Source organism: Plectropomus leopardus, chromosome 17, assembly GCF_026936395.1.
Source record: "Plectropomus leopardus strain MGB_pleo_1.0 chromosome 17, ASM2693639v1, whole genome shotgun sequence".
Lineage (NCBI taxonomy): Eukaryota > Metazoa > Chordata > Actinopteri > Perciformes > Serranidae > Plectropomus > Plectropomus leopardus.
Window position 1 is genome coordinate 31,026,158 of NC_142192.1, and position 126,210 is coordinate 31,152,367.

At 38.1% G+C, this 126,210-nt stretch overlaps 8 protein-coding genes across 11 annotated transcripts; 3 read left to right on the forward strand and 5 right to left on the reverse strand.

Annotated features, from left to right (window-relative positions):
* Nucleotides 1-1,659: 1,659 nt before the first annotated feature.
* Nucleotides 1,660-41,455, reverse strand: LOC121958250 (CCR4-NOT transcription complex subunit 3-like). 3 transcript variants are annotated; one of them, XM_088090221.1, is made up of 19 exons: nucleotides 41,251-41,455; nucleotides 36,182-36,244; nucleotides 30,587-30,654; nucleotides 29,894-29,968; nucleotides 28,353-28,442; nucleotides 26,061-26,189; nucleotides 24,658-24,753; nucleotides 20,783-20,905; nucleotides 20,385-20,475; nucleotides 19,406-19,539; nucleotides 16,737-16,793; nucleotides 15,224-16,232; nucleotides 14,909-15,014; nucleotides 14,023-14,170; nucleotides 13,266-13,362; nucleotides 12,691-12,916; nucleotides 8,489-8,621; nucleotides 7,656-7,781; nucleotides 1,660-6,068 (listed from the first exon to the last, which is right to left on the reverse strand). In XM_088090221.1, exons 2-19 carry the CDS (start codon nucleotides 36,204-36,206, stop codon nucleotides 5,970-5,972), a joined length of 2,832 nt encoding a protein of 943 aa, XP_087946347.1. In that variant the 5' UTR covers nucleotides 36,207-36,244; nucleotides 41,251-41,455; the 3' UTR covers nucleotides 1,660-5,969. The 3 variants fall into 3 exon arrangements, with proteins under 3 accessions (XP_087946347.1, XP_087946346.1, XP_042363068.2); XM_088090220.1 differs by having other exon boundaries at nucleotides 20,783-20,911; XM_042507134.2 differs by having other exon boundaries at nucleotides 12,691-12,892; nucleotides 20,783-20,911; nucleotides 41,251-41,454.
* A 620-nt stretch (nucleotides 41,456-42,075) lies between these two features.
* On the reverse strand, nucleotides 42,076-49,847 carry LOC121958045 (coiled-coil domain-containing protein 106-like). 2 transcript variants are annotated; one of them, XM_042506897.2, is made up of 8 exons: nucleotides 49,803-49,847; nucleotides 49,611-49,687; nucleotides 47,603-47,740; nucleotides 46,396-46,587; nucleotides 45,575-45,727; nucleotides 44,999-45,193; nucleotides 44,250-44,410; nucleotides 42,076-42,979 (listed from the first exon to the last, which is right to left on the reverse strand). In XM_042506897.2, exons 2-8 carry the CDS (start codon nucleotides 49,648-49,650, stop codon nucleotides 42,824-42,826), a joined length of 1,035 nt encoding a protein of 344 aa, XP_042362831.2. In that variant the 5' UTR covers nucleotides 49,651-49,687; nucleotides 49,803-49,847; the 3' UTR covers nucleotides 42,076-42,823. The 2 variants fall into 2 exon arrangements, with proteins under 2 accessions (XP_042362831.2, XP_042362830.2); XM_042506896.2 differs by lacking the exon at nucleotides 49,803-49,847 and having other exon boundaries at nucleotides 49,611-49,787.
* A 608-nt stretch (nucleotides 49,848-50,455) lies between these two features.
* tmem238a (transmembrane protein 238a) lies at nucleotides 50,456-51,963 on the forward strand. Its single transcript, XM_042506911.2, has 3 exons — nucleotides 50,456-50,594; nucleotides 51,267-51,424; nucleotides 51,540-51,963. The coding sequence occupies exons 2-3, from the start codon at nucleotides 51,271-51,273 to the stop codon at nucleotides 51,701-51,703; spliced, it is 318 nt and encodes a 105-aa protein (XP_042362845.1). The 5' UTR covers nucleotides 50,456-50,594; nucleotides 51,267-51,270; the 3' UTR covers nucleotides 51,704-51,963.
* A 6,565-nt stretch (nucleotides 51,964-58,528) lies between these two features.
* Nucleotides 58,529-64,318, forward strand: LOC121958030 (visinin-like). The gene is made up of 4 exons (XM_042506875.2): nucleotides 58,529-58,664; nucleotides 59,924-60,503; nucleotides 62,959-63,070; nucleotides 63,389-64,318. Exons 2-4 carry the CDS (start codon nucleotides 60,123-60,125, stop codon nucleotides 63,472-63,474), a joined length of 579 nt encoding a protein of 192 aa, XP_042362809.1. The 5' UTR covers nucleotides 58,529-58,664; nucleotides 59,924-60,122; the 3' UTR covers nucleotides 63,475-64,318.
* A 3,264-nt stretch (nucleotides 64,319-67,582) lies between these two features.
* LOC121958245 (germ cell-specific gene 1-like protein) lies at nucleotides 67,583-80,076 on the reverse strand. The gene is made up of 7 exons (XM_088090226.1): nucleotides 78,991-80,076; nucleotides 76,473-77,481; nucleotides 74,021-74,215; nucleotides 73,385-73,444; nucleotides 73,049-73,207; nucleotides 71,532-71,643; nucleotides 67,583-70,462 (listed from the first exon to the last, which is right to left on the reverse strand). Exons 2-7 carry the CDS (start codon nucleotides 76,666-76,668, stop codon nucleotides 69,877-69,879), a joined length of 1,308 nt encoding a protein of 435 aa, XP_087946352.1. The 5' UTR covers nucleotides 76,669-77,481; nucleotides 78,991-80,076; the 3' UTR covers nucleotides 67,583-69,876.
* Nucleotides 80,077-80,363: 287 nt separating this feature from the next.
* On the reverse strand, nucleotides 80,364-92,393 carry LOC121958276 (uncharacterized). The gene is made up of 11 exons (XM_042507164.2): nucleotides 92,328-92,393; nucleotides 91,613-91,749; nucleotides 91,399-91,506; nucleotides 90,049-90,204; nucleotides 88,849-88,977; nucleotides 88,407-88,527; nucleotides 88,091-88,266; nucleotides 85,769-87,095; nucleotides 84,357-84,491; nucleotides 83,799-83,948; nucleotides 80,364-83,269 (listed from the first exon to the last, which is right to left on the reverse strand). Exons 3-11 carry the CDS (start codon nucleotides 91,465-91,467, stop codon nucleotides 82,758-82,760), a joined length of 2,775 nt encoding a protein of 924 aa, XP_042363098.2. The 5' UTR covers nucleotides 91,468-91,506; nucleotides 91,613-91,749; nucleotides 92,328-92,393; the 3' UTR covers nucleotides 80,364-82,757.
* Nucleotides 92,394-93,378: 985 nt separating this feature from the next.
* On the forward strand, nucleotides 93,379-102,426 carry necap1 (NECAP endocytosis associated 1). Its single transcript, XM_088090542.1, has 8 exons — nucleotides 93,379-93,670; nucleotides 95,106-95,206; nucleotides 95,846-95,950; nucleotides 96,054-96,135; nucleotides 96,954-97,062; nucleotides 97,547-97,694; nucleotides 97,990-98,083; nucleotides 98,704-102,426. The coding sequence occupies exons 1-8, from the start codon at nucleotides 93,576-93,578 to the stop codon at nucleotides 98,756-98,758; spliced, it is 789 nt and encodes a 262-aa protein (XP_087946668.1). The 5' UTR covers nucleotides 93,379-93,575; the 3' UTR covers nucleotides 98,759-102,426.
* A 10,655-nt stretch (nucleotides 102,427-113,081) lies between these two features.
* Nucleotides 113,082-122,972, reverse strand: LOC121958143 (serine/threonine-protein kinase SBK2). Its single transcript, XM_042507016.2, has 5 exons — nucleotides 122,547-122,972; nucleotides 117,481-117,625; nucleotides 117,196-117,398; nucleotides 116,911-117,072; nucleotides 113,082-115,825 (listed from the first exon to the last, which is right to left on the reverse strand). Exons 1-5 carry the CDS (start codon nucleotides 122,550-122,552, stop codon nucleotides 115,199-115,201), a joined length of 1,143 nt encoding a protein of 380 aa, XP_042362950.2. The 5' UTR covers nucleotides 122,553-122,972; the 3' UTR covers nucleotides 113,082-115,198.
* Nucleotides 122,973-126,210: the final 3,238 nt, after the last annotated feature.

Below are 126,210 nucleotides of genomic sequence, written 5' to 3' on the forward strand. Positions count from 1 at the left end.
ATCATTTTTACAGGACTTTCTTTGTTTTTTTTCCTTAAAATTTTCTTGCTAATTTTCAGGTATTTTTCTTGCAATTGTTTTACTCTTTTTGGTGCAAATTCTTGCGGATTTTAGGCTTAAATGTAACATATAAATGTACATTTTTACTCTCAGGTCATCTGTGCTTCCAGAAGCGAGTAACAAGGTTGAAATACATCAAACGCAGCTCCTGCTAATGTGTTTCCCGGAGAACAAGCAGGACGTACGCAGCCTCTCCCACTAAAGCTTCATTAAAGCTTTATTGTTCCATACAGCACCACATAATGCAGTCACACTCACAGTGTGAAAGGTACAGTGTGACGCTCGGCTGTTCACCGGGGAGGTGACAGGTGCAGCAGTAATGTGCTGCAGAGTGTTTGAGTGCCAGAAGTGCGGCAGCAGCTCGACCACTGTTGAAATTATTTTCACCGTCAGCGGCCTGAAAACTGTGCATCTCCTCTGATGAAGCTCACAACATTATGATAAGACCCGGCGAGTAATCTTGGAATTGTTATAAATTCAGAATTTCCCCCCCTAAAATACCCAGAAAAGGTCAACAATAGTTAGATTAAGTACTATTTTAACTCGTGCAGCACAGAATGACCATTATGGAGTTTTACAGGTATTATTTTTAGTAATATAAGTGTTATGATCAATACTAATCATGGAGGAATCATTTAGTCAGGCATTTAACCCTTCGAAACGTGGCACAACATCATTTTTCTTGTGCTGCTTTCAGACTCCTTTCACTAGTATTTCAACCCTTGACCAATGAGCAAATTTGTGCAATTTGTTTAAAAAATATGAAAAAAAGTCAGAGCAACTTGATAAGAAATGAAAGGAATTGCAAAATAAATAAATAAATAATAAAAAAAAAAATCAAGAAAAACATTGCAAGAAATAAATGTATGAGTTTATTTCTTGCAAGACATAGCAAGAATACGTTTATTTAGATACTTATTTTAAAAAATCTCGAAAAAATGTCTAAGAAAAAAGAAAAAGGTAGGGAAACTAAATATATTTATAATGAGAAAAATACATTTTATAACTTCATATATCTTCAGGTAATTTTCTTGTTACTCCAATTTCTTGGTAATTATTGGCCTATCTCTTTTTGGGTTGTTTATTGTCTTCTTGCCATGTTTTTGAGAGAAATCCAGCAATTTTGCCCAGGTTTCAAAGAGTTAACTTGTGTGTCGCTCCTGTTTTGTGTTAATGACTTTAATAACTCATGCATCTTGTTTGCAGTTCTTTCAAGTGGCTGCTTAAAATTATTTGAATTATTATTGTAATTGATAATTGCAGGAGCTGCAATTTTTTAAACAAAATGTAAAATGTATCACAAATTATCATTAAAATGAAGAATTGAGATGCACCAGACTGTAAATCATATTCCACGCGTTTGGGAACATGTTCAGATCCCTGAAAAAAAATATCTCATCAACATAATTTTTTTTCTGTGAAGGTAAATGCGATTGTTGCCATTCTCAATAAAATACCAACTCCGAAAATAATCGCAATATGATCTTTTTTTTTGGCAATTTGTGCATCCCTGCCGCTGCCTGAAACCCTGTTACACCTCTGTGTGTGTTTATTTTGTCAATGTCAATTTGTCTACAATTGATCACGAACCACAGTGCATTTTTCTGAAAAGTACTTCTTTTATTAATATTTTACAATCCTTTATTCATGGTTATGTCATTATTTACTTTGTCAGCGCCACTTTGCAAGTGTCATTATTCCATGCTGTCTGACGACAACAACAAAACAAAAAAAACAAAAAACAAAGGAGAGGTTTGGAGAGGTCTATACAACACTTTTTTCCATGGGGCAGAGAGAGAGATTCACATTTCGGCTCTCGGATTGATCTCTCATCCCCTCCGCTTGTTAAAAAAAAAGTAAACAAAAAAGGTTAAAAGCAGGACTGTCAGTCAAGTGAATAAGTGTCGAGTTTGTCTGTTTGTCTGGCTATAAAAACACCTCACACTCCTCTTGAGAAGGTACTGATCGCTCTCCTCTGGGTTTTAAAATGCTTTCCCCGTCTCTGGAAAAAATAATCAATTAATAAAAAAAGAAAAAAGAAAAAAAAAAAGATGGTCTCTCTTCCAAGTGCTCCAAACATTGGAGGACAATATCTGCAAATTGTTTTATTTAAAAAAAAAAAGCTTTTTGTTTTGGTGAAATGGAAAGGGACACTGGAGGGTCAAGAGAGCGGGTAATACAAATGAAACTTTTGGTACGAATCTGACAGGGGAGGATTGTTTAGTTGTGCTGTGGTGACGGGCGGCGGATACATTTCCTCGTTAAATTGATCTATCAAATACTTCCTGAGAAATAAAGGAAATATCTACCATGAAGAGAGGAGAAGGAGGAGGAGGAGGAGGAGGAGGAGGAGGAGGGAGCTGGCCGGCTGAGAGAGAGAGAGGAAGCGAGAGAAAAAAAAGTGTTTGGGGTGATACAAAACAAAAATAACAAAATACGGAAAAAAAATATGTGTGTTGGCAGCAGAGTTCAGGATGTGGAAAAAACTCAACCCATGACTTGTTGGTGGTGTGAACTGGGCAGTGTGTGTATGTGTGTATGTGTGTATGTGTGTGTGTGTGTGTGTGTGTGTGTGTGTGTGTGTGTGTGTGTGTGTGTGTGTATGTGTGTATGTGTGTATGTGTGTGTGTGTGTGTGTGTTTATTGTGTGCCCAGTCAGTGTGTAAACATGAAGCGAGAGAGCTGGAGGACAGAGATGTGGGCAGCAGTGCTGGTGTTGCTCAGTTTGTGCTCTTCAGCACAGAGAGAAGAGGAGGGAGGAGGGAGGAGGAGGAGGAGGAGGGAGGAGGAGGAGAAAGGAGGAGGGAGGAGGGAGGAGGGAGGGAGGCTGGTGGGAGACACACAGGACTAACTGTCCATCCAGCTGCTGGTAGCATCCAACACCCACTCACACATAACATCACCGAAAAATACCGACAGCAACATTTTCTCACTTATTTCTCGCCATATCCAATCGTGCAGATAGTTGGTCCAGGTTTGAAACATGTCTGCAGCAGCACGATGAGTTTTTTCTCTGGGAATGTAACAAACATTTAACCCTTTGAAACCCTTGGATATCAGTTTTCCTGTTTTGACTTCAGATGCCGTTTATGTGCATTTAAACCTTTGAAACCCAAATTGGTTTGATTTAATTTGGCAAAGCCTGGTTAAAAGGAAATGTGCGACTCGACAAGAAAATGGCCTGAAAATTAGTTTGAAAAGACAAAGAGAGAAAGATTGAGAAATCGTTAGAAATTTAATAATATAAAACAGGGAAAATGTAAAAAAAAAAACAAACAAAAAACCTAAACAAGCAAAAAACTGTATTTTTTAATAATTATTAACATTTTTAAACCTTTTTTTTTGTTTTTCTACCTTTTACCTTTTGAGTTTTATTTATTTTTGCCTGTTTTCTTTTTCTGGTAAATTCCTGATGCATCCTTTAGCGACCCCTCCAAAGCAGTTTTTTGCTTAGCTTTCACGCCGGAGACTTCTGTCTTTTTCTCCGATTCAATGTTTGTTTACATCTACTGTTTGTAACACACCCTCTGTGGTAAAGTACCTCACACAACCCCACTTCAAAAAACCCCGAGCGATCCCTTTAAAGCTGCAGAGGCTTGTGAAAGCTCGAGAGCCAAACACAGAACTTTAAAATAAATCCTGACTTATATTTTGATCTTCTGAGTCCGTTTCCTCTCAGAGTGCGGTGACATAACACTGCCCACCAGGTAGAAGACAGTTACTACCAACACCTCTCGGGCTGCGTTGTCACACTCCTCCACCGCCGCGGCTCGATGGGAGGAGGCAGGGCGGATATTTTTACACCTCAGCGGCTGGAGGATCCACAGAATGAACCACTCCACCTCTGAGAGATGAAGTGCGAGAGGCGAGAGGCCTGCGGTGCCACCTACGACCAACATTTACCCGCATTTGGCTGCTCCTGCTGGTGTTTATTTTCGACCCTGGTGAGCAGACGGATGTGTTGGTGTTGCGGCAGTCGGGTTAAGTTGAGGCAAGGCCGCTGCACACCGCAGGCAGGTTCACTGACGCGATCAACAAGCGCTTGTTTTAGCAGCACCAGGAGGGCAACGTTGTTTAAGCACTATAACGCACTCACCCGAGGATAAAAAAATCTGTTTTCCTGAATTAAAGAGATGATTGTCTTATTCTGATTTAAAAATGTGCAGAACTTCTGCTGAGATGGCTTGAAGGAGTTTAAGAGAGCTGCAGAGATGCACTGTGCTCCTTCCAAAAAATGTGACCAGGTGCCAGGCATCGTAGACGCCGCAGACGCCGCAGACGCCGCAGACGCCACAGACACTGCAGACGCCGCAGACGCCACAGACGCCGCAGACGCTGCAGACACTGCAGACGCCGCAGACGTTGCAGACGCTGCAGATGCCGCAGACGCTGCAGAACACAGTCTGCTGTAATACTGTATGCCGCAAGAGATGCCTGCATCAGCCTGAATTGATCGCGTAGATGTACAGCCTCAGAAATATACATCTGGTGTCCAAATTTTGAGAAAAACTTTCATTAAGAAAAAAAAAGGGTTTTTTTGGTCTGAATAATCGTCTCAGAAATTCTTGTTTATCTGAGTTTTTAGCTTGTTAATTCAGAAAAACATCTATTTTTTATTCTCAAGTGAATGCATTAAGCTTTCCTAATGAACAGTCTGATTACACTTACCGGCAATTATTGTGTAGCGTAAATACTTTCAGTCATGTAACGTCTCCATCTGTGAGCTATTTTTACCGCAAAGTGACGAGTAACATTTTAAGGAGAAAAAAACGATTGTTTTTTTCAACAGTACAGATCAAAAAGCGACCTAAAATGAAGGACAAGATTAAAACTGTAAATGCAAAAAAGTTCCTATTTGCGCCACATTTTCTGTTGTCTGTTCCAAAAAACTGAAAAGAAAAAAAAAGTTTGTCTGGATATTCGTCATGATTTCACCTTCATTTACTAGCAGGGTGTACTTTATAATTGTCGACGTTACAGATCACGAGTCGGGGAAAAAACTGGCTAATCTATATTTATATTTTCATTTTGAAATTTTTAAATCATTTAGTGATTAACTTTACCCTTTATTTTTCATCTCTTCACTCTTTTCATTGTAAATCTGTATCCTTCATCATGTTTTATATCTTATTGCTGTGTAAAGCACTTTGAACTGCCCTGTTGTACGAAATGTGCTCTACAAATAAAGCTGCCTTAATTAATCTCGAGTCAGTTCTCATCTCTGATCATCAGCGCCTTCATCTTCTCGCTGGATTTCCTAAAGTCGCATTTTTCACCTGAATCCTGCTGCTGCAGACATGTTGTAGCACTGACACAGATTTAGCGTGTGTGTGTGTGTGTGTGTGTGTGTGTGTGTGTGTGTGTGTGTGTGTGTGTGTGTGTGTGTGTGTGGGTTGAGGCTTCCACGCTCACTCCCTCTGAAGTCGGTTTTTCGAGCCTGCACTGTGTGATTAACCAATTATCTTTGGTTCTTTAAGGTGATAACATAAGCAAAGGTTGTTTTTAAAGCCAACACAAGAAGATAACACAGAGGGGGAAAAGCACACGATAGTCTGATTATTAGGTTTCTGTGTCAAAAACAAACCAACAAAGTCTTGTTTTAAAGAGAGTCCCAGTTCAGGAGACGATGGAAATAAAAGGCCCTATGATGGAGGAGGAGGAGGAGGAGATGACAGGGAGGGAGGAGCATCACTGCCGGGGTGAGGATGACGAGGCAGGGCTGGAAGGTCGGTGGGTCGTCTTTGCAGACCCGTTGGCCCCCTTTAATCCCGAACATCTCTCCTACGAGCTGAGGTCGAATCCAGGAATGTCAGCAGGTGGCTCTTCTTCGTACGTCTGTCCCTCTCTCACTTCCTCAGCTGTCCGTCTGTCCGTCTGTCCGTCCGTCTGTCTGTCGTCCTCTCTGCACGTCACTGGAGGTCTCGGTCTTCTAGGTACCGGTACTCGAACGTGAAGCCCTCCTTCTTCCGTTGGCCCCATTTCTCATAGTCAAAGTAAATGTACGTTCCCTGAAGAGGAATTAAATACATTATAGAGGAACTGATGGTTGACCTGGCTGCCTGGAAATCAAACCTGGAAAAGTTTTACTGCGTGTCTCTAGACTGTGTGACAAAATTGGATGACGTGAAAACTCCCCAAAAGCGACGCCAAAATATCGCACTCGCCCTCTAGAGGCTGCTGCAGTATAGGTCATAAACGCCATTCTTTGCGTTTGGTCGGACGACGGGAACTTCACTCTGCGGCTCCATCCTCGCAATCACTTCAATCACAGACTGTGGCTCCAAATGACGTCACCAGCTCAAGACAGCAGCAGCTATCCGCCATTTTTTAACACTTAATTTTTCCACAGTGGGAGGAAGTGGAGATGCGCTGTCCATCTTTAGATACAGTCACTGGTGTGTGCCGATACATCTGGTCGGAGCCACTGCCAGCGTGCCTTGTGTAAAAGGCACAGAAATATTTTGGAAATTTTGTGTTGATTGCAGGATTTCGTCTGGACCTGCACTCACTTGTTTTTCTTTATATTTTGGTGGAAATGTGCCCGCTGATCTGCATTTGTACTCTGAAATTGTATTACTACCAGTTTTGCTCATTTCAAAACTGCAGGACACGGAGCGAGGGAGAAAATGAAGAAATGTACGTGATGGTGAACAAAATCTTGTCACATTGACGCATATTAAAGCTACGTTACGTCGAAAGCTTCAGAAAATAGACGTAACCATTATGTTACCTTACGTGGAAACAATAACAATGTTATTACACATAACAACATTTCATGACTTTTCCAAAATTTTCAGTGTAATTTCTAATCATTCAATGCCAAATGCAGGCCTTGAAAATGTGATTGTGAAATTCTATGAATTTTCCAGGTTTTCTATGACTGTGAAAACCATGAATTATGTTTTTTTTTAACAATTTTCGCTGATTTTCAAAAAGATGCTGTTACATTTTGGACTTTTTAAATGTTTTTTTTCCCCACTGATTCAATGACTCACTGGTTTCCATTCATGACTGCAGGGTAAAAAAAATCAGCAGACTTCTGTCCTTGAGTTGTTGTTATCCATTTGCATTGATTGCTGTAATAGTATATGCATTTTTATAGTCTGTGCGACCACTCAAAGTGCTATTCACACACACACATCTCTACTGGCCAAGGCTACCACACGAGCTGCCACCTGCTCAGGAGCAATTTGAAGCTCAGTATCTTCCCCGAGGACACTTAAACACAGACACTGCACGTGCCAGGGAATCGTCTCGTGATTCGCAGAAGAGCGCTCTACCTCCTGAGCCACGTGTGTCCCATGATCCGGTTAATCTTACACCGAGATTTCTTATTGATGCATTTTATGTGCACAATTAAAGTATTCAAATTAAAAAAAAATGTTCAATGTTCAAAGTCTGCATTGAATTACTTAAAGACAAATATAAGATATTTCTGCGGCGCACGTGAGTTTACACACAGCCCTTTGAGAGCCTGCTGTGAGATTGTCATAAGGCACAGAAAGAGGGAGAAACGCTACAACACAACAATATGGTTTGCAAAATGCGGAGAGGTAAAGTTTACACGACTTGAAACTGTGAAACGTGAAACTGACCTGCTCAAACTCATCGGTTATGGTCTTGGGTTCTTCGTGCCTCTGAAACCACATCATGTACTTTGTGTGGAACCTCCAGGACTGTTTCTTCAGGGCTTTGGCTGCCAGATACTGGGCCTTAGTGCCCTGCAGACACGAGGAGAGAGTAAAGGATGGAAGAGACACGAGGGCAGGCAGCAGAGAAGATGAGACACAGAGAGAAATAAAAAGAAAAAAAGATGTAATTAATAGAAATACAAACTGAAAAAAATTTAGGTGCAGAGATCCTCAAATTTGTCTTGAAGGATTAATAATATATTCCATTTATTATTACTGTTGTCCTGAGCATCATTGTTTTTTTTACATCTGCAGAACAAGAAAACTTCGACTGATACAGTTTTTTTAAGGGCCGGTACTGATACCGATGATCAGCAGTTAATGAAACCGATGACCGATATTTGGAACCGATATGCTTAAATCTTTCTGTCAATATTTAGAATTTGGAATAAAACAAACTCCAACACAAAACTTTGTTTAAGTGCCTTTAGCAAATGTTTAAAAAACGTTTAACGTTTAACATCATATACAGAAAGCTCCCAGTAACTTTTTTTTAAAAGGTGAAAATTTAAATAAAAAATTAATAAATAAAAATAGCTCTCTGAGATTTTACAAGGTAAAAGTTCCTCCCATGCTGACACTTTCTTTGCACTTTTGAATTAATTAATTTTATCGGCAATTGTTAAAATAAAACGCCGATACAGAAATATTGGCCCCAGAAATCGGCCAGGCAAATATTCTGTCCCCCCTCGTTGCGATCACATGATTGGGAGAGCAGATCACGCAGGCTGACGTACCTCCAGGTAGTAGAAGATGAAGAAGAGGGTTTCTGTTGAAAGCCTCTGGTAAAACTCTACAGTGTCGGAGTGGGGCGGTGGCACCTGGTGGTGGAAAGGCAGGGTGGGGCACGGGTTCCTCATCAGGTACTGCCTGTCATATAAACACGGGGCAGAAGCAACATGTAATTCATCAGTCAAACCTGCTGGTTCAGATTACAGCCTTTTCTTATTGACTGTGTTAAAAAGAATGTAAATCAATGGGTTTAATCAGTGATTTTTGGGTTGGTTTCTAAATATATGCAGTTTTGATGTTTGAAATTTTCTGTTTTTGCACATTTTAAATGCACAAAATGACCAAAAAGGCTTGTTTGAAGCCTCTAGCACCCCAAAAAGAGTAGTATTTCATTGAAATGTGGCGCCTACATTACCCACAATACAACCTGATTCAAGTGTGTTATGGTTGTAGCCTTGAGCTTGCAGCAGAGATGAGGAGCGAGCTACTGCGAGTCTGGTGAGCTCACATCTCTCTAAATTCACACACACACACACACACACACACATATATATATATATATACATGTATATATAAAATTTTTCTTTTTAACATATTTTTAAGCTAGTATAGGTTTGGTCATGTCAAACAAAGGAATACATTTATATTTTCCAAACTTAATGTTAAAATTACAGGCTGTAATTCAAGTATTTTTACAGCAATCATTATCAGAAGTAATGATATTACACTGCTATAATGTAACCTTTAAAATATTATACATTAATATTATTTTCTGCTTTCATTTAGTTAATCTTTCTTAACCAACATCAGTCGTAATCTTAAATATCAAATATTTATTAACTTTCAGAATTTTAACCCTTTAAATACCAGGCTTTTGTAATGATGCCACTATGTTTTCAGATGGGAGAAAAACACAATTTTGTTTACAGAGTGTATGTTTGACTTGGGGATTCCAAGATTAGACAAAAATAAACAGTCTTGCCTAAATTTGTGCCATATGCATGAACACAGCCAAAATTATATGACTAAAATTAAAATTAAAATTCTAAAATTATATATATATAAAAAATGACTGAAAAGCGTGTAAAATGTGCCAAACAGTCCCTAAAGGTTAAATTATACAACTATAACATAAACAAGATCATTAATCATCAGACTGCCTCTAATCTGAGGTAAACAGACTAATTTGCTAATCCAAAGCCACATACTCACTAAATGTGGGTCAGGCCGTATTGAATGTTTTTTGATGAACGTTTTGGGACCAATTAACTGATCCATTAGTCGCACGGACCGACAGATTCTCCTCCTTGATGGGAGGGAAAGTAGGAAAATTCCCTGAGTGGAGCTGACTTTGCCCAGATACACTTTTCCACCCAAAATGTGTATTTTTAGATCAGTGACAAACCCAGTTTGTCCTTTCTGGTTCCATCAGGCTGCCAGGTCAGCGTGTACCACAAGTAATGATCGGCCCCACTAACAAGCAGCAAGTTTGAGACTGAAAACTGGTGAGTTTAAGTATCTGACCAGCACGCTCTTCATGTACCAATGTGACAAATTCAACATTAGAAATAAGTGTGTGTTGAAAGTAAGGTGGGAATCACAGAGTTCATGTCTTTATACACCAAATGCAAATGATTGGTGCCAATAAACTGTAAGAGTTAAACAGATATTTAGATATAAGTATATGAAGTTTGGGCCTCAGAAGTGTTCTAGTTCCCCTTTGTAGTGTGAATAATATATTGCTCAGTGCAGAGAGCAAAAGAGGCAAAATGCATTTGCAAAAATGCAATCTTGGAAACCATCGGCTATCGTCTGACGAGTTAGTTTTATGCATACATTTTTAAATTTTTTTGTTATCTGTATTCACATACAGATATCTGTTTACAGAGATTGGCCAAAATGACCGGCACACGCAATTTTCCTCTATCTTTACTTTCTCCCACCTCTAGCTGGAAACTAATATAAATATACAAATATATGATATATATGATAATCATGTTTATTTCACTCTACTGACAACGTCACAATCTTGTTTTAAACACAGAAGAAGAAATCCCTGCAGCTCGGCTCGTTGAGTGTGTGTTTGTGTGTGTTTGAGTGTGAAATGTGTGTGTCGCTCTCCTCCTCTGGCTGTAAAACAACAGGTACTGTGGGACAAGAGGGTTTGAGTGTTCAGATTTAAATGTCAATTGTATCTGTGTGGGCTGACTGCATTGGAGATACAGCACCAGTATAATCTCTTCTCTCACTGTGTGGAGGTATGCTACATTACTGCATTACCGGGGCTATTAGAAAACAATAAATACATACCAAATACAGCAGTGCAATTTTCATTATGCTCACATTATTCCTTTTTTTTTTTTTTAAAAAAGTGTGTGCAGCAGCTGATAAGTGCTGTGGATTTATGATTTAACCCTCTGAAACCTGAGCAACTCGGCTAATTTTCTTTCAAAAACATGGGAAAAAGCAATAAGCAAGGAAAGAAGAAACCAAAAATAGCAAAACAAATTGAAATGAACAAGAAAATTACCTGAAAATAAGAAAAAATAATAATATAATAAAGAATAAAAAAGAAAAAGTAAGTTAAAAACATGGAAATTACCTTGAAAAAGTGCTTAAAATTATGATTTTGTAATGATTTTAAATATGTAATTATAATCACTATAAATATATAGTTTTTCCCTAGCTCCCCCAAGACATTTTCCCAAGATTTTTTAGAAATAACTTCTTAATCTATTAATTTCTTGCACTTTCTTAACAAGTTGCTCATTGACTTAATGTTTTTTTTTAAGAAATCAAGCCAAGTTCAGAAGGTTAAATACTTGTGAAAAGCGTCTGAAAGCAGCAAAAGAAAACAGATGTAGCTCAGGGTTCAGAGGGTTCACAGAGAAAAGCTGCAAAATTTGTTCTCCTAAATCTGTGCATAATAAAAGCTTAGACAAAAACCTGAAATTTAACAATAAATATGCAAAAGTTTTCTCAAGGATGTCTGTTTGCTTCGACTCTTCCGAGAACCCAAATCTTCAACTAACACACTTTAACTTTATTCACAGAGCCGATCACACACCCCGAAAACTAATTCTCCTCCAACTTGTGATCTCTGCGCAGATAATCAGACCGGCTCATTCATGCACGTTATGGAGATGCAGAGATGTAGCCCACTTTTAGTCTTTATCAGAGATTTTAAATGTTGATGTACTTTGTGCTCCAAATATCCTACTTAAGCAAATTACACAAGAGGGTGAGCGTCAACGCCATTTGAGCACGACACAAGGCGAGTTTCCATCAACACTCAAACTACACTGACTGAAATTGCGAATATAAAATTCACTCCCTTTTATTAAGAAAAAGTTATGCTCGGATTGGATTGAGGCTAATGTCATACATATTCATAAAGTTTTTGGTGATTTGGGTTCCCGGACACTTTAAGTCAAGAATATGCATTATTCTTTCACTGATGTTTTAACTGAGGGGATCAAAATGTTTTTCTAAAATGACGTTTATTGGAAGTTAAAGGAAAGTGTGCGGGAATTCTCTCCTGTCCTCCCTTTGGACATTTTCTCCCACACACATGTCTGAAACTAACTGAAGGTGTGCATGAGCCTTCACACTCAACATCTGAGCTCATCCTGCTGGCAAAGAAAGTACTTTCTTCCAACTGTGCTGGCTGAGTGCAGTGTGTTAATCATATATTTCACTTTAAAACCTAGTTCAACATTAGTTTTCTTGTGCTGCCTTCCACAGGCTATTAAACCCTTTAAAATCTGGGCAAAGCGGTTTGATTTCTTTCCAAAACGTGGTGGAAAATGCAATGACCAACTTGACAAGAAATATCACACAAATTACGAGTTATTAGCAAAAGGTGACAAAGAAAATGACCACAAAAATGAGTTTTAAAAAAGGGGGGAGAATCGTTAGAAAATATCAAAATAAACTTTGGAAAATGGCCCGAAAACTATATTTGAAATCACTACAATTGTGTGTTTAAAATTACTCTACAGAAAAAAAATATACATATATTTTTTAATTTTCTACACTTTTCCAGGTAACTTGTAACTTTTTACTGATTTCTTGCTATTTTTGGGGCAACGTGGTGCTTCTCATGATTTTGAAAGAACTCAGATTTGTTCAGGGTTCAAAGGGTAATATTATTTTATTTTATCATGTATGTATATCATGTATGAAAAATGGAAATATCTGACTGCACCTGATCCTCTCGGAGTCGGACGGGTGGGGCATGTGTGTCCACGCCGCCTCCTCCATGGCCTGTTGGTAGAGCTGGTCTTTGGACAGGGGAACAGGCCCCAGCGGGCAGACCCCCAGTGACGGGGGGATGCTGACCTCTGACAGCGAGGGCTGAGGTGCTGACGGGGGGCCCGAGGGGGCCGTAGTGCTGCTGGGAAAGATGTCTGAAGAGAAACAGGAGACAGAGACTTAAAGTCAGAGACAAAGAGGAGAGAGGGGTGATGGTGGCGGAAATTGAGGATGCCGGGGAGGGAGAGAGGGTGTGCAGAAAAGGGGGAGGGTTTTGGGAGTTGAAGTCAGAGAGACAAAGAGTAGAGGAGTTGAGTCAGGGCTGATAATATCATCAGCAGTTTTTGTTCAGAGGAGGCCGAGAGTGGGAGGTGAGATGACATTTTGTTCCATTAAACTACAGCTTTTCTATTTCTGCTCCAGCCCTCTATCTCCTTTTATCAAGGTACGTGTGTGTGTGTGTGTGTGTGTGTGTGTGTGTGTGTGTGTGTGTGTGTGTGTGTGTGTGTGTGTGAGTGTGTGTGCTACCTGGGGTGAGGTGCAGGGAGGGCACGTCTCCCTCCATCCCTGAGCTGAGTGCTGCTCGCTCGGCCATGGACTTTAGGCTGCTCAGAGGCTCCTGGGGCTGATGAGGACAGACAAGGAGACTCATGGGAAAACAGATTCCACCGGACTGTGTGCGCACCGTTATCGTACCTGCCCCGACGGAGGGACTCCGCACCAGTGATAACGTTGTCAAGGAAATCACTTTTGCTTTTTGTTGTTGTATATTTCTGTCGTCTCCCTTCAAATATGCTTTTGACGACACATCAGGAGGAGCGATTTCACACCCGAATGACACGGAGAGCAAAGACACTGCGTTACCAGGCCAACACCCAACAGTAGACAATGTCTTTGGACAATATTCAGCTTCCAGCTGTGTGTCAACTTGTTTGGGGAGCGTCCTTTCCTGTTTCAACATCACAATGCCCCTGAGAATAAGGAAAGCAGTCCCAGTTTGGTTTGGAAGAACTCGACTGTCCTGCACAGAGCTCTGACCTCAAACCAATCAAATGAAAATAAGGGTCTAAAGGGTCTACGATTAACCATTAAGTGGGCACAAGTACAACAATTTATTTTTTGATTTGAGGAAAAATATTGTGATAACAGAGATGAAACTGTGGTAAATCAAAAAATGTGTGTGTGTGTGTTGTCTTATTTAACCCCTCCATTAAAAAAATCTGCATTATTTGGATACAGAAAAGCACATTAACAGCAGTGTTTGTGTGTGTGGTCACATTCTCACCTTGATGCCGTCGGAGGACTGCGAGTAGGACAGCGGCCCGTTCAGCAGGCTGCCACCGCTCACTGTTTTGGCCTCGCTGTAGAAGGCCGGCGACGGGGAGCTGGATGACAAACTTAGAGAGCCCAGTAAACTGGGACCAGTGTCCTTACTGGGGAGACAGGAAGAGAATGAGAGAACGGATGAAAAGGGGGCAAAATAAGGACACACAAAGAAAACAACAGAAGGGAGAAAAGGGGAGCTTAATATGCACATTCCTGTGTTTTTATGGTTCATTTTTATTTATTTCAGCATGATAAAAAACAGGTCAGGATGTGAGCATTTACAATTTTGCTGTGTCACCCTTGAAATAAACATTGCACGAATAAATAAATAGTCTAGTTGTTTAAATGTTACTACTCATGTAAGTTGGCACCAGAAATACAAGTAGGTTAAACTTATTATCATACTTTTTAAAAAATAATAATGTGCACATTTAACTAACACGTTATTACATATTTTTGTGACTTTTTTCTGTTAATTTTTATATTAGGATACAGTGTTTGCTATGCGATTGTGTTCACCCAGTGAAAGTTCAGTTGTAATAATCAGGCACATTTCCTATAGATTTACTTTCCTTAAGAATATTGTTTTTGATCAATGTTATTTGTAATGTGTAAAACATTTCAGCGGCACTGAAAATAAGATTTTCTTTTTTGAACTATGTGATTAATGATTTCAAATGGTTTTTAAAATACACACAATATCTTTTCGGACAATATTTAGGCTGAGATTTTGTTTATTGTTCTCTGACTTTTAGACTAATCGGCATCTGTTTAAACATCCGTTTTGGCGTAATTAGATGTTCAGATCCTACCCAATGAGAGGTGACCTGCTCTGTCGTACTCACGGCTGATTGGCTGTGGAGGTCAAAGACGAAGGTTGGCTGCTTTGTGACTGGCTGGCACTAGTGAGGGCGGAGTCTGTTGTGCTGTCTGCTACCACAGCGCTGTAACCTGTAGCGTGAAAAGAGGAGGCAATTTGAATGGAATTTCATTAATATAGTATAGTATATAATATACTTTGTTTCAAACAAACACAAATAATATGAAAATGATATAACAGATTTCAAAAATGTACAAGTCAGAAGAAGCAAAATGCAAACTTGGAGTAAATAAATGATGGCTGATGGTTGTTCCTGCACTCGCTGGTCGTTGATACTCACTAGTGCTACCGTTCTGCTTCTGTTGGCTCGGCGGCCTGATGGAGAGCGACGAGTTTCCTCCCACAACTCCGCTCCCTCCTGACCCCGAGCTGCCTCCGTTACTCCCGATGACTCCCACTCCGCTTCCCGGCGCTAAACCTCCTACCGGGCTCAGTGACACCAGCGAAGACCCCTGCATCCCCGACTGACCAGAACTCAGACCCAGAATCCCCGAGCCCACGCTGGTCAGCCCCGGCGCCGGGCCTAGCAGACCTCCTGTTGAGGACGTCGGCCCGCCGACTGTGATGCTGCCGCTGCCGATGGAGCCCACCGCGCTGTTGGTCGTCGTGGGGCTGATGCCGATGCCACCCAGAGAGCCCGGTAGGCCGGAGCCGATCGCTCCTGAGGCGGCCGCCTGAGCATAGGGCGCCGGGGTGGAGCCTGACAGGAGGCTCGCCATGCTGCTCAGGGATGCCGGCATCCCTGAGAGGCCAAGGCTTCCGGACATGGGGCTGGTGGTGATGGAGCCGGACATGCTGCCTTTCCCCAGAGAGAGCCCCAAGCTGAGGCCGAGGCTGTTGGAGGTCGGCGTGGGCCCCGACAGAGCTGAAGGCTGGGAGTTTGAGGTGAAGAGCCCCTGTGTGATGGCGTTAGGGGGAGAGGAGGCGGAGGAGGCCAGGTGGCTGTTGGTGGAGGTGATGGGGATGGAGATGGGAGCGGAGGAGGGGGAGCTGACTAAGTTTTTGGCCTGCTGCTGCTGTGCTGATGGATGCAGCTGCTGCTGGGTGGCGTTGCTGTAGCTGCCAGCCGAAGTGTTGGAGAGGAGACCCCCCGAGCTGCCGTGATGACTGTTGCCCCCAGAGCCACTGAGACCTCCCGCCGTGATGGTCGCCATAGAGACAAGTGAGGATGAGGTCAGTCCCGAGACGGAGGAAGAAGAAGAGGAGGAGGAGGAGGAGGAGGAGGAGGAAGATGAGGAGGAGGAGGAAGAGGATAACGAGGAAGAGGGGTTCCCATTCTTCACAGGAGACTGGAAAAGAAATGAGAAGACATTCAGACAGTTTTGTAGGAAGTGCTGGTCAGGTTGACGATATATTGATTTTCTACAGGAAACTTGAGCGTTAAATGTACAATATGTTCAACCAAGACCACAAATTTTAATAAGTTAATAGCTTTTTATATTGACTTTTCATAAATTTATCCGAAATTTCACAAAGAAGACAACCTCAACTAACGATGTCACCTGGAAAAAGATCAAATAAAATATAAAAACTTGCGGTGTGAGAGTGTGTGAAAAGTGTCAGCTGCGTGTGTCTCATGGTCACTGTGAGAGTTGGTAGAACCGTCAAGTTACTATATTCATAAATTTTGCACGTCACAAAGCTGCTCCCTTTACATGCGTTGGTGCATGTAAACGCCAGATCGTATTAGACCACATTCTGTGTGAACAGTTGACTCGTAATCTTCAATCAGATTGATTTCAATCAGATGGAGAAAAAGTGTGCATGTAAATGGTGAGTGTCTTTGGACCCACCTGACTGACTTCACTGTCTGTTGAACGTCCCCTCTTCTTGTCATCTTCTGAGTTCTCCTAAAAAACCACAAATGAAGAACGACGTTAGACCACTATCAGGACTTCATCCGACCCAGAATGATGTCAGTGGCATCAGATTGGGCTGCTCGATGCAACTATTCAACAATTCGTTTTTCTTTTTCCACATTAAGTTTTAAAGTTTGAACCAGTGATGCACGATAATGATTATTTCAACTGATACTGATAAACCGACAATTTCCAGCTTCTTGTGGCCATTAAGATACCGATTCCCGATAATTTCTTTTTGTTTGTTTTTCATTACCTGAGAGTATGAAAGGCTGACATGTGGCGAGTATAGATGAATTTAATTTGTGCATTTTCATTAAAAAAATGAGGGTCCGGTTTCACACAAAAAGCTGCAAAAATAGCATTTTTTTTTCTGGTCATGAGAAACAACAAGGGCGTTGAGTTTATGATTGTTTCTTTCTTTATTTGTCCATTTGTTATTTTCAAGGCAGAACATGAAGAAAGGGAGCTAACGGACACAGCAAATTATTATCTTTTTTGGTTTGTTTTGAGCGCAACTGGCGGCACCCCTCCAGCGGGTGGCGCTCTAGGTGACCTCCTTTATCTCCTTTAAGGGCGACCTGGACAGTATATTTCCTCCTTGTTCAGCGATGATCTAAATAAGTCAATAAATGTCTCTCCTGTTGTGTTTGTTTAAAACATCGCTGCTGAGAGGGTCCGAAAAGCCGCTAAATAGCAATAAAGTTGGCACGTTAGTCCTCTCCTCCCATCACCCTGGGACCTTAGATTGTCTTGTTCGTTTGTTTTTGGACGTGGAAATGTTGTTTTATTGCATAACATCCGTAACAGTGTCTCCTACACGACAGTGAAAACACCAAATGAGGGAAAATCTCATCAATGGCGGGGAAAGAGTTAAAGAAAAAAGAAACAATGGGGGAAACCCTGCTGCTGACTGTGATGACATGTTTTGGACTGATCGAGCAGTCTGACATGCAGAAAAATGCAGTGTGAGTAGTACTGGTGGAGCGAAACCATGGGCAAAACTGGCAAAATCAAAGCAATTTATACTTATTATTTTTATTGCTTCTATTTATCGGCCAAAATTTTTATTATCGGAATTATCAGTATGACGTCATAAGTCCCATCATCGGTCCCGATTATTATCGTGCATCCCTAGTTTGAACGGCTTCAGCGGGATGCTCAGTGTGATTCTTTTTTTTCAGGCACTAAATGTCAAAACCAAACAGAGACTGTGTTGTTTTAAGTAGCCGTTAGCTGTAAATTCACTACTTCTGAGCAGAAGAGAGAAGATTTGGTGCAGTTTTTCCTCTGTGATGATGCCTGCATGTCTGCTGCAGTCTTTACAAAAGAGTAATGTAAAAGTCAAGAGAGCTAACTCTGCAGCAAAAGTACACTGCACAAAAAAAAGCCAAATTTCAAATGATTTAAATGTTAAATGTTTTTTAAGAGCTTGTATCTAGAAGATTGCTGATCCAAACCCCTAGCACTAAAAGTGGAATAACAACCACTTCCAGAAACTTTCCTCAGATAATTAAAAGTTAAACGATAACAACTCAAATTCACGTTTCCCAGGAACCACTGCCGCTAACATCCCATCCTTTTACATTCCCTTTCATGTCAACAGCTTTTAACAAAACCCCGCCTTCTATTCAGGCACATCAGACCTTTAATAGCTACTCTGGCTGCACGCTGCATGTAGGCGGAGAACAGATGATATAATGACAGCAGAGCAGAACAATGAGAGCAGATGTCAGGGCACGACAATGGCAGATACAAAGGCAATTATCTCACGTCTATATTTTAGATATTGACCCGACCTGACTTGAAGCGAGTGCAACAGTAGGTTTCATTTTCAGATATCACATCATTATCAGGCTGAGCGATACAGAGAAAATAATATATCAAAATATATTCAATCAAATACCTTTATATCGACTTAAGGACGATACTGTAGGGATGACTACTGGTGCCTTTACAAAATATTTACATAATGACATTTTTGATAAATAATCAACAGTAATATGGATAAAATGAAAAAGTGGGTAAATGAAAGAAAAATCTGGCAAGTTCTGAAAATTACATCACTTTACTGTAATGGAGCCTTTAAAAGCAGGAAATCGAAAATCAAAGACGATATCGAGTCTTGTAACATGATGTCGATATATCAATATTTTGGTGTGCCCTACATAATTACCACTATTAATGACAAATTTAGAAGGTCAATGAAGAGATAATAACTTCGAATGTTTCTTGTCATTGGTAGAAAAGCAGTGGGTTGTTTTATTTTATTTTTTTTTATAATTTTTTATTGATTTTTTGATTGAAAAGAGCAGATGGCAATATGTGAATTTTTTGTTAATGATTAAGTCAAATTTTATTTAACTTTTTTATTTAAATTTTAAGCACGAGTAAGGCCCAAATTACTTATTTTAATTTATTGTAATTTTACAAAAAATAGTGTGATTCAAAATGTAACCCTTTTACACTTGTTTAATTTAACACCTACAAAATACACCCGAACACTCCAGAGTTCAGAAGTGCAAGACTGTGAATATCTACGAGGTGATAACCAGGCGAAACCTTTGAGTTCAGTTTTGGTTTTTTTGTTGTTTTTTTTTTACCGTAGTGCAAGTGGCAGGCGAGGGCGGGATGGGTGAAGACGAGGTGGTGGAGGTGGGTGTGCTGCTGGAGTGCTGGAAGATCTCGTCCTCCAAGTGCGAGTGTCCCGGCGGGGAGGTGGCGACCAGCGTCTGAGCTGGAGGTGAGCAGAGACATGAGGGAGACGAGTTCAATGACAGATCGGTTTGATTTCTTTCAAAAACATTGGAAATAAAGGCATTATGCAAATTGGTATGGCATGTACAACAAACTGCAAACAAATAGTAAAAGGTAACAAGAGAATGACCTGAAATTTGATTATCTAATCACTAAAAAACATCAATGAAATAGGGAAAAATATCAAGAAAACTATATTTCTAATTATGATTATATGTTAAAATTAGGTAATTATTAAGTAACAGAACAACATCTTATTATTGTCATTATTTGTATATATATTTTTTAAAATTTATTTTAGCACTTTTTTTCAGGTCCCTTTCTGTTTTTATGTTTTTATCTTTCTTTTTTTTGGTAAATTTCTTGTAACTTTTTACTGATCTAATACAAATATTTTTCCATGTCCAGTATAAAGAAATCAAGCCAATTTGATCAGGTTTCAAAGGGTTAATATGACAGAAAATATGGAAAAGGCCACCTTTAAAACTATTCTCTGAAGCTTTTTATTACTCATTGCTACATGTTTTGTGGTTTTATTTTGAATTTATATCTGTAACAGTATTACCAATTTGGGTTTGCACAAATGATAACATTGTCTGTAGCCTGTTTTTGGCTCTACCTGTTTACCTGTTATTAATGTATGTCTTTGTACTTTTTAAAAAAATATTTATCTATCTATCTATATATCTATCTATATATATATATATATATATATATATATATATATATATATATATATATATATATCTATCTATATATATATATATATATATATATTTGTGCAAACAGACAAAGTGAATGAACCACAGCTCTTTCTCTACTTACGGATGTCTTCCAGATCCAGGTCGTCGTACAGAAACTCGTTCTCCTCAAAGTCTGGATCCTGTGACGAGTCTAGATAATACTCCACATCATCCTTTATAGAGACAGAACATAAAAGAAAGGAGAGAGATTATTAATCTTTTGGTATAAATGTTGTTAGTAATAGAAATATTATGAATTCTCTTTGCAGAAACAGATTTCACAGAGAATATTTCTTGTGAGGTTACAGTTCAGTTTTCTAATTAAGATTATGTACACAAAGACATAAAAAGGTGTGCAGCTGCATCAAGAAAAGAAAAATAAGAAGGCAAAGCATAACAAACTTCTGTATCTACATGATCAGAAAAATGTTACCCGTCACTAAAACTAAGACGAATTGTTTGATAAAGAGATGAACGAACCTTGATCTTCCTGATGGCGTCCACCTGCACCGAGTCGTTGTCCAGCATCCTCAGGATGGTCTCCAGCATCCGGATGTGGTGCCGATGCTTTTCAATGAACTTCTTCAGCTCCTCGATCCGGTCCTGCTTCTTCACAACAAGAACAGGGAAGGTTGAGGAAACAGAAGGGAGAATTTTCTGGTGAATTTTGAACTGTTTTTCAGGTAATTAAAGCAAGTCTACAACCTGTTGGTTCCTCCTGAGAAACAGCTACATAAAAACTACTACACTGGTTGTATTTTGTATTTATTTTACTGATGATTTTTAAAGAAATGTAAAGATGGGATATTTTTTTACTTTCTGGTGATTGCCGTGAGTTTGGAAGGCATGTTTCCTTTAAAAATCATCGAAATTACACCATTTATTACAGCCAGAAACTGAAAACAGAAATAATCTTTTGATTTTCAAATTTCCAATGGTCCTTGAACATATCATGTGGTATTATATGGGTTTGTGAAACAAAATTCCATAACTTTTCCAAAACTTTGGGAATATAATCAGTTTTCCAAAATCTTTCCAGGCCTGGCTCTTGCTATTTGCAAACCCTGTAGTAATATTTGGCAAAAAAAAAAAAATCATATTTAGCTGGGGATGGACAACACCTTACTCCATAGGAGCAGAACGATGGACATTTGTTCTCCACAATTAAAACATATTTCTTTTGATAAAATTTAACTGATTTACACAATAAATTGATATAGAAAAGACAAACTGTTGCATAGAAATGCAGGAAATGTGGTGTTTGATGCTCAAAAATTTTCTGGCAGACGACCCCCCAACCTCCCAGTTTCATAAGTGTCCCATAAAATGTTAAAATGAAACCTATGTTCTTGCCTTGTTCCAATACAAAACATAAACATCTGAATCAATTATTCAGAGAAATAGCAACATTTTAAAAGAAAAACTGATTGCAAAATGAAAGAAAAGCCGCGTTAAATTTTAAAGTTCGATGTAAAGAAGGGAGGAAACACATGAAAGGTGCAGCAGCGACATGTGCACTTTATGTCTTCATGCATCACGTAACACGGGCACAGCACTTGTGATTTCAATATTTAATTATTCTTCTCCTCCGCAGTTAATTCACACATGTTCTGAAGCACTTTTAACATTTCAAATGTCATACATTTTGTTTCTTTTTCTGCTTTTACTTCTGGTACAAATGTGTTACAGGAGTTATTTGGACAAACGTTATCTGGATGTTTCTTTTGGCCAAAACCTAGAGAACAGAAACACGTGTGGCTCTGTGGGTCACTGGCTAAACTGATGTGATTTTAAAAACACGACACGCGCAGGAACACTTTAGATGTATGTTGCTGCTGGACTGCATTAGTGAAAGCAGCAGGGGGGAACATATTAATGTGTTTCATCACAATACATATTAATGCTGCAGCAGCACATGGCAGGAACATGAGGACCTCTCTGTGTTGAGTGCATCCAGCCTCTAAAAGGCAAAATTTTAATGTCACAGCGGGACTACATTTAACACTAAGGAATGAAGAAGGTATGGAACTAAGTGAAATGTCTAATGCAGGCTAAAACGTCATTAAATGGTTTTATTAGCATCTTCATACACATGAGACTGAGGCCAAAACCAAAAAAGCCTCTAGCGAACAAAATCAAGCTCTCAACATTTTTTTCACAGATTTTAGTTTTCATCCAAACTGAACTAATCAGCTGTTCATTCACTGACTCTGACTGTGTTCAACCAGCTAACTATGTTTACAAGTACTCAGCTGAAACGCCTCTGAGTCCAGCAGGAGTCCAGTCACTCCTCTGAAATGCAGAAAAAAATCCTCATTTATGAAAAATATGTTGATGTGCAAAACTTTTTTAAACTAAAATGTAACCCTTTAAGGACTGGTAGGCTAAAACTACTTTACTGGCCAAAGCTATTATTATAAACTTTTTAGGAAACATATTTTGTCTGTATCTATTAGTTCTTTTGCTAAAAATTTTTCTCATCGACTAATACTATATATATATATATACATATGTACACACATACATATTCGCTTTATGTGTGTAAATGTGTTGTGGAAATAAACATACAAATCTACGAGTTATAACACATAATATCTTCACTTAAGTGCTTCTAGTTTTAATATTTTTGGCTAAAAAAATGAAAAACAAAACGCACTGTGTATTTGTATGCCTGTACATCTGCTTATTTTTCTTACTATATATTTTGTTTGGTTGGGTTCTTTCTTCTCATTTATTTTAGTCTTTTTTGTCTGCTTCAATTTAATGATCTGGATGCTGCTTTTTTTCGTGAATCTTATATATTTTTATATATATACAGTTGATATGTGTATATTTTTTTTCAATTTTGGCTCTTTGTCTTTTGCTCTGTGTAGATTTTTCTCCAAATCAAAATAAATTTGTTTATGTTTATCTTCCTTACGGCATGTTTCATTCTCAGTGCATTCTCAAAGGCAACAAAATCCTAGTTTGAGTTGATTGGTACAGAATTTAAAAACAGGCTGCAGCCAAAAAGGTTACAGTCTTCTGAATGTTGTCGCCTCGGTAAATTACTAGTGGGTGCAGCAGCTGACCCTTGTGATGAATTTTATGCCAAAGAGAAATTCCACAATCTTTTTGGTTGGTCATTTTGGAGCCTGTGTGTGAAACCCGAGACCAGAAAAACTCATCTCAGCACTTCAAGATCTCCTCTGAGAAACACGGTCCTACGCTTTTGGCTCAGCTGAGCAGAAGCAACAAAATAAAAATAAAACCCCTCTGGGTGTCATTTTTTTAAAAAGTGCTTTCAGGTAATTTCAAATACAAGCCGATGACAGAGAGAGTGATCTTGGTGAGCCGGCTGCGAATGTTTCCTTTGATAACAAGAGTCACTCTCTGACACTGCAGGTGTGAGGTATGAACGCTGTTCGCAGCACCTGCTCGTGCTCGTGTTGTTTGAAAAGACTGCCCTGTCGTCAAGGATAAAGTCAAAGAGCTTTTTCTATAAATGAGTTCCCTGGAGAGGACTTTAGAGGGAAAGTGAGTAAGAGAGAGTGAAAGAGGAAGCGGTCAGTAAGGTTATCCTCGTCAGGGCAAAGAGCGAAGATAAATGTAGGACACACAGTGTGACCTCTCCTCCAGAGAGGCTTGAGGGCCGACTCACCGACTGATCTGTGTCCGCTATTAACTGAGAAAAATAACCAGGAAGGAAGAAAAATAACTGAAAAATGCACTGAGTGGAGTACAGATCTCTGCCAGGAGACCGCTGGAGCTGATCACAGTCACTCTGCAGGATACAGACTGAGTAATGGATGACATAATATAATAATAAAGGGTCAGTATGATAAACTTAAGCTAATATGATACCTTTTTGGTCTATAATCTTTGTTTTTATTTTGTTTTTTTTCCTTTCAATTAAACCCTTTGACACCCAGAGTGACATCACTCTTCTTGTGCTGCTTTCTAATATCTTTCACAAGTTTCACAAAGAATATTGGTGTTATTTCTTTAAAAAAAAGAAAAAAGGCAATAAGCAACTGGCAAGAAATGTTAAACAAATTGCAAGAAATCTGAGCATTTAGAGAACTGTTTGTAAAAACTAATTAAAATGTCAAGGGGTAAAAGAAAAAAACTAAAAAAAAGAAAGAAAAAATGATCAAAACTAAATATTTAAAATTATGTTAGAATTGTAAAATTTCACTTTTTCACTTGAACTGGTATCGAGTGTATGGTGACATGACCACACACACACACACACACACACACACACACACACACACACACACACACACACACACAAACAAACAAACAAACAAACAAACACATGACCCCTGGAGGCTGAGAAATAATCAATGTGTCAGAGATGAGGGTCGACTAACCTCCTTGTCTCCTTTCTTTTTTCTCGTCTGGACTGAAAGCGACTCCACTTCACTCTCAAACTGGTCCACCTGCATGTTCAACGTGTCTATCGTATTCTGGAGGACAGAGAGGAAGGAAGAGTTAATATCAAGACCCAAGCGTGATGAGGCTCTTAACTATTTATATTCAATTAATCAATTAAATGTTTGAGATTTACTGCTTTTCTTTGTAAACTGTAACTGGTTTCTGGACAAAATACACATTTTGAGTTTACAGACTGTAGCTTTTAGGTAAACATAGTTAAGATTTTTCATTATTTTCCGTCTTTCGAAAATCAATTCAAATAATCAACAACTATGAAAACAACAGTTAGTTGCGGCCATAGTTACAGATAGGTCTTACTGATGCACGTAAAATAAAATAAAGGTGTCTTTGTGCAATAACTGTGAGATCCCTGATGTTTTTACACATCAAACTGATGAGAAACTATTAATAATAAGGGGAATGAGTTGCAACTTTATTGCAGCCTTTAAGGTTGTAAAAAGAAACAAATAAATAGGTCAGAAATAAGAAAGCTGGAATGCAACTGACAATAATTTCTATTTTCTTATTTTTCTCGCAAGTCACATTTACAATATCAAACAATACTTTTTTTTTTTTTAAGGGATAGTTCACCCAAAAATGAAAATTCTGTCATGATGTGCTCACCCTCATGCCTTTGGAAAGTCCCATAAAGTTTAATGGTCCACAAAACACTGCCGGAGATACACTGGAAAAAGGCTTAAAACATGATGCCAGTGTGGCACGTCAGGGCTTCAGGACACTCGGATTACTGCAGATGAGCAGCGTGGAGACATTTTGTGTATTATGTTAACGTTTGAAACCCCGGTCACCATTTGCTTCAACTGTTTGAAGATGTGTGCAAAGCCTTTTGCCCGTGAACCTCCCGCTGTTTTGTGGACTATAAAACTTCACCCGCCTTACCGCCCTCATGACGGTGAGTGGATAATGACTGAATTTTCATTTTTGGGTAACTATCACCTTAAATTCCATCACAACTTGTTTTGTCTCAACAGATGGTGTAAATATAAGCAAACTCTCTGCAGAAACACAGCTGTGATACATTAAAATAAGCTGCTGCTATTCTGAGGTTTTCAGAACTTGTTTTTGTGAAAGTTGACACATTGTTTTGTCTTTATTTTGGTTTTGGTTCCACTTTTATTCCACTTTCTGTTCCAGGTTTTATTTAAAAATAATAGTAACTCAAAACATTCCCATGGCAATCTCCGGCGTTAGAGCACTCACCTCTGACTTAAATCACTTTCTTATTGTTGAAGACATGAACAACAAATACATTTTTTTTCTAAAGTTTTTACAAAATTACTTGTATCTATTGCATTAATTCTAGGACACAATGACTCACCGTCAGCCACGTCCCAACCTCTTCCTTCTCTTTCTGGGCCGGGTCCACTTTTTGAGCCAGACCCAACCCTTCTTTCGAGTACGCTTTTGTCTTGGTTTCTCTTTCCACTATTTTGAACCGCTCCATTTGCTGCAAAGAGATACAGATACAGGAAAAAAAGGCAAATCACGTTTATAAAATGCTGTACTTATTGATGCGTCACATTATAATAAAGTCAAGTAATAAGCTGCTTTCAGTTCTTTTGTTTTCTACAAGGGGAGAAAAGCTAAATGTACCAATTTGTTCCTACAAAGAATACTTTTTTAATACAAAATTAAAGACCCTGGGCCAGAAAATAGAAGAAACACACATTTTTAAAATTTTCATCTGTTCTCAAATAATCTAATAATCTATAGCACATTTTTACTAACATGGCAATTCAAAGTGCTTTACAGAGCAATAAAATATAAAACATAATAAAGGATGCAGATTTATAGTGAAAGAGAAAGAGATAATATATTAAAGGTAACATTAATTACTAAATGATTTTAACAAAGTAAATTAAAACTCATCATTAAGCTATAAGAGCAGCGAGCTCTGTGAACAGTTTTAAACAACAGCTGAAAACCTATTTATTTCCTCCGGCTTTAAGATAATGAAATTCTTGTAAATATTATTTTGTATCAGTTCTCTTATTTTTTACTGTTCTTACTGGTACTTTTTACTTTGACTTTTATAACTTGTTTATCACTGCATGTCTTTTGATTGTTAAACCTTGTTCTTTGTGTAGCATTTTTTATTTTTATTTTTGAAGCACTTTGAGCTGCATTTCTTGTATGAAAAGTGCTCTATAAGTTCCTTATTATTATTGTTTTTATTTCAAAATATTCTTACAATCTATTTTTTATTTAAAAAAATTTCTTATTTTTTATTGCTTTCATTATCATTATTGTCATTATTAAAAATGGCAAAAGTGCTGACAAGAGGTGCAAAGATAAAAAGATAATTAAACATAAAAACCAAGTTTAAAATAAGTTTGTAGTCATTAGCGGTCTAAATAATGATGGAACTGTAAAATAGGAGAGCTCAGCAATAATAAATGGAAGTCTGGCACTAAAGGAGCCATTAAAGCTCACTCAGCAGAGCAGAAATAGGGCAAGAACACATACTGTCTGTTACTGAAGGTTGTTAGAGCCCCCTCTCTCCTGCAGGAAAACCACAGCACTGATTATAACACTCGACCTGCATTTCAGACTCATGGAGGCCTTGAAGACCCTGCGGACAAGGCTCTAAACTGTGACTTTATAAATCTGTATCTCTGCGTAAACACACTGTAGATTGCGATGTTCCTATTTTCTGACAAACCCCGGGCGCTTCCTGCAGGACGCGTAATTTCAGGTTCGCCGACAAAACCACAGGAAGTCTTGAAGAGCAGCTTTTAGGATAAAAACCAACTCATCAAGATCAGAGGGAGCTGGCGAGTTGCTCCGGTCCCTCATTGTGCGGGCAGGTGGCTCACATTCAGTCCATCTCAATAACCCTCATCAAAGACTCGTGAGGCTCTGCAGCACGCTGACGGCTGGGCGAGCAACACTAAGGAGCACGTGTTAGAGATCAGACCAGATCCCGTGTTTATCGCATCTCCTGGGTGCAGTTCTTTATTTAATGTGGTAATCTGAGAAATGATTCTGGCATGTTTTTTTTTCTGTACCATAACCCTTTAGGGACATCAAAAAATTGGCTTGATGTCTTTCAAACACATAACAAAAAATAAACAAAGAAATTGTAAAAAAGTAAAAGAAAATTACTTCTGTTAAAAAAAAAAATGAAGTTAAAAAAAAAAACACAAAACATAATATGACCTGAAATGACCTGAGTCAAAAAGTTGTTAGAAATAATAATATATCTGTAAATAATGTTAAATATATAGTTATGATAATTATAAATATCGGGTTTTTTGGACTTTTTGAACCCTGGTTGAGAACCCTGTTACTAGATGACCCACATTTTTTGGCAAATATTTATCCTCCAGGAATGAATCGGTTTTATGGATCCATAATTATCTTTTTTTTTATGAATCAATAAATCCCTTTCTGGAAGGCAAATATTGGCCCAAATCCGTCGGTATCCTGTATAACCTGAAGTGTCAATGACGGAGATATATAGAATGTAAGAATATAAGAATTCAGACCTGGAGTTTGTCAAATACATTTTTTTTTAGACTGTGTAAGACTTTGAGAACAAACACAATCCTCCAGAGCAAACACGGGTCCTGGAGGGAGTGTTATAATGAACGTGATGTGTCCTACTCACCGTCTCTATGAGTTTGCGGTTCTCTACTAGCTGCCTTTTGTCTTTGATCTCGTTGGATGCCACCCACGTCTTGATCTGGTCTCGAAGACGCTGCGGGACCAGAAGAAGAAGAAGAAGAAGAAGAAGAAGAAGAGGGAGAGAAGCAGAGCGGGGGAGGGAGAGAGAGAGATTGGGAGAGATACAGAGAGAGAGAGATGCAGATACATCAGTGAACACATGCAGAGACTCGTCCTCAACAGTCATGGATGGTGAACTTGGAGTCTACACGCAGAAAACAGGCTTGGCGTGGAGTTTGGTGCTCATGGAAACACGGTGATGAAGCACACACTGCCTCTGGCTGACCACAATGATATTTAATACCACACACACACACACACACACACACACACACACACACACACACACACACACACACACACACACACACACACACACACACACAAACACACACCTTTGTGTGTAGGCAGGTTAAACAATATCACATCATTCACAATCAATGTCCTTTCATCCAATTTCAGGGCTCAAACTCAAAACACGTCAGACCTCAAAAACTCAGCTCTGGATGTTTCTGTCTCACATGCTGATGAGGGATCGTTAATTTTTTTATTTTATTTTATTGATAGCATTATCAAGGCTCCTAAATGATCCTGGTTTTTATCATTTTCAACATTTTTCTTTTTTATTATTTGGTGGAAAGACGAGGTGAATTTTTAAACGAATTTAAAACGAGTTTAAAATATTTTGATTTAAATATTTACTTTGGAAAATCTTGGCATTTGTTGTGTTAATCGTGTATTATAACGATGATTCACATCATGAATACATTTTATTAACCTTTGCGCTGACCTTGAACACATTACAATTAAAACTTTTCACAACCTTGTTTATTTAGCTAACTTGCTCTTATCCTGCTGGTGCTGGTTAAAAAAAATACTGAATTAAAGTAGAAAATAACATTAATATATAATATTTTTTAAAGCTTTATTTTGAAAAGTGTGTTTTGTACACAGAGTGAAATGTTTGTTTGTAATATTAAAGCAGGCCCTGAGGGTTTATACGATACAGTCTCTGACTTTTGTAAATATCTAGTCTGCTGTTGCACGTTTGTGAGTCGAGTGCAGCCCTGAAAGTCTCAAATTGTGATGTAAAGGGAATTAGGTCTGAAACCGCTCCACAGACTGTGAGTGGAAGCTTGACTTTGTGGACCCAGGGACTGTTTGTTTTATTTATTTTGGTCCAGACGAGCTTTATTCTATCATAGCGCTCTCAGTGTCATTTACAACTAGACTTTAAAACCTACAACAAGAGTTGTTCTTGTTTACTGATATTTTTGGAGCGTCTTAGACCATAGGAACAACACAAATTAATATCGAGCATGAGTGCAGTTCCCCTTTAGGCCTAATCAGCTCCTCTGTGAGATTTAATTTTATTCAGTTTATTGAGTTAGGACAGTGAGTCACAGATAAAGTCACTTCCAGGAAGTTTTGGGGGCTTGAAATCTCACACGATTTAATCTCTCTCTCTTTCTCTCTGTATATTACCTGTAGCTTTTTAATCTCTTTCTTGAGGTCTGCTTCATATTTCTCCTTCTGGTTTGCGTTGGCTGCATTGTGAAGCTGCGGAGGAAAGAAAACAAGAGAGAAAAATAAGTTCTGGTGACAAAAAATACAGTGCATGTCCTATTTTATACTTGCTGTAATGTGCTGTATTGTGCTAATTTTAGGACACAAAATGGATTATGAATTAAGTTATAAAAGACAAATACAGCATTTAAAATTGTGTGGGTTGTGATCAGCATTGAACTCTGGCAAATACACACACAGCAGCACAATAAATCCAGGACTTAATGAAGGAAAAAGGGCAGCTGGGATGTTTGGTAACTAAAACACTGACATGTTTCTGCCTCTTCATTAGCAGAACAGCTCTGCACTCTGGGCCTCTGTGCTGCTGTAGGGTCAGAGCCCAGCACTGCTTTAATAACACTTTATTACCAGTATCATGAGTATTGTACGTTCTGTGTGACGGTGCTAAAATGTTGTTAACTACACTGACTGCAGAAGCTGTTAAGCTCAGCTAACCGGCAGAGAAATTCAAAAGTTATGAAACAAAATTCTACATTTTAAAGGTATTTTTTGGGAAATATCTATGGGCATTTTTGACTATTCTCTCACAATCTAAACCATTAAATGAAACAATGATGGATGATTTAATAATGAAAATAATAATTTCCTCACCTTTTGCCAAATGTCTTCAAACTGCTCCACTCCCTCCGCTACTTTTTTCAGACATCGATCTATTTCCCCTGGAGGAGACAAAAAGAAAGAAGCAGAATAACAGAGAAGATTAGAGAAATGAGGAAACTATTTTAATCATGTGACGGTAAGTAAGTCTGTTGAAAGAGCTGATTATCTGAAGTTAAAAAAAACATCTACTCAGTAACAAAAGTAATCCAGGTACCACAAACAAAAAAAAAACACTCCAGTAAACAGCGTTAACAAAATGTGTTTGACATCTCATGAAAAATACACATCTTAAGAGGTACTTTATGCTTGTAAGTGAGAAGAAACACACAAACACTCAGCTGCCAGTTTATTAAGTGCACCGAGCTCAAACTAATGCAGTCGAATACAACATTCCTGCAATAAATCCTCCTTTCATAAATGTTATTGTGTTCAGTTTGTGTTGAAACTGTTTCAGAAATGTGTTGATTCAACTGTGTGAACATTTTTGAAGGATGCATTATAAATACAGGCGTTTATTTAGCCAATCCGTGCTTATAAAAACATGATTTTTTTAGGAGGTGTGGGAATGAAGAAGGGGTCTGACAGAGAGCAGGTGTTTACAGGGGTTACTGTTTATTTCATTGGTCACTTTTTCTGTAAATAATAATGTAAAATTGTTGATATTTGATTTTGAGTATGTGGGGGTATGCACGTGTGTTTCATTAATTAGAGTGCAGGTTTAAATGAATAAGAAAGCTGGTTAATTACAATTCAATGACTTGGGAGAAGGGGTCGGGTTAAATAAGTTTCTTGTCTGTCTGCTTGTTTCTCTATTTTCTTTTACATCTTCTAAATAAATAAATCTAATCTAATATAATATAATATAAATATAAATGCCAAAAAGTTGAATCTGCACCCGGGTGAGAAGCTGAGTGTGAGTCAGAGCGGAGGACGTCGACGCTTGTATGTAAATGTAAACAAAATGTAAACAGGAAAATGTTCATTTTCGTTTTCTAAAGTTCTGACTTGGAACAAACCAAACCTAGCAACAAACTATTTTTTCTCTTCAACACACCACAGAGCTGATGGCTTATTTCCTGTTTTTCTTTCTTTCCTTTTCTTAACGCTGCACTTAAACCCAACATATTCTTGAATTGCAAAAGTTGATGCACTCTCTTGTATCTGATCATTTTTGGACTCCTGGTCATCTGACTGCAGTCCGACCAGTAAAACCAGAATCTGTTTTGTTTTATGTCACCCTCCACACTCAGAATAAAATCTTTCTCGTCATATATAGAGCTGCCATGATTGGTTGATTATTTGATTTGTTAATCATTAAGCTCCTTTTTGTCATTTATGATAGAAAATACAGAGTTTTGGACAGTTGGGTTGGACAAAAAAGCAAACTGAAGAAGTCATTTTGAAGAGCATTCACATTTGTTTTCCATAATTTTTAGACTAAACAATAATTCCTTAAAACAATTGGCTGAATGGTCGATGATAAAAAATAGTCATTGCAGCCCCATTTAATGTCTGACAATTTGATAGGAATAATATGGAGGCAGGTTTTTTTGTCCACAGGCCAAAAGGCTAGTAATAACCACGGATTACCATTAACAGATTATTATTATTTGTGTGGCTGGTCAGTAAAGCAAATATAGAAGCCACTTGCATATTTCACCATCGTTTGGCTAGTGGATGGCACTAAATTCGTAGTCTGCATGGAGGATAAAACCAGTAAGATTAGAGCATTAAATTTCAATGATTGAAAATCAAGACATTTTGTCTGAGCTCACGGCTCTGATATTTCTGACGGCACCATGAAGGCAGCATAATGTTCATTTGCTTCGTCGACTCAGTCACGGTTGGCACACAATTGTCAGTTTGTCTCTGCAGACGACTGGAAAGACTTGAAAGAGACAGATGCACTCATGAGTCGAGACTGTTCACATCAATAAAACACAAGACTGATTATCAGTGAACACGTAATGACGGATACTGTTTAACACTGTGAATGGTGTCAGAAAAGCAAAAACGAACTGAAGTTTATTGAGGTACTTTCCAAACAAATGCATTTTTGCTTAAACCTTACTATTTAAAAGTGAACTGAAAGTGAAATTTAACCACTGAGGTTTAAATGAAAATGCATTTTTGGGGGGAAGCGCTGAGCATACGACTGGATAAATAAAACAGGAGTTGTGTGAGAGTTTTTCAGTGGATGTTTTTATATAGATTTGCTCCCACAAAATCAACAAAGAAATCAAAATGCTTGCCGTTTTCCATCAAGGCATGCAAGAAAAAAGTTTTCTTCGGGATTTCAAGGTAACTTGGCATGACATTCATATAGTAAGTAAGGTTTTCCTGTACGTGCTGAATAAATATTTTTTTTATGACTGCCCTCCATTTATTTATTTATTTAAAAGATAAATTACTTAACTTTCATTGCATTTGTGCAGCCTTGATTATTCACTATTACTTTTCTGTTAACTACATCACTGCATAACTCATAAACCATCAGACGAGCTTAGTATTTAGCTATTTGTAATGCTACGTATATAAGTAATTTAAAAATGAACGGTCTGGGGGCAGAGCTGTTTATAGGATTTAATTGCACACATGTAAATGCAGCTCTGCGTAGGAATACGTTTAGTTGCACAGCAAACTTCTTGCTTTTGACTACATCAAGCTTGCTCTTGCTCGTGATCTCTCACACAGTGATGAACATTTTTGCCTGCTCCATGAAAAACACTCTGCTTGTATGATTTATTTATTTTTGACTCAGAATTTTAGATAAAAAGGAGCAATGATCTGAAAAAAAAAACATAATTACATAACATAACTTAATTTTCTATACTTTGTTTTCATTTTTCAACACTTATGCAGACCTAAAAAAATTACTAAAAATCAAATTCTACTCAGTGTAAGAGCCGTGCATCGTGCATCTATGAGGAAAATGGAAAGTGATCCAGTTGTCTTTGTGACGGCAGTGTTAACCTTGGAAATGCTAAAAAATGGTTATTTTTAAACTCTCTTATAACAAAATCCTGAGTTGCCAAAAATATGTATATATAACATTAATCATATTATTAATACTGCTTTTTTTAAACTCGTGATATCAATAATTGAATCTGCCTACCTACTGGATACGTGTTGGCGTTGCTATGGAAAAGTCCCAAAAAGTACAAGACAGAAAGAGAGATGGAATATATTGAGAAATTAAAAGAGGAGATTGAAGATTTGGTAGAAACTGGGAGCTGTGGGCAGGAGTGACAGGGAGGACTGGGACATGATAGGCAACTTAAATATTAAACAAAAGTCTGCACAATGCCAGAGTTCCTGTTTCAAGACGCTAAAACCTTTCTAACTCATTAAAAAGCAGCAGATCTCACCCCTCAATACCTCTACTATCATATTAATGCTCTGCCCTGTTATTTGATTAATGGCGCCGTCTGAGTGAGGAACGAGCGGTGGTGAGGGGAGATGCAGCAGTCGGCGCAGACGCGAACAGACTAAGTTATGTGAACAAACTCTAGTTTGACCTTAAACAGCCTTGATGTTAAGATTCTGCTGCGGGTGAGTTATTTTTAGATGAAAGTCTACCTCCTCGGTAATAATACATTACAATTTGACAGAGCCTAGTCGGTGCTTTATCATCTCCTCTTCATGAGAAGACTTTAGGGGAGATGGGTATTTTTGTTTTTTTTTTAATACAACAGTCGGAGTCGCAGGAGCTCACGTGAAGGGATGAGTGACAGAGAATCATCAATCCTGACAGAAAAAAAGTGTGTTTTCAGCCTGCGGTGACAAACGTCAGCTCAAAATAACATCAAAGTAGGAATATTTCTGTGGGACAGCGGAGCCTCAGGGTTTTCTGTCTTTACACAAAGGTCGGCTCGGGTTACACGGCTTGTTGTGGTGCGAATGTTGAGGTTTGGATGCATTATCATAGGCGTCCCGTTAACTGTTCCAAGACATCACTCAACATCCGCTACACTGAAACTGTCATACTGTTAAAATTTTTTAGAAATAAAAGCAGCGAGAGCAGAGGAGGGGAGCATCAGAGGACTCTGATCTCGACTGTTCTCACTGGAAACAAAGCGAGTCTGTCTGAAGTCTGAAACCTGCTCTGGTGTCTGTGAACGTCTGTGAAAGTGTGCCAGCATCATGAGCAGACTTTTACACAGACGTCCGCCAACACACACGGACGCAACGTCACCCTGCGCACAGAGTGCCATGCTACCACAGAAAAACAACAAAACAAAAGACACTTTCAAACAGACATGAAACCTCACTTCTGACTGAAAAGTGCAGCACTGATGAATAACAAAAGGTTTTCTTGGATTTTTTTGTTTCACCTGAAAAAGCAAGGTACTTATCACACTGATCCCACAACTGTAAAATAAATATAGCGGCCCTCTTTTACTAGTTTGCATCATTGCCTGAACTGTCAGAATAAAAGATGCTGGTTTCGGTTAACCCTTAGGGCCCTGCTTTCACATTACATACTCTTGAATCACTCAGTGCACAAAATGTGCTTTTCAAAATCAAACTTTAGAAAATATTATACATTAATATTATCTTCTACTTTCTAATGTTTTAGTTATTTATCAGTCCTAATCATAAATACCAAATATTCATTAATTTTCAAAATTGAATCCCAGGCTAAGTAGATTTTTTTTTTCAATTATCACAGCCTGGGATATGTTAGTTAGTGACATTGACTTTTATACATTATTATTTTTTTGTGCAGTGTCAAATACTCACACTCATACCACTCTGCACACAAAACGCACCTTTAAAAATCAGGTTCTAAAAAATGTTATACATAAATATTATTTTCTACTTTCATAACTACTGCTTTCAAATGTTCCTTAATCTTCCGAATTAGCACTTTCCGAAGCTTTAAATGCCAGGTTTTTGTCATATTGCCACTATGCTTTTAGACTAAATAAAAACACAAACAATTAAATAATAATATATTACATGCAAAGTAGCTTTTTTAAAAAACATGTATTTTCTCCATATGCCAAATATGGTCTGAAAAAACGTGACGTCATCATTTTTAGTTAATATAATCTTAATTGAGAGGGTAAAAAGAGCTCAGGTAAACCCATCACGTTTTTGAGCCACCCAAACTAAATGTATTTCTGACTCCCTCTGCAGCCAGAAACCTCTAACCTGGCAGGATGACAGCTTGCACGACTCAGTAAACAAGCTACTCGTGAGTGCATGTGACTTTTGTTTATAACGCCCTGCTTCACTTTCAGCCGAGCAGCATTAAACTAAAAGTGCATTTTTTTCCACTTCAGGTCACACAACAAGAAACAGTAACCGAGCTGAGGTAGGTGTGATCATACTCGAACTGTAAACACTTTTTAACTTTTGTTTTAGAGACAGATGGGTGGAGTTTATTAACAAAGACGCCATCAGGAGACTTTCCGATAATCACAGAAACATAAAATAGTCTGGAATGTTTTTCTTTAATTGCGACGCTCCCTGTTTTATGTGATTTGTGGTAAACCTCACCCACTTGGCAGCTGATCAAACCACAACAAATCTTAATTTGCATCAACTCAGGTGTTTGATGAGACACACAAACACTCTCACCTTGAAGTTTCCTTTTATCGGCCATGACTGACGACTAGGATGATGTCTTCATGCCGTCTTTCACTGCAGAAAACAGACACAAAAAAACTGTTTATTTACATATTTATTGGTTTATTTAAACAGGGACAAGCCACAGAAATAAACAATGCTTCTAAACACTAAGAATATAAAAGAATATGCACTTTAGAAATGTTTACAAAGACAAACGCGAGCTGATTGAAAGATGGGAAAGAAGGGAAATTAGGAAAGAAAGTGGAGACCATTGTCTTCCTAATTTTTAACACTTTGAAACCTGGATCGATATTCAGACGCCTTTCACGAGCATTTATACCACTAAAACAAGAGCAAATTGATTTGATTTCTTTAAAGAAAATGGGGAAAAGGGCAATCACAAACTTGGCATGAAATATCTTGCAAAACAATTGTAAAAAGTGACAAGAAAAGGACCTGAAAGTTGGCCAAAAATTTTTTAAAAAGTGTGAGAAAGAATCATTAGAAAATTCCCAAATAACCAGGGATAAATATCAAGAAAACGATATGATTTTAATTATTTAAAATTAGGTTAAAGAAAAAATATCATTATATTATATTTTAATAATATTTATCTATTTATTTTTTGTAGCACTTCTCTTCAGATCATTTCCTGTTTTTGTTCTTTTACCTTTCTTTTTGTTGGTTTTTTTGTGCTAATTTTAGGTGATTTTCTTGCAACTTTCTTCAAATTTCTTGCTAATTTTTGGGTCATTTCTTGCTAATTTTTGCGGCATTTCTTGTTAATTTTTGGGTCATTTTTGTTAATTACTCATTGCATTCTTTCCATGTTTTTAAAAGGACTCAAGCTAATTGTCTCTGGTTTCAAAGGGTTAGGTAGCTGCCCTGCTGAAGTATCTTTGGGCATCCCAGTGAGTCCCTGATGATGGAGGTGCAGCTCTGCAGCTGAACCCGACCTTTATCCTCCAAAATGTTCCTACAGGAATTAACTGTAACTAAAAGAAACATGCTCCCCTGGATACTTTTGTTCCATTAATCTGTGATGTTCAGTGTATTCAAGGACTCATTTCAAGTGTTGCAGAGTTACTTATTTGGTGTAGAAAACCTGCCGCTCAATGTCTCCGTCAGCTGATGATTTTTTTTTTTTTTTTACACTTTTCTTAAAAGTTTTTCAACAACATCAGAGAGGTGCAGGGACTATGGAGCACGTGCAGAATCGATTAAGTCTTTCAATGGCACTGAAAAATGTAATCAACCCTCAGCTTCATTATCCCTTTGAGAAATTCACCTTAGTAAGATTTAGCTTTAAGCTAAATTTAAATCAACTACCTTTGTCTTAATAACTTTACTAGTGTGTGCATCCTGGGTACCAGGAGGGGTTTCAGTAAATGCCAAAATGTAATTTAATTTTGTTTGCTGGAGGTTTAAACAACAAGCAAATATGTACAGAAGATTACAACTTCTAAGATAATCAAATCTCCCTACAAAAAACAACTTTTTGGGGGGATACGATCTTTATCAAATGGCAATCCAGTGTCTAATCTGCATATTGGGTTTTATGTTATAATTTGCTTAATTTAATTTTCTGAAATGCAACTTGCACAACACAAAACCTGTCACTGATTTCAGCCTTGGCTTACAACAGTAAGGTTAAATAAAAATTAAGGGGTGCAGCAATATTTTGTAAAAATGGTACAGTTTAAGACATGGAGTTTCATTTCACAACCGTTTCCAATTTTGTACTGTGTATGGGCTTAAAAGACTCACCTGAGGGACAAATAATCCTAAAATAAAAACACGGAGCGCCTCATCAAGGCTTCATTTTGCTGTCTGGTAAAGTTTGATTTTCTTTCTGTAGCAGAATCAAATTTAGGAGATGTTTTCTTGTGATGCGGTGATAAAAAATATGGAGTCTTACGACTGTTTGCAAATTCAGCTGAGGCAGGAAGAATATGAGGAACAACCCGCATGACTGAATTTAACTAAATAAATACTGGTGGTATTTAAATAGGCGAGTCAGTCAGATGATATCTAATGTGAAACTGTATATGTCTACTGTTACAAATATTTCATGTAGATAATCTTGTCTCACTGTTAACTTAACGTGTGTTGAATTTGACGAAAATTTGTCATAGTGAGATCCAGAGCAAACGCTCAACACTAAAGTAGGCTGATAAGATAGCGCAAGTGGTGCTAATTTTATATTGTTTCTATATTTTTACTTAAGCACTATTTTGTGTGCTTTGGACTGTTATTTCAACCGTGTCCTTTGCTGTCATACATATTGTAGCAGCATTAGTGAAACCTGAGAACAAAAATTTTATTGCCACTCGAGAATGATTGTGCATATGACTAATACAGACTTTTACGATAAGCTAATATCAGCTGATAGCTAGAGGGATAAATTAAATTGTTCAATTTGGTCTTTCGGGGAGATTTGTTGATAAAAAGAAATATAGAACATTACTGTCAAAGTTAATTTATGGTTATGGTAATTTATGAGGCGATGACCATGAAATTGTGATGTTGCTGGTTTGAATCCAGCCGGGAACTTTTGTCTCATGTCATCTCTTTTCCTTATTTTCCTGTCACCTCTCTACTGTTGCTGTCAAAAAAAGCTAAAAGATGCCACCTCCCCACATACGTGATTATGGTACTACTGAGATCTATCACATTAACAACATTGTGATGCACGAAAACATGTAATTTATTTTTTTAAGAAGGAACAATGTACATTAATCCACGGTTAAACAAATGTAACTGCACCCAAGTTAGCTGTTTTCATCAGTAGTCCCTTGCCTGATGTCAAAAAGCATCATAATTAATTAAAAAAGGGAATGTATCACACTATTGAGAATTCAAATCACATATAATCTATGAAAACCTCAGCTGAAACTACTTTTAGATTGTACCCATATGTTTTAGACCAAGGTGTCTGTTATCACACATTGAAATTTAATGGTTTTTAAGGTATTTTCAATGATTTGTAACCAAATTTAAGACTGTTTTTGGGACAAATCATCTTTTTCTTTTTCGGGCATTGCAGTTAAAGTAAATAGTAACAATGTGGACCCCTGCAGAAAGATTTTATGTCAGAATATGATTATTTGAGTTAGTTGGGTGAATGTATATTTTGTCAACACGTAAGTGCAAGTATAAAGTAAAAAAAACAAACAAACAAAAGCCCCAAAAAACAGTATCAATCAAATTGTGAGACTAGTAAGGATGAACAGCCCTGACACACATTTGCACACACATTGATATAGATTTTCCTGTATAGGTGCTTATTATTTTATTTTTTTATGTGTATTTATTAAATTTTAAACTGTTTTTATTAGCACAGAAGGTGGGTCGGAGCGGCTCAGTTTCACTGTAGCATGTGACAATAATCCTCCTTAAATATAGTTATGAATTAATTCTCTGTCATTAAATAATCAATTAACGGACTAATCGGTACTAGTCTGATGTTGATTTAATACACTGCTCCTGAGGGAAGATTATGTCACCTTAACTAGGGGTCGACAGATTATCTATATCGATGTTTTATTTAAATGATTGCTGCTAAATCCAATTAATGAAATGTGTGCGTATTGCACTCATCTAGGGAAGGCAGTCTGCAATATAATACCTGCAAAGAAAATGTCAGCATGAGATGAACTTTTACTTTGTAAAACATCAGGGAGCTATTTTTATTTATTATTTTTTAAATGTAAAAAAAAAAAAAAAAAAGTTGCTGGGAACTTGCTGCATATTATGTTGAGGGCATTTAAACAAAGTGGTGTGTTAGAGTTTGTTATATTCAAAATTCTGCATTTTGACAGAAATATTTTCATTGTTATTGTAAATGCGTATTGCTCCAAATATCCGTTATCGGTCTCATTAAGTACTAATAATCACTACCTGTCCCAAAAATCAGTATCGGTCAGTTCAGTTCAGGGCTTTCATTGTCTCTTGAGGGGAAATCTGATCTGCAGTTGGTGGTACAAAAAACAATTTAAAAATACAATAAAGTGCCTCATAGAGCATCATAGTGGCACACAACCAAACTTGAAAAAAGCAATCCCAACCAACATTACAATTTAAGTTAAAATGTTATTTTCAAATCCCTTATTAAACTTGCCTGTATTCACTGTTGTTGAACTTTTATGTATTCATATGTGATTTTATGCTGTTTTATTGCTGTTGGTAACCTTGAGTGTCCTGAAAGGCGCCCATACATAAAATGTTTTATTATTATTATTATTATTATTAATAAAAGGAGTAAGCTCAGTCAACTATTAGAACAAGTAATTAAAATATAGAAGTGTCAAAAAAGGAGTGATTACAGTCATTTCCAAACATAAAAAGAATTGTGCGTGTTAATTATGTTGACTGCACATGAAACAAAGTAAATTTATATTTATGGTTTTACATTTTCCTATGACCCCTAACCTCAAATATATTTTTGAGAAATAAACTTAACTTTGACACTTCTTGAAGTGTGACTCAGAGCTCACCTGCTTGCTGTGGTTTTGCAACAAAATCAAAAGTTTATTATCGACTTTAACAAACAAAAGTGTAAATTAGCTTTAGCATTACTTTCTAAAAACAAGTGTCCACATCTGGACACAGGCCCCCCGTGTCCTGCTAACACACGGTCTCACTGTCCACTTGAGTTTTACACTTTTAATGTCCATTTCTGTGATATTTTAGAGTCAAACCTTGAATTAAACCGGTGTAAGAGCAGCTAGCTAAACCGAAAAACCGAGCCACGTTCTGGGACCGAGGGACGAACCGGAGTTAGCCCGGGATGTTTATAAACAATGCGGGCATCGTGAGTGAGCAGCAGCCCGGTGGGCTCCAGCATCCGAGCGCTTCAACACACACTAAAGTTTACACACCGCGGCGCCGGCACAGGAAGTTGAGCTTTTTCCGTTTTTTTAGCAGCAAACACACAAGTTGATGTGTTGTCAGTGCGGAGCTGCAGCTTCCACCGGCGGTTTGATGTGGAAGACACAATTTGGAGAGAGAGAGAGGCAAAGAGTGAAAGGGGGGGAAAGGCACTAAATTCATCACCTCTCAGTCCGACATTCATTTACCTGGATTTTCCCGGGTTCCGGAGTATCTCTTTGCCCAGTCGCTCCACTCTGGCAAATCTTCACCGTTTCAGTATTTGGGATATTCTTCTAAAAAAAAAAAAAAATTCTTCTCGCTAAACAATCACTCCGCACATCCAAGATGGCTACCAGGAACACCTCCTCCTCCGATGCCCTGTTGGACAGGAATCCCGCCTACCTCACCTGTGATTGGTCCGCCGTGGCACTCCCGTACTCCTATTGGCTAATTTAAGCTGTCAATCAAGAGGCGCTGGTTTTACAACTTCCAGGATAGCTCGCGCTCTGATTGGACAGTTTGGAAAGGTTAAAGGGGAAGTTTGTTTCACGCCCCCTTCTGTCTGTCGCAAGGTGTTATGGGAGATAGAGTTTGCTGCCGCTTTAAAAAGTCGATAAAAAAGACAATGAACCACTTAACAAGAAATGTTCCATAATTTGCAATAAATTAGTAGATTTAGACAATATTTTTTGAAAATCTGGGGAAAACTGTTCAATATAAAAATACTTTTTTATAATTATCATCATTAAATAAAATTTATATTCATAATAAATCCAACTTAAATAAAATATTATTTATTTATATTGATTATTTATTAATTATTTAGAAATAATTCATATTCATATATATATATATTCCACGCCATAGATAATTTTTTCTTTCATTGTTCATCGACTTCCTCAATGTATTTAAAAGAAATCCCCTACTTTATAACTGCCTACGGTGTATTGACCTTGGTGTTGCTGAATCTTTAAATGCTTAATTCATGATTTCTTTACATTTTTCATCATTGTAAAAGAAAACCAACATAATTTTACATTTAAAGTTATTTACTTTCTTGCATGATGTGACCTTTAAACACCAAACAATTCACAAAACTACAACGTCAGGATGCCCGACTGGCCAAATCATATAACGTATACTACTTGTAAATGCACAAACAAATATTATTTTTCAATAAAACATATTGAATGTGCATATTTTAAAAAAAACAATAATCCAAACACAACAAAATGTTGTGTAAAAAATTAATAAAGCAAATAAATATTTCTCTCTCTTTTGATACAAAACAAAAAAAAGATGGCCGGTCGTTCTGGTGAACAATCATCTGACTGTCTGTAAACACACCGAGAGCATCAATATTTTACACAAACTACAGTTTTTAACACTTGTTGATTACTTTGACGCCGGCTCTTGAAATGTTTGCAGTCATTCATAAATCAAGGTCATTATAATCCTTAGTCTACTGTGTCTTTTAATTAATAAATTCAATAAATACTTAAGGAGTAACTTAATGTAATTTTCAACATTCAATGAAAATCAAAATCTTCAATACTGAACCAAAGAAAAAAAATTCTGCCCACCACAACAGCTGCATAATTAATAAAAAGAAAATTCAGAAATCAAGCAGCATGTCAGCAGAAATATTCAACTTTAATCCTGTGATTTGGCATCGGATCTTTCTTTCTAATCTGTATATTTTCTGCTTCTTCTTAAGGAACTGATAAATAAAAGCTGAAGGAGTGCAAAAGAAAAAAAAAGGAAAAACCCTGTTGCCGCTCAGTTTCTGAACCTGTAGGAGATTGGCAGCAGCTTGTGACTCTTCTTCAGGGTTTGAACCTTTGCGTGCGTCTGCTCGTCCATCGTCTTGTAGCACCGCCGGGCGTAATCCAAAAGCTTCTCCTTCGACGCCTCGAACTCCCCGACCTCCGCCACCTGCAGGAGCATCAGAACTGTCATTAATTTAGAGGAAATTTATCCCATTTTACAAGCTTTTCATTGTTCATTTTTTGATAATTTTGGCTGTGTTCATGAATATATACAGTTTAGCAAGAATGTATTTTTTGTTCAATCTTGGAATTTCCAGCTCAGCTCCTTCAATGAGTCTAAAATACACTAAATTTAGGAAACTAAATTGTTACATTCATAGTATTAAGTGCAAAAATAAAATGCTCCATTGAAACCCATTAAAACTGCAATTTTTGATCCCACAACCATCAAAGCAGAAAAACATGCATTATATTATTTAACTGTAATTTTTACGATTTTCCACCTGATGGCGACATTTTTTAAACTTTTTTATGCACGTTTATTCATTCTGTTGAATCCACTATTACTGCACAGTAACATATAAAGATCGGCCTACACTGATATTATTAGTGTTATGCTACTTGTAGTGTTAGATTCCAACTGTTTCCACATCGTGTGATCCAAACATTTCACAGCGCTGTGAAGTCAAAAATCAACTGAAAAAATGTTCATCTCGTTTTTATCTGACCAAATATTCTGCATCAATTCATATTTGTCAACATTTAGCCTTTCAAAAATACCATTTTCAACATTTCAGCAACATTTTGGACAAGCAACAATCTAAAAGCACTATAAATTACATTTTTACACACTATAATCAACTATAATACTACGACTACGATCACTACTACTACTGTTACTACTACTACTACTAATAATAATAATACAGTGGACTTACATTGCGTTGTTCTGGACACTCTGAGATGGTTTACAGAGAAAAAACAACAAAACAAAGAAAACTAACTGACTGACCAACCGACCATCATATTTAGCAACAAGGAAAACACAAATAATAAGGGGAGTGGTGTTATTTTAAGGCTTCTTTTTTTAGAAAAAAGATAACTGATGAAACTGACTACAAAACTAATGTTAATAATGGTTGTAAAAAAATGAATTCTACATCACTGAATCTACACCAAAACTAAGCACAGATTATTAATTTTAAGTATTGTATTAATTTTATTTTTAATATGCATTTTATACGTATTGGAATAAACAGCCGACCTCTTTTTAAAGGAGCTGATAGGATCACGTTTCACTGGAGCTGTGTAACTCCATGTGACTAATAAATGATTGACTGACAGATTTTTGACAGGATAAAAAATGATTGTTTTTAGTGCATCACTGATAGAGGCTATCATATCATCATGATCAGCAACATTAAAAAAACTGCGACCTTATCTGGAGCCACCAGCAGCAGCTCTGCGATCGGCGAGGTGGAGGCCATGGTGTTTCTGTCGACCCCGTGGATGTGGAAAGCTCGGGACATGCTCCGCACCCGCTGATAAGTCATCAGGATCTTTTTGTAACGAATCAAAACCCCCTCTGGGTCTTTAACTGAGGAGGAGAGAAAATAAAAACCCTTTCACACATGCAGTTCATCCCTAAAAGCCAACTACCTTTTGGCTTTTAATTGAACTTTATCTATTTCTTGACTATTTCTTTAGATGTTTTAGTCTGTTTTACTATTTTCTTTATCTTTTCATTATTTAGAACGTATTTATTTATCATTTTACTTTGTTTTTATCCTTTAATTTACCTCTTATTTAAAGTTTGCATATTTTGGTTTTATTGTATGAAGCACTTTGTGTGACAGTTCATTTGTATAAAATGTGCTATACAAATAAAGTCTGATTGACTGATTGATTAGGCACTAAAATGTGCAGGAACATTTCCTGCAGAGAGTCACGTGTGAATGGTGTCAGTATTTTTGTTGGTAAGCGTGGTCCCGTTTTACTCCAGATCATCAAGAAATGTCTCAATTTTAGGTTTCTTTGGCCACAGTGAAGGCATGTGAAAAAAATAAAGTGTACTCAGTTACTCACGGGGTGAGTAATTGATATACAAATGTTCATTTTCAGGGGTGAAGTATTGCTTTAAAGTAAACTTCACACAGTACACAGTATTGCAGTATACAGTCCCCACCTCTCTGTCTCTCCCTCCCGTGCGTGATCCTGAAGATCCTCCTCATCTTCATCCTCGGCTCTCCGTTGGCTCGCCCTCGACCTTTCTTCTTTGACCCCTTCTCCAGCGACGAGTCCTCGTCTTCCTCCTCCTCTTCCTCCATGTACTCGTCCTCGGTGTAGTATTTATCCTCCTCAATATGAAACTCCTGCTTCACTGCAGAGGGGAAAGTTCTATAAAATCTACAAAGTCTCTGTGTAATATTTAAAACTTAGGACTGTTTAAAAACAGTAATAAAAGCAATTTCAGACATCAAAGTTCAAGATTTCTAACATCGTAAATTGCAATACTTAATTAATTAAGCATTTGAAACATGAGAAAATTGGCCTGATTTTTGTCAAAAACATGGGAAGATTGCACTGAGCATTGAAAGGAGAAAAGATGCAAAAATTAGCAAATTTTTTTGCAGAAATCACTCCAATTTTCTCAGGTTTTTCCAGTTTAAATACTCGTAAAAAGTTGTCTGAAAGCACCATGAGAAAAGTGATGTCACTCCAGGTTTCAAATGGTTAACTGGTGTGTCAGACATGTGCTCACCAGGGATGGCAGCGCTGCGGCGGGCCCGGGATCCTGGTCCCTGCAGCCGTTTGAGGGTCATCCCAGACCTGGTGGTCATGGGGGACAGAGGAGAAGGAGAGCCGGCCGGCTGGATCTTCACAGCACGATGAGACTCTCCACACCAATTTGTCACTGAGCGTTAGAGGAAAAGACTTTTCTGAGGTCCAGGAAAACAAAATAGTATTTACATAAATACATATGAGTGTGTGTGTGTTATCATTATCAGTTATCTCAAAATAATGACTTATACAAAACTATGAATTAGATTTAGTATCTCAAAATAATTATTTAGTATCTTAAAAGAAAACCTTCTTAACTAATGGCTTATTTATCTCAAAACAGTACGACAGTTTCTTAAAATAATTATCTCAAAACATTTTTTTCATAATTATGACTTTGTACCTCAGTAAAATGAGAAACTTTCCCACAATGACAAAAAAAACTAAAAAATAGTGGCTTCTTAAAATCATTAGAAATTTCTTTAATACGGATGGTGGTTTCTCAAGATAACGAGTTTGTACTCAATATTTTCAAGACTTTCTCAAAATAAAATTTTAATAAAATAAAATAAAAATAAAATTCTCAAAATTGTTATAACGTTTGTTGATTTAAATACTGATATTTTGTTGTCTCCATTCTGTTTTCATATCTATCTTGTTCTTATTGCAGCTATGTCTATGTTTATTTATTGTTTGTGCATTTCCACTCATGTTAATTTGAACTGGATGATTTATTTATTCATTTATTTTTTCATTTCAAACTAAAACTGGATCTGACGGTTGTGTTTGCGGACTCCTCACCCTCCGGACCCCTCATGCTGACGATGAAGCGGTCCAGCTGGCAGCGCAGGAAGTTGCGTTCCTCCTCCAGCTCCTCGATGCGTTTCTGCAGCCAGGCGTTCTTCTCCAGCGTGACGTACAGGTGAGCTCGCAGGTTAGAGACCAGGATGAAAGGGCTGTAATGAGAGTGAGGAGGCTCGTGCACGACGGGCTCTGCAGGAGGAGATCAGACGCATCAGAGATAAATCAGCTCGGCTCTTTGCACCTGCAGGCATCACAGTGTAACAGTATCATCATCTTGTTATACTATAAATTTTTCAGAAATTATTCACAAGTTTCCATTTTATTACATGACGGAAATTCCAGATGTACTTTCTTAACCCTTTGATACCCAAGCAAACTGGCTTGATGTCTTTCAAAAACATGGGAAGAAGGCAATATGCAACTAAACAAGAAAAAGCCCAAACATTAGCAAGAAACAAGTAAAAAGTTACAAGGAAAAAAAACTGAAAATAAGAAAAATGATTAATCAAATAATTTAATTCATTAATTAATTAAGTGTAATTTTTTTAAGTTTTAAAAAAATAGAAAAAAAATTAAAAAACAGGGAAAAACAAAAATCCAACCTCGAGAAAGGGCTGATATATATATATATATATATATATATATATATATATATATATATATATATATATATATATATATTTTTTTTTTTTTTCTGTAACAGAACTTTAAATATATAACTATAGGAATGAATGAATAAAAAATAAAAAAAATTTGAAAACACAAGGAGAAAAAAATAGACCTCAAGAAAGTGCCAATGCAGTAATAATAATAATAATAATAATAATAATAATAATAATAATAATAATAATAATAACTTTTCCTAGTTTTTCTAATAATCTCCCCACAGCTATTTTTCACGTTATTTTCTTGTCCCCTTTAACACATTTTTTTTGCAATTTTCTGGAAATTTGTCCAGAAAGTTGCTCATTGCCTTTTTCCCTATTTTCAAAAGAAATCAAACCACTTTTCCCATCTTCCAGAGGTTTAAACGCTTGTGAATGGCATCTGAAAGCAGAACAACAAAAGCAGATTCTAAAGAGTTAAGTCTGTCAGATGCAGCATGAAAACAGAAACCTGCTGATTATCTCAGTATGTTTCTGCTGCATCATAAACTGGTCAGAATTTAGGAAAGTGGTGGTTGTGTGTGGTAGACGTGGCGTACCTTCCATCACCTGCTGACCCTGGTTCAGGTGATATGCAGCTGGTCTCTGGATGTTCTCCAGAGGGAAAGAGACCTCAAAGGCATCCAGATACAAACTTCCTCCTCCTGATGATGATGACGGCTGCGGCATGTAGTGCTCTGATAATAACACACAAGACAACAGAGTTAAATTATTATACCTTAATCTGTTGTTTCTTATTTTATTAACCGTCCATAAACCAGGATTTCACACTGTGTTTTATAAAATAGAATAGAATAGAATAGAATAGAAATACTTTATCAATCCTGCGAGGGAAATTGTTTTGTTAGAGCCGCAAATAAGAGAGCAGCAACTGAATAAAATACTGGTTAAAAAGGCAATTTAATGCAAACTTAAATACAAAGGAGGGCACCTAACATAGAATAAAACACAATAGAATAAAATAACAATAATAATAATGCAGATATGTACAGTATGTACAGAGAACAAACAAAAAAGCCAAAATGATTCAAAAGAGCAATCAAAAGAAGAAAAGTAAGTGTGGAAAAAGTGAAGATGGATGTGTAAACATAGTAATGTGCAGAATTGAGAGCATGAAACAGATCACCTCCTCTACCGTCATCACAGAAAAGAAGTCTGTCTATTGTTTAGTCAAAAAAAAACTATAAAATAAATTTGATCATAAAGCAAAATGTGTCAGGATCTGTGTGGCTACACACTTCATTCAGTAATAGACAATAAAAAAATAGGTATGATGAAATAAGATTTAGTGATGCTGAGAGAAACTGCTGTGTGTTGAGTAAAAAGAAGGCTTTGAGTGCAAGTATAAAAGCATCCAAAATACACGGGACCGAAAATAAATACATTTTAGTTTGTATTTTTAAAAGCAAAACACATGGATATATATCTACAAAACAGAACATCAGTAAAATTGTAATAACATAGACAGAGAAGAACTTAAATCCAAAAATGGAAATAACCTTATCTAGAGCCAGTGTTTGATTTTTATGTTCAAAAACATAATTATTTTAAAGAATTAGGATATTTTCAGGTGATATTACACATCATTTCTGCCAATTAGTCCGCTTAATTCATACATGATGGACCTTTGAGATGTACATAAAAACATATACAGAGAATATATATAGTATTTTAGCTTTATACTGTATAATGTGTACAATCTTGTACAATGGTGAAGCTGATTAAGTATATAGTATTTATTTTTTAGAATAAACATAATATTTAGTTTGAGAGTCTAGCACAGTGGTGCGGGTCCTGGTCCAAAAGTGGGTTGCGGGTCTATTCTGAAGGGACCACAAGTGACTGGTGAACATGTCAAGTTTGTAAAAATAAACATTTTATTTTGAAGTATAGTGAATTTTCAGCACAGAGCTCTTATTCTAAAATGCCATTTCTGTTTATTCTTGCAGTAAGTTTGATTTCTTTTTGTTCTGAGCTACTGTGTTGTTTACATTTTGTGAAATCAAATTTAATAATTTATAAACTGTGGACCTTTAACTTATGACTATCTGGACCACTGGTCTAGTATATATAGTCTATATATAGTATTTGTAATAGTACTTTAGGCCTACTTGAAGTATTGTAGTTAACACCTTAGTAGCGTCATTAACTAGCAGGCAATCATCAGATTTGCTAGCTTTCTAGAATAAACCAACATTTTTGGCAAGCTTGCTGAACAAGCTCTTCTTGATAATCCATTAATGGACTTTAACTGTTGTGCTATTACAACAAAACTGACCACCAATTTATTTCATGCAATCGTGGTTTTGCATCATCATCCTGCAGATGCTACGCTTTTCCGAAGATGTTTTCATTTAACATGAAATGGCTTTTTTTAGGGCGATTTTTCCATCTTATCCAACATTACTGAGAAAAAACATCAGAAAATACAGTAAAGTCTATGAACAGACGACGCGTTTAGGTAATTATTGCATATAAAAGTCATTAAAATGCGCTGAATCGTTTGCAGCACACGGCGGACCTGACACTTCACCGTAGCTTTTTTACCTGGCGGCTGTGAACCGTCTCTGCTGGCTGTTGGATTCATGTTGCTCCGTCAGGTGAGCAGCTCTGAGAGGTGGGAACTGAAATAAAGTGATAAACGTGTTATTATGAGTCTGTGTGCAGTTATACTCCTGTAATACAGCCTGAAACGACCCGCAGCTGCTGCTCCGCCGCCGCTGCTGCTGCTGCAATTACCTGATTATAAGTGGCTTCAACAGGTGGAGCATGCTCAGGTGTGCGCATGCGCAAAACAACAGTTTTCCTTCCCCTGTGAGAAAAAACAAACCAACTTTATTAAATACAAGTGCACAGAGCAAGTCTGGAAATACACAAATACAAAACAGAGATTTGCAGCAATGGTGGAAATGATGCTGCAATACAGTCAGATATAGAAAAAACAAAGACAAAAACAGATAATAATATATTGGAAAATCTAAGGATAAAATGATTTTTAACAAAAAGGAAAGAATAACAGGTGAAACGTTCAGGTAAATACAATAAGGATCACAAACGCACAGACAGAGACAAAATAAAATAAAATAAAATAAAATAAGATAAAAAGAAATTACCAATGGACAATTAAAAAAATAAATGATGGTCAACAGTTTCATCTTCAAAGGGAAAAAGGTGCAAGTGTGAACTTCAAATTTAAATCTCTTGCGAAAAACAAACATTTACAGGGTATTTACTGACACAGTTTAAAAGTGGGTTTATTTTACTTTAAACAGGACACAAAAGATAAAAGAAAAGGATGTTGCTGTTTTTCTAACTGAACCTCTAAATTATCTTGTACCTTCAAGACTAGTTTGAGAGTATTGGGACGCGCCCGACCGGAAACGTGTCACCTGAGGGGGCGGTGCTCAGGTAGGTGGAGAGGGACAGTCTGGGGAGTAAACGCGGAAGAAGTAAAACTACACGATAGAAACATAAGAAACAAAAAGCACGATAGATCGAGATTTTATGCTGCGGGACGAACAACAATAAGAAGTGAGTGAATTCGAAGCATGATGGTGTGAAATGAAGAGTTTTGTTAAAGTTTACAACAGAATGAGGTTTTTGTCCGAAACAGCCTCACCTGAGGGAGCTGCTGTGCTGCTCTGCAGAGATTTCGCCGATGAAGCTAAATGAGAAATAACTTTAGGATGATCCGGTCTTTGTTGTAACATTTGCACGATTTTTGTTTAAATAGAAAATCTGCACAAATGATGAAATCCTGACTGAGTCACATCTTACATGAAAACCATCTAAAAATGGAAAGAATACCGAAGTTGAACGTGATTAAGCTGAAACAATTAGAAAAGGAAAAATAATTAAAAGTTAAATAAATAAATTATGACATTAAAACAAAAATAAATTATTCATTATTTTCTTTAAATTTCTTAAGAATGTATTTATTAATGTCTTTAATGTTTTTTAAGTTTGCTCTTTATATTTTTATTAATTCATTTTTTGATTATTATTTTCATTATTACTACCAGCATTATCATTATCACTGTTATTGTTATCTGTAATTGTTTCTCTGTTGCATTTATTTACTTATCAATGTATTCCTTTATAAGATTGATAATTGGCTTATTTCTGTGTTTTGATAAGATAAAAAATATCAAAAATCTGCAGAAAGCTGCAGTTTTCACGTGTCTTTCTGCTCTCCTTCCTCAGGTTCATGATGGGCCTGTGTGACGGCCTCTCCCACTGCAAACTGGCTCTGGCCTTTGCTGTGTTTATGGATTTACTGGGAGGATCCGCTCTGCTGGTGGGAGTCTTTGCCCCCCTGGAGATCAAGGGGCAGGACTATGGAGACCTACTGGTCTATACTGGTATGAAATCAGCTCGTGGAGAAGAAACATGTTGATGTATTTCTGCGTTTTCTTAAGTTAAAAGCACTTGTGTGACTCAGCTGTGATTGATAACGTGTTTGACGTCTGTGTGCAGGAGCTCTGTTCGTGCTGACGTCTCTGGCCGGCTGGGTGTTGTGGTACAGCGGAAACATCGACGGCCTGACGTCCAAGAAGGAGCTCGGACACATCAGCAGCGCCGTGGACCGGCTGGCTCGCAGACTCAGCCGCAAGATCCGCATCCACAGGAGCCAAATCTGAGCCACGGACAGGAAGTCTGGCTACATTTCAGTGTAAAAGTCTGCTGATGCTTGTGTTTGTGTTACAGACACTGAGTTGAACTTTTTAGTGTTACACGCATGTCGAGAAACATTTCAGTTACAGATGTGCACCTGCTGTTCTGTTACATAATCCGGATATTGATGTTTTATTATGATCAGTATTTTTATGTTTTTGATATGACTGTCATTCATTAAAGCAGTGGTCCCTCCTTTCAATAAATGCATTTTATACATTATAAACATGTATTTTTATTACATTTTCAACAAAGTTCACAACCAATTCCCAGCATAGTTTTATTAAATTAATATCAGTGTCTGGTTTAAATTCAAATAGTTGCATTCAAAATAAGAGAATGAAAAAAAAAGGATGATGTTCAACACTATTATTATTATTATTATTGTGTTTTAATTGAGTATGTAGTAATATATAGAATATATATATTTATATAGTATTTTGATGTACTATATATATATATATATATATATATATATATATATATACACACACACACATATTAAAACCAATATAAATATTTTTAAAAATATTCTAAAAAAAAGTCATATTTAATTTTACAATTATTTCACTTCTGCGATGTGTGTTTTATTTAGTTCTGTTTTTTAAGGACCACTCACTTGGAAGCATTAGAAGAAGAACAACAGAAACTATTAATGTACACATATGCTTTTGTACTTTATAGCTTTATAATGTAAATCTAAGATATCGTCCTTTATACGTTGCCCTTTTTCTCTCCTTTGCATGAACTATTCATGTCTTTATCTGCTTTGTTTCTTGTGCTGCTGTGACACCTTAATTTCTGTCGCTGGGTATCAATAGATGAATAGTTGTTTTTCTTCTCTAATATTCAGAGTTGATGGAGTAATTAATGTATCTATAACCTGTACTGACCTCTGGTGGTGACCAGCAGGACTTACTACAACAATAATCGAGCATGTAGAATATTTACTGTCTCTTCAAAATAGATTAGAAAGATAAATCAAAGTGTTTTTTTGGCCCAGGCTGATGAATGAAGTCCACCTGAACTCAAGATTACCACAAAAAACGGGCGAGCAAAGAGGGGAAGTGACCTGGAAGCAGGTTTTCCCTCCAAAGAGATGGAAGTTTTCCTACGGCGCGGCTCGGCTAATCGGTTTCACCTGAGAACACTGGCGTTGTGCGGGTTTACACTGTAATGCATTACTCACTGCGGATTATTGTAACCTGTTCCACCACAGTAACTGTAACAGAGCACCTAATCCCAAAAACAAGTCATTAGGTTCATTACAGTCTGTAAAACACACAGATATCGGGTCAGGTCACACAGAGAAATCGTTTATTTAAACTTAATTTAAAAAGGGAATGACGCATTTTATAGGAATATATGAGCCACCAAATGTGAGGATTTTTTTCTGGTGTATAAAAGCTGATCTTAGATGAATTTGTTGCACCACTCTGAGTGTGTCTCTCCTCAGTTAACTTGTGTTCATAAGCTCCAGCACATGTTTGGTCAAATCTAATCTATTTGAGATCCAGTTCGACTTATGGGTCTGTCGGCTCACCAGACTTCACCTGGGTTGCCCTAATATGTTAAATCCCCCACCATGTGGTTCATCAAGTGGATTAAATCTGAACTACAGCAAACTGTATTTGCTTTTATTCAACCCAGGTTTGCTCTAAATTCAAAACTTTCTTCAGTTTATTCATAAATACTGGTCGTGAAGACTTTGGTTTTGTTCCTCGACAACTCTGTGGCCCTCAGTGTATAAAAATCCCTCCACCCATCACCCCGAATGACCTCATTTGAACTTGGCGTGAGCAGAGTATTCCCCTGCAGACGGCTGTTGTACCACGAGTAATGAGATTATGAGGACAGTTAGCATGTTTTCACTGGCCTTACTCTGAAAATCAGCAGGTGAAGTCAGGCAGACAGGTGGACTCTGAGGACATGATGTTGTCCTCAGAGACGTCAAGTCACAAATTCAAAATTTGATGCAGGACTTTTTGTAGCGTGGATAATAACAATGAAAATCCAACTTGAAATGACTCAAAATGTTCCAGTTTGTCTGGAAAGAAAAACTCAGATCTAAAGTAAAAATAGAAATGCCTCTTCGGTAAAAGTACAAAATTATTAGCATCAAAATATTCTCCGATGCTTTTCAGTTCTGAGAATTTTAGCATCTTTCAGCTCATTGTTTTGGGATTTCTAGTTTGAGATTTTGGTTCACTCTGTGAAAGAATCGGATCTCAGGGGCTGGTGGAGACCAAAAACAGAGTTAAAAGGGAGTGAATGTTGGACTCAAAGTTATTATTTTTGTACTGTCCTTTTGCATTCACTAAAAAAAAGCAAGGGCCTCAAAATCTGCAAACTTTCTGTTGCCACCATTACATAAGTTAGACGTTGAACCGCTGGCTGAATTCTCACCACTAAAGAAAACTGACAGTCTGTCTCCTGAGAGACGAAGGGAAAAAAAAAAAATCCAGGTGCAATGAGCAACTGATTCTTGCTGTCAACTCTGAAATGAATTTTGGGAATATGAAAATGCTCCAGTGTTTGAAATAGAAGTGTAACTTTTTTTTTACACATTTCATTTGCTTGAGTTAACACAGCTGTTTACCCAGAGATGCTGGTCATGTGACTCCAAAAAGAAATATATATATTTTTTAAGTTTTAAATTGTATTATTAACTTTTTTTTTCATGTTCTTGTCTTGTATTTTGTTGTGATTTGCTTATGCCGGTCAGCTATTGTCCATTGTTGCTGTTCGATTGAATGTATTTTGGCCTTTAAAATTGAATAAATGCGAATCACAAAAAATAAAATAAAGTAATAAACATTCTATTTATTTAACATAAAGACACATAAAGAACATGTGGCATAAAGGAGATTTTCTCAATATACTTATCATACTTTTGGCCCTTTCATGTCCATCTTCAACACTGCTAAAATGTGTGTTGAATGTGTTTTTTTTGTTTGGGCGTAAATAAATCCCGCGTTTTTCTTCAGTCCTCTGGCTGACTGTTGCTTTGACCTCCGTCTGCTCCCTCGACTTTTGTAACCTCACTTTAGGCCATTGTGCCCATTAAGGTGCCTATATTAAACATTCCCATTCTGGGAATAGATTCCTTGAGATTGGGCCAAAGAGCTTTGATAATACTTATCAGCCCTGTTCTGCTAACCACTGATTTTCCATTCCCTGTATTGACTGTCCGTCTGCTTTGCACTGCTGCCAAATCCTCCTTACAGCGCCTAACACCACCACCTTCACTGCTTCTCTCTCCCTCCATCTCCTTCTTTTCCTCCATTTTAATCCCCTGCTCCTCTCAATTAAGGGATTCTCTTTCCTAGAACTCATCTAAACAAGGTTGGGGGTTAAAGGTGAGATTGCGACAGATAAAGGTTTGTCTCAAGAGCCAAGGGACCCAAACTGCTAATCCTATAAATCCAGACTCTTTAGTATTTGGAGCCTGAAGGGAAAATCCCCAATCTAAAATAAGAAAGATCTGCATGATAGAGAGACGATAAAGTGCAGACATAGTGACGATTAACCGGGATGCCTCCCAAACTCAAAGATGATTGGTTCTGCATTTTGAGAAGAGATCCAAAAACACTGAAACTTTAGGTCACAAAAAAAACTACTGCTTAACTCAAACTTTAGCAGGTAGAACAAAGAAGTTGTGGATCTACTTATCTGATCTAAAAAAAATTTCTTACTGAGATGATGCACTTCAATTTTGTGACGATAAAATGGAAAAAAAGACACAAATTTAGATTAGCTGTGGCGCATTTACATTGAATCTTGGTAATCACCCTAAAATAGTCCAAATAGATCTAACTGGCAAATACGAAACTTCCACAAATTCTAATCAAATAGCTCCCATGTTATTCGTGGTTTATAGAAGTTAATATTAAGGTTGGAGCGGTCTGCAAAAAAGTTTGTGTTTGTTTTGGGTGCCTTGTGATAACTTGAGCATTTTTTTTGAATAATTTGGGCAGTTTTGCCCAACAAAACAAACAAAATATGACAAAATTACATATCATTACATATCTAAAGCTTGCTTACTAAAGCAAGAAAACATTAGCTGGTCAAAACCAAGTAAGTAGTAAAATGAGTAATTTTGGTATGAATTCATCTTGTATGGGGAAAGATTGTGTCGCTCTTCTTCATTTAAAAGATAAACAGTCCTGCTTTAGGGAGCTATTTTACCGATAAGGTCACATTGGTTTCGCTTGTCCTCTGGTCGAGCTCTCCAAAGCCTCGGCGGCCAGATGGCAAAATCCAGATCACCTGTGGAGCCGTAACTGAGGGTGCCAAGAGGGAGCCGGGGTGATGAAGTTCAGCCTCAGCACGTCAGCAGAGGAATTAAGTTGTTTTATTTAATACAGAAGGGCGATCAGAGGCCTGCCAGGAGAGTTTACTGTAGATGCTGCTCTATTCTTGTCCTGAGATAAAGAATTGATGAAGCAGTGGGTGTGGAGGATGTCTGCAGGCTGTTATGTCATCTTAATCAGGCTAGATGCACATAAAGTTTGTTGTTGTCGTTGCTGTGCTCGGTGATAATATTTAATACGAACCAGTTTACTGAGTTTATGCGTTTGGCAGCCTCACAGTACGAGGGTTTGCATCTTCTTTCTGTGTTAGCGATGGTTTCTTCATCTTCCTCCCACAGTCCAAAGAGGGTTAACTGTTGACTCTAATAGCCTTTTCTCAACAAAATTAATGCATATATAAAGTTTTATATTTTAAATGGGAAAATCCTCCAAAAATAGGTGATAGACTTCCACATTGCCAGCAGACAGCTCTACAGTAGGCCTATGTCTGCCTCTTCTTCATTGTTCAATCGATGTCATAAATGCAACAGAGAACAGGGTTTTATATATGTATGTATGTATGTATGTATGTGTGTGTGTGTGTGTGTGTGTGTAAATACATATCCTTTATTTCAAAAAATCAAACCAATGTGCACATGTTTAAAGGTTTAAATACTTGCTGCAAAGGAACACTGATGTCGATCCAGTTTTCAAAGCAGTGTTTTCTTGGACGCGTGTGATGTTTTGTTTCTGCAAACGTGGAGGTGATGACCTCGCTGTAAACCCACTTTATGACCATGAGATACGTTACAGCGAGCTGCTGGAGAGGTGAGGGAGGGGACGTCACCGTCGTTAAATACCACTACAGTCACAACCTCTGGGTCCCCAGGAGGTCAGACATTTAATCCCTCCCACCACGCTTCAGTCAGGTGTACGCCTGTTGAGAGACCACCGTTTAAAGCAGGTGCACTGAGGTGAAAGCAGGTGTGTTTTCTGTGTAGACTGGTTTACGGCGAAGCAGATGGTGGACCAGCAGTCAACACTCAGTTAAGCACATTTAAAGCACAGAGCCACTCCACACTGCTCGCTGGATTTAAACAGTTAAGTCTTGGCTTGCGTGAAGGCCCGAGGCAGTTTTGGGAAGGACTCACTTTTACTTTGTCACTTCACTTGTTCAGGTTTATTTTTTACCGCAGATCAAAGCTGCAGCGTGCTCGCAATCAGGCAACATCTCAGTGCCAGGTTCAGGTCAGCTGACTTGTTTTCAGACTGAGACGGGAGTCAAGCTGCGGGGTGAACTTTGAACTATGAAGTGTTTAGTCTGACCTTTGACCTGCATCACATGGAAAACCCCCATCTTCCCTCTGACTGTCACTGTACAATTACTGTATATCTCATATTATTATTATTATCATTATTATTAACCGTACAACAGTAACTAACACTTTGAGGCAGATACGGACAATTTTTTACTATGTAGCCAACTGGCAATATTGTCAATGCAAATGTCTTTAACCCGTTGAAACTTGAGACACCTTTCACAAGTTATTTAACCCTTGAAACCTGTGCAAATTAGTTGATTTCTTTCATTAAGGAAAAAGGCGATGAGCAACTTGACAGTAAATGTCAAGAAATGAGAAAAAGGTAACAGGAAAATCACCTAAAAAGTTAGTTTTAAAAGAAAGGAAAATGGAAAAAAAATACATAAAAATGTCCATAAAACCATATGTATAAGTATTATTATATTATATTATATATATTTAAAATTATGTCACGGGAAAAAAAAATCCTATTGTAATTTTTAAAAAATAAGATTTTTGTCATTTTCTTGTTTGTGTTTATTTTTTACTTTCCATTTTTCTTTTGCCTATATTCAGGTGATTTTCTTGACAACTTTTTTTCCCCTTTTGTTGAATTTTATTTTATTTTTTAAAATGATTTCCTGCTATTTTAGGGCCATCTCTAGTTAAGTTGCTCATTGCTTTCTCATTGCTAAGTTGCTCATTTTCTTAGGTTTTAAAAGGGTTAAATATGGCCATTAAACAAGCTTAAATATACTCCTAAACAACTACAGGCCCCTCACAGGACACTTAATGTCTTAAAAGAATACCACCTTTTACTTTCAAACTAGCAACACCACAGTGTGGAGAGTACCACATATAAAACTGTATGTAAGACACAGAAGTATGAGAGTAAAAAATATACTCAATACTTAAAAACCAAGAGTAGAAAAACTCAGTTTACAGAGGGGCCCATTTCAAAACAATGTATGTAATATAATTTTAATTACTGATGCGCTCATGTATTGCCACTTTAATGTTGGTAAAGGTGGTGCTAATTTTATTATCATTATTATTTCTTTATTTTGTTTAATTTGTGCCTTTTTTGCTCTGGAACCTGTTTGTGAAAAACACCCTCTGGATAAATGTGACTTGGCCATTTGACTTCGAGGAAAAAAAAAAGAAAAAAAGAGAAGAAGCTTGGTAAGCTCAGGGGTTCACGGGGGTGCTGCTGTGGCTCCGCCTCAGGGTGATCCATCTTAATTGACTTATCTCGACCAGTGGAGGCTGATTTCTTCTGCTGCTCACAGACTGATCATCACTATTTGTCCTGGACTCCTCAGCTGCTCACACAGGTAGGCGACAAACGGAGCTGCGCTACACTGACAACAAATAATACGACTCCTAGGACTTAAGACTTGAGGACACTAGGAACGGATTGACATTCTTGGACTATTTGTGTGGGTAGGGTTTATCTTAAATTAGGTTTAAGTTAGATTTCTTTGAGGTTAAATGCATCAAGTCTTAATAGAGTCATGAGAGTCATTCTCTCCACTAATGACGGTAATTTTTTGATGTTGTTTTGCCTGATTGATTAATTGTTTGTTCTCCTTTTTTAACTTTATTACATAGCCGAGGATGCCATGCTGAAGAAAACACTAGAATGCTTTAATAATCTTCTGCTGTTACTCACAACTTTTCAGACTCTGAGAAACATAGTTGTTTGCTGAGTCTCATTCCCAGGTCCTCAAATGAGGTCACTTGGGTTGGTTCAACGACCAACCCAAAAAGAAACAGATGTGATTCCTCTTCTTATTTTACCTAAATACAAAGTAGAGTTTGCCAGATTTCATTATTTCATATTGCATTGAGGTGTTAACTGAGTCTATTTATGGTCACTACAGCGCTTCACTTTGACTTAACTGAGCTAGAGGACCACTTGAACCCTTGAGGATCCTGAGTTATGTGGACGTTGGTAGGCACTGCCACAATGGCAATTCAATCTGTGAAGTTGTAATTATGGGGCAAAAAACCAAAATTTCAAGACAACATTTTACATCAGTGCCATTTAAGCTCTCATTATGGATGAGAGATTGATAGAGATAGTCACTGGGCTTAAAGTGCTCAACCAAGCTTGACTAGTGTCTAAAAAGTTGACTTTGGTTGGAAAAAGTTCTTGATTAACACTTAAATATATGCTTCTCAGTTTTCTTTTACATATAATGTCACTCAACATTGATAATAAGGAAAGACACACCTTGAAATGGAAGATGTTGGAATCTATACTCACAAGTGTCACCCAATAACTTTTTAAAACTTTTCTTCCTTGGCCAAACTGTGCGAGTCTTTGGTGGCGGATTGTCAGGACATTTTTGTTGTCAAAATATGTCTGAAAACATCCCTATAATGCTTATAACAACTGCAGTCTGCCAATTTTAAAACCAGCAAAGGAGTTGAGAATTGCTAAACTGTCTAGAACACAGAACGTTAAATGCCTAAAACAAACACTTCAGCCTTGACCTCGGTTGAACCTTGTCCGTGACACCTCTTGCTTGTATTACTGATTGTTGATTGGCTTAATGAGCTTACCAAGTGGCTTCTGCTCTTTTCACAGTATATGCTTCTGTGGACTGAACTGTAGGCCAGGACCAGGATCTACAAGGATACTGCAACAGTACCTCAGGAATAGTCCCCTGTTTACCGCTTTGACAGAGTAGAGGAGGTGACTCCCTAGGTTAATTGCCCTACAAGAGCACAAGGGCCAAACATTCACACTTTTATATAGCTCTAAGACATCGCCAACACCATCAACAATGGGTAACAGCAAGAGCGGTGCCGTGTCCAAGGAGATCCTGGAGGACCTGAAACTCAACACCAAGTTCTCAGAGACTGAGATTTCCCAGTGGTATGAAAATTTCAAGAGGCAGTGTCCAACAGGGCGCATCTCAAAAGAGGAGTTTCAGTCCATCTACAGCAAGTTCTTCCCAGAAAGTGACGCCCAAACATATGCCCAGCATGTCTTCCGCTCCTTCGACACAAACGACGATGGCACACTGGACTTCAAGGAGTACATCATCGCTCTCCACATGACGTCAACAGGGAAGACCACCAGGAAACTGGAGTGGGCCTTCTCGCTGTTTGACGTGGACAAGAATGGATACATCACCAAGTCAGAGGTCAAGGAAATCTGCACAGTAAGTTCTGGAGTAAGAGAATTGGTTTAGTTACCTTGCAAACAACTTGTTCATATAGCTTGCTGATTTTTTGACCTCCAGAAGTTTGGAGCTTGTCTGAAGGAGCAGTTGAATACTTTAGATAAATGAAGGATCGACAACAGTGTCATCTGCGTAGAGGTTGATATAAGACTGCCCGGTACTGTGTCTACGAGTGGCTTCAAGAATAAGGTCATATATTTGCAGTTTTTGTAGAACTCAGAATTGGGTAAACAGGGTTTAAGTGGATGTAGTTTCTGCTGTATACATTTAGACTGGATATGGGTCTCCTGCAAATTTCCCCCCGGGGATCGATGAAGTATCGCTGATTAGTATTTTAGTTAAGTTCTTTTGTGAACAGCATGAAGGGAGGGAGGATTTCAATGAGATCTGAGCTGTTAAGGAATATGTATATATATGTATGATATTTTTAGTCATGTGGAGATAACAGGAGCATACTCCCATCAAGCATGTGATTGTCTGAAAAGAAGTTGCAGTTTTTGGATGAGCCACTCAAACTTTTTGTAATTTTGATAGAATCTCTATTTGCAACCACTTACTCAATAACAGCATTTAGATCTCTTCTACCAAATTTACCTACAACATTAAAAGCTATTTTGTGTCTTATGGTATTATCCTGGCAAGGTAACTTTTGTAAACACAAGATTAGCATTGATTAATTGATTACAGCTGATAAACAGTTTAGGATTAATTAAAGGCTAATGCCCACAGAGGGCTTTGGAGTGAGGATGTGAGGATAAATATAAATACAGAACTAAGAGAATGGAGAGTGAACAGGTAACATGCATTAATCCTATTTTTTAATCAATATTAGGAATATGTGATAGTGTGATTATTGAAACTCAACTTTGAAAATAAAGCCAGTGTAAGGACTACCTGTAAAGATCTACCTGAATATTTTTAAGTAAACTATGGCAACCACTTGTTCCTAGAATGTGAAATTGAGAGAAACAAAATGAAATATAAACAAAGTATCATCTGCATACAGGATGATTTGAAACTGTCACACAAAACCTTTTTGGTGGCTTCTAGAAAAAGGTCAACATTAGAAACTGAAACCGTGAATTAGTGTAGAATAGTTTTAGACAGAGAAATGGCAAACATTATTTCTGTTATCGCTTTACATGTATTTAAAAAAAAACAAAAGCAAAAATAGCCAGAGAGGACTGCATAAGGCTCACAGTAAAAGGCAATGAAAAATAGGTTTAAGAAAAAAGCCAAATTTGTTTTCAAATGTTCTCTAATTTATAGCCCAGCCATTAATTTTTTCAGTAATATTTTCCTTAACATCTGCAACTGCAATAAATGTGAATTTTCTAGTTTTAGTTATCATAGTAGTTTCAGTTCTCAATGTCTTATCTTTTGCGTATGTAATGAGATTATTTAATGTTTTTGTTGACTTGTAAAATGCTCATATGTTAATCTAATCAGTTCCAGGATTTCATATAGAAGTTGTGAAAAGACAAGAACCAAAAAGTGTAAAGATCATAATTATACAACGGCTGTTTATTATTTATGTGTTAACTCTAGTATAGCAATCATTGACAACTAGTATGGATTCTGTACTGCTCCGCAGGCCTATTCATAGCCACCAAATTTTAGTTTAACAGATTAGAGGTCATATAATCGCAGAGCAAAGCCAAAGGGCTGACGGGTTAATCCGAGGCACCGCAGTGGATTGTTGGAGTTTTTGTCAATAGACACACGATCAGCTCATAGATGTGGCAAAATGGTTGAGATTAAAGGAGGATTTGGGTGTGATGTTTCCTGTCTGTTAGCTCTGACTGCCATCACTGTGAAGAGAGACTAAGAGCTCATTTATGCTCAATTTAAATATGTATTTGAACTCAGATGGAGCCATCTGCCCATACTCTTGGTTCATTTTGTCCATATTTGTACACGTTTTCTCAAAGTTTATGGATACGGACGAAATGGAGCATCATTGAGGAGCTCGGGAGCAGTGTAGTATAGTTCAAGCAAGATACAACTGTGGGAGATGACGAAGAAATTTTAAAAAATGGCAGAACAGAATGAATTAGTGATAAAGTAAAAATAATTTCCCCATCCACATGTTGCCATGTATTTTAATGGCCTCACTGTACACCACCATCTACAACGCTGCCTTCTTTAAAAGGTACATTATAACAACATCTTACACCATTACTTTCTTTTTTTGTTGTCTTTTGACTGCAACACATAGAAGTTAGAGGGCAGTGACATTTAAAACGTTTGAAAAGGACAAATTTATTTCTGTATGTTAAGAGTGTATTAATGAACCCTTAGGGACAAAAAGTTGCAGGTAAGGGAATCCATCTTGTCAGAATACTTCTTTTCACATAGAAAGGAAAAAATTGAAATACATGAATGCTTTCCTCTCTTTGACCTGTCTGTATCTTCTGTTGCTTTTGCCCAACAGGCTATTTTCAAGCTGATTCCTAAGGATGAGCTGGCTGACCTAGCTGATGATGAAAACACAGCTGAGAAGAGGGCAGATAAACTCTGGGCCTTCTTTGACAAGGGTGACAATGGTGAGATAAACACTGTCAATGGAGACATAAATGTATATCAGACTACATTGGTGTCCTTGCTTCTGATTGATCTTGCTCCAAAATGCAATGATTTTCAAATCTTTTTCAAACTATTTTCTATTGAATACAATACGGATAGATATATGGATGATATTTAATGCTCAAACTGATAAACTTTATTGTTTTGTTTTGTGTTTTTGTCAAATGCAACAAATTTTAAAGTGCAAAGTGATGTGTCATTTTATCAGCAACATCCAGAAGAGTTGCTTTTAATTTCAATAACCTGAACTAAACTTCTTTTTTCTTCACTTTTTCTAGACCGAGTGGCAGAAGGAGAGTTTATCCAGGGAGTGGTGGACAATGATGAAGCCCTTCGTTTGATTCAGTATACGCCTGGGAAGTAACACTCTCCATCAGATTCATCATATCTGTCTCCAGTCCTGTCGTTTCCACCTTAACCATCACTCTGTTAACACAATGACACCTGACAGCACCTTCACGAAATGTGAACACACACAGCAGGTGTGACCATAACGCCCCATCGCTCATTATTAGTTAAACAGAATCTCCTCCAGGATTTTTTAGCATTTCATACCAACATACATGTGCTGTCTGAACAGTTTCATTTTTTCATACTGGTATTACAGTAATTGTTAAAAACTACAATGTCTGTCTACCATGAAGGAGACTAATATCCCCTCATAACTGACACTTTCCCCAAAATTAAAGTAAATATGCGTGCACGTTTTCTGCTAAGATTAGCGTCTTCACTGAAGTTACAATAGATGAAGCACATACTGTCAGTGTTTAGTTTACATTTCTTAAGAAAATGTAACTATGAAGGTGTGTTTTAGGGACTCAAGCACACGTTTTAATATGATAAGATGTCACGTGCTGTAGTGAAATTTTCAAATATGTTGCTTTTTTTCTCTTTTGGGGCAGCCGATGCTGGTCTCTCATTTGACCCTGGGGTTTTTAAAAAAACCGTGACCAACATGTCAGTGCAGCAAGGTGTAACTCTACCTGTGCCCTTATGATTGTCTAATTGTGTGTCTTTTACAGTGTTCAATCCATCCATGTGGCACAATCGTACATGTTTGATGTTCTAGTTAAGTGGTGCACATTGGAAAATAGTTTGTTCATGTACAACAACATGTAAAACCAAATTTTGAGTCTGAATTTCCCTTTACATTAAATTCAATAAAACGAATCCACGAAATTGTAATAAAACTTGAGGTGTCAGAAGTGTTCTTTTGTCATGTTTTCACTCTCTCAGTTTATTTTATTGTTAATGAAAACTTTGATTACAGCTTGCTAACATCAAAATAATAATGCATATTATTATATATATTATATATTATTACATTATTATAATAATAAAAACATTTAAGACATATTAAAGTGCATTTTGACAAAATAGAAGTCGTCTGCCACTTTCGTGTCGTTATGTCTTTGCAGGACCCTCTCAGTGGAGCAGCTATTGTGAGTTGAGTTTTCTTAGAAAATGAAGTCCCTGTGTGCCTTAACCAAGAGTTTTTTGGTTGACCACATGAGATCTACTGACATGTGGACGCACATGAGCGTAAAACTGGAGATTCTATCTACCTTTCTCTGTTTTTGTGCCTTTTCAGCTTTGTTGTCCTTGTTTTTTGCTGTACATCTATCTGTTCTGTGTATGTTGAGCACAACAAAAGACCAGAGTCTTAAGTTCTTGTATGTGCACAAATCCTTGGGTCAACAAAGCTGATTCTGATCCCGTGAGGCAGGTAAATTGTCAATAAATGTGAGTTGAACCACTCAGAGGGCAACAGGAAACAAAGACCAGAAAGGCAAGCCAGATAGAAACAAAACAATTTTGTGGGAAAAGAGTGAGGGAGAGATGGGCTGGTTTTTATGCTGCCTGATTAGGCAAATGGAAAGCAGGTGAGTAAGTTGGTGGTGTGGGTCAGGTGATGAAAATGGCGGGAAAGAGGGTTACTGCAGGGCAGGTGGGAGTGACTGGATCTTGAGTGACATAGAGAGTCACTATTTGGCAAAGTGAAACTGAGCAGGCAACAGAATGAATACCATGAGCCAGCTGAAGTGTTAGATGGGACGTTAAGCGATTACTCAAGTTAGAATCAAATAGTTAACAGTCAACACCATGACTGTCTGTACTAATTTCATAGCAATCTATCCAACAGTTATATAGATACATCCAACCAAACTGCCAGAAGATAGTGTTCGCATTGTATGCTTCTGTAAACCATGTATACATTATACTTGTATGTTATTATGTAGTTGAATCTTAACATTTCAAAAATGCTGTGGTTTTTGTTTGGTCATTTTTTGGCTTAAGAAACCCACTTTAAGGGCACAATCAAGGCACGAAAAGCAGCAGTGTCGCAGTATAAAAAACAGTGTTTGGAGCCCAAAAATCAGATGAAAAGACACCAAACCAGTCACGACACAACACCCAGGTATGCGGCATGAAAATCAGATGGAAATACATCAACATGTAACTAGAAAACACCCATGTTTAGAGCCTAAAGCGTTGTTGGAAAACACCAACAGATTGCAAACCCTCACGTTTGGAGCCGAAAAATAAGTCAGATAAAACACACTAATAAGTATATACAAAACACACAGTTTTGGAGCCTAAAAAGTAGACTGACAAACACAAACAGGTCACTACAAAACACATACATTTGGAGCCAAAAAAACTGATGGAAAAACATAAACAAATCACTATAAAACACCTACACCGGAGCCTACAAAGCCGTTGAAAAAACTGATGGGCTGCTACAAAAGACCCATATTTAGAACATAAACAACACAGACACAGACAGGTCACTACAAAACACCTACATCTGGAGCCTACAAAGCCAATGGAAACACAAAGATGGGTCACTTGAAAACACCCAGGTTTAGAGCCTGAAAAACCAATGGAAAAACACTGACACGTTGCTGCAAAAAACCCATAATAGAGGCCCCAAACCCCCTTAAGAAACACCCACGGTTTGCTACAAAATACCCATGTTAGGAGCCTTAGAAAACCTCTGGAAAAACACAGAGTGGTCGCTACAAATCACCTAAATTTGGGGACGAAAAGCCATTGGAGAAACACTTTGGGCTACTCCAGAAAACCCCTTTGGAGCCCTAAAAAGCTGATGAATACAAAGTGATGAGTCACTACAAAACACTCACAAAATGTAACATGTTTGTTCTTTACAGAAACATAAAATGCCAACTTTATCTTCTGGCCACTGAGCTAAATCTAGACCATTTAGCATTTCTGTGGTCTATAAACTCTGCCCTCCTTACAGCCCAGTACCTCTCACAGGTGCGAATGATGTTGATCTACATGTGCTCAACCCACTTTCTGACCTGTTTACACAACGAAAGATTGATGTCTGTCACAGGTTAATCTCTAACAACAGAGGAATTACATTTAAAAACTGTTGTCTAACGGATAATCCACATACTCCACAGCTCTGATTGGGAGCAATTTTTGCCTGTTTACAGTGAAGTCTGTGGATTATCCAGAGTAACCAGGACACTCTTTTTAGAAAGAAATGTTGCTGCAAACATAATATGGTACTCTAAGATCTGAAAATGCCCTGCAATAAGTGTTATTTCTTGTTTTTTTTCCTAAATATACTTCGTTGAAATATTTTAGTGTTGTGGTTCTAGGAATAAGAGCTCAATCTTTGGCTCCTCCCAAACTCTCCAGATGTGCACAGCTGGCCTGTTTTATTCAAGACAATCACAGAAAATAGTCCCTATATAAAGATTAATATTGTTTCATAATGAGAAGACCTAGATTACTTTCTTGCTCCACTTTCTGCTGTGGTTTTTAAAATACACAACACGCATGCCGCTTATTTTATTATGACACCAAATGAATTTCAAAACACCTTTTATACCCTGCTGAAAAAAACAGATTGATCATTTTAAGATGGTTTAACTGGTTGACCAACTTGTTTGACCGGCTTGTGATGGTCACTGTAGCTGGTTTATCCACTGTACTGAATGATCAAGTAGTATTAAAGCACGGGAAGCAAAGGGCATGAATCAGTTAAGTTATTGGATATGTTTTTCTTTTCATACTGTATGATAAATACTGAATGAACCGGCACAACCAGACATGTTCTACTAGGAATATAATTAGAAATCAGGAACTTAATGACATCCACTACCAACATCTTTCCCTAATGTTAGCATGTAGCTACATGTAGCAGTGTGCTTGCAGCCAGGAAATGATTGCGTAAGAGCCCTTTCTTAAGTGAAAAATCACTAACAAAAGCTTCTTCACATGACTGGACATGCTCCAACAGGAATATCAACTCAAAATCGTTGAGAATTGTAAAACATTGGCAACCAAGGTCACATTTCCAGCACGTTAGCATGTAGCAATGTGCTTGGTGCCGAAGAATGACTGTCTATGCCGGCACTTTCGCTTGTTAAAAATCACCAATAAAAGCTAAATGGACATGAGGAATCTGATCTAAAATTTGAAGATGAATGAACATAATCAGCAACATGTTCCCCTGATGTTTGTGTGTAGCATCATGTAGCAGTGTAAGCTATGTAATGTAAATATTTGAGATAGCGTGCATGAAGCAGATGACCATAGAAATCTGTCACAAGCTGATATCAGTTTGTCGAAAGAGTAGCAAAAATTGTTCAAAACATAATATTCAAAACTATCTGAAGCCTTAGGTTTTTACCAACAGGGATTGCTTTTACATCCGTTTAGTCAAAAGTCAAAGTCAACTTTACTTTAACGTCATTATTTGGAACATTTAATATGAACATTGGACAATGTAGAATTAGCCTATATATAGACAATAAAGAAAAGCATAATAAGTCCCATTTCAAGGATACAAATACATATTTCTTGATTTGCTTTGAGCAAATAGATCCTCCAACCACTTAAATGTATAACTTAAAATTATACAAATTAGATAACGCTTATTTTTCTTGCACATGGAGCCTGCAACATCTTCAGAATTTTGTAAAATAAAGTGAGGGAATAGATGTGTTATTTGCAAATTCAAACACAGTTACACACTACATAAATAAATGAAACCCCTTCTTGTTCCATGGGTTGTGTTGTTTGTAATGAATAAACTCAGTGATGAGTATTGTGAGAAGCTCATCTTACATAAACTGTTGTATAATTCACACTTAATTTACATGTTTAATTACTTTCAACACACTGCTCAGTGACCTGACGCACCAGTTCATCTCTGACTCACTGCCTTCATTATGTCAATCTCTCTCTCTCTCAGTCTTATTCCCCTGACTGGGGAGATTATTGACATAATCTTCTGTCCAGCATTTGAAAGCATCTGTCTTAATGTCCAAACCTCTCTGTTGCTGTAATCGTTTATTCTCGCTTTTCTTCTTTAAACATCAGGAAACATAAAAAACACAGGTCCTATGCAAACCAGGTATTTAGGATTCAGATTAAACAAATCATGTTTGATTTTTTTGTATTGATCATCATAAAGAGTCTTAAAATGGTTAGGAACAGATATTTAACCCTTTAACACTGGAATCGATATCAGTTGCCTTGTTGTGCATTTAGACGCCATTAATGAGCATTTAAGCCTCTGAAACTTGATTTCTTTCAAAAACATTGGAAAAAATAATGACATAATAAGCAACCTGGCAAGAAATGTCCCGTAAATTAGTTAATGTGGGTTGTTTTTATTGCTCATCTTTTAGTGGAAGGGATTTTCAGCCATTTGTGCAGACATAAATTATGACAAACAAACAACAACAACATATAAATAACATCAGTCTCACATCCTCTCACACGTCTCATGAAATGCAATCCCTGAAGAAATCACTGTAAGGCTGCATTTACACGAGCAAAGAAGACTGAGGTTTGTTTTTCTGTTCTGGGTAATACTGATTGGTGTGTAGCAAAAATTGATATTGTACAACAACCCTGGAGGCTAATTGTTGGTGCATGTGCGGTCACAAGACCGAATTCTGTTCTATTTTTTTGATGTTCTTTGCAAATTTCTTACGAAACATAGAATAGCCAGTCAAAGACGCAATAAAAAATATACCTCAAAATGTACAAGTATTCAGAGGATTTCAACAGAATATGAAATTATAGCAGACACTTATAGCCCTCTATTTGCATGGCCACACATTACTGCTTTATTGCCATCTGGTCTAATATATTTGAATATAGTTTACAATGTACTGTTTTTAAAAATGGGAACAATAATTTTAACATTTTATATACTTTTTGGACACTTTATGGTGTTTAAAATACCTGCTTTGTGGGGCACAATCCCAGCACCTCTTGGTAAAAAAAATACAAAAAAAAAACCCAACTGCGTTTCGTAGAAAGTAAAACAAAACAGCAATGTGTCACTACAAAACACTTCTGTTTACTGCCGAAACAGTTGCTAAAGAAATTGCCAAGACTCACTAAATCCCAACCAGTTTTATTATTTGTTGGTCTCTAACAGTGGTCTGCAGTTTGGCAGGCGTCTTGCCGAGCTGACTGCAGTGGGATGGTAATGTTGCTCTGTCTTGTGGATGTGCATGTTGGCGATTTTCTGCTTCCTCATTAGCTGTGACAACATGATAAACCAACACTGGAGCTGTGCGTTTGTTTTGAAGTCTTTTTGCCCCATTGTGATCCAGAAATCAAAAGACACAGCTTGAAATGATCTTTGTGTAAGTTCAGAAAAGTGTAGAAGTTCTACAAGTATCATTTGAAACTGCATATATACAAAAAAAAACAGCGAGTTCAAGTGTACATGATGTTTGTAAAAATACTCCGTCCCCCAAAAAAAGTCTCAGCAGAGTGAGTCCTCTCTGTCGTCCTGCAGAGCGTAATCTATCTCATCCATCTCCCGCTCACAGTCTTCACATCCTTCAGCACCGCAGCCCTCCACCACCACCATACCATGAGGGTCCACCCCACATCCTCCCACTCCGCCCAGCGCTCCCATTGTTCCCAAACCCATTCCCCCAACTCCTCCTGCGGCTCCCATTCCAACCCCATTCCCTCCAACCATGCCCATTCCCCCAACTCCTCCCACTGCTCCCATTCCCATCCCTCCAACTCCGATTCCTCCTCCACCAACAAGCAGCGCTCCCCCGGCGCCACACGCCAGAGGACCCACAGCTGGTCCCACTCCTCTGGGCCACAGAGGGTCCATGAGCGCCCCCTGCTGGCCGATCTGAATCAGCTGACTGACGGAGTAAACCCCTCCGCCGCCGGCTCGAACAACCTCCTCATAGGAGGGGGCGCGGGCGGCAGCGCGAGCCTCCTCCAGCCTCACCCGGGCACGGTGCTTCATCTCGATGATGGTCTTGGTGTAGGAGTTGAGCGTGGCTACGGCGGCCGCCATGCAGCAGCTGAACGACAGCCACGCCATGCTGGTGAGAGAGAGAGGACAGAGTTTGGACACATATATTGAGCTCTTTCGTCAGACCAAAGGGTGATGCACTTTCTGTTTGAAGACACGTCACACCACGAGCGGCACAGCAAATTTCATCCACGTTTCACTGCAAAACTTTTGGTGCAAGAAGTTTGGTCACTACTCTGAGGGCTGGTGGCTGTATCATCCAGTGTGCCAGCACATTTTAATTGACAACATTTTAAAACTTTCATATTACTTTTCAAGGAATCATGATTATGTTTTTTGTTTTTTTCCCACTTTCAAGCACATCAGATTCAAACTCTGTTCAAACATAATTTCTGCTAGCAGAGAAAATCATGTAAATGTCCTGATGAACAAAACAATGGCGCTCATGAAAGAAACAATACACAAACAAATTTTCTTTTATTTTTGTACATATCCACAATTTCTTCTCAGTTTGTTAATACCCACTGATTTTTGGGATTCACCAATGTTTTTTTAAAAAATGATTATTATTTTTATGAGTGGTCAAGAACACTCTTACCAAGATAAGTGAAAAACAGATTTTCACAGGCAACAAGTTGTCGCACAGCACGAGGAAAAAAAAGGCTTACATTTGAGGAACATTTAAAAAATGCATGAATATCATTTAATTTCGATTATGTTTTAGAGTATATTATAATAACTAGATCGGTGCACAGATCCCAGTTACTGTAACTCCAGTTACTGTGTGTCTCTCTGCTGACCAGAGCTGGAATGTAACTAAGTACTTTTACTCAAGCACTGTACTTAAGTACATATCTGTGGTAACTTTTGCATTACTATTGTATTTACTCTCATGTCACTTTATACTTCTATTCCACTATACTTCAGAGGTAAATACTATACTTTTTACTTCACTACTTTTATTAGTTAATGACAAATTAAGATTTTTGTGCACAAACCAAAAATATGAAAATAAACAAGAAGCTGAAACAATTAGTCAGTAGACGGCCCGTAAATCCACTACTTGCAGCTAAAGCTTTAAAATAAGTCGCTCTTACTATGAAATCTTCTAAACGTTGGTTGTCAAAAGTGTTACTTACGCAAAAGACCACCCGTAGTCCCAGGTCTGTGGCCGCCAGTCTTTGGGCCCGATGCTCACGGTCATCTGAAACACTGTGGTGTACATCATGTGTGCCACCATCCCCATCATACCTGCAGGGGACGAAGAGACAGATACAGAGTTAAAAAGAGAAAATAACACAGGTACACTCTAAGAAATAAAGGTGCTAACTGGAACCATGTAGGATTCTTAGACTTGTCCTAATAGGACAAGCATGTCCAAACACTGTAAACAGCCCACAGTTTGTCTTTAAAAATATACTCCATGTGACCTACCGCACAATATTGGTTAATTAGGCAAGACTTTGTATTTGCTGTGTTTTTTTTCTGCTCGTGACAGGACTATCATACAGTTCGCAGACATACATTAAGCAGGAACTATACAGGCGATAAGATGATGAGGAGAAGATAAACAAGCAAAGAAACGAGAAAAGAAGCATCTAAAGCGAGTGCCACGGCTTTCAGGAGCAGTGGAAAGAATATATTTTTGTCTTTTTGTGTAAAAATGAGGACTGTGCTGTGTCATCCCACCATGTGCATTTGTTGGCATCACGGTAACGGTGTCCCGTAGTGAAAACAGCTGACGCAGAAGCATACCTAAAACGTCATAAGCAGACGCAGAAGGTCACTGATGGAGCGACACCATGTGACGAGTTGGGATGAGAATGTGTTGCGTTGTCTAATCTGTCCCCAATTCAAAAAAGTTTGGACTCTGTGACAGAAAAACCCTGTTTGTTTCCTGGTAGAAACTTTTGTAAAGGTTCCCACTGGAACCCTTTCAAAGAGTCCTACCTACAGAAAAGAACATTAAGGAAACATAAAGGCTTATATTTAGAACCATCTGTGACAGCAGGGTTCCTGCAGCTGAAAGGTCCTGACGCGCCAAGCCGACGGATGGACGTTAGTCAGTGTCAGGCCGTGGAGAACGTCTGCCCTAGTCGCTGTGATTTTTCCCGCATCATTGGCTCTCGTCGGCGCTAGGTGATTTGAATCACTGATTGGCATTTCAGCTCAGCGCGCAAGAAGAAAAACATAAGTGAGGAAAGTAAACAACTAAAGTCAAGAGGGAGTGAGATTGAAACAAACCTGTTAAGTAAAATGAGATTTTTTTTCTTTATCTATTGAGTTCTTTAGCAGAAACGTTTCCTGATAGTTTATGTTGTTGTCTGGTGCACGGTAGATATGTTCTTTCAACATTTCATTTTGTTATTTATGTGCTAACTGGTTAACTAATATCAAGACAGTCTTCCAGTTTGTTTTGAATGACGATTACAGACGGCTGCCGTCTGCTGGTACAGAGACTTATTTCCTCTCATGCAGGTGCAGAACTTACGTGTTGGTTGGCTGTCGGTTTGTTTATATGCAACTTTTTGGCTGAGACACAATGACGTACGGCGACACAGCAGGTGGCTCTAGTCGCTGCCTTTTCTCAGATGTTATTTTTGTGTCTGGGCCTTAACACCTTCGCAGAGAGTGCCCTCCCCCTCTTCCCATTCACCTGAGAGGACAGTGCACATAGCGGCGAAGGCGTTGATTTTGAGGGCGTTCATCTCCCTCTTGGCACAGAGGCAAATCACTTCAACACACATCAGCAGGAAACCCATGGCCAGGAGGCCGATGTACGTGAACTCACTGATGACCGACAGCCAGAGGACGCCTGGAGGCAAACACGAGGAGAAGAACAGAGTTTGTGTGACAAACCAACAAGAGCGAAGATTTACCGCTCAGTAATTTAATCACATAATAAATATGTGTTGTTGATCAGATGTCAGTGGTGAAGATGGAAATTTTAAATGTATTACAGGTTATATTTTCTGTGTTTTTTGTGTCCGACCTTGTGTCTCTCCTGGCGTCAGCTCAATGAAGCTGCGGCACTTTTCCTCCTGATCATCACCTGAAAGAGCAAACACAACAGAGCTCATATGTCAACATCATGAGATGTGATCAGGCCATTAACCCTTTGAAACCTGGGCAGCTGTTTTGACTTCTTTCAAAAACACGGGGAAAAGGCGATAAGCAACATAACAAGATATGGTCAAAAATTTGTAATTGGTAAAAAAGTTACAAGAAAATTTTTGAAAATAAGCAAAAAAGAAAAGTAAACAGAACCCCCCCCAACCCAAATGACCTAAAAAAGGGCTAAAATTTATTTTTAAAAAACTGCCTTTTTTCTTTTTCAATTTTTAATTCAATTTTAATATTTTATTAATTTTTTGAATAATTTCTTTTGTAGCTGCTATCGCCTGCTTCCCAAGTGTTTGAAAGAAAACAAGTTAAATTGCGTAATCTCAAAGGGTTAAAGAATTTATTCCTCTAATCCCATAACTTTTATTGCTAAAAACCTCAAAATGAATAAAAATACATCAAGTACCGAACTGGACTGGTACCATGCAGGTGCTTCCAACAGTGAACATTTGTTGTTTGACCCTGCTGGGCTCCTTTTTAACTGTTTTCTGCTCCCGTCACTGACCTTCATTGTGCTTCTCACAGGAGAGCCAGAAGCCTGTGTGGAAGTAACGCAGCATGTACTTGTCCTCGCCCGTCTCCCAGATGTAGTGGACGGCGTTGGCCAGCTGCTTCCTCTTGATCCTGGCCAGCTCCTCCCTCTGCAGCGGCGAGAGCGTCACATTGGAGGGCGGGTTCCTCGGGTCCGGGGTTGGGGCCTCTGGATGGAGAAAAGAAATGGGGGTCAAATGTATCCAGACGTGCACGAGGTGGAAACATCAAAGATCCAAGAAACTGTGACATAAATCCTACAAAGGGTCACAGCGTGTAACTCAATCCAGCCCTGAAACACTGTTCTTTAGGTAATCTGTCATTTTCTGTGACAGTGAAAATTGAATTCTACATGGAAACAAATAGGCTTAGAGGCGGGAGAGGACAGAGGGTCAGCGAATCCAGATAACATGCAGTTGCAGATACAAAGTTCTGAGATTAGCAACAAAGCCGGGATTATGTGAATCTCTGACGCTAAAGTCGAGTGTAAAATACTTGATTATGAGGTGCAAGGAAAAAATATTTCCATAAAATCCCACTGTAGATTAGTGTTTACTATTTCTGGAAACATCGATAGTTACATTGTAAACATGCTGATGCGCTTAGGAGTGGAATCTCAACACTTTTGACGTGCATGTGACAGAAAAGTGTCACATACTGGGAGGAGATGAGGACATATGCAATGCACATGCAACACAGGTGGTATCATTTGAAAATGTGGCTGGACCGAACCACCCAAAAAAAGCTTGACCACCTTAAGATGGTTAAGCTGGTTCAGCAGATTGTTTGAGGTGTGTTTTTTGCATAATTTTTAAAAGTACCATACCAGTTTGTGATGGCTGGAGTTATCCATTATTACCCATTAAAGTTTCTGTAAAACTGAAACCTGAATAATGTCCTTGAGTGTGGACAGGCGACAGTGTCATGAGAAAGCAAAGGGCATAAATCAGTTATTTCTTCTGTCCTGGGATATGCATAAAGATAAAAGTGCGCAGCTTGAAAGGCTGGTCAAACCAGCATGTCTGGCTACTGGCCCACCCAGCTAAACCATCAAAGACCAGTTAGAACTGTGGTGCCCAGCAGCTCACCTGGTAGAGCGGGCGCCCCATGTACAAAGGCTGGGTCAAAGCCCCCCCCCCAGATATCTTTGGAAACAAAAAAAAACTAGCAAGACCTGGGTCAGGACCATGTAAGACCATCTTCAACCAGCTGAAACCAACCAAAACCAGCTACCGACGTAAGCAATTTTTTTCTGGAGGGAGTTCAGATGCATATGAAACACTTAAGGAGAGCGTCAGGTAATAATGCTGCTGCTAACAACCTAAATAAGAAACGGGAGGACAGGTGAGCGGGCGAGTTTGGACAAGTCCCACAAACAACTTACTATCATGTGGGGGTGCAGAGTTCGCTTCCTGCATGTGTGTGTTTTTTTTTCTACACCTTATGATGTGCCTCTTTTGCCTAAATCTAACCATCTGTGACTTTTTGCCCGATCATAACCATTGTGACGGTCGTGCTGGTTGCCATGTGCTGCTGTGCAAACATAATGACATCCTGTGTCATCCCACCATGTGCATTTGTTGACATCACGGTAACGTCATCCCGGAGCATAAACAGCTGACGCAGTAGGATACCTAAAACGTCATACGTAGATGCAGAAGGTCACCAGGCGGGCTTTCATTAACCCTCAAAATGCACAAATTGAAATTGCAAATACAAAATACACCTCATGGAAACACCTCAGTTTTTTTCGTCAACTCGTGTTTATCGTAACAAAGTTTTTACGCTTGCATGAGGTGGTATTTCAGGCGATACAAAAGTGCCATATTTGCAATGGAAACACTTTTTTTGCTTTTATAACTCATACGACGTGTAACACCGAGTGGCGGTAATGCGACTTTTTGGATGCCAATCGCGACTAAACCCAAAGAAGAAGAAAAAGTAAAACAAAGTCACATGACATTCTACAACACATGACTCTGTATGTGTGGACGGAGGAAGAGACCGAGATCTTCTCAACTCTTATACGAGAAAAATAAATTCTGCTGGTATTCAGTTGACTTTATTGAGTGGCATCCATTGCTATGGTTATTGGAATAGGAAAGTCGTGTAAGATCACTCAGTCAAAACACAGTCATCTCGCAATGTTTTATCGAAATTTCAAAAATATTGCTTAAGTTTTGCACAAATCTGTATGGACGTCCAGCTGCTGACAGAGCAGCACCAGTGTGTCGACCCTGTGTGCAACTATAAATCAGCCTTAACCTAAACCGCATACACTGACAACACCCATTCAATCAAATGATAAAATTCAGGGGCCAAATCAACAAATAAATGGTTGTGTTTTCTCAATTTCTGGTTCATTATTTCATGTGTTTGGACAAAGAGACACTGACATCATAATGTGCGTTTTTTCCCAGCCTCACCTGTGGTGTACGGCTGGCTGTTGTTCTGGCCGCAGTTTTTCAGCTTGACCGGTGAGAGGCAGAGCGGCTTCACCACCTTGTGCGTCCCCTCGCACCAGTAGGAGGTGCAGAAAGCCGAGACGGACAGGGTGAGGGCCAGTGAGGTGAGGGAGAGTGACAGCAGGGAGCGGTTGCGCCTGGACATGTTCTCCAACATCGTTGCTTCTCGGTTTGAGGAAACTCAGAGAGAAATGACCAAAGAGTGTCGTTCGGCTTCACTGTGAGGGTCGATCCTGGTTCAAACGTGGCTGCGGCAGCATGACGGGCTCTGACGACCAATCAGGATGAAAGGAGCAAGGGTGTTTCCGTGAAAAGATGAGGCGTTGTAGATTCATGGAGGATGGTAGAAAGAGAGAGAAAGTTGAGAGAGGGGATTAGGGATGTTTGAGAAGCAGGACAAAGGTCAGAGGTCAGGTGGAGGGAGGGTGGGTGCTTGAGGAAGGAGGACAGTCGATTAGCGGAGGTCAGAGGACAGTGGAGTGGACGAAGATGAGGATTTAATCACCCCCAGAGAGTGAGAAAGAGAAAGAGACAGATGTGTGGGCCAGAGGTTGCAGGAGGAACTCCAGCTTCTCGTCCTCAGAAAAGAAGTTTAAATCTCTCCGTTTTTTCTGTCACGGCACGAGCCAGGCGACACGTTTGACTCCACACATTCTCTCTCACCGAGCCGCCGCTCTGCCTCCTGTTTCCTCTGCCATCACGTCTCAGACCCTTTTCTCTTTTTATGACTTCTCGGATGAAGATAAATCTTATCCTGCGGATTTTGCGACTAATCAGCGGCGCTCTCAGGGCACATCCTGTTCTTCAACCTGTTCCTCCACCTCTGCAGAAGGGATTGAGCTCGCGAAGGAGCGATTAGTCCGGTATCTCAGGCCTACCTCTGGGCCTGGTAATCTGTGTTAATCTGGCAGGGTTAGGTGGATGAGATTAATGCCGACCGACTCTCGTCATCTGTCTTTGTCTGGACCACCTAAGAGCAAAGGAGGGAGACAGAGGCAAACATCTGGATTACGAGATGTGAGAGTAGAGTAGTCAGTTTTTGTGTGTTACTCAAAAAAAACATGGCTGGAGGTAAATAAAACTTGAATCTAAAGAGTCTTCCTGTTTGTTTTTTAGGTTTGAGACACAGAATATTGGAGGAAGTTCTTTGCTAATTTCATTTATTGTTTCATATTGTGAGTTTATCTTTGAACTGAGAATGGCATCTAAGCTTAAGTGTGAGTTGGTTAATGCATAGGGCGTATTTTAGCGCATGTAAGTACTTACTAGATTACTAGATCCAGTAATTTAACACTAAGCCTCAGCGTTATCTCATCTATGTGCTTTTTCTGTCCTTTATCCTGCACATGTGCAAACAGCTTGTTAAATACTGATGCTTTTAACGCCCCTCACAAGTGATAGACACCAAAAGCAGCCTTTAGCATCTTAATGCTGTTCGGTGCATTTTATGTTCTTTTCATTCTTCATTTTTTGACAGTTTTTACTGTGTTCATGTATATGGCAAACATTTTGCCAAATTGTGTAGTTTTGTTTAATTTCCAGCTCAGCTCCTACAATAAGTCTAAAACACCTTGTGTTAACAAAATTTTTACAAAGAAATGTGCAAAGAAATGCACCATTGAAACCTGCTGCATTCAGACGCCGGAAATGTCCCAACAATTCCAAGAAATTTAATCTAAAGATCTGTTTTAAAAAAGAGGGGAGGGTTATTTAAAAAATAATCCCAACAAAATAGGGAAAAATGTCAATTTTTTTTTACGAACTTTATATTCAAGATGATGTTACAGAAAACTAAAATAAAATATATAATTTAATTAAATCCATAAATATTTTGAATTTTTTTAAAGTCATTTTCTGGTAATTTACTTGTAACTTTTTTTTTTTTTTTTACTATTTTTTTTACTAGTTTTTGGGTCATATTTTGTTAACTAGCTTGTTGCCTTGCCTCGATGTTTTTCGAAAGAAATAAAAAAAAATTGCTCAGGTTTCAAAGAGTTAAACTATAATCCATACAGTACTCTGTACATGCGTAGACATGATGTCTCCACACACCTGTTTATGTTATCAATAGCTGATAGTTTAACCGATGCAGGCAAAAAGCTTCCAGACATGAACTCAAACTACTGTCCCACAGAGACAGAGCATTCATTTTTAGAGATTTTAGGAGGAAATGCTGTTCTGACAGGTATAAACATCACTACACAAACATGAAAACGATGAAAATATCTGCAAAAGAACTGTAGATTCACAGTTAATAAGAGCATTTTTTTATTGAGTTTTTATGAGTCTGTATCATATATCAATAGAATAAGTGTAGTAGAATAATTCTATTTGTATGGTCGGCATCATCTCATCGAGATAAACTGAAATATTCCCCTCGTGTGAACGGAAAAATCCAGCTGCTGTTCATGCTCAACTTTTGATCAGCTTACTATCTTGCGACGAAATAAAATAATAATTTAAAAAAATCTCGGCTCACCTCGTTTGAGAGACTCTTCGTGTTTCCTCTTTGTGGATTCTGTTTCCTCCACCTTTTCCTCTGCGCTCCCTCGTCACTCCCTCCTCCGTCTTGGGTGAGTTTCCATCAGAAACCCACCCAGATTTCTCTAATCCTCACAAGTCCATCTGTTACTTTCCCTCCCCTTTCGCTCCCTATAGTGTCTCTCTTCATCCACAGCTCTTCCTCCCTCTCTTATCTTCTTCATCACTCCTCCTCTCTCGCTCCTAACCCTCCTGACCTCAGCTCCTATAGTGATTAATCTGCCAGTATGGTATGGAACAGCTTGGACTGGGATAAGAGTGTCAGTATTGTGGTTTGTTTGAACTCCAGCCTTCTTAACACAAACCAGTAAAGCTCAACAGTGAATACAGCTGCTGGCTTTAAGGCAATCATCCCGTGACGAGCAAATCGTTGGTTTGATTCTCTGATTGGAAATCAAATGAAGCGTGAGAACAGCGTGTTTGGAACAGTTTGTTCAAACTTTGCAGGTTTTCTTGCATCTGCGGAAGTTGTTTTCGGTTCTGTGACAACGACAATGGGTATATATAACCATTATTAGGTACAAAAGTGCCAAAAACTGCAGTTCCTCTAATGGCCACTTGAGGCTGGCTCCAAAAGTGAGTCAATCCCCAACAATCTTCAAAAAATGCCCAATTTTATAGCAGAAATAAGCTTATTTCCCTGTTCATGACAACTGTACAGGAGGATATTATTAATTTCAGATCTTGTTTGAAACAAAACAGAACACAACAAACAAACAACAAAACAAAAAAGAAAGCATTGATTAGTGTTATTATAGCCTGAAGGAAATCAAAAATGCAGAGAGAAACTGTTTGCATTGCTTTTTGTCTAAGTGGGAACATTAAAGGGCTAATATTATTTTTTTTTTCTTAAAAAGCTAAATAACTTGTTAAATAACAACAACAACAACAACAACAATAATAATAATAATAAAAGCATATTTCCTCCTTTTCCTTCCTTAATAATACTGAATCTATTATGCAAGTATTTTTATAGTTTCAAAAGATGTTTCATACTTCAGTTTAAAATCTCTTTAAAAACAGAAAAGCAAAATTTATTTGCCTTCCACTATATACTTTATAATTGTGGCCTTATTTTTTTTATGTTAACTAATAAATTAGTAAAATTACAGTGGCAGAAACTTGCAGTATAGTATTTCATACAGGGTAATATGTCTAAATATTTGTGCATTCATGGCCCTCTTGTGGTGACAGTAAGCAAGTTTTTATGGTTTGTAAGACAAAACTGAGCTCCACCAAATTTTCAGAGATTTCTGAATTTTTTTTTTTTTGTCTGCAACAAAAAATGAAAAAGTGGGAACAAAGAGCGGCTAACTTATTGTATCATTTTATTTCTCAAATGTACTGTATACTGTCACAGTTTACAACACAGCTTTAAATTTAAATACACCGCAAAATAAATTCATTTCATACAAAATTAAATTTGAGAAATAATAACGATACAGTGTCATGGACTAGTTTCTCATCCTCATTTCTCTAGAACAGCTCCTCTAATCTCTCTCAGTCAGGTCTTTTACCAAAGTTCACATTTAAAGAAGTCATAAACACACAAAACACAAAGAACGCAAACGATTCAAAAGTCATTGGTCCTGTCTGCTCTCAGGGGCTTTGATTTACTGGACTGTCATGTTTTTAATGAGATGCAGCTGTGTGTTAAATATTTCCTTAACCACTCACACACCAAAAAGACGAGGGGCAGATACACACACGCTTACAGAGGAGGATCCGCTCAGACCGCATACACATTAAAGACGTTGATATGTTCATGATTCGGTTTTTATTCAGCCGACGCTGCGGCTAAACGTCGCACAACAACACATTTCTGTTTCTTCTTTAATGCCGGGAGACGCGTTCGATTACACAATGAATCCAGAACGACAACAAACAGAGAAGAGAAAGCCACCATTGGTTACTGAGTCGATTGATACTGCAGCGTTCGAACAGCCGATTCAGACCGAAGCCGATCAACCCGTCTGATAATGAGGCCGAGATACTCAACTTGCTTTGCCTGGAGGCCACTTTTGCAAAAAGACAGGAGGTCAGGGGCCAGTCACAGCAGCCCCATGCAATTTTCTAGGATTTAAGGAAATTTCTAGGATATGAAGACATTTCTCTGGTTTAAGGACTTTTCTCAGATTTTAGGACATTTCTAGGATTCTAGAACATTTCTTGAATTTAAGGGCATTTCTAGGATTGTAGGACATTGCTAAAATGTTATCATGTATCTAGGATTTTAAGATACATCTATGATTTTAGGACATTTCTAGGATTTCATGTAATTTCTTGGATTTTAGTCCTTTCTAGGATTCCCTGACATTTCTCAGATTTAGGACATTACTAGAATTTTAGGACATTCCTAGTATTTAAAGACATTTCTAAACATTTAGCATGCATCGAGGATTTTAGGACATTTCCAGGACTAGGATGTTTATCTGTTTATCTCCATCTTTAAGGACGTTTCTATGATTTTAGGATATTACTTGGAGTTTAAAATGTTTCTAGGATTTTAGGGCAGTTGTAAGATTTTAGGAGGTCTCTCGGATTTTAGACCTCTGACACTATTTTTAATAAACGAACTCTATCGTGATGCTGTTTTATGCACTCTGGCACCTTATGTAAACAAAAAGTGCTAAATCTGTTACCAGTGGGAATCACTTCATTTTTTATTTTTTTTTGTGAATTAGAAAAAGGTTGCGGGGCCACCTGACAGCCTATCAGGGACCAGATCTTTGCCCGTGAGCTGTAAGTTGAGTATCACTGCATGCTGTAATAAAAGTCAACCTGAACGTTGTTGGAGGCCATTGCTGCATCATTAAATAATCAAGCGATAAATCAATCAATAAATAGATCAATAAATAGTTACTCATGATTGTAACACTCTAATATACAGTATATTTCAAGGTTTATCTGTGATTACTTCCACTATTTACATTAGCACAATATATACTGCACACACACATCGCACATGCAGGTCACACACACACATACACACTCCGCCTTGTACAAACACATACACACCTAAAGGAAATCTACAGTGACGTCGTTCCCAGATCACTTCTGTCAATGTTTTACAGGTCCAGTCACAGAAATCATACAACACTCACATCATCAACACTTAGGTGCTCTGGTTTCTCACACTTGTGCATGAAGAAGAATAAGACCGGCTGCGTCAGTATTGATACAGTATTGTACACTGTTTCATGTTTTGTGTGTATTTCTCAGGGCTGCGCAATAAGGATACAGTTGTTATAGTCAACTTGTGTGATAAATACATCGTGAAAGGCTGCGATGTTAGCTGGGGAGTTAGCTGAATATTTGGATAATAATACAGTATTTGCAGATATCACAAAGTCTGCCATAAAAAGATTATTTCAGAGGCCTGTGATCAATATCAGATGATATCAGTAAATAACCGTTTTGACATTTTCTCGGTTGTTTACCATTATCTTCCTGACGACAGACTGCGAGCATTATTTGAAGGTTCAGGAAGAAGCCGTGCTTGGATGCGGTGGTGATATGGATCTGTGATTGGAATTTAAATAATTTTGTATCTTGTGATGACGATATGCATGAATGTTTTCACTTTGCATCAGTAATACCGGATTGTTGATCATTAAATCGAACGGCTAAAACATGTAATACTAACCGAGTTTGGTCATTCAATATACTACATGTATCTGAGAGGAAAGTTTACATAATAAGGTATCAGAACAGGAATGGATTGGTGTTTTTGTTTATGGTCTCACCCAAAACGCTGCCTGGGAGCAACTGTGGCTGGACGGGGACTCCCCCTCCGGCCTGTGGAGTGGAACCTCCCAAATGAGCCGCTCCTGCTTGGTGACTCCCTCCAAAGACACTGGACTGAGCCACCCTTGCTCCCAAAAAGATAGGATCTGCCAAAGGATTCCCCACCAGAGATCCAGACTGCACCAATCCTCCACATGGGGGGTTAAATCCAATTTGTGGACTCCTTCCCACAGAGATGGATTCTACCATTCCATTTCCTGAACCCGGGGGAGCCACCTGAGCTGCCTGAAGCATATTTAAGCCTGAATGACACGCTCCAATGGCTCCAAAATTGGGAGAGGGTGCACCAAAGGAGGGAGCGAAGGTGGAGCCAAAAGGACCATAGTGAGGGGTTGATGCTTCAGGAGGAGCCACCCCTGCAACAGCCCCTGAGCTGACCCCTGGGCCAGATGTCATGCCCCTGAAAGTGCCTGGGAAATTAGGAGGAGTAACAAGGAGGACGGAGGGACGAGGGTAAGGAGGGAGGGATGTAAAGTTTGAAGTATTCCAGCAGAGAGAGAATGCACCAAAGCAGAGAGAGGGGTGAGAAGAGTTAAACAGCTGCTGGTTAATATACACTAGTCTCTATACTAAAACTTCAATAGATCACTAATGCTCAGACACACACACACACACACACACACACACACACACAACATCTACACACTGTACAGCGAGACCACAGGAGAGAGGGGTTTGAGTAAAACACATTGAAGCTTTTCCATACAAACCTACTGATAAATATTTGTCACTCGCACTGTTACCACCCCCCTTTCTCTCTGGACTGAATAGTCGTGGAATACTTTGAGTAATCACAGGGAATTACTGGTTTTTTAATGTCTTTGTGATTTTCCAGTCTTTGAGGTTGATCATGCAGCCTTTCGAATCACCACAAATATTTCCACACGTCGTCAAAAACGATGCTTTTCACCCAGAGCGAGGCGTTCTCTCTGTCCTTACCGATGGCTTGTGTCTGGGCGACGAGCGCGTTGACGAGGGGGCGCTGTTTGGGTTTGGGGTTAGAGGAAAAAAGATCGTCCAAGTCGACGAGCGACGCCCCCGCGGAGCCCAGAAATGAACGAGTCTTCTCTTCCTGTGCCGCTCGCTTCCCTGCAATACAATAAAGGTCCAAATCTACTCTAAAAGGTGTTTTCTTTTGAGGGGGCAGGTAAGGGAGGAAGAGAGAGCAAAGCGGAAGAGAAGTTTAGTTTGGTTACGGTTGTTAGCTAGCTGCTGGCTGATGGGAGGATGGAGGCGAAATGGAAAAAAACGGTCACACATGCGGAAACATAAATGGACACAAATAAATTAACACAAACAAGTTATTAGAGTTGCTTTTCTCAGCTGGCATTGACTTCTATTGATTAAAAACAAGCATACATTTTAGCAGCGGAGGAAAGATTTAGTTGATTAAATCAGAGCGGGGCCTTTTTAATTTATGAGCACAAAGCAGACAATATGGTTTTCACTCCCATGAATAATGGATGCAATTCAGAAGGAGTGTGAAGTGTGATTTACCTGTCCCATTGCTCGGCGCACCCCAAGGATCACTTTTTTTAGATGCACCATCTCCAAAGGGGTCACTAGACGGGGAGGAGGCTGAGGGAGGCGCAGGTGATCCCCACGCATCATCTGTGCTAACCGGAGCTGCAGCTAAACAGGGATACAGAGCAGAAAGGCTCAGACAGGATGAAAATCAAAAAATGTGATGAAGTACTCTGAAAATGAGGTTTGCTTATTAGTTTTTTAAAGAGGTTTCATCACACACACTTTTTTTAGGGTGGTCCAAGCGGGGCACTAGCTTATGCAGGAGTGGCATGAAATATGGGTGCTGCCTTTAAACACACATCCATTCCATTCAGTTTTTATGAATACCTGAATTTATACATTTTAATTGAAAAAACCCAAATCATTTTGGACAAAAAGCAGAGAAGATTGCATTTTTGTCAAGAAAGTCATTTTTGAGAGCAAAGTCATTTTCATGTTGACATTTTTTGTTGATTTTGAATTTTACAACAACAAAACTGAAAATAATATTCTATATGAGGTGTAGTTGAACTAAGATGTCAGGAAGCACCACAGCCTTTAGAACCGTCCCCAAGCAACAGCTTTGTTGCAAACTCTACATATTTGCATATTGTTCTATTTGTTGGGATTTGACAGGAATCATACATATATACATATCACTTTATTTTTTCAACATAACCAGGTGCAGGAGGGGGTTGTGTGTGTCCCACTTTAAACGTGGGAACACACTTAAAACAGGCAACAGACTCCAGCAGACCAGAGCCAAACGTGGCTCTACAGTAGATTAGTATGCCTTTCTATCACGTTCAGTGTCACAAACATAAAACAGAAAACAGGGCAGTGAACAGTAGAAAGCACCATGAAAGCTAGTGAAAATGCTAAGGTGGTTACATCTTTTTATATTTCTTATTTATTCTGTCTCTTCAAACAACTTTTTGGAAAGGAGTAAAAGAGGTTAACTTTAGCATGTCCGTCAGGGTCTTATGTTTCCGTTACTGCTGACTGGAGCCAATCTGAGCCCATGAATGTCAAGTGTAACCTTTCCTATTTGTACAAAAGCCAAATGTTGGTGTTTTTTGTCAAGTGGGAAAGGGGCTTTACTCAGAGTCCTTGCCATGTCACCAAGGAAATATCACCACAGTCGTTGTAAGTGATGCTTGACGGTTTGTAGTAGGTCAACTACTTGTGCCTTCAATACTCTCTCTAGATATTTCAACAGCCCAACTACCCTATACTGTCCCACTGGGATGATTCGTGGTGAGACAAGGGTTACCTCCCTTCAATATATGATCACAATCAAAGCTCTGATGACACCTGAGCAACTTCCATTAGCTAAAGAAAGCCCTGGGATAAACTACTTCATGAACCTTTAGTTAAGAAACATTTATTTTTTAGTTTCATACCTGGGGCTCCCCATGGGTCATCGTCTGGTTTGGATGAATCCCCAAACCCATCAGAAGGATCAACGGGTGAGGTGGCACTTGTCCCGTCACCCCAGGGATCTCCGCTCGTTGTTTCCTTTGGAGTTGAAGGTGCCCCCCAGGGATCTGACCCGGTGGCAGGTGGAGAACTAGCAGGGGCTCCCCATGCATCTGCACCGCCTTGAGGTGAGCTCACCGGAGGGGCATTGAAGGGATCCGAGGCATCATCTTTCGGAGGACTGGATGGCGCAGCAAATGGGTCCTCTTTTGGGGCCACTGCTGGTGCAGCAAAAGGGTCATCTTTAGTGGTTTTGGATGGTGCAGCGAAGGGATCGTCTTTGGGTGGTGATGTTGGCGCAGCAAAAGGGTCCTCTTTTGAAGGTTTGGATGGTGCAGAGAAAGGGTCATCTTTGGGTGGTGATGTTGGTGCAGTAAAAGGGTCGTCTTGCGTAGGTTTAGTTGGCGCAGAGAAAGGATCTTCTTTAGGTGGTGTTGTGGTAGCCGTGAAGGGGTCGTCTTTAGAGGATGCTGGTGCTGCAAATGGATCTTCTTTAGGTGGTGTTGATGCTGGTGCAGTGAAGGGATCATCTTTTGGGGTACTGAATGGGTCATCTTTTGGGGCATTAAAAGGGTCATCTTTTGGAGCATTGAAGGGATCATCTTTTGGAGCACTGAAGGGGTCACCTTTTGGAGCACTGAAGGGATCATCTTTTGGAGCATTGAAGGGATCATCTTTTGGAGCATTGAAGGGATCATCTTTTGGAGCATTGAAGGGATCATCTTTTGGAGCATTGAAGGGATCATCTTTTGGTGCACTGAACGGATCATCTTTTGGAGTATTGAACGGATCATTGTTAGACGAACTGAAGGGATCTGGTTTATCTTTTGGTGCGGCAAATGGATCTTCCTTGTCTTTGGGTGCATTGAAGGGGTCTGAAGTGTCTTTTGGCGTGTTGAACGGGTCATCTTTTTTCGCACTAAATGGATCGGATTCATCTTTTGGTGCTGCAAAAGGATCTTCTCCATTCTCAGCAAATGCATCTTCATCTGTTTTCGGTGCTGAAAATGGATCTTCATCAGTTTTAGTTGGAGCCCCCCAAGGATCACTGCTGGCTGCTTTTTCAGTGGTATCGGGTTTTGCGGGTGTGCCCCATGGATCTGTGGCTTCTTTGGGTTCTTTGGGAGCTCCCCATGGGTCTGGTTTTGCCTCCTCCTCTTCCTCTTTCTCTTTCTCTTGTCCCCAAGCACCTTTAACTTCACCACCTTTGCCAGCATCCTCCCATTTCAGCTCATCTTCACTCATCTTGGCCTAGGACAGTGCAATTGTGAAATTATTTCAGGAAACACAAACACTTACTACTGTTTTCATTAGTGGTGCAACTAAACCTATCCTGTTGACACACCAAATCAAACTATTTTTTTAAGCTTAGTGATAGACTGCAATTAGGTTGTGAACAACTCCAAGCTGTTCTCATGCACTGTTCTTACGTATACCTACAAAATGTAATGCACCAGAATTTCTATAACCGTCATAATTGGAAGGGCTGATATCAGGTGACTAATGCACTAATGACAATTAAGAAGGAAGTAGTATAATAAGCAAAAGTCCACGTAAAGTATAAATGTAGTGAGAAAACCTGGATACAGCATGGAACCCAGTTCATTCCTATGAAAGCTGCTCAGTTGCTGTATTTTTACAGTATGAAAGTACCTGGATCTTCTGCATTACGGGGCCCAAAGGGAGAGCGCACTAAAAACTTACAGAGACCTTTATGTGTCTTAAAAAAAGGCAGTTGATAATAAGTCGGTAAGTGAGACTACATCTTGCCATCAACCCGAACCGCTCCAAAGACAGCTTGACAACTTCTGGTGATTGCATTTAGGCTTAAAAAATCCTAAAAGTTGTGTTTGTTAAGATTATCTTGCTGAACAAAACTTCTAAGTATCATTAATGTTTATTTACCACAGAGCTTATTTTCTGCAATGATCCAAAATCCAATAGAAAAATCCCGTAGCCTTCTTGATGAGGGAACCAGGGCAACATTAGCTTCCATGTTGGCCTAAAGAAAAATGTCATCCCTGAGGCACTCCAAACTCCATTATTTGACTAAAACTTTGGCATCGAAAAACGATGTAGAGGTTGCTGAGACTTTGTCAAAGGGTTGCTGACATAACTGTATGGTTGTTTTTAAACATATTACTTTTATGTTTTTATTTAACCATTTATTGTTATTACATTGGTGTAGTCTTCATGCTATTGTGTCCACTTGCTGTAACTGAGCACTGTACTTGGTTTACGCTTACCCGTCTCTCTACTTCTTTCTTCTCTGCTTCCTGTTTGAGACGCTCTTCTTTGCGGGCATTGAAGGAAGCAGTCAAGTCGGCCACTGAGGGTATGTTGTCTAAGGACGGAAGCCCAGAGGCCCCGGGAACATAGCATGGCTTGTAATTTGGATCCTTGATGGCGTCTGTGGATGAGGCTGGTTAGAAGGGATGGAAAAAGTAGATCGAATGAGATTTGTACAAGGGACATAGACAATTTTAGAGAATTATATACAAATGATACAGTTAAAACAATAGGTATTTAGCACGAATACAAATATATGCCATAAGGGCTCACCAGCAGAACCTTTTGACGTCTTCTCTCTGGTCTTAAAGGCAAAGTCTCTCTCCTCCTTTAGTTTTTCATCGTCCTCCATAAGAACAAGGACAACCTTGGCCTTCTCTCTTACATTTACACCCTGCAACAAATATTAGACTTTGATTTGACTCTGACCATTAGAGAAAAATCCCATCCATCCAAGCCTTAGAGACAAACCCCAAATATTACAAATCTGTTCAGTTTGAAAATGTCCAGCATTGTTGCCCTGCAAAGCTTTTACATTAAAGAACTCTTATATTTTTTTGTGACACAAAACTGAAGTCTGAATCTGTTTTCATTCTTTAATTGTGAACTTGGCCTGGAGGTTAAAACCAGTATGATGATATGGCTATTGTTGCGTCAATAATACATAACCTTGATGCACAGCACACAACCTTTAAATGGATACTAAAAGTATCACCTGATCTTTGCCATCCTTTTCAACAAAGCGATACTCTGTGAGGGCTTTGACAATGTAGATGTTGTCTTTCATTTTCAGAAGCACGCGATCGTCACCGGTTTTTAACAGGTACTCCAGCAGTGTCAGGGACTGGTATGAAAAAAAAGCATGACAATTAACAAATTTATGTGATACAACGATGTACATGGATGAAACAAAAGAGAAGTGACAATCCGTAGAATTCAATCAGCATTTTTTTTGTCTGTTTTCCATAAAATTACAGCATTCACAGAACAAGACAACAAAGACAAACAAAATTTGTGTAAAATCCAAGGTTGGGTAGGAAAGGACCGACAATATGCAAAACCTTTAAAACATGCAAGGCTTGTAGTGACACTAGTGTAACTGATGTGCCAATATAAAGTCACAATGGTCTGTTATGTCACCTTGTTGGTGATACCAGTAACTTAATAGCAGATATGTGGTGCAGTTTACATCTTTACTAAAGGCCAGATAAATAAATCATATTGTGGTGGAACAGACGCTTCTCTAGAAACATCACCAGAAAAAGTTTTTTTTTCTATGGTACGGCTTACCTAGCGTGCGCTCTGTTCTTGCAACGGGCAGAGTGTTTTTTTTTTTTTAGTATTTTTTAGAAGAAATTTGTCAATACCCTACTTAGTCAGGGTAGCCAATAAAATAAAGAAATTGAAGGGCTTTACTACTGAGAGCGAGTAAGACCCAATGTAAGGGGTAAGATTAGTTTGTTTATGTTTTTCCATTAATCACATTTGAGCTGCCCAGTTGTGCACGATTCCCCACTCCACAGGCACACTGCACTGTTGTGCCCGATGTGCTTTGTCAAGGCATTTTTGAAGCAGCTGCATCTCGGTGTGTTCGGGTCCTATCTATTTATTGTTTTAGACCAGGAATATGTAGATCATGTTGATGACATGTTACGTACAAAGGAAAGCTACTGATGAATCTTTGGGTGACCTTATTAGCCTTAATAATCACAATCTATACGCCACCTATCTGAGATACCACAGAGGACTCTGGTGCTACAGCTCCCCATCAGTCTGTTCAAATAATAGGTGTATTTGAAAATGTCCTGTGTCTATACTGAACTCTTAAGGTTGTCATAACAGCAAAACAATAATGACTGTTTGAAATGTAATTTTACCACAGTCTTGTTACATAATACACTCTTGTTATCGATACCTTGTGGATGTGTCTCCAGTTCTTGTCGTCTTTCAGCCGCTTCCAGAGCATCGTCATGATCTCATTGCAGGCCACAACGTTGTAGGTCAGATCAGAGAGGTCAGCCATCTGAGTGCTGGATGGGCCCCATGGATCATTAGACGTCGCCTCTCTCACCTGCAAAAGCAGCAAAACATGAACTGTCGGTGTGTAGAAATAAAATTCTGACGATCAAATATCAGAGATGCCAGCTTGTGACAAACAGGCTCACAGTTATGAATCTTAGCACCGATTTAGGTGTAGCAAGTCATCTTTCCATCATTACATTTTGTTGTGTTAACAAAAATTTTAAGTAATCTGTTCTGCCTGGTTTTTACTGATTATGTTTCATCAGGTCGTTTGTTTTATGTGTTTGTTTTTGGGGTTTTTATTTTTGCTCTACTTGTTCCATTTTGTTTTATTCTTATTTTTTTTAATTTCCTCTATGTGTACAGCTGAAATGTTTTTCATTGTAACTCCTTTTTCTTTGTATAAAACACTTATAATGTACCTCCATACATTAATTGTTATGTTACTCAACATTATTCTCAATATTGTTTTTTTAAAATGCAGAATTCATGCAAATAAATCAGGCAATGTTAAGACATACAAAGAAAAAAGATCTCCTGCAATAAAGATCAATACAACAGATTTAACATTAAAGTAGTTTTGGCAACTGTATAGCCTGAAGTTTGCACTGAGGCAAATTAAACCAATTAGAGTAATACATATAAAAGAATAGACAAAGGACAATTTAAGATCACAATAATGACAGTATTCAAATAATTAAAATAACATTTTTTTAGTAGTAGAAACTGGATGGTATGTGAATTTAGAAGAGGAAATGCAGATTTGTTACATGTATTGTTTGGCTGACACAGAAAACAAGTTTTGTTTTGTTTTCTACTGCACTTTTTATTTGGAACTGTCCCCATTTTTGTTTAGCAAAATAAAATCAGATATAAGTTTTGTTCATATGGATGATTCACAAAGATTAAGGTTATTTACATATAAAAACATTTGATTTAGTTTGTTATCTGGAGAACGAATGGGAGATGACAAAACAAACTCTTTATCTTTATTTAAAGTATAGATTTGTAAAATGTATTTTGCACTGTACAATTCATTTATTATTTTGTAACTGAACTTATTTTATGGACCTACTTTTTCTTTTTTTTTCTGATATCTGTAAAACTGGAAGATGACAGATGCCTTGAACTGCGAAGGTGTCTTGTAGTCCCATGTGGGACTGGCCAGAAAGGACATGACACAGAAATTAAAACTAAAAAGATTTAAAAGATGTCACTGATTCTGCAGTCCTCTGATCCTCACCTTGACCTCGGCCTCAGAGTAGTTCTGGACCAGGTTTTTGAGCTGTCGTCGGAGCATAGAGGACGTCATGGTGTCTGGGAGGGAGGTGGGGAATCAAACCACCGGGATCTGATTCAAAAGAAAACTTTTGAACAAGGCTGCATGTTTACAGAGAAAAATGATCTATTTACACGCATGCATACACATAATGAAACATCACAAAAATCTGACATACCTATTATAAAGTCTGTGCTGTGAGAGATTTTTGTTTATGCTGTCTGAGTTCTGGCTCAGTGAGCGTACATCCTGCTGCTCTCTCCTCCTCCTGACTGCATTGACTTGTCTCAGGATGTCAGAAACCAGATCCCGCAGCTGCAGGGAGGAACCAGTCAACATTAAAAAGAGCTGAGGCATTGGTTCAGACTGGGTGACAATGGCAAGCAGACACATATGCACCGCAAACACAGACTAGAGGTGTGCCTGCACCTGCTGCATGTGTCAGTTTGTCATCACCACTGCGACAAACACAGATCCTCTGCTAGGTTAGCTTTGCTGCTAAGCTACAAGCTAGTTAGCTGCCAGCATCCTGGGGCTGATGTGAGCAAACAGCAGCTAAATCCTCATTTACAGCACAGCTGGGTGATCACTGTGAGCACTATCAGCTGTAAGGAAACGTGCTTCGCACTGAAGTGTCTGTGAGGATTCACAGTTCGTGTTTTCAGGACCTCGGAGAGCGACTGAAGACGGCCAGCAGCAGCCGTCAATATGGCTAACGGCCGGACGCTGCTGCCAAGCTGCTGAGATCAGCGTCAACACGAGACTTTAGCGAGCAAATTAAGGGTTAAATGCCGAGAAACACCCGCTGATATTAGTTTATAATTACAACAACTGGCCAAACGTCATTTTCTGTATTAAATGTGCGTATCAGAAGCAAAAATAAAAAGACTAACCCTGAGTGGATCTTCAGGAATCTTCGAGGAGACGACACGACGGCGGTTTCCGCTTCCGCAGTTTTCAGCACCTGCAAGTCCACGCCCCCTCACGATTTATATTTATTTTTAATTTTTTTTATTTTTTAGCTTAATACATATTTCTGTCAACCAGTTATAACTCTTTTGTCGTGAAATTGAAAAATAAATTACCAGAAGAAACCTTTCCATATAACATACAATAAAAAGGGTTTTTATTCCCTGCTAGAGATGAAAATTACCTGAAATAATGTGGATATTAACAATTTAATATTTTCTTTTTTTTTTCATTTTTTCCTGTTCTGACTCTTTTATTGTTACAGTGAAAAATGAATTACCAGATTTTTTTTCTTATAAAATACCATAAGAAAGCATTTTCATAAAATAAGTTTATCTTTTAAGTTCTGTCTTTTATATCGTGAAACTGAAAAATAAACTAGCCGTAATATTTTTTTCAGACAAAATGCAACAAGAAAGTGTTTTGGTAGGCTATTTATTTATTTATTTATGCTATTTGTTTATATTATTTTTCAGTTACATACTCATTTCTGTCAACCGGTTCTGTCTATTTTTATCATGAAACTGAAAAAATACAAGAAATATTTATTTTCGTATAAAATACAATAAATAAGCATTTTATTTACATAAAATAAAATAAGAAAGAATTTTGGTTTTAATATATTTATTTTATTTGTTAATTTTATTTTCAGCAAAATACACATTCATTCCATTGTGAAATCGAAAAAGAAATTTACAGAAATATTACATTTTATATGTTTCGTATTTAATACAATAAGAAAATATTTGAAACCAACGAACATTTTAAACATTTTAATTAAAACATTTTAATTAAAAAACCTACAGTGAGCTTAAAAAATGAAATTAACAAATAAATAAATAAATAAATAAAATGAAAACAACAACATGGTAAAATAGTCGTATGTCTCTCCCTTTGCACAAAATAAAACATATAAATTCCTACCCTGTGCTTAAAAAAATATGACTTGCCTCCCCTTATTTGCAGCTCCCCCTTCCCTCTCATAAATAACGAACAGTCCCTAAAGCAACATTTCTGATGTATTTGGGTTACCGAGTGAGCTTCATTCAACGGGTCCTGCACGACACACACACAAACACACACACACACACACACACACACACACACACACACACACACACGAATAAATGAGTCACAACCGCGACTCCCACATCAATAACAGTTGAATCAAGATGGCGGCCGAGGGCGAGTACGAGTCGATCCTGTGCGTGAAGCCCGATGTCAACGTTTATCGCATCCCGCCGCGAGCTTCAAACCGCGCGTACAGGTAAAACGAACAGCCGCCGGTGGTTTAACGGCGCCGTTAAACATGCGTTTACGGCGTTTGGTGTCGCTCGGTGGGGGCATTTCACTTTCGCCGCTCGCTGCCGTATAACACGCTTTTTTGCAGTCACGAATACGGATCTTTTTTGCGCGGTGTGTTTGTTACGAGGGTGAAAGTCCGCTGCTGTGAGCGCGGTAACGCTCTGGGTCGTTGTCTGGTTCTCGGTCGTTGGAGCCGGTGAGCTGTCAGATGTGACGGCGGGGATTTGTCATCATGCCGGGTCGATGCGGGCGGTTTGCCAGGACAGTTGAGTCGTTTCTGTGACAGCTTGGATGTCCTCTTTACACAGTGACACTGTTAGATTAGACAGAGGAAAAAAACCTTTACAGGGTTTCAGGTGTCTGAAGAGATTTTTTTAAAGGAGGTTTTCATTATAAATTAAAACTTTGTGTCTTAATCTATTAACTTTTGTAGGCCTTTGTATTGTTGTGTAAATTGCAGCATAAAAAACAAAACTAAACCCCTAGTATATAATTTTTTTTATTTTTTTTTTTATTTTTTTTTAGCAATTATAGACTTTTACACACTTTACATACTCATCATAGTGTACATATTTTCCATATTTTAAAGTTTTACATACTGGAATTGTAGCTTAATGCATATATTTTCATTTTATATTTTTACTTTTGCACATATTTTATTTTATATTTTCATTTATGTCTTTATTTCATTTTATAGTTTTACTTAATTCTTATTTCAACATTTCTTCTTTTCTGCACAAAAACGGAAAAAAATGTAAAAGAGGAAAAAAGAAGATGACTTAAACATTATCAAAAATAACTGACAAATAATTTTCTGTCAATCGTCTAATTGATTATTTGACTAATGCTTCAAGCTGGACTTGTATAAGCTGTTGGGTAGATGAATTTTCCACAAAACACTATATTTTATCAAGTCCTCTTGTGTTTTGTTATGCAAATAATTATTTTGTAACCAGTAACTTAATCGATCAGATAAATGTAGTGCAGTGAACAATTCAGTATTTCCCTTTGTAATGTAGTTGAATAAAAGTATAAAGCAGAACGAAAAGGAAAGACTTAGGTAAAGTACAAGTACTTCAAATTTATGCTTAAGTGCAATGCTTGAGTACATGTATTTAGTTACATTTCAACACTGTATATATAGTAAAATTAGTATCTGTGATAAATCTGAAGGGACACACGATGATTAAAGGGATGAATGAGATTTAAATAAATAAATAAAAACATGTAGCAACTCTTCTTTTACACTTCACCACCGGATACTTTCAGTTCTTCAAGCCTCTAAAAATTAGTTTTGGGAAAAAAAACATGTTCTTTTTGAAACAATACATCAATGTTCTGTTATTTTTGACACTTTGACGAGTGTAATTTCAGCCTGACCTCCTGTTCGTCTGCAGGGCAGCTGACTGGAAGCTGGACTCTCCAGACTGGTCTGGTCGAATGAGGATCACAGCGAAGGGAAAGGTGGCGTTCGTCAAACTGGAGGACAAAGTCTCAGGTGTTGCTTCATCGTGACATCCACTGACATTACAGCATCGCCTAATGTTTATATGTCTCAAATATACTGTAACCCCCAGAGACTGATTAACCCTCTGAACCCTGGAAACTGGTTTGATTTCTTTTTATGTTTCTCCAAAAACTTGAGAGGGAGGCAATGAGCAACGAAAGAGGAAATGAACCAAGTATGAGAAAGAAATTTATTTAAAAAAAAAAAAACAAAACAAGAAAATTACCCTTTGTAAATAATTAAATGAGTACAAAATAGGCTAATAATAATAAAACAAGGGAATGAGCTGTAAAAAAAATGCTTAAAATGTTATTAATAATAATAATAATAATAATGATTAATAAAAAGTACAAGACAAAATACCTGGATGACAGACAAATACCTGGAAATTAGCAAAAAAAAGTGCTCAAAAATTCTATAATTTTGTGAAAATGATTTTAAATATTTAAATTCATGATTTTTCCTTTGGCATTTTCCCTATAGCCTTTGAAAAATAATTTACTGAATCTCCTTTTTTTATTTTGCAATTTGTGGAACATTTCTTATGTAGTTGCTCATTGCCTTTTTCCTCATGTTTTTATGACAGAAATAACTTCAAGGTTCAAAGGTTTAAATACTTGTATCCTGCAGGGGAGCTGTTTGCCCAGGCACCAATTAAGGAGTATCCCGGTGTTGCGGTGGAGACGGTCAGCGACTCCAGCCGATACTTTGTTCTGCGGATACAAGATGACAACGGTGAGGATGTGCACTGTAAAACTTGCCTTTTTTACCCCAAAATGCCCTAAATCCCCTCTAAAACTGTGAATCTGAAAACCTCAACATCATGTCCTGTCTGCAGGTCGCAGTGCTTTCATAGGAGTTGGTTTCGGGGACCGAGGGGACGCTTTTGATTTCAATGTGGCTCTGCAGGACCATTTCAAGTAAGCAGTGACCGCGTGGTTTCAGCGTGAAATAGTGATTCATTTTTCTACGTAAAATTAATGCAATGACATCACTGTCACACTTTTAACACATGGAGAAGTACATTTACAGCAGGGATACTCAACTTGCTTCGGGGACACTTTTTAATTAAATGACAGGAGGCCAGTCAGAGCAGCCCCGTACACGTTTCAAAGAATTTAGGACATTTCCAGGATTTTAGGATGTTTCTGGAATTGTAGGACAATTCTCAGATTTCAGGACGTTCAAAGGATTTAAGGACATTTCTAGGTTTTTTTTTATGTTTCCAGGATTTTAGGAAACTTCTAGGATTTTAGGATGTTTCTAGGATTTTGGGACATTAGGGGCTAAACTAGGACCTCTGTCGGGGGTGCGGGGGATCCTCCACAGGCATTTTTTGTGGTTAATAAGCTCTATTTTGATGCTGTTTTATCCACTCTGGCACCTTATGTATCCTAAAAGTACAAAAATAATTCCCAGTGTTTATTTGTCATTTTTTTATTGTGAATTAGAAAATGACTGAGAGGCCACATTTGGTCCACTGGCCGTAAGTTGAGTATCACTGATTTACAGCAGTAAACCCAGGACTGGACGTCATAATGCATGCTATCTTTAGATGAGATCGTAAGCCTGTCTTGCATTTCCCCAGCTCATGCCAAACCAAAATGCTGCCTCTGAGATATACAGAGGCAGCATTTTGAGGAAAGCTGCATGCTGTATTTTTTCCTGGAAGCTGCTGAGATGCGTCGTTTATTTCTGGATCTGCGCTGATGGTTTGTATATATGTGTGTCTCTGCAGATGGGTGAAACAGGAAAATGAACTCAGTAAAAGCGCCCAGCTCGGTGATTCAGGACCAAAACTGGACTTGGGCTTCAAAGAGGGACAGACCATCACACTCAACATAGGGGTAAGAACTTAAAAATGTCCAGCTTTTATAACATTTTCAAAGTGTTTTTAAATAAAATTCATCTGTTGGCGGGTGTAGAAAGTAGTTCAGTTACCCTGAAAGTAGTCAGAATAAATCAGAAATTACACATTTATGTAACTGGCTTTTTAGAAAGGACTTTATAAATCAAAAATAAAACACAAAATTTTAATAATTCTAATTAATTATTTTTATTTTAAATGTATAATTATAATAATTATGAACATAGTTTTATGGACATTTTTCTGGACAAATAACTAATCAGCTCTTTTTATTGTTACATTGTACTTCTTAAAATTTGTGGGACGTCTCTTGTTAAGTGGCTCACTGTCTTTTTCCACATATTTTCGAGTGAAGTCAAATAAATAAGCTAAATGTTATGAAAACAAACTGGCAGGTAAAAGCATAAACATCCCTAGATTCCTTCGCGAACATCTCAGACGTCATTTTTCTTCTCTGTGTTTAGCAAGGTAAAAAGAGGGACAAACCCCGCCCACAAGGCTCAGGTGGGTTTGGACTCCTCCCACCGCCACCTGGAGGCAAGATAGCCCCTCCCCCCTCATCAGGCTCGTCCAATCACAACATCGTCCCCCAGACGGGAGACATGGCAACAGGTAGATGGCACAAATTGTAAATGTAAATCAGTTTCTGTCATCAACATGCTCGTTTAATTTGAGCAAATAGAGCATCTTAACATCTTTGCAGTGCGCGGGGACCCGACTTAATTTTTGCATTAAGAATCTCTTTGCAGCTTTAACCTACAGCAATGACCTATATTCTTTATTAATTAGTTGCTTGTTAAATGAGTCTTATATTTAAGAGCTCCAGGCTGCAGAAAATGAAATGTGTGTCAGTTTTTTAAGCGCCGTTTAATGAGTCTGTCTCTCTGTGTCTCTGTGTCTCCGACAGGCTGCCTGCTGGAGCTGGACAGTAGTAACTCTAACACGGTGGTTCAGTCAAACGCTAGTTCAGATCTTTGGGGAGACTTCTCCGCTCCTGCAAGGTAAACGACTTCATTTCTTTTAATATACATGTCTGCTAAAAGTACGTGGACGCCCACATGTGACTCCCAGAAGCCTTTGTACACCGTGTTGCAACGTGGCTGCGCAGATTTGTTCCAATTTATCCAGAGGAGCATTAATGAGGTCCAAGCGTGACGCTGGGTGATGAGGCCGAGTTCATCTTAAGGGATCTGATGGGGGTCGGGATTCTTAGTTAGTTCTTAGCTTCATTCTGCTGCAACTTTTCTCTGAAATGTTCTGAAGTGGTTTTGTTGCAAAGCTTTGATCTGTTCTGGGCTTTACAGATAAAATGGTGATCATATAGATAAAAAATAATAAAATAAGTAAGGGGAATTGATTGTTAAATAATGGAAGATCTGACAGTGAAGGGTTAAAGTGTGTCATAGTTTGTGAGCAGCAAAATGTATGCAGAAATGACTGTCCATTTACTTTTGGCCATATAATGTTTTAGGAAAAATGTTCACATTTTGTGCTTAGTATAGGTTATAATGTGAGTTTAAAATGGCACATTATTCATTTGTCTAAAGTAAAGTATGTTATTTTTGTAAAATATATCATCAGAAAACAGAAAAAAAGTAACACCAGTTTGTGTGTTTTCCAGCTCTGTTCCTCCTCCATCTCGACCACAGAACGCCGGAAACTGGATCCAGTTTTGAGTCGTCGGCCGTCCCGTCGGCCTCCATCTCACCTGCATCTGTGTCTGTAGCTTCCTGTGCATCACACCCACAGTAACTCCCACACACTGATCCCAAAGCCGAGACGTGAAACTCCACAGAGCTGTAGAAACACTTCATTCAGAGAGAATCTTTCAAATATTCTTGACAGGAAATGAAGCATTAATCTGTCTAAGCCATCACATGATATGAGCCATTTCCAAGTATATTCAAGGGCTATGTGTGACGTCCTGAGTAGCAGGTGTTTTCCTTTTCCGTGTCTGCGTCGCCTCCCCGGCAGATGGCTCTCTGAGCAGAGCTTTATCTCTGATCTGGAATGTTTTTGTCACTGCGACGGCTCCCCCCGCAGGCGCTGCACAGAGCTGCAACTCAACAAAAGGCTCCTGAGCTTTCTGTAACCTGCTGTGAAGTTTACTCAGTCAGACAGTTTCTTTATTGCTCTAAAATTGGCACTTAAATCTTTTTTTTTGTGCATCAGCCTTATTATTATCGGCTTTTTCATATATGTCCTGAAATGATTTTGCATTTACAGCAAAAGTGTTTCTAATTTATTTCAGTACAAATCCTAAAGAAAGAACAGGTTGAGACCGATTAGAGTTTTTCACAAAGAAAAGTAGGATTTTTAGCCTGAACGTGGAATTAAAAGACTCGTCTCGTCCTCACACTGTGAACTGAGGAGCAGAACGACATTTTCCACACAACAAACAATTTCTGTATTTGAAACATCAGCTATAAGTCTAAAGTTTGGATTCATTACATAATGATATCATGTAAGATGCAAAATGTTTAGATTAGCTTTGCTTTATGGAAAAATTAACCCTTTGGGATGGACATCAGCTTTGTTGTGCTGTGTTCAGATGCCTTTTACAAGCATTTAAACCTGAGACATTTGGTTTTTATTCCTTTTAAAAACATGGGAAAAAAAGGCAATGAGCAACTTAACAAGAAATGTCCTGCAAATTGAAAAAAGAAAAAGTAAAAGGTGAAAAGAAAATTGCGTGAAAATTATTAGAATATAATTATTAAAAAAATATGCACACATTTCTGAAATTATATTTTTAATTCTTATAATTATATATTTAAAAGTGTGTTACAGAAATAAATTAAATTATATATATATAAATATATAAAGGCAATAGTCATCTTGGCAAGAAATGTCCTGCAAACTGAAAAAAAAGTGAAAAGAAGAAAATTATTAGAATATTATTATTTAAAAAAAAATAGGAACATTCATATATTTAAAAGCATCTTGCAGAAATATGTAAAGAATTTTTCCTTTGCAGAAAACTTTGTAATTTTTATTAAGTTGTTCATTTTGAAGCCATTTATTGTGTTGCTAATTTCCTTTTTCCCATTTTTTTAAAAAAAGCCAATCTGCTCAGGTTTTTTAGGGTTAAATTGTGAAGATATCTAATGAGTGCAGATGCTTAATTCACCTTTATCATGCCTTCTGCTGGTATTTATCGCCACAGGAACCAGGAACTAATGTACAGTATTGTGTGTTCACAGAATCACTGAGCTCACTTAAAGTGGGAATGACACACACACACACACAAAAAAATTAAGATATGTTCATAGAAATATACGGGGCACATTAACATTCCTGTATTAAATCTATAAATTATGTTTACACTGAAAAATCATACTGTGTTCACTACTGGGCGGCTTATTGTGTTTGTATCGCTGAAATCAGCAGCCAAATCCAGACATGTATTAATTCCCAGCTGCGACCGGACGTCGATATGATATCAGAAATCGGACATGTTAAATTTCGGTTGGAATGAAAATCAGGTTGACGATATTTAAAAATAATTAGCAATATTATAATTGCAGGTTGTATGGATGTTAACATTATGGCAGATGTTGGGTTTTGGTATCCGTAATTTTACGTCTAAATGTGGCCATTATTTGTCAAGATAACATCGGCATGAGATGTTTGGACGACGTTGGTTACTAAACAACACAACTCAAAACCAACAAAATACCAGTGGCATCTGTCATCACTATTCTACATCACATTTGATTGAATTTTGGGCCCCTGATATCACAGCCTAAATTTGACCGTATGTCAGTGTCTAACGATGTCGGTCGCCAGCTGGGCTGTTGTCAAATTTACATTTTACATACTTTTACTGTGTTTTTTTAAGAACTTAAAAAGCTAAGAATGAAACCTATTTTGCAAAATGTGTGTTTGTCTTTTGGCAGTCAAGTAAAAGTACTTAAATATTTAGAGGCCTTCGTCAACCTAATCAAGTTTTCGCCTTCTCCCAGTTAACATTTGCATTCCCAAAATCCAGTTAACTTAAAGAAAAAAAAGCAGGAAGGAAGTAGAAAGTCCTGCTCAGCTTAAAAAAAACTGTTACTTTCCTCTAGACTCATATCTATAACCATGCAAAAAGAAAATCTCAGCTCCTCTTTTTGCATTAAATATGTAGTGGGCTATTTATGTCCACCAGATTTACATTCAAATGCTCCTCTTCTGTAACAATCACACCGCGACTGCTTCACAAGTGCACATACAATCAGTTAACCGTATTTCCGTGTTTTTTAAATGAGACTTTTTACTGGCAAAATGTTTAGGCAGCTGCAGTTTAGCTCCAACTGACTTTCAGTGCTAAATACTGAACGTTTTATGGAAACATAGATATTAATAAACTGTGCAGAAAGTAAATACAGTTCCAGATGCAGAAGTTGTTCAATGTCAGTTTAAAGGGAAGCAGCTCAGTCTGGCTTCCAATTTTTCCCCAGTGGCCACTCGCAGTATTTCAATGAAAAAAATCTGTTGCAGCCCAAAAGCCATTTTCCCCATTGACCAACATTGTAAGAGATGTCTTTAAAACTGTTGACAGGACACCTCAAACTGCAAAAAAGGTCAATTAAGGCTCTTTCTATTCTGGATTTTTGATCCATGGAGGTTTTGTTTTTGCAAAACTTTGCTTCAGTGGAGCAAAAGAGATTTAAAAAGGCTGTAATTTCATCAAAATGTGAAGTGAGCTGAGCGTGAACTCATGCATACTGATTAGGCCGCATACCGTGGATTTAAAGCTGCTAGAAGTTGGATACTTCTTTTGGCTTTTGCACCATGTGAGCAGTTTCACTGGAGTGAGTAGCTGCCCTCTTGGGGTCCCATATGTAGTTATTATTATACATCTATGGATTTGACAAAAAGTAATGTTGGAGAACTGAACACAGCCGTCTCAGGACAGAAGGCGGGAAAAACAAAATGATTGTTTTACTTCATCTGATGAATGTCTTAATGGCAGCAAGTGAAATGTTAGATTTTTTTGCTGCAGAGGTTTTTTTTGGCTGACTGTGAATTTAAACGGTGTTTACACAACTTTGACACGTGAATTATCACAAACATTTCTCGACTGTGAATTCATTTTGTTTGCATAGTTCTTTTTTTTTCAGGTTTGCTGTGATGAAATCACATGAACTGTGTTAAACTGGCATTAAGATACAGGGCTGATTGATATGATACCTTGATGTGTGTTGTGTTTACATTGCTCATATTGCTGGCTGAAATATATATATTAAAAAAATGTCTCCCATTTCTCACTCATTCCACCCTGGCTGTAAAATCACTGGACTAACACTTTTGATTTATGACCAATTTAATGAGAAAGAGGCAATAAATCCTTTCAAAGGACTGATGTCTGATGTCTTGTTATTTTGAATACTTTGAGCGAACATGCACACTATCACAAAGATAAATCTGTGTTTCTGTGCACAAAGGATTTTGAATTTTGCAGTTATTTCAAATAAAACAATACTGCTGTTTATGTGCAGCCATGTGTTATGAGGTGTCAAGTAAATGCAGAAGACAGCAGGCAACAAGAACTCAAATAAATCACTCTGTGTTTCAGGCATTGAGGAAAAAGTAAACTGAAGAGCTCAAATCAAAGAACCAACAAGAACCAAACTGAAAAGCAGAAGTTAAATACAAAGTGAACTGATGAGGGGATGAAGCTCAGCTGGAGAAAAAGGGCAGAGAGGCTCAGGTGAAGGAAATAAGGTGATGAGGAGCAGAGAAGGACTAACGAGGCTGATGCAGCACAGCTGTGTGGACGGTAAACGACAGACAGGCAGCACAGGAACACGAGGGGAAATCAAGCTTTAAAAAAACATATGCTATTATTATTCTCTGCTTTCAGTGACTTAATTTTTAACCAATATGAGTCCTAATCATAAATATGAAATATTCATGAATTTTCAGAATCCTTCAAATGCCAGGTTTTTGTCTCGATGCCACTATGTTTTAAGATGAAAAAAATGCATTATTTTCAATATATTACATGCTCAGTAGATTTTTTTTAATATAACAGCCCAGGGTATGTCAATGTTTAGCAGCAGAATGGATTTTTATACATTATTATTTTTTATTTTTTGCAGTGTCAAATACTCATACACCTCTGCACACAAAATGAGCTTTTCAAAATCAACCTATAAAACAATATTAAACATAATTAATTCTTAAGCAACATCAGTCCTTATCCTAAATATCCAATACTTTTTTACCAATAATTTTCTGAATTTTGACCCTTGCAATGCCAGGTTTTTGTCATGATATTTTCAAATGAAAAAAAAAAGTTGAGGTACATACTCAATGCCCTTTATGTAAAAAATAGAAATAGCTCCTAAAACCCAAATAATCCTGACATATCCCACATGCCTTAATTGGAAAATGCTATTGGACAATAGTTAAGAATGTACATGTGGAATAAAGTGGAGGATTTTGTGCATGCAAACAAAACTTTTTTTAGCTCTTCTGTGAGAGAAACAGTGTTTCTGTAAAGTATAATCTAAATAATTTCACTTCTGTTAAATTCAGTTTTGTGTTGGTAACAATCTTTGGCCCCATATCTCCTGCAGTAAATTGGAAACCTCCGAACATAAAGAGGATGAGGCTTGAGGGCCGTTTAATGATACACTGCTGCTGTACTGTTGAGTTACGAAGCACCTGCGAGCCTTTTCAACACAACGCAGATGTACAGTCCCTCCGTGTCTTTACTGAAGGTCAGGAGGAAGACGATAAGTTCAAAACACCAGCGTGACATAACAGGGTCAGAGAGAAACGCCGGCCACCAGAGAAGTGTCGAAATGTAGAGGAGAATGATGTATTGATCTTTGACACACTGCAGGAAGTGTGGGACACAGAGGGTCATAATGCTTTTTTTATCATCAAGGAAGGATGTGAAAATATGCGAAAATAAGATCCAAGTTCTAATAAACTAATAATCCTTTTACTCTGATATGATCAGAAATCTCATGACTTAAAGTATCTATTTTTAGTTAATTTTTAAAAGAGGGGTACAATTTTGAGGTACTTGTACTTTTTGTAGATATTTTGATTTTATGCAACTTTTATTTTTACTTCTAAAGGGAAATCCTGTAGATTTTATTTTTTGCTTGTCATCAGTTTGGCACATATTTAGCCCAAACATGTGATCAGTATAATTAATGTAATTTTTTTAATCAAACTAATTTAGATGAAGCATTTGAAACCTATCAAATTGGCTTGATTTCTTTCAAAAACATGTAAAGAAGGCAACGAAACAAAAAAACAAAAACAGAAAACTGACCCAAAAATGAGCAAGTAAAAAGTACAAGAAAATGAAAAACAAAACAAAACAAAGCAAAACAAAACAAACACACAAAAAATACAATAACAAGGAAATGATCTGGAGAAAGTGCTGAAAAATTATGATAATAATTATGCTAATTATGTAAAATAATTTTAAATATGTAATTTTGATTGTTATAAATATGGTTTCCCGTGGCTTTTTTTCTTTTTCCCTGAGACATTTTCTCCATAGCTTTTCAAAAAATATATATATTTTAATGTACTATTCCTTGTGATTTGTGAAACATTTCTTACAGGTTAAATGGCTTAAATATTTTCTGAAAGGCGCCTACAAGCAGCTCAAGAAAAACAATGTCACTCCGGATTTAAAGGGTTAAACTACTGCCCTGTATGAAGAAGTTAAAAATAGTGTTTGACAGTGTTTTTATTACAACATTGGCTTTCACTTTACCTCAACACACTTTGCTGTTAATTCTTAAAATCTAGAAAGCAGGACTTTTAAAGAACCTTTTATTGTGTCATTTATCACATTGTGATAAAAACACAATAAAGGTTTTAAATAAAGGTTTTAAATACTTCCTCTACCACCGTCCCTCGCTATTGCACCACCACCGTTACACACTCTGCACGGATCTCATAAAGTAAGAGACAGCAGAACAGAGTGGAAGTGAGAAATATTGCGTAAGATCAGGACGTGACCCCACTGAGTATTTAGCTCTGCTGACAGACTGAAAAAGAGAGCTGCAGACAGACGGCTGGACGGACACACCGAGGGCAACAAGAGGAAACCAGCTTCCTCTGGAACTGCATTCATCTCCCGCTTATTTTATCATCACCTTTCATCAACTCTGGGGCCATCTCAGTCTTTGGGGTTTTAACGAAAACATGTCTGAACATGTCTGATCACAAGTCTGCGGGCTTGAACACACTCTGTGAGAGTGTGTGCAGTTAGTGTTACACTTTATATTTTAAATTGTACTTTACATCTTTACATTTTTTTATCTATATATATTTATATAAAAGTAGTGAAAATGCATTTCCAGCATTTATTTTATTTTATTTTAGTTTAGTTTAGTTTTTAATTGAGACATCACTGTGTTTCCAGCCAGGATAGTGGCACAAAAAATGATTTTATTTATTTATCCCTGCATTTCCAGCCAAATTGCTAAATTTCTAACCAGGATAGAGGCATGAAAAGTGTTTTGTTTTTGTTTTTTGTTACTGACTTATAAATCCCTGCATTTCCAGTCAGGATAGTGCCAAAGCAGCCTGTTGCTCACTGAGAAATCATTGCATTTTCAGTCTCCTCTTTTACCAAGAAAGCACTGTGTTTCCAGAGAATGGTACAGGAAACGGTTGCATTTTACCAAGAAAATCGCTGTGTTTCCAGCTGCGGTAGTGACATGATAAATGTTAAAAAAAAAACACACACAAAAAACCCAACAGGAAATCCCTGCATTTCCAGGTGGGATAGTGCTTCAAAACTGAGACCACAACAGTTTCTCCAGCCATGATTGTGGCACCAAAACTATTTTTTTTAAGCCCAAACATGATATTTTACTAACCATAACTGTGGGATTTTTATGCCTAAACATGTTGACCACAAAAAATGCAAAAATGTACATAGCCAGTGTCTTTTCTGCTGTTTGGGTTGCTACCAGCTGAAACATTAAAATGCTGCTTTGTAATATTACTCCAAAAATATGTTATATATGATAATGTAACTCTCTTCCCAACAAGTACTTTTACTTCAAGTACTCATTATTTGAAGTACATTTAGCTTCTTTGTACTTTTATTTACTTCAGATCTTGAATGCAGGACTTTTACTTGAGTATTTTTTAATTTTTTTAAAGATGTGAGTCCTTCTTCCACCACTGTGTGTGCGTGTGTGTGTGTGTGTGTGTGTGTGTGTGTGTGTCCCACTCCTCTTTTGATCTGGGTCACCGCCTCCTCTGTAACCCACACCGGGCAGCACACCTCTCCAAAGCACCATCACGTGTCATTTTGATGAATTCATTTGGATCGTTGTCGCAGCCAAACATATATAACAGAGAATTCGGGACTTTTAATACACCCGATCTCCCTGCATACCCGCTGACGATTTTGTTTCCCTTTCCAGAGAACGTTCCCATCTATCACCACCCCCACGATGAAGGGTCAGATTTAAAGGAACAACCCGTAACTTAAATACAAACCGTACATCACATTAGCTATAACTGGATTTTTCATCAAACACCAGCGTGTGGTCAATCTGTCTAGTCTGCTCGGGGTCAGATAGACAGATGGATGTCCAAAACACTCCAGGAGGACTTAGGTCACTCAGTCTAATCTTAGCTCCGCATCACTTTCAAAGCTACATCAGCACTTCATAAAATAAATTGACAAGTACATTTTTAATTTGGCTCCAGGTTGTGATGTGAGGAACCCGGAGCAGGTGCCCAGAGATGGTGTCGCAGTCGGAAAACGAGGTGTATCCATTAGAGGAGATCTGTTTGCCTCCTTCAGATCCAAATCAGGTGCCAGTCTGTGTTCCCGTGCTGCTCTGAAGCAACGGCACCAGCAGAAGTCCAAGCTCCTCTCAAGCCAACTGCTAAACAAGTAGTCAGTCGTCTCGGTAGTTATAGTGCTCTGAGTATCACAATGCTGGTTGATTTATCCGAAACTTGTGTTTTAGTTTGTGATCATGGACACACTTCTAACACAGCTTTGGACTGTCATGCAATTATGGGCTGCATTTCTGTACTGTGTCCCTTTATGATTAATATGTCTTGAGAAATGTCTGTATGACTGAAATACTGATTCTTTTTATGTCAAACAACATTTTTATGGTGACTGAACACATTTCCAACCATGTTTGTAGGGACAAACCAGACACTTTTTAACAACAGGGTACGACCTTTCCAGCTGGGTCTTTGGTAAATAAACGGGGTATTTTTTAACAAGGGTTTGGGACATTTCCAGCTGTGTTTCTAGTGACAGAAACGGTTACTTTTAAACAATAGGTTGCGCCTTTTTTTGTGGTTACTAAACCTAGTATTTTGTACCATCAGGACGGGATGTTTAAATTTGAAGAAATACCCTTTTCTTAAAGCCAAGATGGGTTGGGACATTTCCAGTCATGTTTGTGGGGACAAATCCAGAATTTGTTTAACAAATGTTTGGGACATTTCTAGCTGTGTGTGAAGTAATGACAAAAACTGAGATTTTTAGTGATGGGTTGAGGCATTTCCAGCCATTTTTGTGGTGACTACACTTGGTCATTTGTAACATCAGGACAGGATATTTAAAGCCATGTTTGCAACAATTATGTGTATTTTTTAAGAATTAGTTGGGAGATTTCCAGCTATGTGTGTGGCACCTAAACCGGGTATTTTTTAACAATGGTTTGGGACATTACGAGTCATATTTGTTGCAACAGAACAGGATATATATAGTTTTTTAACAACAGGTAGGAACATTTCAGGCCACAGAATCTTTTTTGGTCCTTCCTAGTTGTATCTTTTTTAGTGTTAACGTTTTTGGTTTTTTTGGGTTTTTTTTTAAACGACAGCTACGTTTGTAGTGACAAAAGTAGTATTTTTTAACGTCGGGTTTCTGTATTTGCATCCGTGTTTGTGGCAACAAAATTTGGTATTTGTTAATGATAGGTCAAGACATATTTGGCCATGTTTTTAGGGCAAAAAACTACAACAAATCCAGCCTTGTTTGTGTCAACCAAACTAATTTAAGCCAAGACATTATCTTGTGCCATCCCTAACAAAGTACGTTTTGTGTCTAAACGTAACCACACATTAGCCACAGTGTTGTCCAAACATTAAATTGAAAATTAAAATTAGGTATTCAGTAACGTTCGGTATCAATATGTCTGCCACATACCAGCTTCTTCAATGTCTCCTTTCAGTTCATGTAGTCTTATGAAAATATACCCAGCAGAACGACCTGGAAGAAGGCGTTTATAATTCTAATTTATGAGTACAATAAAACCACGGTCTGCCACACTCATCCTCATGACAACAAACAAACACGGACTTACATAATACTTCGTTTCATAGTATATTTATAGTATGTTTTCATATTTCCAGTAGCACTTGAATGCAGCACAATAGTTAAAATAGCAGCTGCTCTGCAGGTATTTGACAACATTTAATTGGCAGAAACTCACCAGTTCCACAAATGCCATATAACGTGGCATTTCATGATGTCTGCATTTATTTATTACCGCGTTAAATTTTTTTTATTTACGTTCTGTGCCCTTGTCAGCTTCGAGCCCATCTTTTCTCACTTTCTCACTGACACTTTGGCAAGACAAACACACACACAGTCACACTCGCTGTTACACAACCCTGGCAAACTGAAGACACATAGCGTTAATGCAACATATCAGGTGAAATGTCAGGAGTGGAATAGTTCACAGGGCACCGGCCAGCGTGCACCCCTCTTTCTGCCCCTCGGACCTGCTCCTCGAGTGTTATACGATAATCAAACTGTCTCGCACTAACAAGCTTGCTAATTCATGAGTTTTGGCTCCGGACGGTTTGCGACATAACTTTGAGTTGTTCCTGCTCGCAGACGATTTCTTTATATCAACTCTGCTTTATTTAACATCAAGAATCTGCTGTCAGAGTGATTCAGGAGGGATTTCAAAGAGAGAGTTCAAAAGTCAAAGTCACTTGCTTTGAAGTTTGCGGAGAAACCTAAACCAACACTCAGACAGAATGATTTAGGTGGAGGTATGTGTGTGTGTGTGTGTGTGTGTGTGTGTGTGTGTGTGTGTGTGTGTGTGTGTGTGTGTGTGTGTGTGTGTGTGTGTGTGTGTGTGTGTGTGTGAGTGTGTGTGTGTGTGCAGCCTGGTATGCCCTCCCATGAGATCACATTGGTGTGTGTTCACGGGTCTACTGGGCAGTGGGTCAGTGTGAATACTTTAGTCTTCAGATCTTTTACTGAAGTGAAAGTAGCAGTACCACACTGTAAAAATATTGTTACAAGTTACAAGTCAGTGTTATTATATAATTTTCATTTGCTGTTTCTCTTTATTTTTTCTATCTTCTAGACCATCAAAAATTGAACAGGAAGAATTTTCACTCCCTAATTATCTATTTTAGACCCTTAAAAACATCCAATGTGATGTCCTGTCAGTTTGATTAAGACGATACCTTGCTATGAATGTCCTGTATTGTACCTTACTTGGTTACTGTTTTTGTATTTGTTGTACTACATGCAGTATAAAGAAATCTAATAAAAACACTGGTTTAAAAGAAGGAGCTTCACATTTAGAGAGTATTCACATTCGGATTCAGGTTGTCTGCACGCTCATAACTTTAACTTTAAGCCTTATTAAAATGTCTTCCGACAAGTTATACAAAGATTTACCCCCATAAACTGTAGTAAGCCTCAAGTGGCCATTTGCAGCTTTTGGTGCTTCTTTATTGGCTTCATTTTTCAGCTTGCTGCTTGCAATTTATACTTAAATTACCAGAGCTAAAATACTCATTATGCTGATTTAGTTCAAAACTGGGACTCATTGGCAGAGAAAAAGCACCAAACCTTATGTAGGAGATCAGGGGTCATACAAGTGAAGGCAGTTAGCAAAAGGAGAAACCCAAAACAATTCAAGGAAATTACACAAGAAACAAAGTTCAGAGTCAAAAACCAGAAAATCAAACACAAGAAAAAGGCTGGAGAGCATCAACACACAAGAGCAGCAAGGGCAGTATGCCAACTGAAGGAAGGAAACACTGAGCCTGAAATACACAAGAGCTGATTACTGACCGCACACAGGTGAGTGAAACAGGTGAAACCCACGAGCCAATCAACAAAGGCGGGAAAACAGAGTGAGGGAAACACAACACAAGAAGAAAAGATTTCAAAATAAAACAGGAACTGCACTCAAACACATTAAACATTAACTTGACAGAATATGATATTTGCAAAATATCCTATTTAAATTTCATATATACCATATTATTGGATAATGATTATGAATACATGAAGTGGAAGTGTGAAGGGGAAGTTAGTTTGAAGTACTTTGTTTAAATGCTTTACCCATAATAATACATCGCCATGTATTAGATCTAAAAAACAGTATTAAAAACAATTTTTTCCTCTGAATTGTGGGGGAAATTGTGAGCATGAAATGGACATATAGTATTCAGAAGCCTAGTTTAACTATTCTTTTCTTTTCTTTTCTTTTCTTTTCTTTTCTTTTCTTTTCTTTTCTTTTCTTTTATTTTATTTTCTTTTATTTTATTTTATTTTATTTTATTTTATTTTATTTTATTTTATTTTATACCTTTTATTGGTTTGAACTTCAGTGTGTTTTTACTGGTTTATTAGTTGATCCATTATTCTATCTTATTTGGTTGTTTTTTATTGTGAGTTATCATCTTTTATTGGTCTATTTATCTTTTTTTATTCTATTATTAGTTTTATTCATTTTCATTAATACCTCACACTCTGTCCAGCACAGAAATAAATAAAGTTTGCTATTTTTCTATTGTATTATTTTTTTTTCACCTCTGCTGAGCACATGACAGTGCAAATCCTGCACTGGTGTCCTGACATGCCCTCACTGACTAAGCCAAGACAACATATGTACAAGCGCCCTTAAACTCAAGTGTGGTTTTTTATATGCATACCTTCATACATCGAGGTGTTTATTGCATCTGGGAGGAAACCCTCGATCGCCGAAATGTCTGCTTTCCAAGAACTTAAGTAACCAAGCTTGTTTTTAGTCTTATGACTGTTTGAATTGATCTGGCTGATGTGGAAAGGGTTTCACAAGCAAAAGTTTATTGAAATTTATGACATCGTGCTGACTAAAAATACATTTACGAGGCTGATTTGGTAAAACATGATATGTATTCGTATGTGTGGATGATATAAAGAGTTATAAAGAGTCAGTGAGGCCTGAGAGCTAAACAAGGCCTTTAAACTGACTGAGAGGCTTTAAATTGCAGCTCTCATTTCTTAGTGCTGAAATCATCAAATTAATTCAGTCAAAGCTGGATCAACATCAGGTTTTTTTGAGCTGCATTTAGACACACAAGCTATTTTAACCCCTTGAAACCCAAGAAAATTGGTTTGATCTCTCAATAAAAACGCAATGACCAACTGGGCAAGACAAAGTGTCCCACAAATAGCAAAAAAACAGTAAAAAGTGACAAGAATATTAAGTGAAAAGTAGTTTTAAAAAAGAGGGGAGGATTAGTAGAAAATTATATATTTGTGTATTTTCAGGTGATTTTTTTATTGCCTTCTTCCCATGTTTACAAAAAATCAAAAAATCAAAAATTCAAACCAATTTACTCAAGGTTTTAAGGGTCAAACAAAGTTCTGATGAAAATAAATAATACCTAAATAAATACCTATTTGGTTCTTTCTCTGTGATATTGCGATCTATTAATTAGTTGTGCATGTGAGAGCACTTTTTATGTCCTTACATAGGCCGAATGCATTCATCCTGCAGCAGTTTTTTGTTTGTGTTTTCACCTCGGCTTGTTATTTACGACTCAGCATTCTGCGGTCTGACACTGCTTCAGCTCTCCCTCTGACCTCACCGTCCTCTCACTCTGCAAATGCTGCCGACTCTCCCTTTTCCACACAAGTGTCAAAGATCAAATGTTTTCTGGCAAACAAATCATACAGTAGCCGACCCCTGCCTACCTCCGGTGCATCCTGGGAAACGGAGACCATAAGTATGATTGGGAATAAACAAACTAAATAGTGTGCAGTTGAATATAAGATGTGTGAATGTTAAGTCAGCAGCTTATTATTATTGGTTAATCAAAGTGTGCAGGAAGAGGAGCCAAAGAGCTGGTTTGCAAAGTGACAAACTTGGATAAAACAAAAATAAATGAAATACATTGAATATTTTTCATTAATTTTGACCTTGATAGTGATTCTTTTCACTGTTTCCTACATGTAAACGTATCAAACTGTCCAAGTTTTGATACTTTTTGCAAAATATGATGCTACTTTGGTGGTGACACTTATGTAGCACATCAGCCCGCCCAAAGAACTTCTCTTCAGTGCATTACCAGTCATCATACATATATTAACATAAAAATAAAATCTTATTCATTTAACATGAACTGTTATCATTTATGCACAGTACCAGATCATAACTTAGAGCAGCCCCTTGACACTGAATTTTTATTACTGTGTTAAAAAAAATGTGATTAATCTCAATTTTCTGCTATTAATTGTGATTTAAAAAAATAAATGGTTCAACAACTCTAATTTCTTTCAGAGAAAAATGTTTCTAGATCAGTGTCAGGAGTACATGTGGTTCACTGTGTCTGTGAGCTGAACTCCAGCTCTGCACAGTGTTCAGCTGATAGTATTTGCATGAGAGACAGTGTGATCAGTGTGTGACTTGGCTGCACTGTGAGGGGTCACACACACAGTGCTGAAAGGCTGTAGTGTCAGATTTACGACAGCGGATCTATTTTTAAAAACATCTGGGGAAGCTCTGCAGATGGCCTTCAGTGTGTGTGTGTGTGTGTGTGTGTGTGTGTGTGTGCGTGTGTGTGTGCGTGTGTGTGTAGTCTATTTGCATTGGTGTATAATCTCACAAGGACATTATTAAGATATGAGCATTTGTTAAGGTCAACATAATAAAAATCATGTTAGAAAAACACTTTGCACGAACACCGGCAGATGTGAGTCTTTATGATGAGCAGTAAAATTTCAGGATGGTCAGAAGTAATTCACAAAACAGCTTTTTACAAAAACAATCATTTAATTGCATTTGGATTACATTTTTTAGGTTGCAAATGTCTGTAGTGTAGTAAATAAACAAGTATTTTACATTGTACACTTACATTAAGTCAGCAACACTTGCTATTGCCTTATGTTAAGTTGAATTTAACACCTTCAGTCCTAATATAATGCATTAAATTCCATTAATTTATCATACAAGTATGAGAATATAATCTTTCTGAACAAAGCGCTACAGTAACAGCAAACACAAGTGCTAACAAAAAAACTCTCATTAGATTTACTGTGCAGCAAAATCATATTTACTTCCAGAAAGTGCCTACGTGTGGTTAATATTTAATGTTTTCCCCTTTGCTGGGTCAAAGTGCTGCAGTTTTTGCATCGCTCCTCTCGGTCTGCTGACGTGTTGCATAAACTGGGCACCAAAGCAGTCTATATACAGCTCATAGCCCACCATGATGCATACACTTAAAATTCTAATCCCAAATATAAATGCAGCGTGCTAAGACAGTATCTTTTACAAGGACATGATAGCTTTACAGCACTGCTAAACACAAATAATCCCCAGAACTGCAGCTGTTTTTTTTGTCATCTGTCATTTTCAATCTGATATTTAAGATAGATTAATAGTAAATACTTGATTAATTTAAAAAAAAAATTAAATGAAAGGTTCTGTATACAACATTCAGAGCATTAATGTAGGAGCAAACCACTTTTTGCTATGTAAAGATATAGATGAGCAGGGAATTAGGTCACACTCTCTATATGTGTGATGCAATCTGAGCTTCTCTGTTTTTTGTTGTTGTCAGCTGTCTGCTTGCATGTGCATGTTAGTGCATATAAGTCCCTGTGTGTGCATCCTAAGTCTACAGAAAAAGTCAATTTTACATAGTGGCCAAACATGCAAATACAACATATGGGTCTGTCACGTGATGCAATGGGGCCCAAAAAGACTTGACATCAGTTTTTTGTTCACAGGGTTCCCACGCATTTTCATGGAGAAAGTTTCAAAACTTTTCCATGACTTTTCAAGGACATATATATATATATATATATATATATATATATAATTATTATTATTTTGCCTTTTTTTTGCTTGTTAACCATCATGTTTTACATTTTCTCCCTGCATTTCCTCTTTTTCATTTACTTTACTCTAGTGAAGGACTTAATCAGGAGCCTTACGTCTACTTCATCAACTACGTATATCACTGCAAAAGTGAAACAAATCAAGTGCAAAATATAAACAGATGCATGTATATTTGGCCAGTTTAAATAGTTTTGTCCACACTCTAGTTCCCTTCAACGTGAAAATGTTTAGTTCTGTCTGCACGTTTGCCGGTTTTAGCGCTTAGCCACGTCCATGTTAGGAGCCGCGTGCATCACAGGTATTCGTTGAAAGTCATTTACGGCTTCTTTAATTCACAAACATCCAAAATCAAATGCTGTAACCAGTAGCTCAAAAACGCCAGCTACATTTAAACAATTAGTGTCCTCTCAGTCTGTAAAATGTGGTATAGAGGCTCACACTCTTTTGAGAATGGTCCCATTTGCATAAATGTTAGATTTTTTTCCAAATATTGTCTAATCAGTTGATGTGCAACAGTAATGTTTTCTGTTGATTATTATTATTTACGGATATTTCTTTCTTTCCCAGACAGTCCAGTGTCCTCCTCCTCCTCCTGATTCTGGTTCTGGTGGCTCAAACTAGTCAAGCTGTAACAGTCCGATTCTGTTTTTTTTGTTTTAAAGTTCAGAGTGGCTGGGTGCTTAATAACATATCTCTCTGTGTTGTGACAAAAATCAGAACACATTTTCATCATCACTTTAGATTCAAAACAGTGAAAAAAGGCCAGAAAATATTCTGAGAGCTCAAAATAAAGTGTTCCAAAACAGTCATATAATAAAACAAAACAAACAAAAAAAAAGTGTCAAATTCTCATATTTGAGAAGCCGTAACCAGAGAATGTTTATGCTTTTATCTACTGTACGCTCTACAGTGTTCGTAGAAAACAAAAAAATATGTTTGCTAGACTATTAACTAAAACCAGCATTAGTGAATAAAAAACTGTTATAAATATGAAAGTCTATTGTTAGTTACTTCATATTTCCCAGTCTCTTATCTCTCTCCTCTCCCCTCCATCTCTTTCACGTTGCCGATTGCTCCTTTCCCTCTGCTCTTCTTCCTCTCCTCCTCCAGCCTCACCCTCTCCTTCTCCATCACCCAGTCTCCTCCGAGGTAATTCAACGCAACCTCTGGTCGTCCACGGATGCGAGGCCTCGGGTCGAGGAACGTCTGGAAGAAGGAGCGGGCCAGCGGGGTTAAACATGCAAACTGGGGCGCTACGGGAGGGCGGTCTTTCTTTCCAAGTTCAGCCCCAATCAAATCGATGACCTCGCCCTGCGGCTCTGCCCACACGTCCAGTTCATCATCCGGTCCCCCTGATGTCTCAAACCATTCCACGTACTTTAGGTAGGCGCGGCAGTCGCTGGCCGTTTCAGCCCAGGGATGGCTGCCAGTGAGCATGGCGTAGGTCAGGATGCCCAGCGCCCAGCTGTCTGTGCTGGGCTCCACAGAAACCCAAACTCTGGGCCTCTTTTTCCTCTCTTCTGCCTCTTCGACGCTATCATCCCCGTCACTCATGCTCTTCCAGCTGTCCTCGTTTCCGCGAGCGATCTCGGCCTCAGGGGTGCAGTAAGGAGAGCTGTACCAGACCTCTGGGACCCTGGTGCCCCTGGCCTTCACCTGTGGAGAATATTCAGAATTTTTATAACACACATTTGTGCAAAAAAGTGTGTAAAAATACAACACATATATCAATTAAAAAATGGCTCTTTTGCATTGACACTTATCCTCAAAAGTTGGAATGTTTTTAATTACTTCATTAAGGTATTAATTCAAGGTAAAGTAAAAGTTTTTTACTGAAAAGGTAAAAAAAAAACCTGCAGTTTTGTCACTGCTTTCAGTGTAAGATCCTGACACCGAAATCCACCTGTACTGTCCACAAGATATTCTGCTGGTTGGCGTCAGTGGCGTGGTGTTTAGTATGGCAGAGTTATACGCAGACAGGCGGCGGCACTTGAGATGGAGCCTGTCGTGTGTGCATGATACATGTCAATATGGCGTCAGATTAAAAAGCTGCCAGTAACTTTGTCATTTAAGGAGTGGAAGTGGCAGTGGATGGGTCCAACAAACCCTGGACTTACATGCTGGAATCCAGGGTTTGCTTCCTGTCTGAATGTTATGATTTTTCCCTGCACCTCACCGTGTGCATCCTCGCACTAATCCTAACCATGTGTGCCAGCTTGTGAGTTTGTTGACATACCGGTGTTGGTTGCCATGTGCTTTTGTTGCCTAAACATAGTCACATACATCATCATCCCTCCATGTGCTTGTATCAACATCATGGTAGCGGCATCCCAGTGTATAAACAGAGGCACAGAGGGATAACTACGAGCTAACTATTTGGGGCACTGACTGAAACAACTTATGCTGTCATATTTAAGAATAAGTTAAGCTTCTCAGAAATAGCATTATTAGGCTCCACACGAACTGACTGACGTTATCGGAAATGCATTGCCAAAAAGGCATCACCAGCAAAAAGGCATCACCAGCAAAAAGGCGTTGTCAGCAAAACCATTATTTTTTAATAACAACAACCAGTTACGTTGGAGCGCGTTCTCATCTGACTCTGTTCAGCCACGTTCTGGTTGGATGCTGAAGGTGGATTTGGTGTCAAGTTCGTACACTGAAAGCACTGGCAGAGCGGTCATATTTGACGAGTTTGGTGTGAGAATAGGCTGTTCAGTCTTCAGATGTTTTATTCTGACCATGCCAAAGTCTCCTAGTTTGACCCAGTGGCAGGCGGAGTCGCACAGGAAGACGTTCTCCGGTTTGAGGTCTCGGTGGACAAAACCAAGAGAGTGCAGGTGGGTCAGAGCGCCACACAGCTGGGACACCACCCGCTGAACACAGTCCTCCTCCATACCGACCTTGGGAGGTTGAGGAGTGGGGGATAACGGGAAAAGATGGATGTGTGAGATTCACTATATTGTTGCAATCTGGACACAAAAAAACTTAAAACAGCAAAAAGCTCTGTTGAGATAACCGTGTACCTCAGGCAAGATGACATCGAAGAGATCGCCATAGAGGCTTGCTTGCTGAGCGAAGATGTAGTGTGAAGGGGTGGAGTAGGCGATTCCCAGGGCTCGGGTCAGGGACGGGTGGGTGCAGAACGACAGAGAGAGGTTATACTCTCTCAGGAACGAGAGGAGAGATGTGGACGCACGAGGGAAGAACTTCAGAGCCATCGGAGTCCCTGAAGGAAACAAGAGAACGATGTAAATAACGGTCTTCTTTGTTGGTGTGTTAGGCTATTACAAACATTATTTCCTCTTCACCTCTTGTCCTGTGAACAGCCAGCATGACTTTGCCGTACGAGCCTTCGCCGAGGAGCTTCAGGACCTTGAAGTGCTCCGACGTGTCCATCGGCGTCAGAGACTGAGCCGTCAGGTGGCACATCTCATCCAGAAGCTTTGTGGCGGCCTGGAGACACACACAAACAAACGGGACAAAAAGACCACATTCGGTGTGTAAGCAAATTTCTTAGTGTGATGAAAAGTGTGAAAGGCGAAACATCAACTCGTAATTTATCTTTAAAACCTGGAGCGACATCACTTTTCTCATGCTGCTTTCAGACGCCTTTTGCAATTATTTAAACCTCGAGCAAATTGGTCCCATTTCTTTCAAAAACGAAGGCAATGAGCAGCTTGATAAGAAAAGTTCCCAAACTTGCAAGAAACTAGTAGATGTAGAAAAAAATTTTTTCAAAACCTAGGAAGAAGGAAAAAAGATAAAAACAGATAGGGAAAAACGATATTTATAATTATTATAACTAATATATTTTAAATTATGTTACAGAATTATTACAATTCTTCAGCACATTTTTCCAGGTCATTTCTTTATTGGATTTTTACTGTACTTTTTTGTACTAATTTCCAGATAGTTTTCTTTACACATTATGTGCAATTCTTTGGATTATTTTTTTCTTTCATTGCTTATTGCATTTAAGCTGAGTGTGCGGACTCTGCTTTTTGTCCATCACTTGTGTGGAAGAGTATACGTTTGCAAACTTTTTGTGTAACTTTTTAACCAAAAAACTATTCCTCCACTACCACCCGGGACCCCGGCACTATTACTGCTAAATGTAAGACAGCCATCATTAATGTCATTATTAACACCTGTGACATCTCCTGCTGTGACATGCCAAAAATCCCACCATGATGAAAGCATTTTTACTGCTTACTGACACTTGTCTTGTAAATGTGATGTTTAATAAGGTCATAATGTGCATTAAACAGGAAAAAGCTACATTTATGAAGCAGAAGGTCTTCATTTAAGACGAATTTAAACGTTATTTTAAAGGTTTGTTTCAGAGCGGAGTCCAATACAGCTCTTTGGAATGTAACACAACCGTCGCCATGATGATTGTCGTCATGGCGATGCTGGCAACACTGATCCACGGGTATAAACATGTCTGTTAATAGCCTCATGAAATCCTCTCTCTCTCTCTCTCTCTCACACACACACACACACACACACACACACACTCTGATCTTTGTTTTGTCTGGTGGTACGTTGATGTTTCCACCACAGCTGGCCCCCTCGGGCCCAGCTGGGATTTGGTGTCAGCGTACATTCATACACGGGGCAGCTCATTACAGCTCATTAGAGAACAACTCGGAGCTGTGAATTTGGCGTACACAGATACTGCGAATACTCCGCTGAGGCTCCGACCGCATTTTACAAACTTAAAGACTCATTTTGTGATTGTGTGCAAATTCTTTTTGAGCTGAAAATATGCAAAAGTTTACAAGTTTAGACAGAACAAGTTGTTTTGAATTGTTTCAACAAAAAAAAAAACAAGTTGCAAAAAAAATTGTAAAAGGTAATCCAGAAACCTTTAGAAGACATGAGATTTATTATAAAAAAACCCCCCAAATATACAGTTATCAAAAAACTAAGGAAAAATGTCCAGAAAACAGAAAACTACAGCCTATTTGTAGTCATTAGAATTATATACTTAAAATTATGTAACAGAAAAAAATACACGTATATTTGTTTTAATTTTTCAGTCATTTTCTTGTTCATTTTTGCATTTTACGTTTTGTGTACTTTTTGAAAATCATCAAAAAACTAAGAAAAAAAGTCTAGAAAACAGAAAACTATATTTGTAGTGATAGCAATTATATACTTAAAATCATGTAACAGAAAAAAAACAAACAATAACATATTACATATTTAAAAAAATAATTCTACACTTTTTCCATTCATTTTCTTGTAACTTTTTTACAAAATTTCTTAGGGCATGTGTTGCTGAGTTGACCATTACCTCCCCCCATGTTTTTGAAAGCAATCAAATCGATTTGCTGAAGTTTCAAAGGGTTAAGATGCAAGGTATGATCTTTAAGTGTCCTGTTGAAATGTAATTAACAAAGATCCCTAAAATTAGCATTACACTGCAACAGCTGCAAGACATTTGCTCATTCTACAGACGTAATACAAAAGATTCAAATTACTTATAATTGCTAACGAATATAACTGTAACATAAACGGCTGTGGTATGCCATACGGCCGATGTCAAATCCATCTGTGGATACATTATTAGAGTGTGTGCTCTGAGGAGACTGAACTTTGACCCTCTCGGTATTTGTGTCGTACTCTGATTACATTCAGGTCTGTCTGACACAAAAGTTTTAACACGTATGGCCAACGTCTTGAATAACTCATTAATAATTTTATTTGTAGGTTGTTTATGTATCGTTGTTTGTAGCACTTTATTTGGTTCTTGTATGTAAGACAGTGACATGCAGTTAACGCTTTGAAACTTGAGTAAATTGATTTGCTTTCTTGCAAAAACATGAGAAGGCACGAAGCAACTTAACAAGAACATATGGTCGTACATTTAGTATTAAAGAAAGTTAAATTACCTGACAATAAAAAAAACAAGAAATGGCCTATAAGAAAAGTTAAAATTGTGGATTTTTTTTCCTGTAATACAATAATAAACATGATTTTTTTTCTAAAAAAGGGCTCATTTTATTATAATCCTGTACTTCTTGCAATTTTTAGGACATTTCTTTCCAAGTTGCTCACTGCCTTTTGTCCCACGGTTTCAAAAGAAATAGTAAAACATATCTCAACACAGTACAAGAAAACTGATTTCAATCCAGCTCTCAAAAGTTTATGTGTACTTTCGAAAATCTTTTGGTGTAAAGTCCCAACGTCCACAGCCACCTTTTGTGTCTGCATTATACATCGTTGGACGCTGTCAGTTAAGATTCTGGCCGGACAAAACCGTACAGGCGTTATCGAATGTCGCTGGCAGGGAGAGTTGGCGTCAGTGAAGAACGCGACTGGATGCAACCTATTGCGTCTGCATAATACGCTGCTGGACAACATTGGGTTGAAACGCTGCTGGTAATGGGGTAATATAAAGAAAATTAAGATCTCTATAGGCAGGAGGGGCAGTGGGTGGATCAAACAAACCTGGACTTTCATGTGAGAGTTGGATGTTCACATCCTGGCTTTCACCAAAGGGACATGCATGACATCTGCATTTCTAGAAAAGGAAATAGGAACGCAGTCTCTAAAAAGATTTTCTAAAGCCTGAAAACAGAGCCAAGAGGAGGTGCAGAAGTCTAGTTTTCTGTCAGATCACTTGAATTACAGTATTCTCAAAGTACGTTCTGGGATCATAGTTGTTTTTCCCATTGGTCATGGTGACAATAAATAAAGACAGTTTCATTTGTAGTTAACAGCCGCACAGTGTGGACGATCAGGAGCTGGGAGTGAGTCCAGGGAGCAGCATAGCTGACGAGCTCAGAGCTGGTCGGGTTTAGACGCGTGTCAAAGGAGGTGACACCAGTCTCAGCCAGCACAGAACAACTCTGACAGCCTCACTGTGGGACACCACGTTACATAAGACACGTGTGTGTGTGTGTGTGTGTGTGTGTGTGTGTGTGTGTGTGTGTGTGTGTGTGTGTGTGTGTGTGTGTGTGTGTGGGCGATCAATGTCCTGGTGATGTCCTCTACATGGAAACGGATCTCTGCGGACCACAAACATCAGGGTGATGAATGACAAGATCTTCTGCCTGTGTGTGTTTGTGTCAGTGAAAGAGGAGTGCACTGGGATGTAGTACACATTCCTGCAGAACTGGCAAACATCCAGAACTCAGTTTAAAAAAAGATATTTTCCACCTAAAATTATTTTTTTCCAAACTGGCAATAAAAACAGAAATATACAGTCATGCAATGTGACAATACACAGTGTATAGAATGCTTTATGCAGTAATCAATACTCGAGGTTCAGTAACTTGGTTGCTTTTCAATCATTGTTTAGGCATTAAAAAAAAATTAAAAAATACAATCCATTTTCCAGGTTTTAGAATTATATAACATCAAATATTTAAAATGAAATCCTTTGCAGTTTATAATTAAAAATATTTAAGTCTTCAAGAGTTCATATATATTCAAGATTTAGTTGTTCTACATTAATGAAATACCAAATGTCTAATTTATATGTTCATGCAGTATGCACTGTGTTTAAAGAGACAATAAAGCTACTAAAAACACTGATTTAGCATCTTTTGAATACCGAAAAATCTCTATTCTTTTCTTTTTGAGGAATTATGTTATTTGCATTTTTCAGTTTAATTTCATATAATAATGTAAATAATTAATGTCAGCAATTTTATGATATCAAAATTATAAATCAGAATTCTGAATGAGAAACTATCAAATCAAATTTTCTTGGTTTCAAAATTATGCTGCAAGATTTTTTTTTTCAATTCAGGTTCTCTTTGTTTTATTTTTTCATGTTATTATTTAAAAATAACGTATTTGTTTGTAGTTTTGCTTTTAGTTTTTTTTACAATTATTTTTCATTCATTAAAAGGGGTTTGAAACTGGCTTTGATGCAGTAGGACTTGACTGAAAGTGCATTTCAGACATTTATTATAATTCCTCTAAAATGCATTAAATTTGCAAATAAAAGAAATAATAATTGTTTTTATTGTACCTGCTTATGAAATGATTTACAATACTGCAACATCCAGATTTACAATATTCTGCATCTTATCTGGTGTCTGATTTAAAGGGTCAGTTCACCACAAAAATAAATAAAATATATTAAAAAAAAATGCTGAAGGTATCCCTCTACATTTTATTCTTTTCCAGGTTTTTACATAACTTCTCTCTCTAGAATCACTGTTGTTGTTACTGTGAGTGATCCACAGAAACAATCTGAACAGCGCATGAAAAATAAGAGTTTCTCAATGCACTGCCGTATATCTGTATATCTCAAAATCTGAATCACAAAAACCACGAACTGGTCCTTTAATCTATGACCCCTCTCTTATGTTAGTTTCGGAGCGGTGAGGGAACCCCTACTCCAGGTTTCACTTACTGTCATTCTGCAGCTGTGGTTCACTTCAGCGCCGTTGATCTTCAGTAAAAAATCTGTCCAACATAAATTTTCTTCATTTAGATTTTGCACCTGTCCGGGAAATCCTCCACAAATTTGCTGCTCTCCACCTTCAGAGCATGAACAGTGTGTGAGGTTCAGTGTGTGAGCGTCAGTGTGTGAGCGTCAGTGTGTGAGGTTCAGTGTGTGAGGTTCAGTGTGTGAGCGTCAGTGTGTGAGGTTCAGTGTGTGAGCGTCAGTGTGTGAGGTTCAGTGTGTGAGCGTCAGTGTGTGAGGTTCAGTGTGTGAGCGTCAGTGTGTGAGGTTCAGTGTGTGAGCGTCAGTCTGCAGCAGACAGAGTTCAGTCAGTGGAGAAACTCTTCAAACTGTCCGTCCAGCTCGTTGGAGGATTTCATGTCTGCTGCTGCTGCTGCAACTTTTATCTCAAAGCGGTCTGTGCTCACCTCCACTCCTCCCCTCCCTGTCCTCCCTCTGGATCCTAGAGAGTCATGCATTTGTGTGTGTGTGTGTGTGTGTCTGTATGTGTGTGTATGAGAGAAAGTGTGTTCCTCCTACTTTCCATCCCTCATTTGTACATGAACTTCTTCCTTCCTCCCTGCTTCACCTCTGTGTGCTCTGTAGAGAGAGACTGTTCATGTGCACAGTGGCGTGTGTGTGTGTGTGTGTGTGTGTGCATGTGTGTGGCCAGTGCTGTACTTCTGTCTTTGTGAAGACCAGTGTGAATTTTAGGCCGAAAGTGTGAGGACATTTTTAGATATGTCAGAGTTTGTAAGGCTCGCAGGGCTACAAATGATGTAAACAATGGTCTTCAGAAGTATAAATACAGAAAAAAAGTATCTTTGTATGTGTGTGTGTGTGTGTGTGTGTGCATGTATTGCATGAGTGAAAAAAAGGAGGAAATGTATGGGACCGATGTGTGGTAATGATAACAGCTGAATTGTGCAGGAATGTGAAAAAAATTTCAAATTTCAGCAGCATGATAATCTTTGCCAGAATTATGCGGCATAATTTTTGGGTTTCCAAGATTATGCTTTTCCGTGTTTTCTGCTATACATTAGATTTTTGACAGGTATTTATTTCCAACATGTAAAACAAACAAACTCATTGAACAGATTCTAATAAACAAAAACAATTAGATCTTACATTTTCAAAAGGAGAAGAAGGGAGAATAAACATGACGCTTCTCAGCTATTCATCAATTAATTCCAACTCATTCTCATCCCGAGTGGTCACATGTTGCCGCTTTGCAGTGGACTTCTGTGTCTACGTGTTGCACTCTAGGTGCTTTTCTGCGTCTGGTATTGACGTCCAGGATGCAACCATGATGTCTACACAAGCACATGGTGGGATGATGCTGCACTTTGTTATATTTAGCAACACAAGCACACGGCAACCGACGCCAGAACGTTAACTTGTGCACATGTTGGCATGGATGGTTAGGATTAGGGAAACTGGTGAAGATTTGCTAAGGTGTGGAAAGAAAACATCACATTCAGACAGGAAGTGAACACCTGACTCCAGCATGACAGTCTGGGATTTGTTGATCCATCTTCCAACCCTCCCACCCTGTTGGCGCCTTTGTGCTCGTTTTATATGATGCTGTTACCAGCAGTGTTTCAACCTCACGCTGTCCTGCAGTAATTGTGACAGTGGTGCAGGTTCAGCCTGGTTGGTTGGTTCTCAAGTGATGCTGCACGCAGAAAACGGATGCAGCAGGTGACGTCTGGCTGCACATTATAATAATAACACCATATCTGGCTGTGTACTCACCTGACACCATCCACTGGCATATCAGGTGGATGAAAATGGTGACTTTTGCTGTCAGGATCTTTTGCCAAAAGCATTGTATTTATATTACAATATATATATTGTAATATTTGATGACTCTTGAATGAGAACGGGCTGATTAATTCATGTAGTTAATCTCCAGATGTTTCAAAGAATGAGGTTAGAATAATACAGAATTTATAGAACAGCAGACTGGTTAAAGTCTGTTGCTTTCTTGACTTCCTCCCTGCATGAACTTTGTTACTCTATTGTGACAACCTGACTTTCCCCTTTGCTTTCATCATAATTACTCACTTGAACATTAACAAATAAAGGAAGTGAAAGATGATTTACGAGGCTGATGAGTGAAAGTCATTTCCCTGCAACTAACAGGCTTTGGTTTAATCTTCTTTTCTTTTTTTAAGTTTTAAATTGAGATTTTTCTGAGCTGGGCACTTTGGCAATTATTTTAAAATATAAACATTGATGTAATTTCCTTTTTTTTAAGTTTTAAATTGTGGTTTTTGATTTTTTACTCTATTTTTACTCTTACTGAAGTAACATTTTTGACGCAGGACTTTTACTTTTGGTATTAGTACTTTTACTTAAGTAAAGTACCTGAATACTTCCTTCACCTCTGCAAAAATCTGGGTGAAAGTTGGAAGAACTCTTTCTTGTATTCACTTCTTTCTGTTAGTAGAATATGCGTTAAGAAAGAAAGAAAAACATGTTTTGCACGTGTGTGTTGTTTGTCCTGTTGAAACATCCAGATGACATTTAACTGTTGATCTGTCCGTCAACAAATTATCACCTGTCACCGTCTTTGTCTGCATCAAAAAACACATCTCTTTCTGTCTTTCTTTGTCCCTCCCTCCCCCCTTTGTCTCTATTTCCAGTCAAAGAATGTCCCTCTAACACCCAGACCCCCTGTGGGCTGCAGATCAAGCTCTCAGCTGCTACCAGCGACCGCAGATACAACTGCAGCATGGCTCAGACTCTCCCTGGAGGCCGCCGTTGGTTACAGCACAAAGTCTGTGTGTGAGCTCATCTGTCTGTGGCCACATGTCAACACACTGACATTATGCAAGTCACCGTGAGCTACTCTGGGTCACTCATATACAGTTCATCGCAGCTGAAGGGAGGAGGAGGTCTGTGCATTCCCAGCGTGCGTCACTCGGCTCTGTGTGGTATAGCATCAAACCTCAGAGCTTTGTGAGTGTTTGCAGTGATGCAGCAGATGTGGAGTTTTGGTAAAATTGCATCATTTATTCCAATCAGAGCTCCTGAACAAGAAGAAAGTACCAGGAAAGCTTTAATGCTCGGTTGTTTCCAGATAATCTCCTTAAAGCACCATGCAGAAAAGAAACAGGGACAAAGTAAGCTTTGTGTGTTTGGTTAAAATCAGTTTTTGATTCCCAGATGGCTTTTCTTCATATTGGTGCTTAATTCAACTCATTATTACAGGAGTGTGGTACTGCTGATCTTTACTGCCATGGTTTAGCCTCCTGGGACACTTAAATACAGCAGAGGCGTCGTTAATGTGATTAGTAACACCTGTGCTGCTGCTAATGAGAAGTCTGAATGTCTGCTGTGGAAGAGGCCCTCAGAAAACACTTATATGGGTCTTTTTTGGAGGAAGAAATCTATTTCTCCTGTTTAGATAAATGTTGTACAGATCTGTTGTACATCGTACAGAGCATATTGCAACACATTGTTTTTGCTGTTTTCTGATGTTTCTAACAAGTATTTAAAACCTTTGAACTCTCACCAAATTGGTGCTTTTTAAATAAATAAAAATATGCGGAAAAACTGGGCAAAAAATGTTCAATAAATTCAACAAATTTGTAATTTAGAAAATTATCTTGAAAAATATTGGGAC

Excerpts from the sequence above, each read along its gene's own strand:
- LOC121958030 (XM_042506875.2), top strand. The coding sequence starts at position 60,123 with ATGGGTAACAGCAAGAGCGGTGCCGTGTCCAAGGAGATCCTGGAGGAC. Across the intron at positions 60,504-62,958 it reads AGGTCAAGGAAATCTGCACA|GCTATTTTCAAGCTGATTCC; the intron begins GTAAGTTCTGGA and ends TTTGCCCAACAG. Across the intron at positions 63,071-63,388 it reads CTTTGACAAGGGTGACAATG|ACCGAGTGGCAGAAGGAGAG; the intron begins GTGAGATAAACA and ends CACTTTTTCTAG.
- necap1 (XM_088090542.1), top strand. The coding sequence starts at position 93,576 with ATGGCGGCCGAGGGCGAGTACGAGTCGATCCTGTGCGTGAAGCCCGAT. Across the intron at positions 95,951-96,053 it reads GCGGATACAAGATGACAACG|GTCGCAGTGCTTTCATAGGA; the intron begins GTGAGGATGTGC and ends TCCTGTCTGCAG. Across the intron at positions 98,084-98,703 it reads GACTTCTCCGCTCCTGCAAG|CTCTGTTCCTCCTCCATCTC; the intron begins GTAAACGACTTC and ends TGTGTTTTCCAG.
- LOC121958250 (XM_088090220.1), bottom strand. The coding sequence starts at position 36,206 with ATGGCCGATAAAAGGAAACTTCAAG. Across the intron at positions 26,190-28,352 it reads ACCGCAAACTCATAGAGACG|CAAATGGAGCGGTTCAAAAT; the intron begins GTGAGTAGGACA and ends ATCTCTTTGCAG. Across the intron at positions 6,069-7,655 it reads TAACCGATGAGTTTGAGCAG|GGAACGTACATTTACTTTGA; the intron begins GTCAGTTTCACG and ends ATTCCTCTTCAG.
- LOC121958143 (XM_042507016.2), bottom strand. Across the intron at positions 117,073-117,195 it reads TCGATGTCATCTTGCCTGAG|GTCGGTATGGAGGAGGACTG; the intron begins GTACACGGTTAT and ends CAACCTCCCAAG. Across the intron at positions 115,826-116,910 it reads AACTAGGAGACTTTGGCATG|GTGAAGGCCAGGGGCACCAG; the intron begins GTCAGAATAAAA and ends TATTCTCCACAG.
- LOC121958276 (XM_042507164.2), bottom strand. The coding sequence starts at position 91,467 with ATGACGTCCTCTATGCTCCGACGACAGCTCAAAAACCTGGTCCAGAAC. Across the intron at positions 88,528-88,848 it reads AAAAGGATGGCAAAGATCAG|GGTGTAAATGTAAGAGAGAA; the intron begins GTGATACTTTTA and ends TATTTGTTGCAG. Across the intron at positions 84,492-85,768 it reads TGACCCATGGGGAGCCCCAG|CTGCAGCTCCGGTTAGCACA; the intron begins GTATGAAACTAA and ends ATCCCTGTTTAG.
- tmem238a (XM_042506911.2), top strand. The coding sequence starts at position 51,271 with ATGATGGGCCTGTGTGACGGCCTCTCCCACTGCAAACTGGCTCTGGCC. Across the intron at positions 51,425-51,539 it reads AGACCTACTGGTCTATACTG|GAGCTCTGTTCGTGCTGACG; the intron begins GTATGAAATCAG and ends GTCTGTGTGCAG.
- LOC121958245 (XM_088090226.1), bottom strand. The coding sequence starts at position 76,668 with ATGTTGGAGAACATGTCCAGGCGCAACCGCTCCCTGCTGTCACTCTCC. Across the intron at positions 73,445-74,020 it reads CTGTGAGAAGCACAATGAAG|GTGATGATCAGGAGGAAAAG; the intron begins GTCAGTGACGGG and ends TTGCTCTTTCAG. Across the intron at positions 73,208-73,384 it reads GACGCCAGGAGAGACACAAG|GCGTCCTCTGGCTGTCGGTC; the intron begins GTCGGACACAAA and ends GTTTGCCTCCAG.
- LOC121958045 (XM_042506897.2), bottom strand. The coding sequence starts at position 49,650 with ATGAATCCAACAGCCAGCAGAGACGGTTCACAGCCGCCAG. Across the intron at positions 44,411-44,998 it reads CGGGAGGGAGAGACAGAGAG|TTAAAGACCCAGAGGGGGTT; the intron begins GTGGGGACTGTA and ends TCTCCTCCTCAG. Across the intron at positions 42,980-44,249 it reads TGCTGGTGGCTCCAGATAAG|GTGGCGGAGGTCGGGGAGTT; the intron begins GTCGCAGTTTTT and ends ATGCTCCTGCAG.